Raw genomic sequence first — 102,500 nt, forward strand, 5'->3', positions numbered from 1 at the left:
GGTATCGGAATTCGGATATATCATCCAGAGCGTATACCGTTAGCGTCGGTCTTAGGTTCCTATTACCTGCGGTGCTGCTCTCTGTCGCTCTCTCTACTCGACAAGCAAAAAAAAAAACTGCGGGGAACCCTTGCGATGGCATCGTGATAATTTTCTTTGTGTTCTGTAATTGGATTACGGGAAGGGTTTTCCGTAGCGATGGTACGCCCTCGGCGATTCGGCGGTGACGTTACTAAGGGTTGGGTTGGGTTGGGGTGGAATGTGAGAACTTTTAATGTCATTCTTTGAGCTGTCGATCGAGCGAGCTGTCAAGGCAGCCAAGTCGCTTATCCGGTCATCACTAGCTAGTTCCATGCACTAGTTCCGGCAAAAGGTTTGGCATGTAAATTATTGATCGTGCTAACGGAGCGTAAATGGTTCAAGGAGGACACGGGCCCAGGGGAAGGGAAATGGAACGTTCTCCCGTCCACCGTTTTCGTGTGAAAATTATGAATAATCTAGTTTGATTGGAGTTTATCGAGTGAACGAGCATCTGATGCAGCGCGATTTACGCTAAGCTATGTATAAAGTGATGCGATCGAAACGTCAAATTCAATTCAATTTCTTGAGACACCACGATGGTTCTAGGGGTGCCTGGCCACGATAGCAACTTTCTGTTATGAACTGTCTCAAAAAGGTAGATATAAATTTGCTATAGTGGCCGAGCTCAGTTATCATGAAAAAAAAATTTCTTTTAGATTCAAGTTACTGTTAACCAGCTCGGTTGGATATTTGCTGTAAAAAGCTGTTGAAAATCTCCTGCGTCCGTCTTCTGTATGAGCTACCGGCTTGATGCGGTTTTAGCCAACTGTTAGATTCGTATATGTTTAAATATTTGTTTTTGTTTGGCCTGTTGCGACAGTATAATTATTTATTATTTATTTTTTATTATTCATAATATTTACATTTAAAATTAAACATTATCGTTGTTCAAATCTCTATCAGTCGAGAGCTCTTCATTTCTCACGAACAAATACAGTTTTCTATTAGCGGATTGAACTGGCCATGTGTTTGCTTCCAATGCTGGTTGGTGTGGCTGTGTGTTGAGAGTTGCAAAACAATGTTGCAATTGTGGTCGTGAATGTGAAATAAAGATTCGCAACATGCCGAATGACAACTAATGAAAATTTCTTAACTGTGAAAGTTACAATCGTGGTCATGCAACTTAATAATCATTACATTATGTTTCGGATGAAAGGTGTAAAAATCAAACTATTAGCGAAAGTTCACAAAAAGATCTAGTCCGAGTATGAGTGTCTGAAAACGATTATTTTGAGAACGATCTTTTTTAAGAAATTTACTTGATACTGTTCGTTCCAATTCCTTGCATTAAGATTGAGCACAAAAAAAAAACAAAACAACAGCAACAACCAACAAGAACTGAACAGAGCGATCCATAGAAGGGGTATTGCCATAGTTTATAACGGCCATTACCGTTGAACTACCCATTCTTTCTCCGTTCCTATATTGCCTTCCGTACGATTGGAAACTCAGCGGGAAAACGACAAAAATATGAAACTCTTTGCCATCGGTCGGTCGGTCGGTCGGTCGGTTTCCAGTAGGTGGCTGGGCCTCAGGTGGTCCAGAACGAGGCCATCAGCAAAAAAAAACCGCATGGAAAACAAAAAAAAACGGTCAAAACACGACAAAAGCATCTAGCAACAACACCGACCAGACAAGCGCCCTACGCACACGAAGCGCGAAGTCGTTGTTGTTACTAGAACGGTCGGTTTTTACCCCATGTTGTTGTTCCCTTCCTTCCCCCCCCCCCCTTCTTGTGCTATTGTCTTGCACAATCCCGTTGTTTGTGGGAGCCATTTCTGCGTTCGGCGTGTTTTTTTTTTATTTTGTTGGCGAATAATTCCGGTACGAAACCGTGCGTATTGGCGAGCTGGCTGCTGCTGTTACTGCTGCTGGTGCTTTAGCTTGCGGATGGTTGGTGCGGTTCGGTTGGCGCGGTTGGTGGTTTCTGGTTAACCGAAAAGGCAAAAACGGTTTCGCAGGAATGACGACCAGGCCAGGCGGTCAGGCTGACTGTAAATGGTGTCGGCAGCAATAAAACAGCTCTCAAAGGTTCCCAAACCATTATTATGGTCTTGCCTTTCTGCTGGATGCGAAAAGATACTCTCACTGCCGCCCGGAGCGTCACAAATGCAAGATTTTTAGCAGTCGCTGAATATCTTTAGCGAAGCGTGCTTCAAAAGTGGTAGGCTCACTATGCTCACGGCATGATTAAATAATTGGATGTTGAAATATTTGAAATGCTTGAAAGTGGACCAGCTTTCCGGAATAACACCGGAATTGCCAACCAGAACGGATGCATCAAGTGCTTAAAGGAGAAATCGCGCATCAAATCCTCAATTAAATTTCCGACCAATCGATCGCTCCACACGATGTGGCGTTGAGGCGATGGTTGGCCTGGTGGCCAACTGTTTACCAGGATGGTACACCTGGTCACACCACTCCACTGGGCCTGTTGTGTTTGACAAATATCGACCGTTTCGAATGCCGTTCCGTTCGTTGTTTAGATTTGCACCATCAGCACTACTGCTCCGCTTGGGTGTGGTTTGGTTCTGGCAGGTGCATCGAGCGCCCGCCCGGGATAAAATCAACCTCCCTCTTCCCTTCGATGCTCACACGGGATTGAAAATGAATTTTAATAGAAATACTCGAACCATCATGAACCGGAGGCTGAGTGAGAGGATTGAGGCGAGCATTGAATTCGTATTACAGTCTCCGGTATGAGGTGAGGTTTCTGTTGTGTTGAGTGTTGAACCTTCCCGCGATTCGCGTTACGCAGCTCGAGCGAATTACTAATGAGCCAATGGTGGTGTTTTGACGCTCTGTTTGTTTCCGGGAATCGTGATCGATTATCAGGCGTAAACCTAAACCTAGCCAGCCCAGTTTATGCCAAATAATGGTATCCTAATTGCTCACGTCCCGTTAGATAATGGTGGCCTGCAAACCCGTAGCGAGCAGTGAGCTTGATATTGATTATGATAATGGGCACACTCGGTGCGAAAGCTAATTAGCAGTTGCACGTGTGTATTTGATATGGCCACAGCTTCGGTTTCGGTGAAGCTCCCGAAGAACCTTGTCTAATTGATTTGTTTCTAATGTTTGCATAATGTCTGTGCATTCTGTGTAACCGGCGGAGCATCGAAAGCGGCGGAACGAACGAAACACACATTCACACACACATTGTTACAGGGACAAGCGTGCGATTGTTGTTCTTCAGTATTTGAGGAACCCTCTCCCCGCCGGGGGAGATTAAACCATCACGCCGCGGATGGTTGGTGATGACTACGTTTCAGGACAATTAATTATGTTTCCCCTCTAATTGACACAACCATCGCCCGTATTGTTTCGTGGCCGCACGCGTGTGTGTGTGTGGCGGGTGTGAATTGGAGGCGGGATTGGAAACTGTCATCGTTCGGTGATGTCCGCGAAGCGAACGTACCGCTTATTCGCTCGCTTTGAAGATTAACTTGTAGCGTAACGGGATCTGTGTTACATCAGACGGGATAAGCTGCACTATGTAACGGTACGATGGAATGGTAACGTTACATGTAGCTGTCTGTCTATGTTATTTCAGAGACAGTCGAAAGGTGAGTTTAAAGGGGAAATTACAGAAAGGCAAACGATCCAGCTACACCGGTGCCTAATCAAATCAATCGGAGAACTACCAAACCAAAATGAATTTCATTGGAACCGCACCCTTTCTGCCACTTCTTAACTCTGAAGTATGGTTTTCCCTGGAACCCTCGACCATTTGCGGTACGCTCGCACTCATAAAAGCCACTTGTGTCCGTACCATTTGGATTGGTTCGTTGGCTCTTGACTTCCTGAAATGGAATAAATGTCCAAAGGGGGAAACGTCAAAAGGCTGTTGCTGCTGCTGGTGCTGCTGGCAGCAACCATCCGTGAACGATTTCTTCCGTTGAACTCAACGTTCCGCCTCGGAGCTGATCCGTGGGGTAATGAAATATTCAGAGCCGGAAAAAAGAAGGCAACATTGGTTGAATGGGGAGGGGGTACGAAGCTTAGCGGAGCGGAAGTCAAGCAGCCGCACCGGGGCAGCGCTTTATGAATAAAGAGGCTGGGCACGTGGTATTTGATGGTGGCTGCACGGTCGTGGTGGTGGTGAAATCAATAGCAACAAATGGTTGCCGATTCACCATAAGAGGAGATGGAGGATGCAAGGAAACTCTCTTAAAGTCAGTTAGACGATTCACGGTATGCGGCATGGAAAAGTTATTCTTTATTTCGGTGGTTGAGGTTCATTTCCGTTCTTAGTTCATTGGTTGCTTTGATGCTTTGCAATAGCTTTAAATCCTCTCCTGCTGTCAGAACCATCAGCACGTAGAGCATAATGCAGCTCACCACGGCTTTCGCGCACGCTACATGTGCAAGCATAAAAGCGTAGCATATATGGTGGTGATGGTGTATGTGTAACCGCACTCAGCACTCGTCAAATTTACTTTTACACCTCCTCTCACTCCCATACGCTCGTCATTCCATCTATACTCGTTGCATTAAAGTGGTTTGATGGTTGCTGCAGAAGGGATGTAAGATAATCGCGTCAGGATCGGATCGTAACGCACCCCGCCTATGGGGATGATGGACTGTTCTGGTGGCAGGCCATCGCTTGCCATTGCTGATCATGTTTACCGACACTTGCGCACGTTCTGCCACCCCAAGTGAGGTGTAAACAGTGCCTTCCGGTGCTGGTGCATGCAACAGGACGTACAACGACGTACATTGATAGTGAACCGGCCAGAACTCTCCAGCTGTGCAGGAGCAGGAGAGAAAGACTATGCGTTCTCCCAATAGCCAATTAACCCAATCGTTGTCGCTGACCCTTACAGGTTCGGCTGAGAGACCTTCTCTGGTTGGTGGTGATGGTGAGGGCTTCTTTTTTGGAATATGGAAGGACGAACGAGTGGCATTCGATGCTGGTGGCCATCGGGACATTACTGCACTTAGCTGGATGTCAAACGTGCCTATCAGGCTGGGGTCAGGATGCTTCGAATGATGAGGAGGAAACTGTAGGGTGTGCGTGCTTCAGCTTCCAGTAAGCCAATCACCGAGTACGTTGAGTGCCATCAGCCAAACCGTTCGTTCGTTTATATCGATATCAGCCTAATAGAGCCCCACTCGACAACAATCTCCCGAACGATCCCACGCTCCGGTCATGCCGGTGATGCTGTGTCATTTTGTGTTGTGTGTGTTGGTGATGCTGTGTCATAGTTCGTGAGGCATTTGATAAAAGTATTCGTATTTTTATGTTCGTTTTAATCGGTCTTGTCATATACGATCGTCTATAATTATGTTACAAAAAAAACCGTCCGTGCTTTTTTACGTATGTTATTTTATTTTTAGTGCCCTAATGTTGCTTCAGACGGAAAAATAGTTACCGATCAAGATTACTATTTACCATTTTCTCATTATGCAGTACACAATGCCACACAATGTACAATGCACAATGCATGTTCTGCTAATGAGGACATTGATAATGAATCCCCTTTTCATCTTCTAAGATGATTCGACTTTTCAAGTGTTGGTTTTTACATGTTTTTTCTCCTTTCAATGGCTGCTTCTTTCGTTTCTTAGAGCTTGATTATTATTATTCCAATGGCTTATAGTTCTGCTAGAAAGCATTGTCCAGTGAACCCCAGACATTTCTTCATTATTTTTTTTTTTTTAATGAAAACTCATCCTTATTGTGTAATGCTCTCAATTAGTTCTCATTGCTCATCTCTTACTGTTACTTCTGATAGATTCTATTAGCTTAACATGTTACTGTAATGAACGAACTTTTCTAATCAAATAGTACAAAAGTAGCAAGCAGTTTTAACACCACCCATGTGTTAACAACATTAAAAATAACATTAAGCCAATAAAACCAGTGTTTCAATAATCGCTTCACGAACAGTTCCAATGTGTTGCCAACAAGAAAATAAAATTAATTGCTGATTAGGAAAACATGGCATTTGGTTTAATTTAGCTGAGCAACTGACCACGGATAAGCATTAAGACTGAAAGATTGATCAATCAGTACGCCAGACATGGCATCACTAATCAGGATGAGATAGCCACAAAGTTCCGATTGCGCTATTAGCGGACCTAATCTTTTCTTCCCTCAAGGCCCATCCTCGCATGAACCGTTCGTGCGTTGCGTTCCCTCTCAAACCCAGCGTATTACCATAATTACCATCATATTTTCCCAATCGGTCGTTTTCGATATTTTCCTGCAAAATGGCCACGCAGCATCAACGATGATCCATCCATCGAGGCCTTCATCACAAAATAGCCACGAACGAAGCCAAACGCACAGGATACGCCTGCGGGGATGAGATAGTGACCGGAAGTGTGAAAATGATAGCTTTCGGATCGTTTCCGGTCGGTTTAGCGTGGTCCGTGGAGTAGTTGCCGGTTGCCCTATTAGACGCGCAGGCCGTTGCGCTGAATAACAATGTCCCCCGCATCTAATGCCTCCCGGTCCGGTTCAGCAGTGATGACCGGAAGATCCGGTCGGTAAAGCGACCGTGTAAGTGTTGCTGAACGTCCCAACATCCCAATCAATCGTCTGGATAAAGCTCGACGGGTGGACATCAGGTGGAGTATCCGCTTTTGGAATCATAATTCACCGCACGTACAAATAATTTATCAAAAGCACAGCGCCGGATCTCTTGGTTGATGCCTCTCCCTGACCGTTGACCGACGACAGGGAGCATAGAAGATGCTGGAACAGCAAGCAAACCAGTGTCCAGTGGTGTGTGGAGAGAAGGAGAGAGAGAGAGAGAGAAAGTGTGTGTGTGTGTGACTTTGGATTCACACGACGGCCCAGATGGGCCATAACAGCTGGTAACAGACGCTCTGTTCTGCTTTGGGCGCCAATTGACTAACAAGCGCCAAAGCACAACACATCCAAGCATGTTTACCATTCACTCCGGTATGCAGATAGGTGTTAACGAGTAGTTGCTTTGCTGCCTTCGCTGATTAGTAATCAGGATGAGCATGGTCCTTCTATGCTTCGACACGCTACCAAGAAGTCCAAACAGACTTCGCCCGTTGTGTAACAACCAAGTGGAAACAGCTCACGCTGCTAAGCAAACATCGCCCTTCCTTTCGACCGTCTGGTGATTGTGCTCGAAGTGACAGGAGGCCACTGTAAATAGCCAACCAACTAATTGTTCATTATTTGTGACAAAACAACAAAGGCAATCTTGATTCTGTTTCAACATATCGTCCAAGTTCTTCCTAACTTATATTTGTTCTTTCTGGGCCATTCTACTTCACCTCAAGAAGTTACAAATTTTATAGGAAGAAGGAAACAAACGAAATCAAATAATACATTATTTATAAAAATTTACGAAACATATGTACTAGCAACCAGAAAGGATCTCAACATACTCCTCAAAAGCATTAGCTTCTTTCTGGTTCTAAAGCTCGTAACGCTTCAACATGAATCCGTATCGTTCCGCTTCCATTACGCTACACCGCGGATCAGCCTCCAGTCTGTCAACCGTCCGAAAACCCCTTTTCTGTCGAGGTTTTTAGACCTTACGCTTGCCGCAAATCCTTGAATTGCGACCGACCGGCCGTCCACCGCACCACCGGTCCATCTATCGGACCGAAAACCATGTCCACCTCGTTAAGTATCAGACCCAACGGTGCCATTCTCGGACGCGGACAACGCGAAGAGCAACGCACGTGAGAGGTTAGATAAAGCGAAGGCTAAACAATAACAACTAGCATCCTTCGCGTGCTACTAGCAAACGAAAGCTGGGCCGCGGGAATGTTTGCCTAACCGTCGCCCATCCAAACATTTACCATCTTACACGTCTACACACGGTCCGACGGTCCATCGGAACCGTGGTCGGAACCTTGCTTTCAGGAGCGTTAGCTTTCAGCGAGGAGTTTTTGGCTTGGTTGGTTTCAAGTGTTCCACGGTTTGGTGACTGGCGTAAAGCAAACAATGCTCCGATGGTTCTGGCTGCTGGCTAGGGTCCCAATGTTTCGCACTTTGCGTGAACGCGACGATAATGATGACATACGGGACGAGCGATATCCGGAACAAACTTTAAGCAAAATGGCGTTGTTAGAAGATGCGTGTGAGGATCGCTAAAGAGGTTCTGGAATCGTTGGGGTAGTTGCGTAGATGGAGTGAAGATGTATATGCTTATCTGACTGCAAACTTCGCGGTGATTAACGACCATTAGCGGATGGATTTTAATACAGTCGCAAAATATTTGATTATCGATTAGCAGTAGCACGGCATTTGAACATGGAATTCTAACATTTGTCGAACAATTCATATTGCCATCCTTTTCTTATCAGCCAATTTTTTTGCATGAACTGAATGATATTTGTGTCTGAATGATATTGTTGTGATATATGAATGATTGTCAACACTATGGAAATGGTTATGCTTTACACTTGTTTTTTTTTAACATATATAATGACGGGCGAGAGTATGTTTAAACTTTACACTTGTTATTGTTATTCTTTACGCTTGTTATATCGTGATCACACCCAGCTTTCGAGTTTTAGGTATAATTGTATATTACTAATGAGTAATGAAATTTCATCGCTGGCTTGACATTACTTTTTGATACTTTTAACACTATATTAGATGGTACTGCTCTTGACATTATAAGATGCATGGCCACGATCGAAGCTAATCGAAGCGCACGATCGCAGCACGATCGAAATAAAGATGCTATCGTGTCCAAGTACGTTTGAAATGAAACAAAAATCGGTCAGATCCAAGTTGGTCCGAACCAACTCGTTTGGAAAATTGCTTTGAAGAACTTTCAAAAGCCTTCTTCGCACCTGGTCTGTATAAGCTCCCGACTCGGTGTGATATAGGGTGATAATAAAAGTCTTATAAATCCAAATTCCTTTTTTTTATAACCACTTGCGAAAACTTTAGGACACAAACGATATGATAGGAGGGAATTATTATATTTAAAATTGATTAAAACTGTTTTAAAATCCCTATCAGGTCACCGTTATTCACTTCTGACGAGTAAACACAGTTATTTTTTCTATTAGTAAAGTAAAGTGACGAAGTGTTTGCTTGAACCGCTTGTCGGTGTCACAAAGGTGCTATCGAGGCCATGCCGCTATACGCTACTATAACCATTTAATAATATAAGAATTTGATTGTCAACTCATAATCCAGCTCTTCCAAGTTGGTATTAAACTACGTCAGAAAGTTTGCGTCACACAATTAACGAGACTCGAAATGATCATCCTTATGAACTAAAACCTGTCCTCAAGTTTAAAAGTCAAGTATCAGCCGTTAAAAGAAACTTGGGCGTCATGAGAACGATAACGAACGAACAATTCGTCTAGATATGGCAATGAAGAAGGCAACCGACTTCGCGTCTGGTGCCAGTCGTCACTTTCATTGGGCGAAAGGAATGACGCTTTTACGGTTCCTCGCAAGGAATGGGGACAACATCGCCTTCGCTCAACAGCTTAAACCGTAAGAGCGCGAAAAGCGTTCTACCTGCGCCAATCATCAACACGCTTAGGGCAGGGTGCTGCTGGAAAGTTGATTCCATTCCACCGATCATTAATCAAGCGAGCTTGGCCTGAACTTATGAAAAACAGTCGTAAAATCTGATACTAAGCACACATACACACACGTGCACACAAGCATACACTAGAAACACCATACGGAGGGAGCACACATTCCGACACATGTTTCAATGTCAAACCAGTGAGCGCGATTGTGTGTGTGTGTGTGTGTGTGAGTGTGTGAGCAGGGAGCACAAAAAAGGGGAAAGATTAATGTCGAAAGTTTGAAGAAGGCAAAAGTGCTTTACGCCACCCTTTCCGCTACGGTTTCTCCGCCGCTGCCACGTGTCCAAGGATTCGGTTCGTGAATGCCTCAAGACGCGGTCTTAAATGGTCGAACGGCTGGCCTTGTGTAATGTGTGTTCCGCGCTCGCGGAACAGCTTTACTCGCGGGCTCGCTCTGTGCCCGCCCGATGCAGGCGACCTCGATGGATCAGTTAGGAAAATTGAAATCCATAAATCATGACCGCAAAAACCGCTCTCTGGTTCGGGTCTGGTTCAAAGCCTGGTCCGTTCACATTGACGCGTTGGATTTGTCGTGTGGCCAACGACGTCACGGCGACGACCAGGTGGAATGCCTGGCACGATCTGAATGTCGAGCGTCTTCCGTGCATGTTTCCAAATGTAACTCCGTAGCTCCGTGGCCTTCTCCGATCGATTATCTTCGCCTCCAAAATATGTATGTATAAGTTGGGCATGCCGGGGGAACGGGGTGTCAGGTCGCAGGACGCTGGAATAGATGGTGAGTGGCAACGTCTGCACCCTTGTATCCGTGTCGTGTAGCGTGTCATAAATGTCATGCATAGCATTCCGAATCTTCATTCCATCACATCGTTGAGCCGGTTCAGTAGAGGCTGCCTAGCAGAGAAGGAGTGCCTAGCAGTCACGGGCTAGCATAGGATGGGCGTCAAGAAGATATGTGGCATATTAACCCTCGGTTGGGCACCCGGCGTTTACCCCTTCGTTGGGCACCCGGGTACCCGGGTACCCAGCTCATGTGCATTGCATAGTTAAGTGATTGTTCCGCCGTTTTCATCAGTTTTATGGCAAAAATAGTGTACAAGAACTAATTTAAGGGTCTTGGCAAAGTGTTTTTGTTTCAAAATCAAAACAAAATGCATTAAAAAACAATAAAAACAAGGAACACAATATCATTGTGACCCCTTCATACGGTCATTCTCTACCGGGTACGTCGTAAAGGAAGCATTGAAATCCAAAAGTGATGTTATTTTTCTGTAATTGTTTTAATAAAATTAATTATTTCTTCAAATAAAACGGTTTTGCATCGTCAAAAGGCTCTTGCATAACCCATACAATTGATACTAGTGATGCTGACCATGATGATCGACATAGCAAACACTTTCGTCATACCATACCATTTGTACGAATTGATGTTGCAGATGTGGAAGGTACATAATTTTTAGTAATAGAGGAATGCATAATGCGAAATAGTAATTTTTTAAAACATAAGCTGCCATTTTTAAGGTATTCCTCACAAATTTACGAGCAGCTATTCATATCAAGGTACCTTCACGATTACACAATACATTCGCGCAAAGCTAACAGTGTATGGTAAAGAAGTTTCCGTGTATTTCAAAATGTATTATTTTTTAATCTGTGACTTATTAGATTACCACCGGGCAATCATTTTCTGACTGATAGACAAGCACTCACGCCAGAGAAGTAGAATATTTGATGTCTTACCCGGGAGAAACAGAATCACAATCGATCAGCTACTTGCCATTAGTTTACTTGTTATTGTCGCAGAACTTCACAAATATTTGAACTTAGCAAGGAACAATAAGCAACAAAATTTTTTTTTTCGTTATCCGCGTAACCAATGGTTTTGTCACATTCATATAATTTTTAGAAAACAACATGTGAGGTGTGCAAAAATATTATGAACGGCGACTACTTCATCCGCAAGGGGGTAAATTTTCCTAGTTATCTAATTGAAAATTGCAAGAATGTGCAAGTTGTAAGATAAGTTTTTAAAAAATTTTAAATATAGAGCATTTTTTGGTAAAATTAAATTCCCAAATACTGAATCAACTACAGGGTATATGAATCTAAATTATCGCGGTGGCTTCCACTTCTATCAGAGCTTTCCTTTGCTATATATGTTTCCGGGGTCAACCGAAACCCCACCTTAAGTCTTTTGAATCAAAATAAACGAATGGTTTACTCATATGTTATGAAAATGGCATTGTACAAACCATTTTTAATCAGTATGAGAAATAATTTATAGGTGAAATTGCACATAAAAGGCTGAATAATGTGTTACTTATTTTTCTCCTATTGCTGATGTTATAACGCAACAATAATTAAAATTTGAATTTATTTTCATTAAAATATTGTAGTTTACTTATTTAACAATTGATAGACCCGAGTATATTGATAAATGTTGATCAAAAGTATTGTTTTGTGTTTATAAACATAGCTCATATGCATAGGCAACGCGCTGGGTACCCGGGTACCCGGGTGCCACTGGGCGTATGTTATTTTTATCGGCCCATAATTACCTTTAAATATAAGATATCAAAACAATTCCGATGCCAATTCGGCGTGAAATGAGTTGTACTTTGGGGATCCGGAGTTTCGTAAAAAAATATTTACGAGAAGTCATTCATTTTTTCGCTGAAACTTGAAATGGATACCCGGGTACCCGGGTGCCCAACCGAGGGTTAATGTGTAGCACCTTCCCTGCAACGTCTTATGTGTATGTAAGGGCTTTACAATAGAGAAGCGCTCGTTTGGATGAGATCCTTTTGATTTCTTTTTCTGGTGATTGAATTGGCTTCGAAGCCGGCTCGACTGTTGTTCCGATGTCTGTTGTTGAGAGATTGTGTTAAGATGTGCTCGAAACTGAAAGAAGTTCTGAGACTGAAGCTTATCGTTTTGAAGCATTGTGTAAAGCATAATATATAATTAACCTTACACTTTGGCACCATAAGCTCCTGTACCTGCACCGTTTTACACTTTAAATACCTTTAAGGGAACTCGATTTACCAGCGCTCTCCACTCTCAAAGCATCTACAGCAGTAAATCAAGCTGGAAAGCGAAAACGGAAAAGCGCTCCGGCCTCCGCGTGCCTGTCGCTTCGGTTCGGAAACGACCTTTACACCATTCAACATCAACAACACATTGACTAAATCTCCCCCGAAAGTCGGTTTCGAACGTCGGAAATGTAAACGTTCGGGATAGCGGAAATCAATACTGTCAGAAATGATTTATCCCACCAAAAAGGGGACTCCTCGGGCATGGGGAATTGTCGTCTGGCAGGGGTGCTAATGAAAGCTCAACATTCGCGACGCGCGCGTGATCGCGATTGCTCTTTCTCAGTGCCCAGCAACATTGGGCCTAGCATCGTTTACTAGACGCTATGGTCGATTGTTATGGGCTTCGAGGCAACTAAAGCAATTTTAAGAGACATTTACGCCCATCATTGCTCCATTACATCGATTTCCATTACGATTTCGGGGTGATAGATTGGCCACATTTATCCCCATTCAACTCAATTCAGCGGCACAAAATCAAGTAGCGCAAAAAGCAGCTGCCACAGGAAGCTTTGGGTCTACGTGCTTCGGAGGAAATGGAACGATTACAATATTGTATTTTTTTTTTCTTTTGAAATTATGAGGTACCTGGCGCCTCCATCGTGTGTTCCGTAGCGAAATGGAGGAACTAATTTCGCCTACATTGGAAGTGGTTACAAGCTGAATTGAAGGAAAAACTCAATGAAAATATCGTGTTCATTTCGTACATCGTACCATTCAACTACGATTGTGAATGACCATCCGCACAATCCGCCGTTGGACGGTCATTTGTTGTTCTGAGCCCCTCTACCTCTCCCTCTCTCTCTTTTTTCCTTCCATAACTCGTATCTTGTTATTACAATCAACAGTTTGGCTAAAGAAATTCCAAAATTATCTTTGCTACCCATTTCCCTCCTCCATTCCATTCAAATGGCCGTCCGGTGGTACTTCACGCAGTCTGGCGTGAGTCCTTTTCCCCCTGGCGTCGCCAACAGTTCTTCGCCTGCCAAAAAGGCCGCCATTGAATTGAACGAGCACTTTCCGTTGCCATTCCGTACCGAACGCAAACAGCAGACCCCAAAAAAGTTCCCCTCCATTATGGTTCACGTCTTAATTGAAATGGGTTTTCAGACGCGAACCGCCACTTTAGTCGGTCTCGCTCACCTCCCCCCTTCCCTTTGAATGGCGCTCGCCGCCATTGTCGCCTCAGTCGTACTACACGCGACTCACTCACTGCTCAAGACGCGCACACACACACACACACACCACCACCACCGTCGAGGAAGACGAAGACGCAATAAGAGAGTCTAGGGATGGATTTTGGAGACGTAGGAAGTGCGCGAAGTGAAAGTGGCGGAAGTTCATCGAACGAGAAAATGCTTTCAGTGATAGGCGTCGTTTTGTTTGGGGGGATCGTTCTACGAATACGTTGGCCGTGGAATGCCAACGTTTCCACCGCCACCGTACTTTGGCTAGCCGGGAGAGGCTTAAGGAGAGATAATTTGGTGAAAATCGACGCACGAACTCAGATAGCGCGGACGCCTTTTCGCCTGCTATGCTATCGCGCTAAATAATAGATTTCACGGACTGGAAGCTTCGATAAGACCGAGCGGAGAGTGAGGTGGGTGTTCGATCGATCCAGTTGCTGCTCGTGAATAGTGTAAGCACTAAGCTTTCTGCTTGCTTTGCACCACCAACAACCACAAACTCGCCATTGAAAGGCCAAACCATTAGGTAAGTGTGTTGACTTTGAAGTTCCGATTGCCAGCCGGCCAGCAAGCTGAGAATGGGAAAGTGATTTTGACTTGAGCTCACTTTGCGTGGCGCTGTTCAAAAGCTCTACTACGCCTGCCAAGTGATCGGATATCGATACCGCAACGTCATCATTCACCAAACAATGAATAATGCAGATAACTACTCAACTGATGCCACCGTCCACCATCGCGCATAAAGCAATTCCAAGCAGCGACCATTCAAAGGCTACTACAACGGACCAAACTCGCCTCACGGATCTCGCCAGAAGGCCGAAAGCCGAACGCTGTCATCAAAAGGTGAAGGTCGAAACTGACAGCAAACCCAACTGTCAAACCCTCGCCTTGTTCTCATCGTGGCCCCTCCACCGATCATGTCCTATGTCACTTCTAATTAAGTAATGTCTTCCCAGCCAAGCGAGCCGAGAACTCTTCGGGGATGGGGGACATCTTTCGATCATTCGAACTACGCCAGGGCATAGGTAGGTGGCCGCGGAAAACGGGGGAGGCGGGGGGTTTCTCGTTGGCTTCGTTGGCAAAATGACAACGGTCACCACCGTCGTGCCAACTGGGATGCCAGTTTTCATCTCTTCCGGCCCGGAAATAGCCACCGAAACCGAATTCAGATTGAAATTTTGGCTTTTGTTTTCCTTCGATCATCGGCTCGAAATTCGCTTTTCGAACGATTACACGGTTTAGTTTGGCGCTCGAATTCAACCTTCTTCTTCCGGACCTAGAAGCACCGGTCCGGGTATGTACGGCCCTTTGCAGAATGACGGGGCTTTTTGTCGAAGCAACGAAGTAACGGTTTTAGAGCCGCTTATTTTACCCGTGGATCTAGGGCAAGAGAATTGAATTTTGCTCGGTACGGCCAGTGTTTTGGTACGGCCGGGCTCCCCTTGGCACACGGACAAGTGCGAAGTGGTTTGTGTTGAGCGGCACGGGAAATGACTTTCTCTGGACATCGCTTACGGAAGCGAAAGCCCCGGGCCCGTTCGTGGAACGATTGAGCACAATCCCAAGCATCAACATCATCATATCAACTGGCTGGTCTCTGGTGATGTGATGGGTTCGGGCCGTTCGGTGCCTGGAACGGTCCACAGCATACCACCCCCGATATGGGGACCGCGGAGTGCGCAAATTTTAAAATTAGATTTCAATTCAATTTTGAACATATTCATTTTGCTAGCGCTAGCAGCGAGTGGTGTAGGAGGAGTTACACGCGACCAAGCGCGTGTTTTGTCTCGTGATGTGGTCCGTCCGGGACCCACGGCAGAACAAAACCAGGGAGGGGGAATGTAAACTCAATGCTCAATAGATGGAAGATGAATGATGGAAACCTGAGCTTCAATATACGGGATGCGAAGCTTCATTCTATGCTAAAAGGAAAAATAGTCGCGTATGAAGACTGGATGAAGATCGAATGACGAGCAGGAAACTTGATGGTTTAATTTAAAAACAATCAATTTCAAATGCCAAGGAGAGTAAGGTTATTTTTTATTGGAAATGTTATAAGTAAAATGGGGGAGGAGAAAAGCTGAAGGATTTCGTGTGGTACCTATCGTCGTTGACACCAGATAATCTCTGCATAGTTTATGTCTGCATAGGAGATAGGTCTCTGCACAGGTCATGTTGTCATGCTCATGAACAAAAGTTGTGAGCATAGAATGCTGGGCTAAGGTTATTAATGCTTGGGTGGATTAGAATTATAATGATTCTCTTATTTTACTTCAGTTCCTCCTTGTCCATCTCTTTCTCCGACATTTCCCTCACATTTATCATCGCCATGCCATGTGTCTGCTTTCCATAGAAACGCTTGCTGCATGTAGCTTTATGCGGTTTAGTTTTGCAACCTAATGCATTCGAAAAGCTTTCCTTGGCATGCTTCGAAATTTGGATTGGGCTTTCAGTACTTTAAAGAGGATATTATATAAACGCATTTCTAAAAACAACCTCCAGCGAACCTTCCGAGGATGCGATGCTGTTTTCGTGCGGCTGTTCTTTTTCTTCGGTGCCATGCCATGATATTCAAAGTCTCATTACATTACATATCGTAACAGAGAAGCGTCCGGACGCATTAATTAAAATAACGGAAGATAGTCGATAAGGTCTCCACTTAAATGCATTGCAAATTGCAAGAAAATGACGAGAATTTCAAAGCTGTGGTTCATAGACAAACAGGATAGGGCAAAACGGGAAAACTTCCCTCAAAGAGGACCTCCTAGGGTGAATATAGAAGAGATAAATGAATTAGAAGCATCAAAAGAAAAGATCCACTTACATACCGGGTAAGCCCTCCGCCGGATCTCTTTTGCTTCATGTAACCATGAAATCGCAGAAGAAGAATTAACACGGACTCCCCAACCAGTCAAGCATTTCATAATTGCTCCAAGCCCCTTCGCTCGCTTATTCTTGCTCATTTGGTATCTCTCTCTCTCTCTTTCACTCTTTCTCCGTAACAAGCGATGAGTGTGTAAATCTCTACTCGGCACTGGCACTAAGTGCAGAGGCAGCTAGAATGGCACTTGATGCGCTACACCGCCGACTGCACTGCAAGTGACAGTAACGGCTTCCGGGGGCAGCATCGGTGCAGAAATGCTCTAGCGTCGCACACAAGTAGCGCCGCTAAGAGCATTCGTCATCTACTATTTATGCGGCAGGTTTTTTTTATTTCCTTTTTTCATCGTACACCTCGCACAATCTCGAGTGAAACCTGTGCCTTGGAATGCATGTTTTTTGCTACAGTTGGTGGCATTATGCCGATGTGTTTGTATGTATGTTTGTGCAGGATGGAAACTATTGAAAAGGGAGACGTATCCCTACCACCTTGCTTTCAATGGAAGGGCTTTGGACTTTTTTCGTGGCGTAGTGGCTGCACCAAAGTGGATGGAGAACTTTTAATTAAAACATTAGTAGTAGGCATTTCCGGCAGTGTAGTTGTTGTGTCCCACTTTTTGTACACCTTGCTATGGTGAAGCTTTCTTAGCTGTTGTTAGTTATATTTAACCATTTTTTGTCAACATATTATTATTACGTAACATTATTTCGATTCGCATGTTCATTTCTCTTTCTCTATCTATTTTTTTTTCTCTTTCTCTATCTATTTTTTTCTCTTTTTCTCTCTTTTTCTCACTCTTTGTTTCACTCTTATTTTTTTCTTACCCAACAAGGCACTAGTCGTGTGTTGATAATTGCACAAAATCAACAATGTATCATCCCGGTACTCCTTACGCGTAATGAAGACTACACGAAACTCAATTATGCATTCCACTAGCGAGCGGCCACTGTGGTATGGGTATGTCCGGATTACTGCCGGAGGTAATGAAAGTGGCGTGTAGTTTCACCACCCCGAGGTGGTTTTAGCCATCTCGAAAGTGTTTCCACCTGGGGCGCCTCCAACACGCACACACACACACACACACACTGAGTAATGTGCACTGCGAGTGCCGTGTTCTCACTGGTGCCGTAATGTGGCGGCGAAAACTTTAACCCGCTCGCCCGATGTGACAGTTGATGCCGTAACCGAGTGGGTTAAGTGAGTCAAATTGAATTTCACTCCAAACTCTGGCTGATGCTGCTCCGGACCGGTCAGTGGATGTGCTCGAAACTCGATTTGTGCACCACTCGAAACCCGGTTACACCGGTTACATACTACTTGGGTCACCAGACGGCTGCTCGTGCTGCTCCTGCTGGTGCATTGTCACCCGTTTGTGACCTGCTGACTTTACTAGATGGATTTGGCCGCTACCGGGTACAACAAAGTTGTACCTTTGCTCCAGGGCCGGACCGGACCGGACTTCGGTTCACACAATGTACGCTGCATCGCATCGCACCGTGACGTGACTTTGTTAGGCGAATGGGGCAGCTGGGTGGAGGAGAATATGGTGGGACTAACCCTCTCGGATGGAAACCATGATGGAAGCTGAAATTGAAAACGATAAGCCGTAATCAAATTTATTGCCAACAACCGTAGCAGTAATCCAGTTGTGTAAGTGTTTAACACCCGGCTGCAGTATCCTCCTTCCTCCTTTCTGCAGTCCCCGCACAACGACCGATCTCGGACCAGAACAAAAAGAAAAACCGGACGACGACCAGAGAGCATTGGAACAGCATCATCCATCGATTACTCCCGATAACCGATCAATCAATTTCGCTTTTGCACAATAAACCGACAGAAGAACGGAACAATTTGACCTGTTTCGACCATTTATAATGCTGCCCTTACGGGTCCCTCCCCTTTCGGGTTCACCATAAACGCGATGGGGGGAAGGTTAAAACCGGGGAATTGGAAGGAGATGCGCGTCCCAGTTCCGTTCAAGTCCCCTCATTTATCTGGATCGATTTGATTATGACAATTTGTTTTCGTCAACGCGAACAGCGAACAGAATCGAAGAGAGGAAAACGGAAAACGAAATGGCCATAAGCAGCGTAAGGTGCCAGCACTACATCAACCCAGGGGTTCCCAGATTTGTTGTTTTCCACCTGGAATGTCCGTGACGCCAACGACAGGCAGCGAGCCAGGATGGTGGTGGTGGTAACAGCACACCATTTTTCATTGCCTTGTTTTGCGCCGGTGAACCAGGGGAGCCACGCAATGGAGCAATGAGTGAGCAAAACGGGTCGTTGAACGGGTGTTGCCGCAAATGCAAAACAAAAATAAAAAAAAAAAACACGAGGACACATTTCGGGGTTTGCCTTTTCGCGATTCGATGCAGTCCGCTGCTTTCCAACCAACCCCGGGACCCCGTGAGGCCGGTATTTTGTGGCCACGATCGTGTTGCACACAAAAAACGAGATCCGACCGTTGTGTTTGTCCGAACGTTCGAAAAAAAGGGGCGATATAGAAACCTAAATCGACGCAACGGGCACACAATCCACAAACACCCAGCGCTGGTCTACATACGCAAGAGACAGCAGCGAGGAGCAACGAGGAGCTTTTACATCGTGGGCCAGCCATTTTGTGACACCCTTGACGCCACTGCCGGAATCCCAGGTGTATGATTCAGCAGCTTTTGCTTAATCGATCGTGACCGGATTTTCGGAAGGATAGGCAGCCGGCACTGACTACTAACCAACCGATCCCGAACGCGCCGTGGAGTTCTAATAGTAGAAGAAAGAGGGGCGGGTTTTGTGGCACTGGGTGCGGAAATGACATTGCTTTTGCGTGTTTGTGTCGAACGTGGGCCTCTACCTGGTCGTCCCTGAGAGGGACGGGGAAAAAAGGACGTGTCGTGAAAATGTTGTGTCGTGTTGTAAGCCACACCACCTCACTTTAAACCTTATCCCTACCCTCATTCCCTTTTTTGCGTGCGGATCGTTGTTTGTGTCATATCATGCCGTGTATGTGAATGGTCGGAAGAGGGACACCTGAAAGGCAATGTCGACGAATGCACGAAAAAAGAAAGGGATTCCATTTAGGGTACACTCGGTACATCGACCTATAGTGACATGATGTGTGCGCGCGTGTGTGTGTGTGTGTGTAAGCTGTTGACTGTAACTCTCCTGTTGCGAGTGCATCGTGTACAGAGGACACCCGTGATAACTTCTGCCGGTATCGATTTAGTTTTCCTGACATTTTTTTTTCTCCATTACTTTTAACTTTATTACATGGGTTCATTCATAGGGATCATTGACAGTGAAGTGGATTGCTCTGAAGTGTGAACTCTAATACGTTCAGTTAAAGGGTTCTCTACTACACGCTCGATTGGTTTTCACTTATTAGTCAATAATTTGATTAAAGCATCGAGTTGCAATTGATTTGTGATGAATTGATGAGCTACCGTGATTGGTGTGCGTTAAATGACTTGTGTATATCTGTAAATAAGTGTTGCGTCATCACCTTCCATAAGTCGGAACAATGTTTTTAATTTCCTGTACAAGCTTGATAACAAGACTCTTGAACGGCGTGAGGAAGTATGTGATCTAGGTGTTATGCTAGGCAGCAAGTTCAGCGAAAATTTACGCGCAACGCTTTGCGTTTCTTTGCCCGCGACATCTGGTTTACAATTATATTATACTATATAGAACTAGAACTGTAGAGGCGGCAAGTTGTTCGTTTTACGTAAATTGTCCGTAAATCCTAGGTAAATTGTTAAATGGTTCTATTGACGCCCCTGATTTATTGGCTAGACTCTCTGTTCACGTCCCTAGACGTCCGCTTCGCAACAACGAGTTTCTTGTCCCACAGTTCCGTAGGCAGCGTTACAGTTACAATGAACCGCTTATGTTTAATCAATTTGACCAACGTTACTCTATGTTTGATTTCAATCTGCCTGATTCGCGTTTCCAATACTCTCTCTTGTTAGCCTACGCCACGTCTAGTTTTTAAGATTCTGTGTTTAGGTCACATGTGGAACATACACTTTTTTGTATTTAATAAACAAATAAACAAAAAAACGAATAAAGCACACGATTGTTGTACGATTCAATGGGAAGTTCACGAGCATTTGTATCTCTCACTCTCACTTTTGTGACGAATTTAAATGGTTGAAATGAGCGGTTTTATTGCTGTACAGAATAGTGTTTCAACATCCCCCACACCATTACTTTAATTACGGTAATGAAACATTGCAACCAGAGTCGAGGTTGCGACCTCCATCGATTGCCCCATTATACCACGTCCTCATCATGCCTTTTTATCAAATGAAAAACCATTCCTGAACCGCGGGGTGGGGGTCGTAAAGCCTCGAAATTGAAACCAAAAAGCCAACAAAGGAAAACCGCGACCATTTGCTGACCGCGACCGGCGGTTAATCAATTACTGATTGATTGATGCGAATCGCAATTCGAGACTTTGATGTGGATTAGATACCTCGAAATACCTGTTTCCAATTCGGTTTGCTGACGACGTCGACGACGCTGGGACCTCAATCAAGCGTAAGCGGAACATATATATTTAAAAAACGTGAAACAAAACCCAATCGCCAATCGTATGCCTGTGAGGGTTGATGATTGACCCAGTTAAATTACCAATTCATCTCGTTCGGCCTGCAGCGAGCTTGCGATGTCAATACTCGTTTGATTCGAACGACTTGGGGGTCGTCGTTGTACGTGCGACGTGCTTTCCACGCTGTCAAAACGAACCGCGGCATCGGTAGCAAGGCACCGAATTGATAACTTCCGAAATGGAAAACCAACAAAACCTAACGATCAATCAGCGTCCGTACCTTGCGCTCGACGACGCTTTGCCAGGCGCCGGTTTCTGCGGTTCCATCGCTCCATCGCTTGTGCATCGAACCACGTTCGATGTTCGTCCGAGAGAGGAGCACCAAAGGTGGAAACGGTGGAATAAAAAATCAAACAGTACGACGGCGTCTCGACTTTTTCTTCTTTTTCTATTCTTCACTCTGCACTTCCAGAAACAGTGAGCTTGAAGTTCTTTTAAGTAGCTTCGCGGCATCTTTAAAGACCGCTCCACTGACGTTCGGTTCGCTTCGGTTGGAAAGTCGATCCCGGGTGCTTCATTTGAAATGTAAATTACGCGCGCCCGAACGTTGGCAAAATATTCCGGCTACCGGAAGCATGCTGCCGGGACCGACCTGCAGCCTGCTCCTAGACGTGGTTGGTTCCGTGGGTGGTGTTGCGGGGGTTGCCTTTGCCAGCAGCTTTACCCAAAACCGTGTCGCGCATTTCGTCGAAACCAGCTGTGGTAGGTGGTGGCGTACCGGCACGTATTGGCTGGTAATTTGTATTTAGATTTCAGCGAACACAGATTTTGCCGTTTGCAACTGTATCATGCACGAGCCAACGTTAAGGCGCATTTCTCAGAAATCCCTCGGGGTCTTAGCGAGTGTACTTGGGCAATCGGGAGAATTTCCAGCAAATAGCGTGCCACTAGTTTGGGTTTAGAGCATCTACTCCACGCAATAAGAAAATATGAAAAGCTGTATTATGGGCGCTTCTGCAAATGTATGCTGCCGATCATTTCGTAAACGGTTGATAGCGAGTTGAATGTTCATTCGAAGGATAACGGTGGCCTTTATGGCTTTCATCCTACTTCCAGCTAAATGCCTTACAGCCGTGTGACGAAAAATTAACGATTACGCTGATTATGAGAGGTCGGGAAAATTGAAAATAATTAACAAACACATCATCTCATACTCATCGGTGAATGAGACGAGTTAAATTTTTGGTGACGCATATCGCGTTGATCACTGTCTGTCATTCGCTGACTGATAAAATGCGTAAAAATGAAGCATAAAATACGGCGTGCTGACGGTTTGAAGCTGACAAAATCAAGAAAAAAGGCTACCCTTTACCATGATCCATCCACGCTTGCCTCGCGTCGCTTACTGTGCATTCGGATTTTTTCCCATAATTTTGGCGTGCGCTTTTCAAGCGTCAGTAAGCATCATTGCGAAAATTATTTACCAACGCAATTGATGGGAGAAGGGATGATGGTGTGTGAGGCGCGAGGGGTGGTGGATTTATGAATTTTTTAAATACATCATCCACCCACCGAAAGCGCTTTTGCCATAAAAGAACGGATAAAGTGTGCGACAAGCAGGGGCGGGGATGGAAGCGAAAAAGGGAATTTAACGAAGTACAAAACTGACTGCTTCCACGTGTGATGCCGTGTCACAGCAATGAAATATTCATCGTACCGTGATAAATGGCGAAATGATCGGCATGGGTGCTCGCGCGCGCTCGGATTTTCGCGTTGAACCGCGGTGACGCCGATGTTTTAGCGTTTGGATTGTGCCAAAGACACGCACGGACCGATTCTGAAGTGATCCACCAGAACGTAGTACTATATAACCGCAGAAGGTGCGTTGATTTCTTTTATCTCTCACGCAACGACGAACGGAACGTGGAAGATTGTGATTTTGATTGCCGCGGGGTTGTGTTTCTGTTCTGGAAGTTCACGGAACTGATACGAACCCGGCTGCTGACAGCTGATGATGAATTATGGTTGTTGTATGGAGAAGGATCCTGAAGCGAATCACCAGTCGATTGTCTAGCTCTACACAATTTTATTCACCATTTTTCCCTGAAATTTTATAGAGAAAACTATTACCATATAATAGTTTAAAGTGTAAAGTGTCAAGGTTTAGTGTATATCGAAATATGAAAGCTGTTGTCTCCAATCCATCGACTTCTGTCACATCACAAATTCTTTATTGGATACTTCACTTATCAATTAGCATTAAATAGTCATTAACCTCAATCCCATCATTCCAGCTATTAAAATAGTCAAACGTGTAAAAATCAAATGAAAAATAAAATAAATTAATTAGGTTACTTAAAGAAACTCATTATCGAACGAAAAAACATAGACTTTTTACCTATTTCCTGGCTCTGAGCTACAATGAGCACAACAAAAATTACATTTTTACAGCCACGCTATTTTTATCAAACTGCGAGCTTACTTTCTTCAACCATTTTAGTTTATGTAATCATGCATTAAACTAGTTGATTTCAGCTAAAATGCATCATGAACTTAACGTACTGATAAAAAATCTACGTTCACCCCTTACGAGTTGAAGTAATGTGATGCAAAGTAAAACAAAATGTGTTTCATGTCTTATTCTTTGATTTAATTAGCAACTCTCAGCACGCATGCACATGCACAAGATGCGCCCAATTAAACCATAATCTGGACCACACCGCCTGGCCAATATTGACGAACTCAAACCGCAAACGAAACGGATTGCTTGCTTCGATCGGCCAGCTTCCTGCGGAACAGGCTGTCGAACATAACCGTACCTTCTGTGCCGCGGTACAGAAGCTAGTGCGGAAGAAAACAATGGCTACGGTCAACCTTGGCTACGGCTTCGTGATTTATGATGCCAATTTCGGACGCTGGCAACCAGGCAGCCGGCAGGCGAATAATCCGAAATGGAAGACAAATACTCGCACCGGACCACCACCGGAATGATGTGGCATCTCACACACACATACTGGAGAGTGGCCTCGGGCATTCGGGTTAGATTAAGTTTTCGGTTCGATTCACTGCGCTGCGTGCTGCTGCTGCTGCTGCGGGTGAGTAATGCTATTTCCCTTGCGGGCGGGCGCCCTCGGAAGCCGCACAGCCACAGGATCAGTCCTCGTCGTCGTCATCCAAGGAGCGCCAAGCGGAGCACTTCCGGTTTCGGTTGGCCACAAATCTACGGTTGACACCGCACCAGAATAGTCGTGGTTGCCACTTTGCAACCGGAGGGAGGGAATGCGACTAATTAGAAAACTTTTGCCTTCCACCTGCCTCCTGCTCCTCCTCGCATTCATCGCGCGCCACGACCATCGGGAGACTCGTTACTCGGCGGATCGCGTTTCGGTCGCTTCGTCTATCGGGACACCGTTTTTGTAAGTGGATAGTGCGTCAATAGAAGGCCAAAGCGGTACCAGCAGCTGGTGGGGTTAGTCGTTAATCTTCCCGTACACACAAAAAAAAAAACACACACACACACACACGCGGATCTCCTGCTGGCCGGAAGTAGTAGAACGATGTCTGAAGCGTGTGCTGTAGGGGCGGTACCTGGGAGTGGCCGAAACACGTTTAATGGGAGTACTATGTTAGGCTGATTTGCGAGGAAATTGAGTAGCTTATTCAGTATTCTGTAGCTGCTGATTGAAAGCATTCTGAAGTTGAGCGTTCAGAACGGGGAGCTGAGAATTAAGGATACCGGATGTAGTATGGAATGTGCCGCTCCTCCCACAAAACGCCCATCTGTCAGTGCAGGCTTTACATAAGTGTAAGTGGTGGAGTGTCAAAGTTCCGATCCGATGTCGGTTGGATGATCAGGATTCACTGTTGGAAAAGTTTCTGGGCGATTCGTTGCCTTTAGTCTCCATTGGAAACTCTAAATCGGCCAAAGCAATAGCTTGACAGTCGTCCTTTAGCCTTTAGTGTCCTGGGAGTGTCCTTTTGCATGTTGCACGCCTTGTGCTTTTATTCACGTATCTCGCGAAAAAAACCCTTCATCAAGCAAGGCCCTTTGGCTTAAAGTAATTTCAAATAAAGGGCTGATAAAGGCATTGAGCGTTTGGTTTGAGAATATGATGCTATAAATAAATATACTCATTTCGAAGAATGTATTAAATTTTTCCCATATTTAAGAAAATTTATGGAATTATGCAGATTAATCAGAACAATTCGCCTATTCGTAAACATTATAGGAATTGCACGAATTACAATGGAAGAAGAATCAGCATAAGAAACACTCACTGTAATGTAGAAATAAAAGAACAAAAAACAGTCGCGGGGTTAGTGATTCAAATTTACCCGAGCATATCGACCTGTTGTTGATGAAGTTATGTTACAACAGTAGTTCAATAACTCATGATCTATAAATAGTCGGATCTGTTTCATAAAACAATTGGTTGGAGTAACTAATTTGTACTCGAATTTTTAGTAGCAGTACCGTCTCTTCCTAGCACTTGCATATTTCCTAATTATTTTTACGCCCTTCACAGGTACTCGTACAGGTTTCAGTGCTGACGGTACTGTGTAGTGATTACCTTGCATAATTCTATTCATCTTTCGTCATACCTATGACGCATGTTGCAACAAAAGCTTCATCTTGACATTTATGATGAAATGGTAGCCACTCGTGAGAGATTTGCCAACGTTGAGTCAACTGAACACAGCAGCTAGAGACTCACCGGCAGTCGCATAAGGACGTATTTAAATTCAATAAAGTTACCGACTGGTTACCACTCTACGAATCGGAGCCTTTCTTCCATACATGCATAAGAGTTTGCTTTCTGCGAAATAACCGCATTAGCTCACCAAGCATTTGTGCGCTACTCAGCTATACGCTATAGCTACTCATAACTGTTTCGACTTATCTGGATTCTATATTTTCAACTTTTTTTTTTCGAACTTTTCAATTTCGAGTAAAAATTATATTCATTATGCACAAACATTCAAACAGCACAAAAGTTGGAACTCAGAGAAAAACCACTTTGCATCGCGCAAAATTACCGCACCAAGGGGTAAAAATACTGAAGCACTTAGGGTCTGTCGTTGGATCTGCACACCGTCATTATGTACAATGGTGGACCCCATTTTTCTGGAATGGTAACGATGTACAGGAAAGTAGTAGCTCTTCTGTCATCCTTGATCATCTAATGTGTCATTCTCCCAAAAACCCTAGTAAGTAAAACTAACTACCGTTATGAGTTCTACTTCCGCACCGCACCAAACGAGTCGCACTAGACATGTAATGCTTGCTCCAGAGCTCGCTTGCAATCCGTCCTGTTCGTCCTGCAACGTTGTAAAGCAGCCACTACACTCCACTCCACACATTTCAGCTTGGCGGATACTTTGCTGATGATGATGCATTTACCCATAGCTCACCTTTATCCAACGCGGGTTCACGATGAAATGAACCGAAACCGGCGGGCATGTGTTTGCAGCGTTTTGTTTCTTTTCCCCTTTTTTTTTCGAAATGTCACCCACGGGACACGAATGCAAAGGGATACACATCATGTGCCCTGTTATGGAAGCTATGGAATCCAAAATGGAGCCGGAAATTAAAAACAAAAACCCTTTTCGTCTCACCCCTTCACTACACTACACAGCACAAGAGCCAGTCCCAGGAAGAACAAAGAGAATCAGAAATAATACAATTATCTCTATGAATAATGCTCGAGCGCAGCAGAGGCAGAGAATGCACTGCAGCAGCAGCACGAGGCGAAACACATGAATTCTACCGAACACACCCGGCTTCCTGGCTGGTGCTAGCCTTTGAAACGCTCACAGTGCCTTCTAGAGACCAGACCCACTCGTAAAAGCCTCTTGGGTACCAACATTCCGCTCTACAAAACTTATCACTCCCTCAGGTGCTGGGGTGCTGCTCGAAAGGATCTATGGCTACGGATGGGACGGAGAAATGCGGCGAAAAGGACATCACCTTTGCTCCGGGGAACCGCAACGCGCCGTGTCGAGGATGGTGGGCAGATCGCAACTTCTTGAAACTTGCTAAACAGGTAACCGCACTTGGCGGTGTTTTCTGAGTGCCTCGTATCAGGGATCACCACAGACTCGCTGGGGTAACTATAGTTCGTCCCCGTGGCCAATCGAGAAAATTTTCCTCAATCCGGTTTTTTATGCTAGTAAATTATACCACTTAGAGAGGTTGAAGAGCTGTTTTATGCAGCTAAGCGAACTACCGTCGGTACGTCGAGTTGATGCGATTTTAATGCGTATCAGGGGTAGAATAGAATGAACGGTATCCACCAGGGCCAGGATCATACTTTTGAAAGGATCGATTGCAGGAGTATCAACTCTTGCACTCGAACGGTTAATGACAGAGTTAACAAAACTAAGCATAGCAGTCCAACTTAAGGACTCAACTAAAGCGAATTCAAATTGCACTCTGGGGCATCTTTAGGTCGGGCAGAATTAATAAAAGTTTTGAAACTAAATTCTAGAGGTGGCTACAAGAGTCGTAGCTATTAACTATTGAATGTAGAGCAAGCGAATGGATGAGATGTTTGGCACGGAAATCGTTATAAATTATTCGCAACTTGGCGTAGCACAGCTATGTTGTGGTTTGTGTCAATAGTTCCCCTGGATAGGTGAAAGATTGAACGAAATGTAAAATTCATACTACTCCGCAATATTTGTTCCCCAAAGCGACTTCTACTTCTTACGTCAACTGATTGCTCAGAAGCTAAAGAAGAAGAGAGTGAAAGAGCGAGAGCGAGAGACAGCAAAGAAGTTGAAGTGACATCTTTCCAAGATAGCAACTCTTTGGAGAATTTCACAGGAAAAGAGCAAAACGAGAGCAGCCATTACGGTGCGGTGCGGGAGATGAATTTGTTTTCGTAAATGGTAACGGAGACGTAGATTGCATAGCAGATGAGGGGGAAAGAGGAAGCCAAAGGACAGACCACCAGCACATGTCCGTCAAAAGTTCGAACTGTCGGTTCCGCCGATGCTGCTGGTTCCAGCTACCAGCACTCCACCGACCACGCATACCATCGGTAAGATAGTTGGTCTGCTGGTTAGCTTACTGGCTGGCTGTCTGGTGTTCCAACATTTGCTTCTGTTGACGTATCGATCAAAGGGAATGCTTCAGGCATATCATGCGCCTGTAATCAGAAGCAACAGAAGCATAACATCTGTCGCTGGTGGATCGTTGTGACGGATCGTACCGGTTTCTGCTGCTGCTGCTGCTGCTTCGAGCCATTTACGAAGCACTGTTCGTACGGTACGTGCTTGTCTGTTTCCTCGTCTTTAAACGGATACTCGACCTCGGGCAACATTCGGGGAGTAAATTCACTGTGCAAATGTTTCCGTTTCTTCTTGGGTTGGCTTCTAACTTCTTCGATTCCCATGCATCCATTACACGCAGCCAAAGCCGTGATGGTAACTGTTGTTGCTGTAGCTGTATGCTGGATAACTTGAGTGGCAGGAGCGATAAACGAAATAGTTGCTTCTGAACTTTACCCTTTGCTGACTGGAGCTCGCTTTCTATTTCAGTCTTGCTCAGTGCGCATTAAAAACTAGACAACGAAAGCGAGCGGAGCTGCGCTCGATAAAAGTTAAAGATTTGTGCACTTCCTTTGGCATTCGGTACGCAGAAAGCAGCTTATCATATTGCTTTCCCATACAATTCACGAAAAGATATGCTTTTTATTGTGCTTCAGTTTTTATTGTTGTTGAGGAAACCATTTTGGTTGCGATCGGTGGCTAATGCATCACGAGAAATAGGACAATGATCAGGGTAGATCAGGGTAGAATGAAAGCATATTCTGGAAACAGATATTTCCATTATGTCGTATAGAACACTGTATTTCCGCTGAATTCAACTGCGATCGAAAATAGCTGCAATAACAATCTATCACCGCTGGGTTTGGTCATATTCCATGAGACATTCCAAGAACGTCAACACAAATCAAACAGCTTCTCTTAAACAAGCACGGCCATGGCCACCACTTCGCTATCACAAATGTCTGCCAAGTAGGGTAAAGGATGGTGAATGATCAGCAGCCCACCTTCCGTTCTACCGCAACCCATCAGGTCCTTCTGACCAGAGGTCATCTCGGCCTCACGGGTCGCTCACAATGCTGATGCTCGTTCCTGTGCTCAGATATTTATAAATAAACCAATGCTCCAAATTGGGTATCGAAAGCGGTCCTGACAGAAATAAAATGGACCGCAAACAAAAAGCAAACACTTGCTGGTTCCACTTGTGCTTGCCTTTTACCAGCAATCGGATCGGAAAAGAACCGTGTCGATGATTTATTTTTGTTCGCAATAATAAATGGTCAACCTGAAGCTGGGTGGCTAATGGAATCACATCGAACCGAAAGGGCCAAGTGAAGGACATCCGTAAATGTGCGCTGATAATGGATTTAATGAAACTTCAAGTACCGAAAAACAAAACTTCAAGTACCAGGCGTCTCCATCACGGGAGGAAAAAAGAAACAAAGCTTTCCTCGTGCAGAATGACGGAAAAGTAGTGCGACCACGAAAACTGTTATCTAAAACATTTTAAATAAACTCTTATCAGTTGAAGTGGAGAATCAGGAGAGCATTTTCTAGGTCATTCTAACATATCAACTAATGGTCGCACGATCCTTCTGTTATTTATTCATTCATTTAGAGAATCAAAACGTTATTTCAATCTTCTCGAATCAACATCGTGTCGTTACAATTCTCGTCGGCAGCGGTCGAACGGTGTAACGAGCTGCTCTCTTTACAATGAACCAGAACAGAAAGCAGCGATGCTTTGTTATTTTGTTATTTTTACATTTCTTTGCTTTTTGCTTTATCGCAATTCAATCGGATTCGAGCGTTCGAGCGGATTTCCAGCATTTCCAACAACTCGATCAATCAACCGTACGGCCAAGGATACTACGCGCGCAAACTCAACAGCATATTTCTTTTTGATACAAACGGATCACTAGTTCCGTGTTTGCTTTCCTCGCCAAAAGCAATACTCGACGTTGGACCGATGTGATTGATAGTCTCGTGACCGCTTCCAGCCTGCCAGCGCTGGTGTATCGTTCGGTTTTGTTTTTCCGTACTCGCGCTCCGTACTAAAACCAATGCCGTGTATATATGTGTGTGTGCGTGTGGTCGGATTGAACTATCAAAAGGATTATGTTTGCGATGAAATGAACTGCAGTGGCGAACCAGCAACGCCCAAAAGCATGCCGGCGCCCTATCAATCACCACTCGAGGTCTTTCTATTCACGGTAAAGAGGTCCAACCGACCGCCCGACCGACCGACCAACCAAAGGAGACGGGCGCTCTAATGGAGCTCCCAAAAGAGGCTCGCTGCTGTTGGATTAGTTTCACTGTTCAGCGTTCTTGTACCACAGCGGCATAGTTCCGCAGTATCACTCCGATCAGGATGATGTGAGCTGCAAATATCAAATCACCCTCGTTTCCCCCTTCCAGGGAACGGATCATTTTACAATCTCTTTAGCGAAGCGCAAAGAAGGAGAAAAAAAACACACCACAGAAAAGAAGGCACAAAAATCGATTTCTGAGAAGCGAGGGGAAAACCTAGTAATCATACCACGCCACACGACGGTCACGAACGGTGGAGGTGGCGTCTGATTAGAACGTATCGTGTACCATATTTCAGATTACACACATCATTGAGCATGCACGTTGCGGAACATTAGGCAAATAATTCAGGCCCCACGGAGATGGGACGCACGGAGTGTTTGTCACTTCAGCGTCAAACGTGACGCCGAAGCCCCTTTATTCAACCGGGCCTTCATTGTTGGCTTTTCGATTGGAATATACAACTTCATATCGGGAAAATGGGAAGGTTTTCGTGGAAAATATTATCGAACCGAGGCTTTGTCAGGTGGTTGGTTAATGGTGCTTATTTGGAACCGCTGTTGGGAGTTGGGGTTTGAATTGCGAACTTTGGTAACGTTTTATTCAGTTTCGGCGAATAGATCAATTGGGTCAGGTGCTGTAGAACGATGTAGGTTACTTTAAATTGCCCAAACACACTACAACAAAACAAAACTGTCAAACGGTGAACGTATTGAACAAGGTAAGGTTTAAGCATTTTAGCTACGAGTTCATAACCCAAAACCTCTTACCTAAAAGTTATTTTTCTTTACAACACGTAAGTTGCTACGTTATATGCAACGCGTTAGCAACCGTTTTTGAGACCGATTCACGATGAATACTTTTGATTACGAGAGCTTAAAATTAGAATACAATTGTGTTATTAGGCGACACCATAATGATGCTCATTTCAATCGAAAAGAAACTGTAAAATATTTGTTCGTATAGAAAATACACGATGCTCGAAAACTTGGTGAGAACTCTATTGACAATAATATACTCAATGTAAAGGACTGAAATCATTTCACATTTATCGCACTTTCGTACATACGCAACAACATTTGACTAGATTCGTTTAGAGCTTAGCATACTATAGATATTCTTTTATCCAGCGTTTTACATGTTTTTTACATCTTTACTACTACTTTAACCATTTGATACGAAAGGCATCGAGAAAAGTAATCCACATAATATTTACTAGGACTGTGACTGCTTGGAATATGGTCTACAATGTTTGACGGGTTAAATAATTAAGCGAATATTAATACCAGATGATTAGCAATCGTAAAAATGCTTGAATTAAATCCTTGAGCAAATCCATTGCACCTACCTTAAATATATGAGCGCTCAATAGAATCATGATCATTAATCAGCAGCCATGCAGTTGGTCGTCGAGTGTTTTAAACTAATTTTATGAATTTCACGCACATCGTGAAGGAGTTGCATGGTGGCGAGGCTATCCCCACGCGCGAACTCGAACGAGAACCGAGTTCGGTATCGTTCTATAGATACGGGAGAGCACGAGCAGCAGGTCTCTCAAATTACTAGGTCACGGACCGCAGCACTCACCACCGACCACCGGAGCAGCGAGAGTGCTTTAGAACGGAACAGCCGAAGTGCTACATGACGATGAGTTGCCTTCTCATGTTGCATTCGTGCTGCTTGAACGTTCAGATCGTTGGTGGTCGTAGATGCTACGGAATCCTGATGAGTGACCGACCATTGCGTATCACTTCTTTTGGCTTTACTCTTTACATTTTCTATACTTCTTTCGTGAAACGCGAAGCTAAATCATCTTTCGATGACATTTAGGAAAGAATTAGTAAGCGTTTTACGTACACTCTTCATCACATCCTTAGAAGCTTTTGACGAAATATTAGTCAAAAGCTTCACAAAACACTGTAAATTAAGAAGTCCAGTGCTCACTCACCATCACTATCTACCAGACGCCACTCAACGCAACATATCATCGGTATAAGCTATCGCGTGCCGGGGTTGATGCATCATCATCATCATCATCATCACCATCATCGTCATGCCGAAGCTGGTACGAACTCGGTTCTACTACTCGGGTCACTCAGCTCGGTTCTGCGAGCGCTCCCGGAGCTCAAGATTTTTATTTTTCTCGCCTGCCCCCGTCCCGACCTGCCTGCCTGCTCGCGTTCCCTTTGCTACCGATACCAACCCTTTGCTGGTATTATCGTCGGCGCACGATGTCGCCGCTCCGACAAACCGCTTCTATTGCTGGCTGCCCGCTGTAACCGGTGCGAACGAACGATGGGCAGTCGCTGCGCGTTCGTGGAAAGATACGGAACACGAACGGATGGACCGTCGTGGTCGTGGTTGTCGTCGTCGTCGTTGTCGTCGAACGTCGCAGTCAACCGTCGAGTAGAGTCGCGCGTTCGCGTTCGTATTATCGTATTTGCCGCCACCGGCGATCGCTCCACGCGAAAAGTTTCCTGTCGAATGTTCTTCGGCGCCTGGCAGGCACTGTTGTGGTAATGTGTGTGTGCATTTGTGTGTGTGTGTGTGTGTGCGTTTCTTTTTTTGTTTATTTCCCGTCTTGGTGCACCTTCCCCATGATGATATGCCCAGTGATGGCCGCTAAGGTCAGGTCGGAGTGCGTGCTTTTGTGAGGGCATCAAAATCAATGACCCCGAATCCGTTGGTATGATCATGTGTGGATCAAGAAACAACCCTATCTTAAGCACTGCCACAACCTCAACTCTACATAAATGTGATAAAAAGTGAAAAAATGAATTGTGAAATTTAAACTGAAAACTGAACAGTTTGTTCGCTCGCTGGCCATGAACAGCGTCGCAAAATGGTCCGGAGCAACTCTTTAAGAGCATCTGGGGAGCTGCTCCTTGGCCGTGTTCCGTTAAGGAGGCTCACCAACACCACCACCACCGTTGAAAGTGCCCCGGAAACAAAAGCTACAAACAATCAATCAATGGCTCGAGCTCGGAGCAAGTCAGGAGTTGCCGGCAGGAGAAAGTTTGCGTTGCGTTTCCCGTCGGACCTCTTCGAGGACCTCCGAGGACGGAAGCACCGTCCACCGCCCCTTCATGACTTCCGGCCCAACGCGTACCCGGCATACTCGGAAGATTAATGAAACGCCGGATGGATGGCCGAGCAGCCACTACTGTGTGTGTGTGTGTGTGTGTGTGTGTGTGTGTGTGTGTCCCCGGGCCCGTGGCCGGTGTATCCGTTTCTCGTTCTCACCGCTATTTGTCAGTCAGCAAGTCGAGCTCATCGAGCTCGCCGCCTGCTACTCGACTGCTGTCAGGCAGTGAGCATCGGAGAACTTCCTGTCACAATTTCCCTCCCGTTCTCGCCAGTGCCGCTTTGGATAGTTTCTGGTTGTCTGGTTACGTTCGAGGCCGGGCTAAGGGAGTTTGCTCCGCTTTGTGATCGACGCACTACGGTGAAACTTTGCCGTTTTACCGCAGGCCGGGTACAAGTCGAAGTCGAAGCGCTACGACAACTCATCCGGTTGACCGAGTGACCCGGAAGTGGCCCCAGTAGCAGCAGTAGCAGCAGCAGAAGGAAAAGTAGTGCAGAGCAATTCGAGTACTGCCGTCGTCGTCATCGTCGTGGTCGTTGTCAAGCAAAGTGTCGACCACTGTAATAGTTTTCAGGGCCACGTGCACCGTGGCCTGCACCCCTCCACCCCCTTCACTGACCACTGAGATCGGTCAAAGTGGCCAAAGTGTCAAGTGACCGGCTTACCCGGACAATTTACACCAACACAAACACGGTGCGAACCTCAAAAACCAAATCATGTGGTGCTGGCGAAGGGAGGGGGAGCGGTTTTTGGTTGATGTAACATCGGCAACCGATACTGATGCTGCTGCTACTGGTGCTGGTGTTCGGTGTCATTAAGGATTCGAAATGGTGAAAATGGTCAGCCTGGCCTCCCACACCCCGAGGTGAAATGTGGATTGTACAATGATAGCACACTCACTGGTGGATTGGTGAATACCAAGTGCGCCGAAAGTACCACTTTGGCCGACAATACCGAGGAGGTGTAACTCGGGGTGACCCGGGGAGGGGGGTGCCAAATGGGAGTGGTGGGAGGATGGTCTTACAAGTGCGTTCTCGATGGTGCTCGAGGCGGTTGCGCTGCTTCTCTTTCCGTTACGCTTATTTCGCTTCGAATTACAATTAATGCTTTGTGTTTCCTTTTCCCTTTTTTGGCGCTACCCGCGTTTTTCAGTGATTTATGGATAGTGAATCGTATGTGTGTGTGTGTGTGTGTGTGTGTGTGTGTGTGAGCGAAACACACACAAACAACAACAACAAGAAAAAAGGAGTGTGAATACCGCGCGTGTCTGTGAAGTAATGTGAGAGTGAATGAATTTGCAGGTTTCTGGTTGATTTCAACGTTCTTTTTTTTCTCCATTGTGCACGCAAAAGCCCCTCATCAGTTCCCGGTTGTGTCGGTGTGTATTAATGTTGGGAATTTTGTGCGGAGTTACGTTTCGAGTTACCAGCAGTATCACACAGTGCCGCACAGTGTATGAGTCTCTGTCTGGGCGTGTGTCGCTGTGCGATTGCTCTGCTCAGTGAAGCGGCCGTTTAAGTTGGATGACACTGCAGAAGGATATATGGCTTGGTTGGTTTGACAAGCGCCCGCGAGCAAGCAAGACACGGCTCAGCGCTCTTATCGACGTTTATCGGCGCTTCCGGCTGCTGGCGGTGTTGTCAGGCAGGTCAGGTGATAAACAATACAGCATACCTTCCCTCTCTTAATCATAATGCAGCATTTTTCTTCGTTTACTTCGGGTTGGGCTAAAAATAGCCTTTCGGGGTCGTCGTTGGCGAGCCGTTGGGCTCAAGGTCGCCCAAAAAGGGGTATTTGCACACCGCGGCCGGCCTCATTTTGGTCGCTGTTCGTTCGCCTTGTTAGCCGGAAGAGCGCAGGGGACGGGCAGAGAAGAGCAATTTCAATTCAGCAAACGACAGCCACAGTTACAACCACTCCGATAACAGTGAATTATATAGCTCGCGTTGCTTATCGGACGCAATAAGCTGTCCACAATGATCATTCTAACTGACACCGGCATCATCACTTCCACAGAGCATCGTTTTGTGCCGGCAGCGAGCATAAATTGGATTTAGAACTCTAGGAGATCACTCTATTGTTTGTGGGCTCATTTGGTGCTACTTGGAGTACGTCAGATCCAAGTTCTTCTCCAGTTTATTGCCTCCAGGCACTCTGTTTATGTATTTTGCTTTCTAAGAAAGTTGCTCCCTGTGGCTGCTCATGTTTTGTTTTCCATTTTGACACACATCGCAATGATCCGTTGTTCGATGCACGTTGGTTTGGTGAATTGGTAACCTGATACGCATCCATTAAACAAGAAGAGAGGGAGAGGTCTTAGTAAGCGATGCTTCTCTAGTATCAATCACCGTTTCCGGATTTTTTCCGGCCCCCCTACCGGGCCGGCAGGTGGTCAGTGTTAGACTAGAAATGAGGTGTTTTGCTTTTACCGCACACCAGTTGGAAATCATCTAACGTCCAGTTGACAGCAGGCAAGTAGCAAAACCAGCAAACCAAGGTGATGGACACGCAAAATGTGGGAAATTACACCATGCCATGGTTATGGCTGCCAAACCCCAGTGTAGTGTGCGTACCGGACCACCGGGATGCAATGTTTCAAGCAGGGCAGGGAGTTTAAACCCGTACCCAACATTCGCACAAACACACAGTTGGCCACGCAGTTTGACGCTGCTCAAACGGCTGCTGATCGCAGTAGCGCACGGTTTTCGTTAGGAAATCCACAAAAACTTATCACAGTGACCACGGAGTGACCAGGTGGACCTCACGTTAATCACATCACCGGACACGATCCCGCGCAGACAATCATGATGATGCTGATGATGATGAGCAGAGACCAATGAGTCTACGGTTTTTGGGGGTGCCTTCTTGGTTCCGTGAAGCACCCCTGACAACAACACAAACAACAAAAAATCATTCAAAACACGCACACAAACAGGGGGAGAGATGTGTTGTAAAAATGGCATATCATCATCATCATCATCGACATCGACATCGTCATCAGCAGCAGCAGCATCAACATGATGCCTTCCACGCCGCACCAAACACCGAACAAGTGTGTAACGGGAAGTGGCGGCCAATCATGAACAAGAGTTCGCGTCAATAGGAAGCAAAAAAAAAACACGCACAGACACACGCCGTACACCCCTGGACCGATCGTATGATCTTCGCTCCGGTCAGTCAGGTCCGGGCCTCCCCACGAGGCGGCCAGATAGATAGGTTCACAGTTCGCAGCTAATGTTCCGGTTCATAATTAACTTCCAGCGCGTCAGAAGAACGCCACGCCATTAGTGTGGTGTGTGTGTGTGCGCGCGTGCGCGCGTGGTGCGTACTACCGGGACCGGAGCGGAGCGGTTCCATAAATCAGTCTTAAGTTGAACGACGAACGGACGCACGGGAGGATCTGGTAGCGATCGACCAACGGGAGCACGTGGCTCTTCCTCTCGGTTGGCCTCGCGGTGGGCGAATGGCTTTCGCTTTCGCCAGACCCAAACGCCAGACCAGACCGGGCCAGACCTACATATTGATTTACGGCACGGTGATTTACGCCCTGTCCGGCTGTGCCAGGAAGCAGGAAGCCAGAAGAGGAAGGCATTCCCCAGGAGACGAGAAGGTGGTCTGTTTTGGCCGCCTCCGCAAAAAAACAAAGCCCTCGTCGCCCCCTTCGGACCGTGCACCCGTTGTAGCTTGACAGCTGGAGCATCTCCTCTTCATAACTCATTAGCACGAGGGTACGATCAAGGGGGTGCTGGGAAGGGAAAGGGAGAAGGGGGTGCACCCCACGCCCCTACGAGCTGACCGCGGCTGGGCCGGAAACCTGCTGTTCGGTACGCTGGCCAACTCCAGCTTGCCACTAATGTAGGGCTAAATTATGATCACAACAGCTTCGACGACAGCTCGTAATGTGCTTCTCCTAATTGCCTAGCCCCCCCCCTCCCCGAAACCGCGTGAACCGTGTCCGTGCGACCGCGCATACCACAGCGCATACACACACCCAGCAACTGCTGGACCGCATCGCTAATGGGCGAAGGTCACTCTGGTCGCTGGCCTGGCGGGCGAGGCGGATTCTATGCTGTGATGATCGTTGTTACGCGATGCTCGCGAGTGCTCGCGTTGCTCCCAAAAAAAAAAAAACAAACTACAAGTTGAGTAGCAATTCCGTTCAGGTGGCCACCGTATAAATCTGGGGTGTCAGCTAACATGGTGCTAACTGGAATGGTAATGAGAATTTTGTCCCACCTCCCTCCCCACCCGCCCGCGATCCACTTTCGCGTGACGCCATTCGTGTCACACACCTTTGGCAGACCACTGACAGAAATGGCAGCAAATAAGTGACAGCGTAACGCACACCACCGGTGCGCGCGTAGAGCACTTTGAGTCGATTTTGTAAACAAATGTAAAGACGTTAACGACACGACCGCCGATCACCATTTCGATCGCATCGAATCGCGCATTCCATAGCGGTGGAAGAACAATGAAAACAACTAAAATGGTCAACAACAAATGGTCGGAGCAGTCGGTGAGGTGAGTGTTTGCCACTTGTCTTGGCTGTCTCACGCCGAGCGGCTCACGCCTCGACACCTGCCAGGCCGGGTGAGAGGAACAGGAAGGGGGTCCCGGTCCCTAGTTACGCCCGTTAGTGATCGGGGTTTGCAGTTGCGCTTGCGGTACACGAACCAGTGTACAGTACAGTGTTCCCTGCCACCAAGTACACAGCAAATATGTAAAGACCTCTCCTCCTCGGTTCCCGAGCGGTTCTGTTTGCAGCGACGACAACGACGACGACGAAGAAGGCGACTGTTGTGGAGCGACCAGCAGTAGCAGCACCAGCAGCAGCAATGGCAGACACTACTTGTTGTGTTCCTCTAAAACGCGATGTCTAATTATAGCCGGTTGAATTCGCTTGATCCGTAATCCACAGCGGAACACCGCAGGCAAGGATCGCGGCGTGTGAGCGAGCGAGTGAGACAGAGGGTGCAGTAGTGCAGAGGATTCTCCAAGTCCGCCAAGTCCGCCAAGTCAGTTCGCATCCAAGAAGTGAGCGTCGTGCGCTCCCAGCCCTACCCAGGCCTACTGCCCAGTGACCGCACACTGCAGGCGTCGTCCAGTTTCGGTTTGATGGACAGAATTAGCTACTTACGTAATGGCATTCAAAGGAGAGCTGATGCGCACGTACCTGTGTGTGTATGTGTGCATGTGTGTGTGTGTGATCATGATCTGCAGCAGCACCAACTAGACGCAGTGTCTCGGCCATCTACGGGATTTTGGTCCGAAAATCCAAAGCACGGTGATCGCTTCCGGGAAGAAGATGTCGGACGACGTTCTTCAAAAGGTTCTCTTTTGTTTACAGCGTGCTGCCGTGTTCCGTGGTCAACCACCGGTCGGACTTGGTTTTGTTTGCTGAACCTGTTGCTGGTACTGTTGCTGGTACTGTTGCTGCTGCTGCTGCTGCTTCGGTACCTGCTTACCCGGTGGCCTATCTTATCGTGGCCCGGGGCGAACCATCGGCACACTCGAGGTAATGCGCTCGCCTCTCTGATAAGCCCCACCTCTGCTGCTACCGCAAGACCGCACAAGAAGCCCGAGCTCCGATAAAAAAAAAGGCGCTGGAATCCAAATAAAGAAACGGGGCGCCTACACCTCGGCCTGACTCCTCGCAGGGTGGAAGAGGTAACCTGTTTCGTTTCATCACCGCACGCGGTGGGAATTTATCTAAAGTCCGATAGCGATTATCAGCTCCGAGCGGAGGTTCCGACTGTTCGCGTGAGGGAATCGGAATCCCTGCACCGGATATGTAGCAGCCCGTAGCAGCGGATCCGATCATCCCTGCGGCACTTCACGTGCCACTCACACCTACGCTGCACAGGGCGGGCGGGAGGAGAAATCGTTCAAAGTTCGGCTCCGCGACGAGCCAAATGATTTTGCTTCGCTCTTCTGCTGCTACACTCCTCCTACTTCTGCTATTTCGAAACTTCCTCGTTACGATGCCCCGGAAATGGGACGGGGTGACCAAGGGGGTGTAATCAGCACGGTCCTCACTCACACGTCTACTACTAATGAGCTACAATCTAAGTGGATGGTATTGTGGCAATTGATTGATGCAGCCATTTCGGTGCAGCCATGTTCCGGGCACATGGCGGAACGGACTGGCCGGCATATAAGATGCACCGCTCAATCCCAGGTATCTCCTTGGAATTGCACCCCCTCCTCTCACCGTACCTCAGAGCAGTCGTTCGTCTAATCGCCACTCGTCGTCGTGTGTCGTATGTCATGCTGCACACGAACCGACCTGACAGCCAATTCGTGTTCACTCGTCTTCACTGTCGCACTGCCGGTACCGGCGATTGTGTTAACAGTGTCGCGGTGTGATATACCACCCACCACCACTACCAGCCCACTTCCCACTTCCCTTGCATATCTCGGCTAACTCGTGGCGTCTGTCGAACGTCTTGCACGCCGCTACAATGCTGCTGGTGGTGGAGGTGGTGGTGGTGATGGTGGTGCTGCTGCGGTAGTGGCGCTTTGCCAACGCCACCGCCAACGCTTAGCGGTCGCAAGATAAGATGATTAATCAGTCACGATTGTGTCATCGCATATCAGGCATTCGCTTTGCGCTTTGTGGTACGCACGGGGTGCCGAGGGGTTTGAACCCTTGTCGGACGGTTTTTGGGGTGGGCTGCCCTCGCTCGCACCTCCTCCGTGTATAGGTGCTTACAGGTTACGACAGTCGCCTTCACCTACACTGTTTTTGGTGGCCTCTGGTAGAGAGACGCACGAAACCGTTTGCGAATCCTCACACAACACGCAGCGTTACAATGGCGCTGAGACACTTAGACAACAGCATCATCGGTATCATCGCCATCGCCATCATCGCACACCAAGGACCTGAATCGAGACGATCAGAAAATGTAAAGACAGCAGAGAAATCGGGCAACACAAAAGAAGAATCTGTCTCACGCGCGGTAGACGCATCACCTGATGGGATAGGGGGATGGAGTTGAAGGTACTCTCCTTTACCGCAGCGTCCCGTACTTCCCCCTCGCGAAGGGGTGGCCCAGACAAGATGCCCGAAAATCTAATTAACATCAAAAATAGGAGCAGATAAGAGGCGCGACGTACACACAAGAGCTGAGAGGTCTCAAAACGCTCCGAGTGACACTCGAGGGCTTTCGCTGTGGCTGTACCGTACTGGCGCAACTGGTGATAATGTCACCCGAAACGAAAGGTTAGTCTACCACACCAAAGAAGACCATAATCATCATGATCAACATGATGATGATGATGATGTACCCGAGGGTGGGATGGGGATACGACAGGTAGGAAGGGGCTGAGGCTGGTTATCTGACGAGCACGTCGATGTATGGTCTCCTGTCGAATGATGATAACCCTTTCAGCGAAACACCGTGTCCGTGTGGAAAGAGTGAAAAAGGAGCGCGTTTTAAAGTGACAGCGTGTTTTATTTTTCTTCTTCTTCGGTGTCCCGTAGTCCCATGTCAGCTGTACTGGACGTATCTGCGATGTTTGGCTTTCATCTGCGTTCCTCATTAGGGCGATAGTGCGTATCACTCGACGAGGGCGAGTGTTTGAACTGCTTGATAGCCTTAAACCGTGCTAGAGGGACCTTGAAAAGCATATCTTTGTATTGTTGAGAGAGAAAAAAGACAGATATATAAACTATCCGCCTTGCTGCAGGCCTTCCGAGTGGATGTAGATATGGAGAGTGGATTTACCGAAGTTCCTCATGTTCCTCTTGTGTTTTGGTCATTTTGTCCAAATATTCTTCTTTTTTGGTTTATTCTCTCACCTTGAATACGCTTTTGATCTGATTTGTTTTGTTGCCGGTCCATAAAAACTGTTTCAAAACGTTGAAACCATCCGCGAAACGTTAACTGTCGTAAGTATTGCCTCCTCATTTCACGCTTCATAACCCTCCAATTCTTTCTGTAATTTACGAAAGAGGATAAAACTTTTAGCAAATTAGGTTTTGCTTTCTCCAAACAAACACAACGCGATACGCACAAAAACGGAACGCACAGTCGCGAAAAGCAAAATAGGCTTTTGACTGGATTGAATTCCATCCTTTTCGGTCTTTTCGGCAAAAGCAATACCCCAAAAACTGTGCTGAATGTCCTTTTGGTCAAATGGTGCTTACCTTAGGGTAGTGTATTGGGTGAGACGTGTTCGCTGTCTATCATTATCGTTATTGACTCCTAGGTTTTTGTCGGAATAGTTTGCAATGAGAATAAGCATTGGGTATACACAAACCAGTAAGTGTTAGAAGATTTTATAAAGCTGTACGTGAACTTATTTGAGCATTTTCGTTATGGATAATTAATTGCACGTTCGCTGGATGTAGCTAATTTGGAAATCCATTTCGCTAACTAAATGTCTGTTTTTTTTTATATCTATTTGTTCTACGTCTGTTGTTCTACCCCGTTTGTAGACCCAAAGAAAACTTTGCTTTCTAAAACCTATCTAATGTTTCTACTGTGTAAGAAAACGTTTAACATGTGTAGAAACAAACGTTTCTGAACACACGAATATTTTTTATGATTTAAAAGAATTCTGCCACTATATAAATTTTTGATATCGAAAGCAAACATTTTCATTGTGCTCAGAAACGCTGTTAGAGCATAGACCTTCGTATAGAAAGCCATACCATCGCCATTGCGTCACCCACGAGTCCGGAGGATTTACATGCCCGCTATATTATTACAACCTTGGCCAACAATCCCTCTAACGCTCCCGTAACAAGTGTTTGCCCTAGTTGAAGCTTGCAATTTGCATGCCAATCAATGTTAATGGAAAATTCCATGCATTTGTTGACCTTGTCGCAACGCCCGGTACCGGTCACTATCACAGCCACTAGGTGGAAAAGACTTTTCCTTTGACCTCTTCCCACTGGTTCTTATTCGTTCTCGCGGCACTGTTATGGAGCGGTGCAACCGAACCATTAAATCTGGCAGCGACCATTCTGTCAACACCGCGAGTCTACGTTCCGTTCCGTTCCAGCGTTCCGGCTTCTGCCCGAAGCCGGCTGTTGTCTGGCTGGCTGGCTCGCTGGCTGTCAGCTAAAAGCTGGTGCCGAAACCGTGCTGACTCGCCCCACAAGCCGAGTCCGAACGTGTCCGTTGGCAGGTTGTCAACGGTAAGAAAACAGTCTCGCCCTTCTGTCACCGCCTCGCTGTACTGTCACGGGCCAGACCGGTCTGGACCGGCCGTGGAAGGTGTGCGCTGGATCAACGCGAAAACACATTATCTATGATGGAATAATCCATGAGACAAGTATTAATGGAAGCGTTGTATTGTTAGGTGAGCGCGAGAACGATGCCCGATGGATGACGAAAGGAAAATTGGGAGCGCCAGTCTCGCCAGTCCGTTGGTGGGAAAGTGTGTCACGCCACTGATGTCACTGTCGTCATCAGCGAGCAGCACCAGCGTCATCCTCATCATAATCATCCGAATCACGGGGCACTTGTTTGGGGGCTTTGTTTCGTCCTCTTTTTATTCCATCGCCTTTGTGTCCGGGCGAACCCGGAGGAACGGCAGCGAGCACGTTCATCAAGTACTGCCAGTCATTTCGTTTCGGCATCGGTATCGGCTATTAATATCCTGCGACGGCTAGTGAGTAGGCGAGTTCATTCATTTTCGATTCCAACGCTGGACTCCCACGGTTGTTGTCACTTGGTACTGCTAGGCCATGTCGCAGGTCAATTGATAACTGCCGTGAAAGTCACCGAATCACGGCCTACTAGTGTTTGTGCTTCGTGGTCCATGGTATGAGGATGAGGATGGCGCAACGGAACTTCAACTTCAAGCAGACCGCACCACGGGGTCGCCTTTAAGGTCGAGTCTTCTTTCCGATGGTCGAAGTACAATTGACATCGGCTCCGGAGAGTCCACGGAGAATCGGCCGGCCAGAATCGGTGAGGCCGCCTGTAAACAGCTCGAGCCGAGCCGAGCCGATGGTAGATGTGGAGAACGTCTGTTCGATGTTCTGGTACTGTTCTGTTTACAAAAGTGGCACACAGGAAGACATTTCATCTTCATGGTGCAGAACATGCGGCCGGAACGGGGCGGGTCCGGTCGGAGCATACCGATGCCGATGCCACGCCGGCGTTGCTGTTTTGTTTTCGCCTGCAACAGCGCCGCGGGCGAGACGCACGCGCCAACATCTTGAACGCCAAGAACGTTTACATGAATGAGTGAGTAAATATTAACATCCTCTTGAGCCATCGCTCCAATGTGTACTCGGGTGCGCGCGCGCGTGTGTCCGTGTGTGTGTGTGTGTGTGGTTTTGAAAGTGAGCAGCAGTCAGTCGGCCTCGGCTCAGCATCGCATCGTTATGAGTGATCCAATGGGACGGGACGGGACGGTTGGTTGGTTGTGTACACTACTGGCCACCATCTTCCAAGCGGCCAGCCAGCTCGATGGCGTGCGGCTTCTCCAGGGCGCCAGATCGGATTCTGATCTCGACACTCCTCCCTGCAAAACACCGGAAGCTGTTGACGACGATGCGAACTACCATCTCCTCCCTGGGAAAAAAAGCAATGCAGGAGCTGGAGGTTCTTTTTGTTGACTTTCCTTCCGTGAACGTGCAGCTACGTTGTATTGCCTTCTGACCGCCTGTCTACTGCTGGCCAGATTTCAGCCTGAAATGGATTCTCACTTTACGGGGAATAATCGTTGTGCAGTAGTACAGCGAAGGCTTAGTGCAAAAGTACTATTTTCTTGTCCTCATAGCAACCTGTTTGGAGTTGGCGCAACGGACCGGACCTCGTGTTGTTACGCATTACAGGTGGAACGCAGTGTTCTCCAAGGAGGGACGGGAGGAATTGGGTGATTGCTTGCACACCTTATTGCAGCTGGTGGATATGATGGTGTTTACAAGGTGCGCAAACAGTAGCACCGGGCGCACAGATCAAAGGTAGTCTGCTGCTGCTGCTGCTGCTCGGGTGTTTGGTTTCCACTTTCCATTCCGATATAATGACGGTGCGAAGTCTAAGGCTGTCGAATTACGATTGCAGTGTGCAGCTTACAAAGGGAATGGAGTAAATAGTGAAGAAAAGAAATGAACAAACTGGTACCATACCAGTGTTTGGGTGTAAAGAGATGCGATTTTAATGACTAACCACAAGCAAACACAATCTAATAAACTCTTTGTCGTGTTACTTACGTGCTTTCAAATGTCTCGCAATGCAGTCAAACGGAGGATCACCATGTTGACGGGGAATCCAATTTAAAGATTTATTCGGAAGGAGCGTCAATTCTGCATGCATCTTAAGCAGTTGGTATTTGGTGTTAGCAAAGTTCCGGGTTTTGATAAGACGTCCCTAATGTTGGATGTATTGGAGTATTTCTGCTGAATATTAAGTATTTCATGTTTATCGTCGAATATAGAACTCCTATTGCTTGTTCGCTAATCGAACCCATATTTACGTTAAAGCCGCTTCCATATCAGGCAAGTTTTTTAACACCAAGGTGGCGTTTTTTTTAGAGCAAAAGCTTAGATTCGCTGTTCCGACCGACATTGTGCAAAGGTGTAATCTAAAAGATACGAAAAATAGCACTAAACCAATACCTTTTCATAATAAATAGTTTAATCTACATACAAAGCAATTATTGCCGGAATTTCAACACATTTTTTGACAAAAAAAAGTTTAAAATCTACTACAAATCGGTACAACGCTGCTTTGTTTGCGTAGCTTGCTGCAATCAGAGCCAACCAAGCCTGTAAAAATTTACAGAGCCGAATGAAAGCCCCAACTTTAAAGCTCCTTTCGAAGCTCCAAGGGAACGTTGCGATTTTCATGTGTGAACACTTCAATATATGTTTATGTGACACAAACGGGTTCTTTGCGTCGAAAAACGTTTGCAAAACGCCTCTGTCAAAGCAGCTTAAGGATATAAAGATTCTAGCTCCAGAAAATATGTTTATACTTCTGTGACGAATTCATTACGTAACCAACACGCTGGTGTTGGTATAGAGCAATTCCTAGCACATTCGCATAAGCTGCATTAAAGTCAAGCACCCTTTCTTTGGGGGAAACAATGTTTTCCTTTAAAGCACACGACACACAGCGCCCTCGTTTTGCATATGAATGTTTTGCACGGTGCATCGCGATGCACTTCGCTAACCGGCGGAATAAGAATGGACCAGAATGCACATTACAAACGCCAACAAGCTAACTGTTCTTCCCTCGGCACTGGCCTTTCCACTCAAAGCACCACGCCGTGAGCCACGATTGTGTTCCGCCCGCCAAATGCGTGTAAGTTTGTTTGCCAGCAAAGTAGTTAGAGCCGTGAAGAGCCCTTGAGCGCGGGTCGGAAACTATGTTTTCGCGTTCGCACAATAAGCGCACCAACCAACGAACCAACCAACGGCCCGCCTTATCCTAGACCATGTTTCAAATGAGTTAAGTGGAACAACTTGAAGCGCTTGACTTCAAAGCCGGGATGCATCAGGGGGCAGAAGGGCCAGCCTAGGGAAGACGCACAACGCGACACCGCTTTACTCCCAGTCTTTGTGGTCACAGACTTTGGTGCTGGTAAGATGGTACGCAGTATATTACATTTCGCTGAAAATGCTTTGTTGCAGCTGCAGCAGAAGGAGCAGCTACTCCAGCGGCAGTAAAGAATCAAACCCCTAAAGTGGACCCAAGAGAGAGAGAGAGAGAGAGCGAGGTAACAAGGGCACACCGTGCGGATCGTGGACCGGATGCCGTAAAAACGGCGGCTGCTTCGCTTAACAAACACACAATGTGTTCGCCTTGAAATGCACACAATGTCCCGCCCTTCTGACGCCATTTTGCCGTTTGAGTGGAACGTGCATGGCGTTGAGCTGGAAGGAAGACCCCCTTCCTGCAGTTGCAGTCCCGAAATGAGTTGCAAATTGAATGCATTGTGACGTGAGATTCGCTTTCTGGGACGCTCTTTTTGTACACAACTCAACAGCGCGTCGTGTGCGTCTCCGGACGATCTCGGTGCATTTCTCGCTCGCCTCCCGGTCCCGGTCCCGGTACGAGTTTTATCGTCTCTCTCGTCTTCGTCGTCGTCGTCGTCGTCGTCGTCGTTGCCGGGACATTGGTGATGATCGATCGGACTCCAAAGCTCACATCCGCTCAGTCAAGTGGTTCTGTACTGAGGACTCGGTTATCAGCGTCAGCGCAGCCGCATCTCCGGACCTCCGGAGCAGACCGGTCCAGCGACCGAGCGTCTCGCAGGTATCATATGATAATGCCTTATTGCCCGCAATATAGTGCCGGTGATCGAGACGAAACGCGTCGCCATCGCCCTTTCGCCTTCGCCTTGATTAGACACCGGGCCACGGGTGTTGCGGGAGATAAGATTGGAACTCGCGAACGGAACGGAATGGGTGTTGTATGTCGCAACTGCACCACGCGCGCACACCGGACCCATCCGTCCCATCGTGCATCGGGAACAAGGAAGCCAATAAGCTGACGCTGACGCTAGCAGATAATAATCACTCACGGACCACCGACTGGGTACGTTATAAATAAACTATGTACTTCTGCTGCTTTCGATGCGATGATGTCTTGAGGCACGTGATTAATTAGTGCACGCTCAGCGTCCGCTGATTGGCTGCCGTGGCCAATGTGCAGCCTTGCGGTTGTGGCTCCGTGAGCTTGCTTGCTACCACCACAATCCTTATGCTAGTATTCCCTTTGTTGACCGGATCGTCAGGCAATGGTTGCTTACTGTTACCAGCAGAGGTGGTTTCGAAGGAAATTTAATATTCATTTCAAGAGCCCCCAAAAAACCACTCCGTTCCCGGGCTTCTCGGAAAGCAGTGCTTCGACTCTCGCTCTAATACAAGCTACCTTTTGTATGTTTGTGTGTGTGTGTGTGTTGGGATGGTAACCGGTCTTCGTACACATGACCGCATGACTACTGAGGAGAGGCCACAGCCATCGGGGTTACGCTTCCTTGAACGATGAAAACGGCAGCCTCCTATGATGTACTCATCCATCCAGCGCGGTCGCCTTTCCCATGTCAATGGTCGCAATCCGAAAACACAAAACCTCAGAACCCTGAGATCCCCAGAACTGCCTCCTCCAGGGCAATGGATCATTCTATGGCCCTAAAAACCGGTGTTCGGCCATGTTACTTCTTCTTCTCGAGCTAAGGCTTTTCTTGATGTCGAGGAGAAGATGCCTGTCCGTCGGCGTGAGGTGGACGAGAAGGGGATTTTAATTAAATATTTAATCCCAGTTTCGGGCGGGTCTGCATACATACACACACACACATACACCAGTGCCAGTGTGCGCGTGTGCGCGTGTTTCATTTGTTCTTCGGTGTACCTCGGCCAACCTTTCTCCGTCCACAAGACCAGCCACGTCCTCGGCCTCGGGGTCTTTTCCTGCTGCTCCTCTGACAAGATACTCGAAAGCTCGTCCCAATCCATCCAACACAGCCGGGGCCAATAAAGGTCAAGAAAGCGTGAATGAGTTCGATGGCTGTAAACACACAAGCTTAAGCTCAATTAATTCGGAACAACCATTCGGGAACAAACCATTCTAATGCAAAACCCCGAACCATCGCTCGAGGAGAGCGATACGATGAACGCATAGCCTCTATGCTATGCGCTGATAGCGGCCGAAAATTACGCTTTGCTTGGCACAAATATTTGTCTGTTTGCTAGCCAGCAATTGGCCAAAGCAAAGGCGTGATTGTTTATGCAGCCAACCAGCCAGCCAGCCAGCCAGCATGCAATCCCAGCTCCCGGTAACGGTGTTTCCATGTTTTGCGTTATTCACACCATAATTCATCATTGCCACGGTTCCCTCAAGGGAAATTCAAAAACCGCTCGAATGCACGAATGATGATGATGATGGCGATGCGCCTGCACTGTATATTGATTTATTTATCATCTTCACCGCAATGGCGAATGGCGGAAGTTTCCATCTCTTCCCCCCTCGCGTCACATCACATCACCGACAACCGGCCCTGTTCCTGCACTCTGGTGTGGCCTAATTTAGAGCCCGGGAGACTGGAGCGCATCCCGGACACCAAGGCATCCAGGCTAATCCAATTTCGTCCCGGACACGGCCAGCCAGCCAGCCAGCCAGCCAGCCAGCCGGCCATTGCTGTCACTGTGAGCCGGCGAGCGAATCGATCGGTTGTCGAAATGGAATAATTTAATGGAGAATTCTCGCGTCCGTGTCGGGAGTGTCCGGTTTCATGGTACTCCGGTGGCCATAGTTAAATGATCGGCTAGCTAGCGCCACACCGCACCGAGCGATTGTTTTCTCGGAAAGTCAAAGAAGCGATGCATTGTTCATGGAACCGTCAGTAAACCTTGCACACACACACACACGCACACACATAGAAGCTCTCTTGATAAGCATGAAACGATGTTCACATCAGAAAGAAAATGGTTTGCATCCGGCGAACACCTGCACGCCTTTTGCTGCTGGCGTATGCTTCGGTGGCCAGTGCCTGGCGCACCGTTGTACCTACCTTCATTGTTGTACGATGACGCTTTGGCAGCGAATGGCAGCACCCGTATTGACATGGCCGATGGAACACATTTTACTTTTCACATCCTGGAAATGACATTTTAGTTTTTTTTTCCTTTTTTTTTCACCATCACCTCTCTCACGCTTAATACACCATCGTGTATGTGTGTGTGTGTGTGTGTGTGTTCACACACACACACAGACGGTTGGTAATGGAGACCTTCCCCAAGTCCCTTACCCTTATTAGGCGACCCGTTTCTGGCCACCAGGGGGTTGACACCGAGTGCGGGTTCGGGGATGGCGTCGAGCTTCGTAGCGGGAAACAGTTTAATGTAGCAGCTGTTCAAACAATGTGTGTGTGCCAATCTCCACACGCCGGACGGCCCAGGGATCCAAGAGACGCGCCCTTAGACGATGTCACGGATGTGCGGCTTTTGATGATGAGGAATGTCACAATGACGATGGTGATGGTGATGCTCCGGCTGCTGCTGCTGCTGCTGATGATGATGATGAGCCGACGGATGAGAAATGACGAACAGGGAACAATGATTGCACAACGGTGACAGTAATCTTGTAGCGACACTGCCGGTAAACCATTAAGGTGATGCGGGCGGCCCTTTTACATCCGAACCCTTCGACGAACGAAAAAGGATCGCTTACTACTAGGAAGCGATGATGATGATGATACTGATGCTGAGCACGACACATTAGTAGCAACCATACGAGGCGTGGTGAGTGCGTACGTGGGTTCGGAGGGGTAGAAATTTTGGGTTTTGTCGATTTACATAAAATGGTCCCTGCCAAGAATGGTTACCAAAGTGGCCGTGAGAAGGATTCGAGATTTGATTAGTTTGTTCACTGCGTACCAGGCCATCACCACCACCACCCTCGTAGGTAGAGGGGTTTTAGGAAGGCTTGAGATGCCACAAACAACCACACACATACACACACTCCCACTAATGAAGGTGATCTGACACCTGATACCTGGCACTAGCCGAGCTTTTAACTTGTGATCCCTTACGCCCCCACAGCAGAAACAATCTGATGCGCTCGGTTCAAAAAGACAAACAGACACATGGGCGGGAAGGGGGAGATTAGTTTATGAGCTTTTTAGGGATGGTAAAGTGGTCACCAGAACTGCCGTGAAACTAGCCGCTGTCGGTGTCGAGGTGTTTTTTCTGTGGGGATGTGCGGATTTGTGGGGAAAGCACCATAATTTGATGCTCTAAATGGATAAAGTTTCCACTATCTCGGGGTTCGTGCGTGCGTGCGTGTTAGGCGAGCTAATGATGGTTGGGTTGGCCGTTAGGCCACGAAGGAGACCTTCTTCGGATTCTAAAAGATGCAGAAAAACTGAAAAATTTCTTGGAGTCTCATCAACTGGGGTTGAATTCTGGGAAGGGATGTTGGTTGGTTTTAATGACGAATGGTGCTGCCCAAGAATTCAAGTTCTTTAGATTAGATGAGCTTTTAGTGATTTGGTTTAGTAGACAGTTTTACCGACAGTGAACGCTGGAAAATAGAAATTACCATCGTGTATTGACTTTGATTCTCACAATTTGAACCAAGGGTTACATTCATTTTGATAAAGAACTAACATTGGCCATAAATTCAACCGGGATTCGAATTCCAGTTTTTCCTAATGCTTATTAATGCCGGATTTTAGCCTTTGTTCAACTTTTCCACATAGATTTTCTCTATTTGGGCTTATTCTCTTTGTGGTATTAGAAGGTAGCGGCTGCGATAGTGTTGCATATTGTTGTATAGTGTTATTGTTACGTTACAGATAGAATATCCTAGCCGCTAAGAAACAGTATTCGCTGCCAGTAAAAAGAAGTCGAACATTTAAAAACGCCATATTCGTTAACATTGAGAAGCTTTACATTCAGCTACCCTTCTACTTAAAACTAATCTAATCTATGATTGTTTAGAAGCCACAGCTGAGAAACAATCGATCGCTTCTAAACTCGGTCTCACTGCAGCCTAAAGGAGTAAAGTGTATCAAGCTTTTTGAGATTTTTTGAGTGAAATTGAGAAATTGCGAAAAATCAAATGGATGAACCTTTTGGAAGGGGTTTCAAGTACTCCACTCAATATCGAGGAGAGAGTCTCGTGCCACACGAGCTGCATATGAGAATCTCCAAAATAAAAAAAAATCATGAAATGGACATTAGCAGTCATCCAAATGAATCACTATTAGCCAACATTAGCCGATAATTGGATCTGAATGACTAATGTTTAACAAACCAACACTAACAAATTGATCAAATGGACAATGCCGAAACAAACAACGTAAGGACAGTCTCCTTTCTATAGCGTTTTGTTAATTGGATTATGCATTTTTAACATTCCAATTGGGCTGCCCTTTCACTTAGAACCACACCAACACCGAAGCTAACACGCTGGCGCTGACAGAGAAAAAGCATAAATAATGATGTTAGTTCTGCCCCGTCGACTGTTCGTCTGTCTCGTCGTCGGTCGTTGTGTAAGCAGCACGTTACGAAATTAAATCCAATAATTGAATCGTACACATAAATCACACATTTCAGCAAACATTAACATGCAGCGGTGGCAAGTGGTAGGTCAACCCGCACCAGCACCACCTGCCACCACCATATTGTAATCTCTTCCCAAATACCCCTCGAATACCACTCTATTGTGCTCGCCCCCCTTCCGCTCCCCTCTTCGTGCTCCATCGACAGTGTGGATGCATTTTATGGTTGGTTTGATAAAATTCTGTTTATTCTAGCAATCTGCTACGCCCTGCGCACTCGTCCTCCCCTGGAACGGTGTGGTTTATGTATGGCAAACATGGTGTGCGCGGTTCCGCAGTTACTCCGGACAGTCCCTTCCACCAGGCTTCCACTACCTCCACCACTAGTACTGCTGCTGCTGCTGCTGCTGCTGCAATCGGAAGCAATCTTCCGATCGCTGGCGTTGTGCCTGTGGTGCGGCTTTTTCGTCGCGCTTTATCGTCGCTCCACTCCTCCCGCACTGGCACGGCAACGGCTAATCTCCGTGGCGGATATTGTGCTCGTACCGTGCCGTGCTGCTGTCTGTCGACTCGTGGTGTGCCGCCGAGTGGTTGTGGCAAGGCCTGGGAAGGGGACATTTGGATGAAGAAACCAATTGGAATTGTCACCGGTTCCTCCTCAACCCTCAACCCCCCAAATCCCATTGCATGTATGCAGCGTACATGTCTCGTAATGAACTGCATGCGCCATGCCGGTGCAAGCGGACCCCACCTACCGGAAGTACCGGATGCACCGCCGCACGCCGTGGTTGAATGGCAGAATACGATGCTGGTGGTGGTGGAAGGGATGCTGGAAGGGAGGACACCTACAAAACGCGCATCGTCAAAGAACCACGAGATGAGTACCGCAGCAGCAGCAGCAACAGTAAAACAGAAAAACAAAAACCAACTGAATGACGGTCTGGTTGAGGTTTCTCCAGCCATGCACACACACACACACACACACACTCACACACACACACACACACACACGGCCACACAGTTTCGTTTCGTTAGTGGGGCCACTTGTCAGTGGTGCATTCTGGCTGGTTCTGGCTCCCATCCCGTTGTTGTTCCTCTTGTGTTGATTCCGCTTTCAAAACAGCGGCCGCTCCTCCAACGAGCAAACGGGGTGAATGCTGAATGCGTGATTCAGATGCTTCCTCTCGCTGCAGTTGTACTGCAGTGCGATGCAGCAGCACTGGGCTAGTGGCACACAGTGGCAGCTCACGGGGATGGAGGGAAAAAAACTGGATTCATTAGCAGTGGAGTGATGTTATGGAACGACTATTGCAAATTAAGCACCTCATTCAGATGGCGCACAACACAACGATGGCTGGTTGGAGTGCTCGTTGCCTCCTGCCCGGCTGCTGTAACCTGCCCGAAAGAACCACCGGAGAACAAACGACGCCAACGACACAACGACGAGTGTGTAAATGGTCGCTCACTGTCGGCCTCGGCTGTCGGCCATGCGATGTGGGAGGCCGGCCGGCCGGCCTGTCCCGTCACATGGTGATGCTGATATGTTTAAGGTAAAACCCACCTGCTTAATGTGCTGACAGCACTAATTTGAATTGCGGTTAGCTGCGGCCCCGGGATGGGGTATGATAAGTGAGCAGCTACACCGAGACAGAGACAGAGAGACAGTCTTTCACTCTCTCTCTCTCTCTCTGTCTCTGTCTCTTCTAACGCTAATGCAACGCTTCTCCGGACCGGAAACGACTTACCCACGGGCTGAGGTTACCCGTATATGCTGTCAAAACCGCTCGCGTTCAGCATCCTTCCCGGGCCTTACCCTGGCCTTGCGCATCGTGCACAGCATCGCTGATGACGCTGACGCAGCGAGCATAGGATCCAACCCGGGAGCCAAGGCTTGGGCTTGGAATGTGATTTGATTATCGTAAAACTAGAGCAGCGGCAGCAGCAGCAGGCGTGGCCGATGCTGCAGACAGAGGCAGCGCTGGTTGCTAAGCTTGCTCGGATGGATAATGAATTTTACGATGCCCCGGGAAGTACTTCCCCGTTGATGAGCTTTCCAAACCCTACTAACCGATCGTTTCCGTCTCCGCGCGGGCCGGCGAGCTTCTAGCTCGTTCCGTGGTTTGCGCTAAATTATCTAAATACCTTTTAATAGTTCGTTTTATGGTTTATGAACTAAGCACGCCACGAGACGGGCTTGACACCTTGCCGCGCATGCATGCATACGGTGGTGGTGTTTGTGGGGCAGCGGAATATTGAAGAACCACGTGCCGCACCACCGCTTGTGGCCACCATGAGTCCCGCAATCTTCGCGTTGTCTTGGCCTTCCGATATCGGTACTTGACACTGGGCTGCAAGTGCAGTGTAGTGCAGTGTTGTAAGCAGCGGTGGCAATATTACATTCTTTGAGTTCGGGCTTCCTGTCGGTGCTGCCGGTTCAATATTACTGCGAGAGATTATCGCTTGATGCAGCGAGCGAGAAGCGGTCTAATGATAAGAGAAGACAACAATCGAGTTAAAATATCGCGGTGTGCTGTGTGAGTAAAACAGGAGATCTACCCTTGCACGGAATTAACGTTTTGGCTGCTTTTCCATGCAAAACCCAAATCCAAAAATTACTCACATAACATTCCTTTCATGTTTTAATCTACTGCTTTTAAGTTTTTCTCCAAAAGATTCACTAGCAAAAATGTTATTTCAATCGTGTATTGTATGAACAACACGCAAACAAAGGATTACGCTCGTCAATGTATTGTATTGTACTGTTTTCACTTCAAATCTTTCACTTAATCAAATAATCGTCTTTTTTCTCCAATTTCAACGAAACATTTGAGTTCTTTAATCTCGAACACACCGTTCGATGTCCGTTTTATGGCTTTATTGGAAAAATAATGGAATTATGCACCTAAGAAGTACCCATCAATGATATATGATTTAATTTTTTTGACTTAAGTTTTCCATGGAAATTAACCCAAAACGTTAATTGTTTTGCAGCGGTAATCAGATTCTTCGTGGATAGTTAACGGGTTTCTTTGAGAAAACTCCAACTATACCTTCACTTTCTTAGACACTAGAGGGGAATCTCGGCGTCTCAATCTGGTCGGTAAACAACTCAATCGAAATTTATGAAGCTGTTCAATTCCCCAGCCCATTACCAGGAATCAGCTCTATAATTGAGGTTGTGAGACGAGCTGCTTACGAGCTCACTCCCCACAGCACCCATTATTGATGAGGGACGCCTCATTGATAGAGAGCCCCCGGTCCGCCCGGGGATTCGTGATCACAAATGAGCAGATGTCAGGCAGCAAGAGCAAGCAGCAGCAAGGTTCAACAATGCTTCAACTGAAACCGGTTCCGTGGTGAGAAGATGAGAGGCGGAATAGCTTGCTATCACCAAGCAAAGGAGGAGAGGAGCGGTCTAACAACAACAACAACACGTCACCGGCAGGCGCGTTGGCCGGTTGGTCAAGATTACTACCACCTGATCCATCCCCCAGCAGTAGCACATGTTCTTCCGCAGTTCTGTTTGTGAAGTGGTGGGTTTGAAGATGTGCGAAGGTGTCACCGCGTATCGGTGGCAGGCAGGAGGGAGGGCTCGAGGGATTCCAAAGTAAACAGACACACTCGATGGCTGCACAATTGGACCGCTGGATTGGAAGCGGTGTCAGTACTGTCCAGTCTCGTGACGTCACCTGACGTGATCATCATTACGTCACTGACGCGTGCGCTAGTGTCGCATCGATGTCCGGGTGCCAGAACAGAGGGCTTCCGTGCTCCTTCCTTCAACCCTTACGTAACAAGGCGTACGATCAATGAAACCAAACCAACCAACCAACCAACCGATCGCTACCGATGCATAATCGACGCTAATTGAAGCAACCACGGCAAGTGAGAAATGGTGAACGCACATTTACCTCCTTCTCCTTGTCGTCTCCACGCTCAGAACCCCCGGGCGGAACAGTGGACCTTGGCCGTCCAAAGTGTCGGGCGAGTCATGATAGGATGATGGGTTAGGAGTATTGTAGGGAGTGTTCGTGTTCAATGATATGGCGATCGGCCTTCTTGAACACTTTGGACGCGTTCAGGAGTGATTCAATCACTCGACACTCGACGCCGCGGCCTCTGTTACTGGAGAGTGTTCCGCCATATTGAGCCAGCTCATTCATTGAAGGTTAAATCGTTCAATGGTTTCATTTCTCTGGCAACAGCCTACTAGGACGAAGCAAGGAATGATGAAGCTATGGAGTTTTTTTTTTTTTTGCATTTCTAAAGATTCTGGTGCAGTCCACAGTAATGAATTACTTGAAAAACTGCTGATTTTAAAGGAATGAACTTTTGCCCCACTGTTTGGGCAAAAGGTCGTTTCGAGCGCTACCTATCCATTTCCATTTTACCCTAACAAATTATCATTTGATCGAGCTGGTACTTTTACAGTAGAGAGACACAGTTGTTGAATAATTCAGTGCATTTTTCCAGTTGTAACTTGATTTCATTAATTTTATAAAAATTTTAAATCCACTAAGCCCGAACTTTTCCCTCACCTTACTCTATTACAGAAAATAATTCTTGGGATAGGGCATCGGTTGTGTTCTAAACTATTGCACAAAATCTTCTGCTTCCAGCTTCAATCTGTCCATGCTCCAAAGCTCTGCTTCAAGGTTTCGTGCCCATGTCTGCGGTTCTGCGGACTGAACCTGACCACACTGGTAGTAGTTCGCAAGGAACCTATTTTAATCGTCACGAGAATGCATAATTAATCTTTTCTGGCAGGCATCTGGCTTTCGGGCGTGTCTCCTTGTCTTCGTTGGAAGAAGCCGCTGTTGGTTTTCCAAGCCTCTGAAGGAGGTCAGGTGATTATATCATTATCTCTGGCGAATTAAAAGATCATAGAAAGGAATGGAATGTCCAGGGCATCGAGTTATGGAGTTTGAACACGGGCTTGAAATTGAATCAATAAGTTGATCTTCCAAGTATGCTCGAACATCAACCATACAATATCTCTTGCTCTCTCTCTCTCTCTCTCTCTCTTGCTCTCTCTCTCTCTCTCTCTCTCTCTCTCTCTCTCTCTCTCTCTCTCTCTCTCTCTCTTTCATTCTCTCACGACTTTACCGCCTGTAATGTGCGATGCCACGGATCATCAGCATCAAATGTCTATTTTGGCACCGCGCCCTTCCCTGGCATCCTCATGATTCATGCTCTCGCACTGTCATGAAATGTCACTTTACGTCCCCCCGACGCCGGTCGTTACCTCCTAACCCAACTAAACTCAGCAAAATCGAGGAAACTAGTACCCTGCGCACTCTCTCACACAGATCCACCGGCAAATCGGCAAAAGTGCATGCCAAAACCATCGTCATGCCGACGAGGCCTCGGCGAGGCCACTGCGTGCGGAGACGGGACCACTCATAAAACCCGGGGACCTCGGGGGCCGTGTGCATCGTCCAACGTCAAACACGCGTCAACCATTGCGCGCTGCACGTTTCATCCAATTAGTGTAATAATGCATTCTGCCACCGTCGAGACCAACATCGAGTAGTGCAGCAGTGGACCGACCCGCTGTCTCGTGTCTCGTGCCCCCGGTGTGGCTTGCCAGTGAGGTCTCGACACATTCTATGATCGGGATCCAGATCTGCCCCGGACCCGGACCGGAGCTGCCAAGAGAGTGGCGGTGTTTCACTCGATTAAATTGGAAACCATCACCGTTGGTTGCATTGGCGCCGAAACCCCTCTCCCCCTTTTCCCCGGGGCCTGGTTGATTGTGACAATGATAGAAGCAATCAAGATTTGCTAATGACCGTACTCACACAGCAAGCAACATCGCGCAGCGCAGCCCTCGGCAGTTACACAATGCACCGAGTTGTAACAATAAGACTTGTCCACGGGGGACGGGGGTCGGAGGAGGTGGCAAGAGGCCAAATCCGAGATCTAGCCGCGAGTTGTGAGCTTAGCGAGCTGCTGAAATTGATGAGTCGACGGCGGCAAGCGCCATAAGCAACGCTTCCGCCAGTGCGGAATGCAAGCGCGCGCGCGTGATAAGCACAATTACATGGAACGAAACGCATAAGAAGGAAAGATGATTTCGAACCGATCAGCGTGGTAGTGGTGCTGCACTTTGGTTGAGCGGAAGGGCGCTCTCTCTCTCTCTTTTTCTGTGAGGAACGAGTGCGAGGAATGAACAACGATAAATCAAACAACTGACCGAGTCTCGGGACCGCTGGGACAATTATACTGCCCTACTGCGGATCATCATCATCATCACGCGAGTGGGTAATAAGCGGCCACCAAACCACTCGTTAGCGGGCGTACAAGTGCACCCTTCCTCGAGTGCACACACACACGCGCGCGCCCCTCTACAATGCGCAATCTTGCAAACACAAACCCACACACTACATTATTGACACGCCGGATGGAAGGAAGGGAAGAGCGGAAGTGGCCAGGAGAGGGAGAGGGAGTTGCTCTTTTGCAAACAATGATGGAAGAAAGCCACGCGTGACACGCGGAGCAATTATGCCCGGACGCCCAAACTTGGACCACACCGGCGTGTGGTCCGACGATGCAGTAAATGGTGCGACATAAACCGTCGCCAACAACACCAGCTTCTAACGCTCGCCAAGGAACGGTTTACAAATCGCCGGTTTGGTGCGGCCCCTGCGCGGGATTGGAGGCAGGAATTATCATATTTACATGACGATAAGGACTGTTTCGGTTCGGGAAGAGTGAGAGAGAGCGCGCGAGAGAGAGAGAGAGAGAGAGAGAGAGAGAAAGAGAGAGAAAGAGAGAGATAGACAGGGCAGTGCGTTATCTAGCGCTGGAACCGTATCATGCTGGAACATAAAGTGGACTGAAATTAATTAACTTCAATAGGCAATCATGCTGTGACAGTGAGATTGATGAGCAGCAGTAGCAGCAGCTCACACGCGCAAATCACTCACCAGCGGACGACCACTCCTGTTGCTGCTGCTGCTCCTGTTGTCTAGCTGTAGTCACCAAAAGCCTGGTTTAGGGGAACCGGAAGCACCGCCGGCCCCTGGGGTGGCGTGTGCCCGTGAGATATCGAGGTACAACCGAAGGTACGGGAAAGTGTAATTCAAGCGAACTGGCGCTGAGTTATTGAAATTGGCGGGCCTGCTAATTGCGTTTACGCGTGCGTGTGTGTGTGTGTGTGTGTGTGTATGTGTTTCTCGGAGGGAGACGCGATAAATAGATTATCATGGTGCGAACTGACCGGAACCGACCAGCGGAAACCAGCTAGCACCGGCCACAGGGTCGGAGTAGGGGTTTTTTTTAAATAGTAAAAACCAGAAACACGGAGCAGCATAATTGTAATTACGTGTGAAAAGTGGCGGGCCACGATGATCGGTGTGTGTGTGGTTAGCGCTTGACATCGGCTTGATACGGTTTAACACCTTCCGTGTTCCGGTGATGCTTCCGGTGATTCCGGCGGTGACAGACGAAGTGAGACGAAGCGAGAGGCGCTACAGCACTATTTAATCAGTTGTGAATGCGATCTATAAGGTGCCGTGGTATAAAGTGCATGGCGTGGTGTAACTTTCACACCTTAAGAACCTTTCATTGGCTGTTATTTGGCGAGCACGGCTTCGTTTCGCAACTCTCAAACACATACCAAAAAACGTATCAAGTCTGTATGAAATCCACCGTAAAGAATGCTTATTTACACTTCCAACTGTGTGTGGCCACAGTAGCATCTTTATTTCTACCTCATTTTGACCGTTGTTAACGTAAAACCGCTCAATTGTGGCTTCCTATACGTTCCTATACGTATACGTTCAGATTTGCGAAGACAAATTGTAATCCATACATTCGTAGTTCCTTTACAACTGACAGAGTTGAAAGGTTCAGTTTTAAGAAAAAAAAATTTCCCCTTGGTACCCTTTAATAGGTCGCAGCCTACTAATATGTTACGGCAAACCTTTGTTGCGCGTACTAACAAGGCTCAGACAACAAACAAACTAAATTTCGGTCTAGCTCAATTTTGTTGGCTTGGCGACTGCTATCGAGCAAATTCAAAATCAAATCAAAAATATTGTAAAACCAACAATTTGCCCATGTATGGGAGGCTTAAAGTTCTTATCGTGGCCACGCACCGCATATGATTGAGTCATTCACTCTGAAATGACCAATGGGATGTGTGCTCCTTCAAAGTCACCCAGGATTGCACGACGGGATGCCGAACGTGTAACGGATGCCTTAATGAGCTTACGTCACGGAACGTTACATCCGTCAGAGTCCGTAGTCCAATCCAGAATGTGGTGGCAGGTGGCCAGACCAAATCGTTATAAGTATGCGCGACGCGGCTATGACGCGAGGAAACGGTGCGGTAATCGTCGTGTATTGGATTGGAGACACCTATGATCACCACCACCCATTCTTCCACCTGAACGCCCTGCCCTGCCCTAACCTGCGCTGCCGGACCTCTTAAACAAACTGTTGCCTCCTCCTCGTCGTCGTTGGCGTCGTCGTTGTCGCCGATGTCATCCTCGGCAATGGCTGTGTGTTGTCCAACTGGCGCTCTATCACCGCTCGCGTGGGTCGCTAATAAACCGAAAGCCAGTCCGGACGCACTTCGGGCGCGCATACGACACCCATGTACAGGTGTCAATCTGGAGGAAAAGGCGAAAGATAGGCGGCCGTCGGTTGGTCGGTCGGTCGGCCGTGTGGTCGTAAAAATAAGATTGGATGCCATGCCGGGCCATGCCATGCCACGAGACGGCCATGCGATGGGTTCACACCTCGTACCAAGGCTCGTATCGTATTTACTGCAGTGATTTTATTAAATATCAAGCTCTCCACTCGACTGATAAGCATAAACGAGGTGAACGAGCTGACGTTCCGGGCCAACGATGCCGGGCCGGTCACTGGGCGATAATGATGACCGGATAACACGCTGAACACGGTCCGGCCGGAAACATAAAGCAGGAAAGTAAAAACAAAATCAAAGTTGGCCCCGATCATCGTCGTCGCTCGTCTGCGTCAGCAGCAGCAGCAGCAGCAGCAGACAAGACAAGACAAGAGGATTGGCAAACTTGAAAATGTGCAAATTGCAGTACCGTACGACGACAGTGCTGGTGGTGGTGGTGGTGGTGGTGGTGCGGATTGATGGTCTAGTCCGAATACCGCAACACCGACCGGGCATGGTCAGCACTTTTACGGCATGATTTGATGATGTCCATTATAGCGCACCACTGATCACCATAATGTGGCTTGTGTCTAACAACGTTAACAGCAACGCCACGACCACGACCACGGCGTACGGACCATATGACTCGGACCATCACGAATGGGTGACACGCGGGCGTCGGTTTATCAACCAACGGGCATGCACACGGTAACCAACACCGGTAACAACTCATACCGTGGCCGTGCCGTTGTTGTTACCGTCGTGGCTAGAGAAATCACAGGAAACGATGTACGTTGAGTGTATGAACGATGATGACGATGGAAGCGAAAGTTGTCTCATTGATTCGCGTCAATAGATCCGAACACAAGTCACTAGCGATGGTGCGGCTTTCCTGTTCTGTGGGGTGGGGAGGTGCAGATCGATACATCGATCGATACTTTGAATACTTGGGAGCTCCTTGTAAGGATCGCGAATGATGGATGCACTGGAATGGAACGACTTTTGCAGTAACGAATGTGCAGCAGCTTGTTGGAATATAATGATGATTATATTTATGGGACTCGTAACACATGAACATAAAGTACATCTTTATTGAACAGTTTTGAGAGACTAGCTATTGCCTTTGTTTAACATAACTGAATACTGATAAAATCTATTTCGACGATTTAGACAATAACTTTTGTTTTAAACGAAATTTTGATTAATTTTAACTTCGTTAACGATCGCTGTTTTGGATACTAGAGCAACTTTTTGCTCATTTGACATTTATTAACTAAAAGTTGTTGTCGTGGCCTGGCACCGTTACATATTACTATATAATAAAATAGTTTTCTACGCCGCATGATAATACGACGACTTCATAAGGCACAGAAATCACCGCAAAAGCCAATGTCACGCACTCGTGGTAACGCAATCCGGAGCATGGGGTTTCATTTGTTTGTTTTCTGGAAGTTCGTAGAACAAATTGGATGGCGCTGATTACATAGCTCCGAGTTCTTGTCGTTTGCGCTTCTTGATAAAGTCACAGGACTTACTTGTCAAAGTTGCTTCGTTCAAACAAGAGAGCAAATTTCTTGTGAAAAGCGCAATGAGCTGTGAGGATTCTTGAGCCAAAATCGCAAAAGCAAAGAATTATATATGATTTGAACGATTGATTGCGTTATGCTAATTTGCGTATTTGGATTTACAATAATTTCAAATCATTTAAACACTCCCATCATGAAGTGGTGTCTACAACTGTCCATGTACGTTATTTCTACATTTTGATTAGTTGACTCCTTCGGAAGCTGAATATAGTTCAAGCAAACGCGCTAATGGTACGTTTTCTGGTATTAATTCCATTTCAATTACCGAAGACACGAACCTTCACCCTTATCGTCGGTAGCACTCCTTTCACCAACGTTCAGACGTATACCAATCCAAAAGGAACAACGTAATACGAAGCACGGAAAACACTCTAGACAGCGGTCAGTGGCGAGTGTTGGATTTAAATGTATTACCAACACGATGAAATTGAATCCAGATAAGTGTCTGTTAAAAGGCAAATCCTGTTACTACGCCCTGCCCCCCACCATCCTTCTCAATTGTGGTGTCCTTTTTCATTCGGAAATTGTCATTGAGTTGCCCCCGCCCCTTGCAGTTGTAACACTTCCTACACTTTAATGATATAGCCACGTACGGGACCAAGCTCCGGCTTCGCTCGGTAGCCAACCAACCACCACCCGGGGACGGGAATTGTGCAAGATAAACATTATTTTCGAATCTCGCTTAATTGAAAATTTAGCCCCAGGGATTTCGCGCCGGAACTCTAGTTTGTTTCCACCGACCGAACCGGTCACCACCATTGGCAGCATCCCAAGTGCTCGACACCAATCCTGTTCGGCCAACCATCTGGAGGACCGGTTACCGGTGATTGGTAAAACGTTTTGCTATAAAACAGATGCATCCCCGTTCGAGTGGAATGACACCGAAAACTGAACCCGGGGCCCAGGTCCAGGCCAGCGGTTTGTCGGAAAGAAGGCAGGACCTGCCAGGAAGCACAACATAAACTGCACGACAAAAGTGCCATCGGAGCCGCCAGAGCAGGAGCAGAAAAAATGTTAACCGGCTCGGACATAAACTCGGTTGAAATTGATTAAAGTTTCTGTTTTTGTGCTTTTTTTTCCTTCTTCTTCGATGTGCGCTTTGCTTCTCTGTGTCCGTTTCCCGGAGACCGAAGCAACCGAGGCCTCGTCCTGGCCCCAAAAGGTTTGCGAGACCGAGGAAATGGTAACCAAATGAAGTTGTTCTTAAATTTTTCATTTTATTCCACTGGCCACGGGAGCCGAATGGAGCCGGGATACGGAATGGAATGTGTTGCTTCTGTTTCATGTTTCTACCGCCTGTGTTCGCGTGGGAATTGCCAACGTCACTCCGCTTCAAAGTATCGACACTCGGCGAGTTTATTTTGTGAGCGCCTTTTATCAAGATCCTACTACTGCTGCCTGGTGCTGCTGCTGCCGGTGGTCTTGTGTGTGCCCTTTTTTTCTGGATAACACCACATAAAACCACAAACCCTCGGTGCTTAGAATGATACCGGCCGGTTGTGCTGTCTGTTGACCGGTGGATACACCGCCGTGCGACGGTCTCGGATGGAATCGATAAATGAAAGGTTTTGAGATCTTCACTCTCTTCTCCAACCAACCACCAGGTTCGGGACAACCAGGTACACATGTCGAATGGGTATCGACCCATCCGGATGGTATTCAATTTTCTCTGCACGTCCATCGGGTCTAATACATAAATTTCATCTCTTTATCCGCCCCGAGACCCTTGAAGCTGGGGAAAAGGGGACCGAAATGGCGATCTAGTCATCTTTGATGTTGCGGCTCACGGCTTCTCACGTGCGCCTGGTAGTAGGCTATAGTGGTAGTAGGTCCTTTTGCCAACCGGAAACCCGAAATCGATTTCACGTTTGTTCCGCGCGTGCCTCCGCCCGGAAGCCATGAGCACACTCAAACACACCCACACACAGACACACTTCCGGGGATTAACATTTGGAGGACAATAAAATGCCAACTCTGCGCTCTCTCTCGCGCAAAAGGCAAAAGGAGAACCTTCTTCGCCTTCGATGATGGCCACGCTGGTGCTGGTGCTGACGATTTTTGACGTATTTTTGCTGCCCAAAAACCCGGACATGCTTTTAGCCAAATCATTTGAACGACTTCATTGGATCATTTTAAACTCGGCTCACGCGCTGACGAGCTAAAGGGGGGCCCGAGCTCGTCGTTCTTCGTCGTCGTCGTTCCGTTCCGTTCCGTTGCGTTGCGCTTCCTTGGTCGTGCTGCGAAACGGTTGAAAAGGGGCCGAGATGCTAAATTATGCTGTTGATTGCGGTTTACATGTGCTGCTGTTGCTGCTACTGCTGCTACTGGATGACTGTGTCCGTTTTCGGACGTTGTGTTTTTATTGCTGAGCCCTTAACAAAATGGCGAAAATGGACAAATTTAGGATCGCTTTTGTTGATCGATCCCCCGGCTGGAACCGCGCTTTTATGAATATGCATGTGTTGCTCCCGATTGAAACATCGGTCAGCAAACGGTACCGATTGGTTGTCAAACATGCCCCGGGAAATGGGAACTCCGAAAACAGAGATTTCGTTGTGGAAAATGCACAGAGGAAAAAGGGGAAAAAATGGAGACTGATCACGAACGGGAGCTTTTGCGGTTAAATTATTTCATCCTCACGAGAATGGTGTCATGTTGATGATTAATTAGTGTGATACAATCTGGCCCCCACCATAATCGTAACGCATCATTAGGCAATCCGGTGACCATTGGACGCCCTTTGGTTCGAAATGAAAAACTACCAGAATATGGCGTGACGCTGACGCCGAAAACATTCCCCGCTTCCCGTTTCGGTCTCGTAATCAGGAACGATCCTCCTTCCTCGAGCTGATGTCACGCACAGTTGTGTGTGTCTCAATCGCATCAATCGGCCGAATTGCCGGATGACACGCCCGGGCAAGAAGAAGTGTGTCTTTCTGCTCCAACTACGAAAACCGCAGCGATGCGTAAGCGAAAGGTGATGAATAATGTCGTAGCCGGTCATCTTATCCCGGCCATCGGCTTCGCTTTTTCTTCTGTGAATGGCCACCTCAGCCGTGACACGCGTGGCCCGTCCACTGCGAGTCCTCGGACGATGCAACAAATCTCTGTGGCCGAAGATGGAACCGTGGAAGTGGTTCGGAAATTACGAAGCAAAACACTACCAAACGTTGGGTGATGGCTTTTCCTGCTGGCTTCCTTTATGGATGCGCGGCTTGTTACATGCTGGCACATCTTTCACCAGCATCAACATCATCATAAGGACGGAGCCAGGACGCTCGCAACATCATCATCGTCATCATCATCATCATGATCATCCAGCGAGTAACTAGATAATCGTGTGGCCATTTTGTGGCCATTGTGTTCTTCGACCACAAAAACCCCTGAAGCTCAATCACGCAGCACGCTCTGTTTGCGAGCCACCCCAGGGCAAGGTCTGCTGGCAATCCGGATTTAAAACAAACGAGGCCACTATGTCAAACATGTCCCGGTGCTAATCTTCCGCGGAAGAGGCGCGCCGTCAGTCGAGCGAGCGGACGGGTGCAATAATTTGCCAAACGCACCATCAACCAAAGCCAGACCCAGGGGCCCGTGGAGATTGCCGCTGTGTCTGTATGTGTGTGTGTGTGTGTGTTAAACCGGGAACCGAAAATAGTGCAATAAATTCTCGTTACGAGCCGAGGACTTAAACCTTTCGAGATAAAGTGCTGCCCATTAGAGAGGCCGAGTTTTGTCCGAGTTTTGGGTCGACCGCGGAGAGTGGCAGCAGAGGTGGATCGGAGGTGTGCTCGGTCACGAAAAACCGTCTGCTGCTGCTGATGTTGTGTGCCATAAAATATTTCTGAGCCGCACGAGACCTCGCAGACGGCACACGTACACATGACGACGACGACGAGGACGACGCTTCTGTCGCCCTTTAGACACGCTGTGCAGCACTGACAATTCGTTCGTTGTGGCCGATTTGTGGCTCATCCAGTGACCGAGATCGATGGAAAGCGTAAGATTTATGAAAGTCTTTCTTCGACGCAACGTCTAGTAAAGATGATTGGAGCGAGGATACAGCTTAACTCGTCCAAACCAACGGTCGACAGTTATCGGGTGCTCGGTTGTGGTCGCTGCAGTGATTTACTGCGCACACAGTTTCGCCATGGACTGGACATCAGTTCTAGGGAAATTGATACACCCGTTTCGTGGGTGGTCGGAAGCCGTTAAGCTCGTCGCTTCGATAATGTGATGCTTGAGAGGGTTATACATCAGCGGGAAGGTCGAAAAGCAATCGTCGATAATTCCGCGATTGATCGATCCATTCCACTTCCATTCCCCCCCAACCCCAAAATACTATCGGGGATGTGCAGGAGAATGCGACCTTGCGATTCTTATCAATAAATTCATATTAACCTATCGAAGTGCCGGACGGAGTTTGTGTTGATAGCTGGATATGGTGTTTAGAACTTGAGTTGTTTGGCTTCATGATCCACTTGATAACAAGGCAACCGTTTCTTCGAATCCAGTCGCGATAAGCAAAAATGGGAACGATAGTGGAACCGTGATCCAGCTTTACAGGGTGTCTCATAAAAGAGTAAAAACATCTTTTATTAATGTTCAAAGACATGTTTTTGGTGCTTGTCTCCAAACCAAAAGTGTTCCTGTTAATTTGAAACAACAACAAACAAATTCATTTGATATGTCCACCGGCACTTTCTACTACAGTATCTTTAAGAATAGTAAATCGAGAAAATATCCTTGAGAAATAGGTATCCGACATAAAAGAACAGAACTTAGTGATGCAAGCCGTCAACGAATCAACGCTGGGTTCAGAAGATTCACAAGGTTTAGCTCGAAAATATACCAATATTGAAAACTGTAATTGAGTTTCAATGAGACCTTCTTGGAGGTTAAAAATGTTCATGGGGCATAAATTTCATGGTCTTCGTTATCCAAGATAGGGTCCGTTTGAACGTATGACAGAAGTTCCTTCTTTCTCAAATCTTACATATTATGAATTGTTGAGCTTTAGTTTAATTCATAGTATAATGAGTTTCTTCAAAACATGCATACAGACTTCTGTCCATTCATTTCAATGTTAGTTGTTAGGAACATTGGGACATTTTCAAACCACTGGAGGCAACTGCTACAGGTAGCTTAAATTGCATGTTTTACTAAGACATAGTTGGACTTAAAGGGTAATATAAACTCATCGGTGCAAGAATCGCATTCTAATTCAAGCGTTGTTCACGTTTTCTCTACAGGTTTCTTTTTCTTCGTGAATGACTGCAAATGTTTCGATCAGTCATGTCGTAGAGCATAGTTTCGTCCAGTAATCAAATGGTGCATCGCCCTTGTTTTAGACGATGTATTCTTCTTCCATTTTTAAACTACAGATACAAAAACGGCAGGAAATTTTCGTCTCTTCTGATACTTTTCGTATTGATCTCAGTGGATTTTAATTCCCTCTTTCCTTGAGAGATCTTACAATAGACCACTATTTGGTTTCCTTGACATAGATCGTGAAGAATAAATCGTTTAATCAGGTGTACAGTTGGTATTTTAAAACATATATAAAGGCAACGAGCCGTATGTTTAGGTGTTCAGTTGGATGATGGCATCTGATAATCGTAGGAATAACTTCAGGGGATTATTTGTACACAGAAAACTTGTAACCATTTACTTAGTGATCATTTGAATATACAGCCGTCTTTTGCATAACTACTTTTTTTACCTCACCAGACAGTTTTAAATCTCATGAACATACCAACAACACTTTATGTTGTGGATAAAATTGCTAAAGATTTATTGAAATGTTCGGATTATGGAACTCCCTGCAAAAATGCTCCATTTTGTTTCATAATATCTCTCTCTCTACATGCCTTATGATAATGCAAAAGAACGGTAGCTCACCGAAGCGCCATTCAAGCATCGCATCCATCAATTTTCCGCGCCGCACCAAACATAATTTGAAACAGGAACAGAACACCGCCATTTGCTGTGCGCTGTTCTCGTTCGTTCGTGGATGCGCGCCGTTACGCTACATTACGATATTCCATTACTAATTACATTTCATCTCAAATGTCCAACAGCCGCAGATACGCGGATTTTCCCCCACAGGAACCGCCATTCCATTGATTTCAATTTTTTGCATAATTCACTACCCCCTTTTTGTCCCACTCCTGCAACCCTCTTGAGTCCCACGTGCCACCATGGCAGGGGAATAAAAAATGTATCAAAATTAAAACTTGAAATAGCGGTTAGAAATTCACTCAGCAATCCAACCGAAACACAAAACAAACTGACCTCAGCTTCGAGTGGACTCTCAATCTTAAACACCAACAGCCCGGGGGGGCACTGTTACTTTTTCTTCCTTAATTTTTTCTTTTGGTTATTACCTTTTCTGAGTTGTTGTTGTTGTTGTTCCGGTGGCAAACATTTGACCGTGGCCGTGCCGGCCTTTCGCCGTGATGGGCCGTTCTTCTTGTTCCGGTTGTTGGTAGAACAATCGTGTTGTGGGGAAACGGTTTTCGGTAGCATCACCCAGAAACCGGGGACACGATGGTCACAGCGGGCAAACAAATTAAATTACAAACCGGCCCCTCTTCACCTCACCTCTCCCACCGTTGCTTACTGTGCGTTCGTTCGTTGCGAAGCTAGAAGCTTACGTGAAATGAATATTATTAAATGTTTCTACAAGTCGCTTTGCTGCGAGGCCTCGCGCGAAAGGTGCGTTACCGACCAACGGACCGGCAGGCATCGGCATCCACTGGCCAGGCCAAGGTACGGGGTCGGTTACAGCGGGGAAAATATGATTAAAAATGTCTGCGTTTGCTCACAAGCGAACCAACGCAGAGCAATGAACACAAAAACCACCTCCGGGCACACGGCTGCTGACATTTCGGGAGTGGCCGTCAACCCGGACAACGTCTAGGCAAGGCAACAGGCCACCGAACCGAGGAGGACCGTTATGGCTTTTGTATGTAATAAACAAATTCGTTTTCGGTGATGGTTGAGGCGGGCAATGCTGCTGCTGCTGTTGCTACTTGTTATTTTTCAAAGTGAATTACGGTGTGGGCGATGTTGATGAAATTTGGTTCTTGATTAAAATGCTCGAGATACTAAACGCAGGACCACAGAACGCCACAAAGCCGCATCTCCACCTTGCAACCATATCCACTCCGCTGGATTGTAGCGAATTCCATCGTACACACGACTTCGATGCTTATTCTTTCGATACTCTCTTCTATCATGAAAATAGAGTCTGTTTGAGCTACTTTTCAATAAAAGAGCACGTAAAGCATTGCAGAAAATCCAAAGCCATAGAGACATAAGTAACAATCTCTCTCCCTGTCTTCGCTCCATTAGACCCAATGCCGTACCGCTGATTAACCATTATGGGGCCAACAACAACGGGCACGGCTTACACAGGCTGTAAATGGCTTTTCACAAGAGCACTACGTACGAGCCGTACGGTTCCTTTCGTGGCCATTACCCACAGCTGCCTCTAGGACCGGCATAAGCTATCCAAGCTTATGCATGTTAAGCCTCGGTTCTGGAACGAAAATGTTTATCTACATTCGCGATTCCCACTACAGGGCCCACCCAGTGTCCTAATGCATTTGTGAGAAAGCTTCCCAAGCTCCGAGGTGTACAACGTGTACGCGATTTGGCTTGCGAGCTCCCATTTTACGTAGCGCGATTCATAAAATATTCCCGAATGACGTTACCGTCTGCTCTGGCTGGGTACAGCAGAGCTTGCCCCGGGTATTATCATCCTCGCTGGTGCCTTACTTCTGTTATTCATTTCTTCGTTGCCTTTGCCACTTGCGTTGGTCTTAAACACGCGAACAAATTAAATTTTGTGGAACCGTCAAAAGCCTCGAGCTCGCGACGAGAAGTGGGAGCTGGTGGCGACGGGGGAAAGGGAAAATGTTGTCAGTACTCCTCCGGTACGCTCAAGTTATTTTCACGACATTGTTGAAGCGCTGTCGAATGCCGTTGTGCGAAAAAATGGGCCGGGAGCTTTTTGACAGATGGATACAAACGAGAAAGAGAGAGAAAGGGAGAGCAATCCGAAGGAAGAAGTTTGCTGAAGAGAAACAAGGCTGCCAAAATACTGAAAGCGAACGACGAGGTTTCGCGTCCGATGATCGATGTACTCGATGGTTATGCTGTCAGTTCAACATTGTGTAGCGATTGTTTAAGGCAGAACCCAACGCCCATCAACTGGCGTTACTACTTCTCTCCACCTTCTTATCGTCAATGTTTCGTCGCTTCGCATTGTATTAACATCAGTGCTCTCGAGCATCAACCAGGCGGCGGCGCATATTTTCCAGGATTAAGCCGACCGAAAAGAAGAGTATTAGCATCGCTTTTCACTGTTCGTTGCGAGTTTCTGTGGCGAGATGGAAATATCTTCGACAAAGTGAACAAATTGAGAACCGATGGGCGACTAATTGATTCTGACTTATCGTAACGAGGAAATAGCGAGCCAGCCAGCCAGCCAGCCAGCCAGTCAGGCAGCCAGACAGCACCCAATGGTGCCGCCGCTACCTAGCTTTGTCGACTTCGAGTTCCAGGAAATTCTGTGCTAAACAATGGCAGGAACGACGACAGGAGCAGAGGTTATATTTCACGCTTCGCCTAACGGAAGATTCATGATAGGATATTTAATTAATCTTTCCACGGACCGTTTACTGGGTGGCTCAGCAATTAAGCAGCATCCCCGGAAGGCCGACAATTAGGAGTTTTTAGAATATTTTGCACCCCGAACGGTTGCCACCTTAAGCTCCAATGTTGTCAATTATCCAGTTGATGTAATAAATCAGCATCAATGTTTTAAAATATCTATCATTTCGTAGCGTTGTTTCGACGATACCGTCGGATGGTAAAAAATATAACGCTTCTTACGCACACTGCTATCGCTCGACAGCAGGTAACGTGATGCAGTACAACGCAAAGCATTCCATTTGATTGCTGAGTTACTGATTCCATATTTCACGATTACTTTTAACCACGCCAATCACTTGTTACCACTAAACCGTTCCGCGCTGTACGGAAGTGGATTAGTTGCCGTTGCTGGATAATCTAACCGATCCGTTGGTCCGACGAGAGGGAAAATTAATGAGTTCTTATGATCCACTACTGCACGATGGACGCTGGTGCGTCGTTCACACTGTAAGCAGACCAGCTTCCAGTCGATAATTGGATGATTAATTATGTTTACCGATTACAGACCACTATAACCACCGGCGAAGGGCCGGTTCATTGAGACGATGGTTATTATGGTATCGGAAAATCGTAGTGCATGCGACGAGGAGTGACGCAAATTACATTAAAATCCATAAAAACTATTGCTCGCTTCGCTTTCGCTTCCTTTAAATGGAAAATCATTACTTTGTGAACCATTGCGAATCGTATCTGTTGGAATAGGATCACCAGGAACTGAATACTAAATTTTAATCTCTATTTCCGTATCTGAAACCTGCTAATATGATATCTACTGCTATTAATTTCACAATTTTCGAGCAATTTTCGAGCAAATGGATCCCAAAATTTGAATAATCGAGCTGGGTCTAAACAGTGAAGCACGTGCGTGGTATGCGATTTCCCTGAGAATATCATCCCTTTCAGATGACCTATGTGCTCCAGCAGCAGACAAGAAAGAACGATGAATCTAGGATGTGAATTTGATCAAAGGTATTCCATCGCTTTAACCTACGGCACTGTAAAGGGATTCCCGGTTCCAACATGATGCATCATGGGTTTTGTGCTGAAAAACACCAACATGAAACCTTTGCTTCTGTGTGCCTCTAGCGGGTAGCGTTCGGCCGCCTCGTTCCATCATGGAATCTCGTGAATTATGCATACCCCACGAGAGAGAGCTAAAGTTAAAGGTGAAGTACAATCTCGTAAATTTCCAAAAAGCAATATTTATTGGATTATGCTCCATGCGCCGCTCGTGGTAGCCGTCCTTTTTGCCATAGCAGCAGCTTTGCAGCGACCGGCAGCCACCGGCAGCGTAACAGATGCTTCCTGGTGACGACGAACAAGGTTGCGAACGTACAAATCATTAAATTTGCTTTTGATGGAAAGCGTGCCCTTGCCTGATCTGGCCCCGAGACCACCTGTAAAGTTCTGTGCGGTCGGTGCGCAATACCAGCAATCCCCCACCCCACCAAGCTTCCACGTGCTTCGGTTTTTTCCTATTCAGCAGCTGGTGAAAGCATTTCAAATTACAATAAACGCCAAAATAATTAATTTGCATAATCGTATGCAACATTCCAGGCGCGTGCGTTACCCCATGCCGATAAATTTGTCCAAATGAACGGTTCGTAGCATTCGCACCGGCTGATGAAGGAACTAAAAAGTTTCTGTTCCTGGTGATGGAAGGGAAGGGCTGGTGTCACTTATATTTCGCAAAAAGTTTCGTAGCCGCCGAGCACTACTAGTTAATGTAGGCCAAAGGCAAATGCCCGGTGCATGTCCTTCGTGACTCCGGGACTGATCTCCAACCATCGAATCTGGGTAAACATTTAATAATAAAAGTTAGCTTAAAAGATGTTCGTGAGGAGTTTTCTTTTTTGGTCGATTCTTCAAAAGTTATAAACTACTTCTTACCGTTTCTTCGTTTCGGCACACTCTCGAGAGCAGCACTCGTTACACGTTATATTCTGATCGCTCTCGAGCAGAGAGAAGTTTTCTCAACTCCACGATGGAACCACTGGTGGAAGTCGGAAGAGACAGCCTGCTCGACCGAGCCATCTTCTTGATTTGCACTTTTGGCACTCACACCGCCTCGGAGCCAGGGTTTAACGATCAACCGCAGAACAACACCTTACCGTAAGGACCCTCATCCTACATGTTGCTTACCGTCGTGTTTCGATCTCGGTGCTGCTCGCACTGCCTTCGATGGTACGTACGGAGCTTAATGTCATCCGCCATGTTCGTTAGGTAACCACCGATCGTTTCCTCCTTGCAAAGCTTTCCCCTGCTGGTAGAAGCTAACCTTGTGCCCCGCAACATGCCCACGTACGAACGAATTATGCCTTAACGAATACGATGTCGACGAGAAGGAGGAACATTCTCAACTTTACTTTGTGCTGTGGCGCAATAACGACTCGTCGGTTTTCGGAGAAGAGGAAGCGAACAAAAAAAAACATAGAATGAAATCCCAAAGAGGAACCTCACATTCCACTCGCGGCGAACATGCGCTTTCGTTTTGGGCCGTGTATTGTACGAGAAGGTATTAAAAATTGCTTCCAAGGACGACGAGCACTGGCACATCGTACGGTTGAAAGGGAACATGGGGCGCAGGGCAAGGACTATGGCGGGCAGATCCATTCCTACCGGTGGCGGTTTGGGATTTTTGAGATTGTTGCTTTAAGTCGCGCCTTTTGCGGGTCATGTTTTTGATGGTGGGGTTTTCGTTGGCAAAGGGAGGGAGGTTTACTTCCTGGGATATGGGAGGGCGGAAGAACGCGACACATGAGCTGACGTCGTATGTGGATGGCGCGGTATGGGGAGGCTGTTGGCTGTAAGATGAAAACATCATGACAGTGTTTCTAGACGCACTCATCCATTGAAATCACTAGATTCGTTGTAAGAATTCTTGAATTCCTTGAGAATATGCTCTAACTGGCGATATCAGAAGAACCAAATTGTCTTGGTGTGCGTTACTAAGTGATAGAGAGAACCGAGGTATTTGAATGAAAAGCTCGTTCGTTCGTTTGCAGTTCGTTTTCGTTAGTTTCACACTCACATTTACGGCAAACTAAAACGCAATCACCACATATTACTTTGTAAGGGCAGCGCATAAATCGTCTTTGGTCGAAAAAATGCCGGAAATCATATAACTTAAATTGAACTACATGGTTTTATTCGCAATTTTGTCCACTTAAAAATGTCCCAAAACAAGGAGTTGAGTTAATAAAATGATTTGAAAGATGCTGAAAAGATTAGTGCGACTATAGAAAGTTGACAGAGTGTATAATAACCAATCATCAACTCCAAACATTACTAACTAACCTTGATCAAGAAAAAATTATTATTAATTCGTGGACAGCACAAACGACACGATGATATCGATTTGAGGTACCAGTAGGCTAAAGATTTAAAAAACTTAAACAATTTTTAGTTCCTAAATCTCCAACCTATCAATTTCATGTTTGCAACATAACTTTCGATTTCAATGTTTTTGCCGGCCATCTTAAATTAATCGTAACAATAGCCGCATATCAGCAATGATTGTCTATAACGGTCGCAAAACCTATCAACAAAGGATCGAATGTAAAACTCTTTCAGATTGAGGAACGATTGTTCTACGCCTGGACTACGTGGTGCGGCCATTAACAAGGTGTGACCACTGGGCGCTCAAGAGGGTGAAGGAAATTGAAGTAGTTTGTGCTCCCTTTTCAAACAAACCGTTTTCTGTTTGCTCCTGGCAAATATTTTCCTCCACTGTTCAACAGAACTTGAACCGTACGTAAAGAAAAACAAAACACATTCTCACACCAGCAGCACTCCGAGAGAAAAAAAGACGAGGAAAGCATCCGACTGACGAGATCCGAGCCCGTTTGATGTCCGACACTTTCCACAGGACCACGACGACTGTTTCGCAGAAGCGAACACATACTTCCAGACACCCCCTCGGGGGACGGAACGATCCCGGTGGAGCAGCAATGGCCACCGGTGATGATTTGATTTATGTTCGCCCAAGGTTCGCGCAACTTTTATTTCAAAGCAACGAAACTTCCACGGTGAGCCACCTGAGCCCGGGCAGCATAGTTTCAGTGTTTAAGTTGGCGAAAGAATTATGGTTTGCTATTCCCCCCTTACTCCTCCTACATTGCCCACTGCTGTTTGCCGCATCGGTAGGCCGACACGCCTGCGGGATCTCCATGCCCGGGGTCTAGAGCACAGGGACCGACGACTACTGGTAACCCTTGCACGAGTGTTTCGGTGTGTGTGTATGCCGGAAGCGGTAGAGAAAGAGCCATTCTGATTGAAGGACCTACTGGCCAGCGAAGGGCTTAGTAACCGGAGACTAGTGCCATCCCGCTGGCCGCTGCTGCTCGTTGCTCGAACAAATAATGCAGAAACTTCCTTCCTTTTTCCGATTCCGCAGGCCGGGAAAAGGGGAAATCCCCAAGGCAATTCTTTTCAATTTTGAGCTTTGCCTTTTGCAAGAAGAAGCCGAAGCCATTGGATGGCCACGGATGTTGGCATTAAATATCGACGATGCAATAATACAGAGCGAGCCAATAAGACCAGCGCCTGGCCAATCCCGTTGGGAAATTTTCTTTCTTTCTTTGTTTGTCTTGGATCATTCCTTGTGTCCTCGAGCACAGACTATCCTGTGTTGATCTTACTACAGCGGAAGAAAGAGAGAGAGAGAGAGAGAGCGGCCAAGCGAGCGAACATTATCAGTTGACCGGAGTGACAAAGATGGATTATGATGCTTTGTGGCTGGCTTGACTGAAAAGTTCCCCCCCGGAAAGGACAGTCGATGATGAGAATCATCGGCCATTGCTTATGACAATGACAATAGCATAAACACTCGTATCAGACGCTTCCTTTGATAGTATAGTGTTGGTGGTGGCCAGTCAGTGTATCGAAAGCGAAGATGAAACCGTTCAATCCTTAAGAAATGACATCAACATCAAAACCATTGCCAACAGAGAGACAGACAGAGAGTTGTGGCTACCGCTAAGAATAGACCTGCCAGGCTCCCCCGGGAGGGTTCGAGGGCATCTGCGATTCCCAATCTGGCCGGGAGTGCCAGTGAAATGAGCGTAATTATGACTGAACTGAAACATCCGCCCAACGAATTCACGAAATGAAGCAATTCGGATTCGGTAAAATCAAAGCCCGCGGCCACACTCCTTGATGGCTGAGGTACTTCGAATTCGAATACGAATCGTTATTGCGTCTTGCGTTCGGGCAAACGGCAACACCAGATCGATCTTTCATCAAACGGAAACGCACGGTTTTAAACACAATCCATTGGGATGAAGCATCCGCTTCGCCTTCAAATCACCACCAAAAACCCGATAAACTCGATCCTCTAATGGCCGCTCGATCCCGACTGCCCCCTTGGCAAGCGTAACGATCATGATCATGAAATGGCAATGACCGGTAATGGCTCCCAAATTAACCCGCGGCACCCATTATGCTGTTGTTGGTGCAACCGATTTTCCGAGGGGATTTCTGTCGATTTATCCTCCCAATCTTACCAATCCCCAGGCCCCACTGGACTGAACCAACCAGGGTGCGCGGGCAACCTTCCAGAGCACACCAGACCAGACTTTGCGTAAATATAGTTCCAGCACACTTATTATTGTTCCAAAGGTCTATTTATAAAGTAGCCCACAATCTGTGGTGTGCCGTGCCGTACCGGCTGTGGATTTGGGAAGTTTTTGGGACTGTTACGCGTGGAGCGGGCGGGCGGTGCTCGCGAGTGAGCGCCAGATAAGTTGGCACACAGCATCATCCGGTAGCCAAGTTCTATGCGAAGGCAAAGCAAGATATAAAATCTGTTAAAGAGAACATAAATAAATCCATGTATTTGTGTGTGTGCGTGTGGCTTACATTGGCCAGGCGAGGGTGCTCGGTTCAACGGGACAACATTCGGTGGTCCTGGGCCATGGAACGTATTCCATGTGCTGCAAGTGGAATATTCATGGCCACCATTACACCTTTGCAGTAGCCTTCGGCCTTCCGCTCGCTTCACCTCGCCTGCTGCGATGCCTTCTTTTTGGCCACAGCTGAAACACATATAGCCGACCACCACCAACGCCCCGCCGCCCGAAATGGCCGGCGTGTGCGTAGGTATTTGCTGGGAGCACGGTGACGGTGGCCAGACGGCACCCGCCGACGGTGCCCGCAGGGTGGAACGCTCCGGTTTTGCGGAAAATGAAAACAAATGGGATAGGATTTCCTAGCCCGCCATTTGATTCATCGCCCGGCTGGCTAGCCAGGTTGGTCGGAACTCGGGTGTGACTCCTCGTACCGGCATACCGGCACACCGGAGTGAGGAAAGGGAGTTGGGGGTACAATCCCCGGGTAAGCTGGCTCCAAAGATAGCATCGCATTGCGCATTGACTCTTTGTTACGCGAAGCACACCTTCCCGGCGTGAGGTATGGTTTGTTGTATCGGAAAATATGGAATATGTATTTTAGGAATAAATCATTCCACTCATATCATCTGCAACAAATTGCCAGTAGAAGTGGAATGTGCGTGGAAAGACAAAAGTAATGCTGGTTGAAACAAAAGAGAGTGAAATTGAAATGTAGAAATAAAATGATGTAGAATATTGTCTCTAAACTGGGAAGAATCTAGTTTATCTGTTGTTCACTGATATCATTACGTGATGGATCATAACGTTTAAACATATGAGATGCAATATTCCGTACAGTTTCAATTACGATGATGATCCGCAAAATTCGCAATATTCATTTATGTAATTAAATTTATTTCCTGTCCCTTTTAGTTTGTCATGAGTGTTCTTCGGTCGCATCAACTACGTCCTGTAGATTGAAGAAAGTTGATAATTTAATCTTAACTTCACTTACTCTCCGCCTTCAGCCTAGGTTGCAGCAAATATGGAGAGCGTAATAAATATTCTAAGCATCCTGCTCTCGTTAAGCTGCACGTTCAATGGAGCCCACTTATTGCTTCTTACGGATAGAGTGCTTTCCACGAGCTTCCCAACAGAAGCAAGTGCACCGAGCCCTCTAGAGTCATTACAATTCATCAAATGCTTCAGTCGATCTCGCTCCATTACCTCCACTTCAAGGTGTGTGTATGCAAATGGCGCTCCAGTTTGTGGTGGATAAGGTGTTCCGGTTTAAAGCTCGATCGACCAACGACGGACACTCGATGGAGTAGATACGCTACGTAAGAGAGTCGTTTCGTAATCACCATTTCTCATCTTGCGGCTGTAGATAAGACAATATTCGCAGTGCTTTGTGGCACAGATTGCATTGTTTGCGGAACAGCTCTCACTTTTAACAGCCCCGAATGGTCATTTTGGACCACAGCAAAGGCTTTCGAAACGACGAAACCATTTCAAATAGCCACATAAAATGATAAGAGATAACTAGGCCGTTTGGAAAGTTTTAAGCAAATGCGCATACAATTTCAAGTTCATCATTTAATATTAATAACGCCAAATTATTTTAAAAAACTAGAACTAACACTCATAAATAATCTAGAAACAACTTTTGTAATAATGTAGAAACAACAAACTTATATGTTCTTGTCCATGTTCAAACCAAGTACCAGGCGCCTCCGTTCTACGTACATCGTTCCGAACAATGCGAGGAACCTCTGGTCAACATCATATTTCTTTGTCTAACTTCACTTTTTAACTTCCAAAGGTCGTAAATTGATTTAATAGTTAGGCAAAAGAGCTCAAAAGCTAACAAGCCGTTTCGTTTTGATAGTCTTGGACAAACAGCACGTGCTCATCACGTGGCCCTGGTCCACCCTGATCACCACAGTATAAAAGGCATTTTGGCCAGAGGCATCTTGGTGGTTCACCTAACGACTTTCAAGCAAATTAAATTTTAAAAAAGGAAACTCCACATTAACATGAACGACTTCAAATGGGTTACCGGTTAAATTGGAGCACAATTGAAAAGGGGAAAACAGAATTTCAAGTTCCCTTAGGCCCCGTCGCGCGCACATTAAAGAAATGCGGCACGTTCTTGATGTCTTCTCGGCCCCTGGCAGCTGCTGCCGCGACGTGCGTACCGGAGTACCTCGTTGGACGGTACGTGTGTCTTATATTGATTTTTCCAAAGTTTTGTTGGAAAGAAAAATGATCGACTAAAACCAGCCAAACAATGGATGATGATGATGATGGGGCCGCACAAGCAAGCCAAGCCATTGGGGTTCGTTTGCCTTTGGTGGGAGAGGCAAATATTTGCAGCGAAAAAACTGCTGATGCTGATGCTGAACGTGCCAGTTCCAGGGCGCCAGGAAAAAGGGTTTTCTTGTGGAACGGCCCGCGACCGTACCGTCAGCTTTTCGGCCCGTTGCCTAAGAGGAAATTAATTTACATTGCCTTATTGCTTCTCGCTTTGAACGGCGGTAATTTGCAACCATAGCATTTACACCTGGGTCCACTGGGTCGGGCATATTGAATTCGATATTGCCCCTGATATTTACATTGCTTTCGAGATGCCAAGGGAGAATTTATATTTTTGCCTTTGCCCTGTGCATTGTTTTGTAGATATTATCGAAAATGACACTTTAGAATGAATTTATTGCTTTTCTAGAGGGTGTTTAAAATTATAATGTATATTTTTTATCAGATTCAAAGCCAGTTAGGAAACTTTTTTGATGGGAGTGAATTTGAGATTAATAAGCTGTCCTACATGATAAAATGATGTTTTCTAATTACTGTAATTAGAGTTCCATTGATTGGTGTATGGCATATCGCTTGCTCGACCTACTCAAGACAATTTTCGAAAGAGAATAAAATGGGATAAAGTCACCCTGTACGCAGAACAAACTGAAATATGCAAGATGAAAGCGGATAATAAGGAAAAATACTTTGAATTTGAACGATTGACTTACATTTTGCTATAAACTCAATGCGGCAATAATGCCGAATAAATTAATCTCGCTTTTGATCTACATTTCAAGCTTAAGCTTATTTCGCCTTCAATGATCAGAATAATGGCGATGAAATAACAGTGATTTTTACATCAAAACATGAAAAGACTGCGTTCTAAAGCTTTCCATTTGCACTGCGTTGCTACAAGGGTAAAGGAAAGAAAGGGAAATTTTTTAACATTTTAACCGGATCTAGTGGCGAAGTGCTGATTCAGCAGTCGGTAAACTTGCTGGCCGCATCGTGGTGGCCAAACCAATGGAGGAATCGAATCGAAAATCACGTCAAAGCACATGCATTTGCTCCAAATTTTCCATCACAACGGAAAGATTCCAATGCCACAGATGTTAGCCAAACTAATACCGGGGCCCCATTGTGTCGCACGATCTTTGAGCCCTGAATGCAGTTACACTCCAGCCCCAGCAATACCGACTAACGAAAATACTAAAGCTCTCTTCCATTTTTCCACTCTACTTTCAGGACCTCACCGAAGAGTGTTTGCCAACAGGAGGATTTCGAATCCAAGCTATCCAACCAAACGCACTGAATGCAGAGAACCCCGGATTGATGTGCTGATTAGTGCTGACATCGTATTTGGTGACAGTAGACCGACAGTAGCCGGTGGGGTTAACCCCCGGGGGGCTTCTGGTACGAGTGACACCGACCTCAGCAACGACCGAACTACTCCTCAAGCACGGTACGGTTGATGCAACACAGGACATCAGGTGCTCAGCCATCGTTAGCTACAATTTGTGGCCACCCAAGCCTCTCGCCAACATTCAATTTACCCACCAGCGCACCTGACGTACCTCCCGTGTTCGTTATTGCTTGATCCACTCGTCAGCGCGCGTGTGTGTCAGTGTGGGACTATTGCTGAGATCACAGCACAAGACGCCAAGCGAACGGAAATCCTATCTCCTTTCGCTTTTGGGGACACGGATAACGATCATCGTACAGAGTAATTCAATCAGAAAGCATTCTATCTAACATCCCTCCTCTGAGAGGAACGGGCCACTGTTGCAGGTGCGTATATACACACAAACACACACATACGTTGGCAGAGCGTATGTGTGATTGTCTATCAGTGGCAGCGCACGGTAGTACACCCGGCAGCAACTTGTGCAGCAAGACGCTCGAATGGCATCTTCTTCTCTAACCTCTCTCTTCTCTCTCTCTGCCTCTCTGGTTCTTTCGCAGGAAGTGTCTGTTACATTGAAGTCGACATCGTCACCAGGATAGAAGCCAGTGGTATTCGTGGTGGTGGTCACAGTGTCACTAGTGCCTGGCGACACTTACGCCTTAGCAGCCGAGAGGGTGCTTGGCACGTGCGTGTAAGTGACTCTTGCCAAAGCCACTTGACAGTTGTGTCGAGGGTGCTCCTCCGGTGAGAACGTCTAGGAGTTCTCCTCCGGTGAGAACGCGTGAAGTGCAGGTGCACAAGCTGTCTCACTAAACGAATCCCCGATCGATCCCAGGCCGGTCAGTTACCAGGGACGACCAAGGAAGGAAATTGAATTTCGTGTGTCCCAGAGCCAGGCCACGCATCTCGGAAAGCCCAAGTCCGGGGGGCAGGGGGCAGGGGGAGTGGATCAACGGTAGCTAGCCGGTCAGAGAGGCCGTTTGAGGATGTGTTCGGGCAGCCACCATTCGATGGTTGCCCCTAACGACGAGAACAGCAATACCAACAGCAGAAAGAAGAAGCCAAGGCCTGCTTGCAAACTGCGACGTCCCGTCTGAGGACCGCTGGAGCCCGCTGCCAACGCGTCAACACGCCGCCTTCTGGTAGCGGCTTCCGGTCGGTATCGCCGCACCATCAACAGGAACACGAGCGTCAGGTCGCGGACTGGTGGTGGTGGTGGTGGTGAGGCCCGAGGGCAGTGGGTCCGGTATGGCGGTCACCGTTTGATCCAGCAGGAGCCCCTCGGTGACGCCTTCCAACTATTGCAGCAACAGCAGGTGCACCTCCGGCCGGATCGTTGGCACGATCCGGGGGTATCCGGTCGGCAAGGTGCATGTATGGATTCGGTGACCACCATCGCGTCTGCAGTCCGCCGCAATCGCACCGCACCGCTCGTAACCCTCGCCGTGGCCACAACACTGTCCAGTTTGCTGCTAGTCACTGCCGCTGCCGCTGCAACCGCCACCAACACCAACCACGTCGTCGTCACGTCCACGATAGCGGATGGTGGAGTGGCCACCACCGGTGCGGCCACCATCGCTGGCGGCGACCACCATCACCACCTCACTGCCACGACGATCCAGCTACCGTGCGATCCGGCGTACGGTGGCTGTTCGAACCTGAGCTCTCTAGCGTACCTGGAGGCGAATGTCACGTCGGCGTCCCTGTGGCCGGACGATGGCTTAGTGCCGGTCGATATCGACGACGTTCCGGGCACGCACACCACCACCACCACCATCAGCACGTCGACGATCGTCGTCAGTATCGTACTGTTGGCCGTCATCGTCGGTACCGTGATCGGCAACATTCTGGTGTGCGTGGCCGTCTGTCTGGTGCGCAAGTTACGACGACCGTGCAACTACCTGCTCGTCTCGCTGGCCGTTTCCGATCTGTGTGTGGCGCTACTCGTCATGCCACCTGCCCTGCTCTACGAGGTGCTCGAAGAATGGCGCTTCGGGGAAGTGTTCTGTGACATCTGGGTATCGTTCGATGTGCTCTCGTGTACCGCCTCCATTCTCAATCTGTGCGCCATCTCGGTTGACCGGTACTGGGCCATCACGAAACCGCTCGAGTACGGTGTCAAGCGGACACCGCGCCGTATGATCGCCTGCATCGCGTTGGTGTGGTTGGCGGCGGCCTGCATTTCCCTTCCACCGCTGCTCATCCTCGGCAATGAACATCGGGTGAATGGGCAGCCGGCCTGCTCGGTGTGCCAGAACTTCTTCTACCAGATCTACGCCACGGTGGGTGCTTTCTACATCCCGCTCGCCGTCATGCTGTTCGTGTACTGCCAGATTTTCCGGGCGGCCCGTCGCATCGTGATGGAGGAGAAGCGGGCACAGAAGCGGCTCGAGAGTGCCATCAACGGTGCGACGGTGACGAACGTCCAGGAAAAGAAGCTACCACTCCCACTGACAACCACCACCGCCACCGCCGCCAACGCGGCCAACCACGGTTCCGGACCGATCGATGGTCCGCTTACCGGTAAACTGCTCACGACGAGCGCCACGAAGGGAACGGGGGCAACCGCAACACCCAGCTCGCCGCAGCACAAGCGGTTACGCTTTCAGCTCGCCAAGGAACGGAAAGCATCGACGACGCTCGGTATCATCATGTCCGCGTTCACCGTCTGCTGGTTACCGTTCTTCATTCTGGCGCTCGTGCGGCCTTTCATGAAGGATGACCACCGAATGCTGTCGTCGTTCTTCCTGTGGCTCGGTTACGCCAACTCGCTGCTCAACCCGATCATCTACGCCACGCTCAACCGGGACTTCCGGAAACCGTTCCAGGAGATCCTGTACTTCCGGTGCTCCAGCCTCAACCACATGATGCGGGAGGACTTCTACCACAGCCAGTACGGTGATCCGGGGTCGCAGCGTCTCGTCATTACGCACGATGCCGCCGCACGGGAAAGCTTTCTGTGAAGGCTGCTGCGTGCCGTGCGCCCCCTTTTTCTCGTGCTTTCCGGTGCTTTCAAGATGGTCTCATTGGTGTATTGGAGTTGGCGTCGTTGTCGCCGCCAGGCCGTTTGCCGCAGTTAAACAATCAATCAACCCGAATGGACACATGGACGGAAGTGAGCGTGTGAGGAGTGGTAGGATTAAATTGAGGATGCGTTTTGTACATAGACAACCCTAGGATACCCGTGTAGCTTGATCGTTGACCAGCTTCGTTCGTACTCCCTCTGCCTGTTTCCCCCACACTCCCTCCAACCTTCGAATTGTTATCGGTCCGGAGGATACGAACTCGATACTCGATGTTTGTTGTTGTCGGTCACCAAAGCCCACCCAACACCACTAACAGCAACCCCTCAGCACAGCATCAGTATATCAGTGCAATTGGTAACCATGGCCATGGTGGTCGTGGTCGTGGCCTACTACTATTACTATTATTACTACTACTACTACTAGTACTACTCGTGGCGGTGTTCGGTGTTTGATGAATTCGATCCCTAGGATCGTGGTTCGCTCGATGTGTATGATGTGTGTACGTATGTATGTATGTATGTATGTGTGTGCGTGGGTGTATGTATGTGTTTGGTATGTGTCATGTGTACTGTGTGTGTTTGTGTGCATGTTCGTGTGTTTGTTCTGTGGGAAGAACCAAGGAGAAGGATCGGTGACACCGAGCGCCCCTAGCAGGCCTTAGCGTCGCTCAACTCGTGGCGCGTGGCCAGCTCGTACTTCCGGGAACCATTAGTTCCTGCGGCGGTAACGAAAATGCGGAAAAGGCAGATAAACCAGTATTACAACTATGAGCACGCCGTTCTGCACTAACGTTCTGCGGCCGCCATTCCGGATTCTCAGCAAAGTTGAGCTTGAAGCAACAGAGCACTGCAGCATTGGACCTTGGTTCGTTATCGAAGGCTGCAAATGTTGCTTTTTTTTTGGCAAAGGCCACCAGTATTGCTTTCTTCTTGTGACTTTAGTTTCATCACGCTGGCTCTTTGGACGCAGGGATGGTAAAGGGCATGCCAATACGGCGGCGACCGTGGCGCCATCGTGCCAATCGGTTGCGATCCGTTACATCCATGCTTCGTGGGTCAAGTTCATTCAGCATGTTGCCAGATAAGTTTTTTCTCGGGAATTCGGAGTTTTTCGGAGCATGACCTCTCCCTCTCTCTCTTTCTCTATTCGTACTGCTTATCGTGCCGTTTGTATGCCTCAATAGAAACCAATCGTAGGCAGTTCAGTGACGAACGAGCAGAAGAAGGGGTCAAAACCACACGATAGACGATTGGCCAACACAGACCGAGTTGCAAGAAGATAACAGGAAAAAGCAAGTAAAAAAGCAATGTGTCAAACTTGCGAAAGCACGATGACAGCGGCAGGAAGTGAAACTAGAGCGAAGCTCAGGAGGAGTAGAGAATGGAACAACAGAAGAAGAAAAAAAACAGTGGATCGATTTCAAAGCTCCCAGAGCACAAACACGAGCACAAACAGGGCCGTAGGTGACTAGGAAAAGTTAGCGTGAAGTGCGATAAATATACGATAAATCAGGATGCAGAATGATAAGGCGAAGTGAGAAAACACAACCAACTGAAGGCCAGTGGACGTAAACCAAAATGTAAGATAAAATCTACTCAGTTTAGTTAGTTCCAATAGTTATAAATATATATATAGCAAACTATATATATAAACTATATTTTCCCCCTGTGTAGTGGAAATACCTGAACAAAGCAGAAGGGCGGAGATTGGTGGACAGAAATAAATCTAAAAAAATCCAATTGTTCTTTTTCATTCTGAGTTCTGAGGTAAATGGTGCATCCCTTGAATGGCTTCGATACCGAAATTAGGTCAATGTTACGAGGCAGACAGTTGGATGATAGCCCAGATACATCCGAAGAAATTACTTCTTACGCGTAAGTATGGAATTTTTGATCTGTAACGGAAATTTTCTGATTAAAGGTCGTCATGCTGCCGCATTTAAAGATATGCCGCACCTTATCTATCGGTAGAGAGATTGCAGCTTAAACACAAGTTCATGCAAAGACTTTTAATAGACTCTTCATCCATATGCTTCCATTTAAAGAGCTCCTCGTTCGACGATATTACATTGTATGCTATGCTTTATTTCTCAATTCACTTTTATGCAAAAGAATTCTTTCGTTCGTTTACATTGTGGAAGCTCAGAAATATATAAGAAGAGCAGCGCTTGTAACGGTATTCAATTGAATAATTAAAGGTTCTCTAGAAAAAAAAGTTCTGTATTGCATTGAGAAAAACCCATCAATACTATTCATTTTAAACCTTGAACTAGGCATTCTACTAATTGTTGCCAGCTCGACAATGAGTTCTTACTCCTGCGTTGACTCATTTTCTCATATTTGCAGCAGTATTCTAACCTATTACAAAAACAATTTACTCTACAAGGTTGTCAAGGTGCAAGACCGCCAGCATAACTTCTGGTTCCGGATAATTGCATGCTCACTAAGTTCGCCAAGTTGATTCATCACTTAAATTCATAAGCTCATACACTTCTTCCTAAAAGTCTATAGTGGAAGGAGTGCTAATTCAAGCAATTTCAAACCAAACAAAGAGCGAGTTTTTGACCTGGGCCAAGAGAAAACCTTCTAGATATCGCATACAGCAGAATGTAAGCGCTCAGTGGCAAAAATATCATTGTGAGGAGATATTTTCCATTACGAGAATTGGAGATCAAATCGACAGAATAATGATCCCTTGATGAACACTTTGATTTGCTTTCGGAAAATCTTAAATCACTCATGTTACTGGATCAGCTTTAACATGAAATTAGCTTTCAAAAGAATAAGCATCCGAAAGAGATAGCATGCCAAACACAAACATTAATGGATCTTCGGCTAGATAAAGCTCACACAAACAGAAATTTGCTGTTTCACATTCTCCAGCCAAGTTGGGAATCAACAGATGATTAGTAGAAATTCAATGGGAATCGTTTGGTTCAGATCAGAATAGCATTCCGCAAAACAAATCCCATATTATCTCCATGCACACACACACACACACACATAAACACATCCTCTATGTTTATGTTCAGTAAACTATACTCTTCGCTCATCACATCTCTTCACATTCAAGATCAAATCAGGATGTTACCCACCAGCCCCATTGGTTTCCCTCTCTTAATCTGAGCCGCCGGTCATAGCCAAAAAAAAAGGGCAATTAGATTCCCGGACGCCATCACCAGATGGTCCGCTTTTGCCAATGATTAGCCAAAGCGAGTGTGAGCAATCAGCACCACCAGCGTGCTGTTGTCATCGTGGCAGATAGTGGCTAATTATGTGCTTTTGTTCAAACAACAAAACACTCACAAGACGCACGGAACGCGATGTTGATCCACTCCTACTATCAATGAGCAGCCAACCTCCCCATCCCCATCCCTCTAGATCTCATGATTAACCCCCCGCCGACAACGATGATGGCGACGACGACGCAGACAAAAGCAGAAGACACAAAATACGAAAAAGCATCCGAAAATGTGAGAGAACAAAAAATAGAAAAACAAACAGAAGCTTTTGTCGCACGCACGTGCACGCACGGAGAGAGGGTGAAGCAAAGCAGGAATTCCTTATCACCACCGGAACATACGGTTCCCGGGCTCACGAGATCCATTGTGTGCCCGGCGGTGCACAGTCGGTTGGACAACCTAATCAAATGACGTACTTAACGGCACCGAAAACGGAGCAGCATGTTCTGCTCCTCCTTTCCTCCTCATCCCAACACTCGGTTTTTTCGGTAAAAGTGAACTGAAACAAGACACACAAAAAACGGCAAACAAATGGTTGTGGCGACGTCGGCGACGATCGAGGGTCGCCGGAAACCGGAAACGATTCCGACCGAGGAACGAACGAACGCCGCTCGGCCACACGCCAGAAAGTCGCCCCATCGAGGTGGTCCGCGACCGCCCCTGGGTGGGTGGGTTGGCTTTCCGGTTGGTTCATAATTCTCGGCGCTATTAGCGTCACCGCGAGACGCGAAATGTGCGCTTCTCACGCAGTTTGATAAATATGAAATTAATCTTCATTTAATTAAATTTCACGCCTTTGTACACCGCCACCGCCGCCAATTCCGCCGACCCAACAGCCCATCCCCTCTCCTTTCCAGTCCAGTCCAGACTTCCTCGCGGAAGTTTACCTTGAAACAATGTTTAACTTTATTCTTTTCGCGTAGTTTGACAAACGGGAACGAAACGAGAGCACGTGTCTTCGAAGGGAAGGAAGGAAGGAAGGAAGGAAGAGGCCGGCCGAGGAAATTATCATCTTGCCCGAAATTGACTTCCCCGGCCACCGCCAGGGTGCTGCATGCTCGCTGATACCGTACACCGTACACCACCGATGTTAACGTTCGGGGACGAGGGTCAAGGGCCGAGGTGGGGTGTGGATAAATTGCGGCACCTGGCAACCGCACGGTCTCGGGTTTTCGGTTTTCGATCAGTTACCAGACAACGGCCAACGACGCCTGCTAAGGTAATGGTGTGTGAAGCATGCAGCCGCCTCATTTTGTCACCTCTCGCGAGCTGAGAAGCGATCGCTAGCAGTGTCCCCGTCCGGGAGTCTTCAACGTGGCCGAGCATTGCTCAATTATCTCGGAGCCGCACGCCTCCGCCATCTTGTCTCAGGGGACCTCATTGCACTGTACTTCAATAGATTCCCTTTTTCGTGCATGTTTTACGGGGGTGGGTTTTATTTTGTTTTTCGTATTCGCGGCACGATACTCAATTACCACGCGACGACCGGTGACGTCAGTCGTGGTGCGTAATGATTGACAGAAGTTAATGCAATCCACGAATATCGGGTGAGCCCACACATCCCGTTAGGCTCGCTATAGGGGCTTTGTTAAAATTTTCCAATAATGTACGAGTGGCGAGTGGCGTGAGTGGTCTCGTGATGGCAGCGTAGGTCCGTGGTCGTTATACGTGAGGAAGATTGATGATGATGGAAAAGACGCCTCCAAGCGGGCGCATAACGCTTTGAGGTACGCGGTGGACCGAACGCGAAATGGAATGAAGTAACCGCAACATCATGGTGGGCTGTAATGTAATGAAACTGATACTTAATGAGACGATCAATATAATTCTTATCAAATTATGGTCGAGTCCTTACATGATAGCAGGGTTTTCTTATATTCGTAATTGAAATATATAATATGGTTTTGATGCAGGACGAGGTTGTACTGTGACCAGGAGTACCAGGTGTTAGTATGAGGTTTTTGAATAATCATAAACTGGATTAGCATGGAGCCGGTGAAAAAGGATGTGAGCGATTAATTTGACAGTAACAATATACCATCCATGATACATGTCTAGCTTTTATCTGCAGACAAAGATCGGCAAAGACTTTTAATTACACATAGTATACTGCCAACAATTTTTAGTAGCTCAATTAAAATAACGATGTTCCTGATTGTTATCGATGATGCTAAGTTATCGATAATGAACATTTTTGGCCTTTCGCGTTGTAAACAATGCACACTCCTCATGAACATCCGATTTGGCTGGCCCGCCAAATTCAGGAAAGCGTTAAACTTATCGTAACGCATCATATTCCAATGTTAATGAAGGAATTGTAGATTAAACCGGTCAAAATAAAAACATACTGAGAAAACTCAATCGAAGAGTTTTCAACAATCCTGGGATCTCTTAGCGTGATTTTACCTAAAAAGTCAAGGCGGACGGCATTAATTTTTCGATTTCATATAGATCGATTTTATAGGAAAAACTATCAATGCATCAAATTGATTGTAGAAATTTTCGTTGCATCAATCTATTTTGGACAATTGTCAAAGGAAAAGTTAAGAAATGTGTCAAAAATGTATAGAAACGAGCTAAAATGGAGATGTTGTGCAACAAAAGGGGTATTCGCCGCATTAGTGTGTAATATTGTGCAGGAATGGTTTGGAATTGTCAAAGAAAAAAGTCGAAAATTCATACAAAAAACTAACGTGTAACTTGCATAGTCATTTCTCACCAAAAATGGCATATTTAATTATTGAATGAGCTTCATTTATTTGCTGAGATATGATCCATTTCCCCGATCAACAATCCATCTCAAATCATCGATCAAATGAATCAATTAATTGGTATGCTCCTTCAATTAGTCCATGTTCATGTCTCACTAAAGGTACGCTTTGACAACAGTAATTGAATATGTAACTGCGTCCTCGGTGCTAGAGGTTAGTCGCATCTAAAAGCACTTTGTATCGGATTGCAGCTAAAGCAACAATACCACTCAATCAATTCGCTCAAACAGTAAAAACCGGCGATACCCTGAACGGTACAAAATTCAATCGCAAAACCATTGTGTAAATCATCTCCACCAACACCAACACCTGTTGCAACACTGTTTCGGACCCTCTCGAACACTCAACAAGCTGCAATTCGGTGCTCAAGATTCGTGCAAAACTCAAATAACGTGTGAATGGAATAAATTAAATCATCAAAACACCCAACCGACCGTGGTTCGACCTCGCTCTGGGCCGGGCGGGGTCGGGCCACACCGGAAGACCACAAACTTTCGCACCGAAACCGCTTCTTCGCTTACTTCCGGTGCTCTGGGGAGTGATTGAGACTTTACGTGCTGCAAGCGCACAGCGTAAGGCTAGGGGTCAGGTCACGGGAGCCGGGCCCAAAGGGAGGTGTAGTAACCCTAGCTCTGGGAGCTGGGAGCGGTCCTCCGTTCCGCTGTTTATGTTGTTGTGGTTTTGGAAAAGAAAAATCTGCTCACCGCCCCCATCACCCGAAAAGGCGATCATGGTGCAAGAGGGTAAGGGGATGACCCCGAGGGGTTCACGCACACACACATGCCGGCACGCAATCAGAAACAGAAATCTTGCTCACCCTCCCAAAAGCGCTAACTCGCCAGATCCGGTTGCTCGGAAACTGTGGGGCGCGAAAAGAACATTTTCCAGCACGCAACAATGTCGAAGGAAATGAACGGAATAATTTTCCCATAACTGCTCGTCTCGCAGAAGTTTGGCCCCACGACGACGGTGGCGCTGGTAGTGTTTATGGTGGTGATGGTGGCCACCACGAACCCACCACCACCAACGTTGCTCGGAGGCGAAGATAAGAAAATCATAAAAGCAAAAAACTTGTTGAATCCCCACGCCACTGCGTACGCCGTGGACCGATCGAGTCATCCCAAAAGCGACCGACCGGCGACGACGGAGAAACGAAAGAAATTCCGCTTATCACTCGAGGGAGAAAGCACGAGATAGTAACCGAAAGCCTTTGGAGAACGGGAGGGTTGTGGTTTTTTTCTCGCTTTTTTCTCGCTTTTTGGAGTCTGCCGCTTACGACGCATTCGACGTCGTACCATGACACACACACATACACACATTGTAAGGACATTGTTGCGCTCGCACAGTTGCCACAGTTGGTCCATGTTCACTGCATCCTTCACCAACGGCACCAGACAGCTGTCTCGTGACAATGTAAAGCATACAAAATAATTCAAGCGCTCAAGAAAGTTGCAGTTTGATTGATGCAAAGGGGAAAATGATATCCACCCAGGAAGGGGTGCCCGGGAAGTAAAACATTGTGGTCACCGTTTTATGGAGCTCGATGGCACTAACTGATCCTCGAGAAGTCCTACAGTTCTCCGGAAGGCGCTGGTTCGGCTGGTGCGAGCAATCGAAATGGAAACCAGTGTTGTATCGGACGACCGGGTTTGTTGCACTTTCGGGGGTATGAAAAGCATCAGTTCGGAGTAATAACACCATAAACCGCGGGTTGCTTCGTAACTGCAACATGCTGCTCAACTTAAGCAAAATGTAAAACGATGTAACTACAAGAGCAGTAACCACGCGCTGGGTTGTTTGCTGGTTGTTTGAGCATTCTGCTTTCACCTCAAGGTGCCAGGCCAGGAGACAGCAAATGTTGATAGTAGTCGAGCAAGCCCGGGATATGGCGATGGGTAGTGAAGGAAATGTCCTACCCCAATTTTTGTTATTAACTGTTAATAAACATACGGCTCGCCCGTCATTATATATGTTAAAAAAAAAAATGTTGATAGTAAAGCAATTTTCATCGACTGTCATTTGACGAGTAGTTAAACTTTATTTTCGATTCCCCTGGCCATGATAGCCGGTTTGTTTTGCTTACTCTTAAACACATACCAACGGCACGACAAGACGAGAGCCCATAAGAACACATTTAGACACTTCTTTACATCGTATTCCTATTAGGTTGGGAAATCGATTGTAAAGAGAATTGCTTTACACTTAACCGTGCCTGACCACTATGGCAACTTTAATTCAATCTCATCTTGACAGTATTTAACGAAAACTTACTCCATCATGGCGCGGCACCTTTACGCTCCTGCTCATAAACCGACACTTTCCTGTCGACTAATATAGCGTCGTTACTGCATTTGTTGCAGCAAAAGATTGCGCAATAAAAATGGTTGCCACCCCCGTTGGTACTTTCGTAGCTGCGTATCGAAGCTTTAATCATTCTTTGATAAAAACGCATTGTTTCATTTTGTGTTTCCACAGAAGGGATAGTAGAGCATCGGTCGAAGGGGGTAACGCGCAAAATGAAATCGCAAGTTCATCGCAAAATGGTAGCAGAACCGCCGGTTAATAGACACATTTAACGACTGATCTGACTTCTTTATGAGCTCTTTACCCCTTGGCTGCTTGCACTGAAGCGAGTGCACCATCAAATCCCGCCATTCTAGCAACACTGATGTGCGGATGCAACCTTTGCAACCAACTCCGATCCGATCGCAGAACCACACTGGGTCAAAGGAATGCAGAGTAATCACTTTCACTGATCAAACCGCACAGCACACAGAGCCACACAGCCAAACATCTACTCCGCTTGCCACGGTTCCAAAGTTTAACGCTCGTAAACACTGCTGGTGCACCCGCAATAAGCATTAAAACTGGTAAATCCCGTTCGCCATTCGCACCTCGATCCACACCGGGGATCACCTGGGCGAGGGTACGACATGCCCTCGGGGATGCCCTCAAGGCTACGAACGAAAAGACAAACTTTCAAGGATACACTTTTCAACTCAACCAACCACCGGAGTAGCAGCAGCAGCTGAATTTGTTCTGCGACTGTTTCAACACAGATGCGATTGTGTGTGGGATGAGAGTGCAAACACAACACCCGCCGAACAACCGTCTTCCATATTGGATTACAAATCGATTGTCGGTGTTCAGGGAGGAGAAGTATCAATTCAATGCTTGAACAATGCTTTTCAATTACGTCCCATAGCGGATGGGGGTGGTGAGTGCAGCAGCAGCAGCAGAAAACATCAACGGAACATTCGCAACTGCGAGTCCTGCAATCGATCGTATCCGAGTCCTTGGTCTTTCTCGGTAATGTTGTCAAGAACTTCAAGTGTCTAGTTGGATGCTTACACTTAGGCGGTGGTAATAGTAGTAGTAGCAGTAGCGTCGTAGTGGCAGTGAATTAGCTCAGCATTAGCTCATTTCGGTGGCGTAGTCGGTCATCGTCGGTCGTTTGTGTTGAGTTTTTTGGGAAAACTCAAGTTTCATGCCCCGTTCCCCGCGCTCATCCGTACACATTAATTAATCACGAGATAAAGTGGCCGTTGCCACTCTCGCTCCGTGCACCAACTGTCCTGCAAAACGAAACCCGGCGAAACGGAAATTGGGATACTTAATTTTAACTTTCTCTTGTTTGGGTTGCTGCCGTCGCCACCGCTGCCCCTGCTACCGTTGGCCTTGGTCCGCAACCGACAGAGGTGTGGAGCAGAGAGCGAGAGAGGTACTCTTGGCGCCAATCTTGAGGCATGGCGTTTTGTTTGGAAAAATCCTCTTCAACGGAGGAGGAGAAGGCAGATTGAGGTGGAAGACCTAGTAGCGGAATCCCGAAGGGGGGGCGGGCGGAAAACATTAGAGTTCGTGTGGTAAGTCTCTCTCTCTCTCTCTCTCTCTCTGCGTCCCAGCCAGTTCCACTTGAAGACGCCAGATTTAGGGGCGAGGCAGCAAGGGAAAACATGGACAAAATGGATGAATGTGCTGTTGCTCACGTTCTATGCGTTCGGTTTGGTTTGGTTTCCTTTTAATTTAATTTCTTCTCGGTTTTTCCTTTCGCTATACAATCTCCGCTGCGTCGTTGGGCATACCGCTGTTGGATGTTTGGATGGCGGCAAACATCTTGGACTACTTGGATTCCATTTCTTTCGCTTTCTTTACGAAATTCACGATTCCGCGGGACCTTTTGTTGTGGCTGATGGTGCGGTGTGGTGAAGAAAAGGGCGGGGAGGGGAGAGGTTAAGCTGTAATCTTGACCGAGGAATTAGTGCAAAGAATGGCGAAGAATTGATTTCCCTTTTTAAGGTAATTACCGCAATTAAGTTACGACGCTTGTTGGCACGACCGACTAACGACGTTTCCGGTGCGCGGTTCCCGTTCTCGCTACGCTCTCCCTTTTCGAGGCCCTGGTGGTGAGTTTGTAAACGGGATTGTTGATATCCAACAACCGTAACCAAAGAACAATCGAATCAATTTTATGAAAAGCAGCGTATGCGGTAAATACATCCGAACGGTTCTTTAAACGCCGCTGCGCCTGCCCGATATATCGTAGATCAGTTTTCTGTTTCGAAATTAATTAGCTACAAACGACCGTCTTCCGGTCGTCCCCCGCAGTCGCTGCTGAAGCTTGAATCGAACGGCGTCCGAAAATCGAAAATCTCATTAACACCCGCCCTCGTTCCAGGTCCCGGTGTGCAAACAGGAAAGCAGCATCAAATCAATAGAATAGGGCGAGGAGAGAGAGGCAATCGATAATTCACCCCCCAGACACACACACACACACACACCACGGTGCTCGCTGATCCGGAGCACCGGATTCGGATCGTTGTACGGTGTTTGTTCTGGAGTACACAAATCAATGCCGCCAGTGCCCGCCCTCGGCACTCGATCGATTATTGTCCCCCAAACCGAACATAATGGCTGGTGAATATGTGAGGCCGGGCGATGTCGAAGGGCAACCAAACCTTTGCCGCGACACTATGGTGAGCCTAGGGTTTCCGGGTCCCCGGGTGAACCCATAAAGCTGAAAGCAGCAGCAGCGTATGTGCTAACGTTCTCGACACCTTTGGGAACACTTTAGAGCGGGTGACAGGAGGATTCGAACAAGCAAAAAATCGCGGCATTACGTTGGTAAGGGTTCTAATAAAAAAGAAAGGGAGAAAACGCGATTCCTGGGCGGGTTCACGCCTGAGCTCCGGCTGCGATTCTTTGCGTCTCATCGAGAACCTCGGTGAGTAAGAGAGGCGTGAACAAGCGTATCAAGGGCATACTTTGCGGATCCTTTGCTAACGACTGGCTGGCTTCTGGGTTCACCGCAAAAACACCGATCCACAGCACGCGCTGAGGTGGAAAACTCTGAATAATGGAAGCTGTCGGAACACACAGAGAGCGCCGCCAAAGCGCGCCAAAGCACGACTCACACCACACACACACACACGCATACACATGCGTGTCCTCCGGTTAATATGTTTTAACATTCGCCAGTGATTGCAGCAGACGACCGGTGCGGAGACGGAAGGTAGAAAGGGAAGGAAGGATATCACCGAATTGGTGCTAATGCTGCACGAGGAGTAGTTGAAAGGCGGGAGCGCGAGGAGCAGCATAAATGAACCGCGTATGAAATGTGGGCAAAGGTCGTAATGCTTCGCTGCCCCCAACGCCGCTTCCGGTGAAATTGATATCGCGTATGAGCAGGAACTGGGACACACACACACATACACATGCACACGAGGTACGCGAGGACGAGGACGTTTTCAAGAGCAAAACAAGCATTTCCTTCGCCGGGGGCTGACGTAACAGGGACGCGGTACGGGCGAGGGGGGAGAACTGGCAATCATCCAAGGCACACACGGACAGGCTTGGCAGGCAGGCTGGCTGGCAGGCCGGATTAGTGAGGCGAGACCGAGCACCAGCAGCAGCAGCACCGGTGAAAGCACCGGAGAAACACTGAATAATTCAATTAGCAAGTAGATTAACTGGCCTTATCCTGGCCTAGATGGAGGGGAAAGTTCACTCCCCCCCGGAGTGCTACGGAGAGCTTCGGGCCATTGATAACCCGCGGCCCGTACGAGGACATCGACATTCGAAGTGAACATATGTACGGGAGCATCGATGAGGAATGGGTTTTTTTTTCATTATTATGAAGTTGATATCCAACATTCCACGAACGCGTTCTATTTTTCGCGAAATATATCGGTTATTAGCATTCCCAGCCTACTGCGCACTGTGTGTTATGCCGGAGTGAAATTGCGATTAGAACATAGCAATATATTTGATATTTGAAGTGCAATGTACCGAAGTTCTAAGCTTGTGTCGTGATTTGCACTAAAATGGTTCCATAAATCGCTTATTAGCAATGCATTCTAGACGGAGAATGAGAGAGAGCGACAGGAACATCGAGCGGCCATTTTGAAATCCTGCCATGATTAGCAGCAGCTCAGCATGCACCTATCCAAGCATGCCACCTGCGGATCCTGAAGTACGGTACGGAGATTGGCGATGCATATATTCAAATTTAATCTGCGGGCCGAGGCCCGATGCTCCTTTCATCCCTTCCACGATGGCTCGAGTTATGCGCCGAAACCATGCCGAGTCCGGGATGCCGTTGCCCTTCCTGCTGAAACATTGCCCTCATTTGTAGTACCCCTTGCCGCATGCACACGATGCTGTAATCCCTCCCGAAGGGGGAAAAGGATGTCCCTTGGTCTCACGTGTCATCCTGCACTTCTGATTCCTTCTGAGCTTTCAACGGAACATAACACCGAGCGGTGAGGAGAGGTGAGTTAGTCGATTAAATGTTTGGTCATGACCCCACCCCGCCCTGCTCGCCGTAACGGAGAGCAAGAGATAAAAAAGAAGACAAAAAATAATGCCCCAGACCTCGGTCAGAAGCCAACGAGATGAAGGACAGTGTGCGGCCGGGGGAAGGGGGCTAACGAGGGCGACAAAAAAGGGGACACATTAGGATGTGCCATCGTCTGTCATGGCAACCATTTGGGTCTGCCGGTATGTGCAGCATGAGAAGGGTGGAACTTACTCCTCGGCATCTCGGAATGTTTCGCAAAACTAATTACATTCGGTAATGCGGCTGCTGCTGCTGCTGCTGTTGCCGGAACGGAAGAACGGTAATAGAGCTCCCGTCCCACTCTGGCGAACATCTTGCATGCTCCTCGCTCGCTTGTTAGACTTCCCTCCCCTCGGCATACAGAGGTCCTGAGGATTTGTTGTGGCAAAAGTTCTGGGCTTCCGTCACCGGCGTCGGCGAGCTCTTCGTTGTCGTCGTCGGCACCTCTCCACACACACACACACAAACCGATCATTATGCTCGACGGAAGCCTTAATGAGTGGGGAAAACATCCGCCGTACGCCCCGCGTGGTGCCGGAGGTAGAACGGAATGTTGCTATAATTGAGTTTTAAATTTTGCGGCAACAAGAAGGTCGCCGTGCCCGGTCGTATGGTCAGGACCGGTCGTGAAGTAGTGCACTAGTTGGAACCATAACCATAGATACTGCCACCGGTGAATGCGAGGATAAATTGTCGGAACGGACCCCTTGTCGAGTGCCGACTGTATGGTGTATTTAATCGAAATGCTTTCGGAATCAACCGCATTTGAAGCGCTTTTTATTTTGATGGAAAAGCAATTGAGGAATTCGTAAAGGAAAAGTTTAGGAGCGAATACTCTTCGTAGCCTACTGTTCGGGATGCCGAGGACAATCAAGCGGACTCCTGAAAAACTGTGCAACCATATGGCGCACTCCAAACACAACAATGTAGCATAAAGTGGCTGAATTGTGTTTGTTTGGTGCTTGATATACTTGCATCCATCCATCATACACCTCACACTCGGTCCACTCCTGGGCAACACTAGCACGTGGGTAGCATCATCATCATCATCGTCATCATCATTCACTGTGCACCGCGGCGTGCACGCCGTGCTGGTGTGGCACAAATTCGGAACGTGATGTGACATTAAATCATTGCACCGAGAGTGCTCCCCCATGCAACCGTGCTGCTGCTGCTCGAGTTGACCGGATTTTTCACCCTGTGCCACACATGGACAGTCACGAAATGCGATTTATGTTCCGACGAATTCGACACCCGTCTGCTCCCGCCCGTCCCGTCAGAACCAAAGCGGAAGTATTCGATAAGCGACAGCGACCAAAACACGCGACCCGGCAGGCCAGGGCTGTATGGGCTGTATCCGGGTGAGCTGTGCGAGAATAATGTGCTTGATTGTGTGTGTTTTAAAAGCTTCTGCCCTCACATAATGATGACCCATAAAAGTGTCTTTACCCGGTGACCCATCGGTTCCCCGCCAACCATCGTGCACAGAACGCCATTTTGCGATTCGAAGCCAATGCTCCGTAATGATGGTTTTATGATATATAGATGTGTTTGTGTGTGTGTGTATTCCACACTCGTTGGTCGTTATTTCCGGGAACTGTTTACAAATATGCTCCCTGGAGGTGTTAATGCACGTTATAAATAGCATCCAATTCAATGCACGCTCCACAGGCTCTGGATGCGGTGAAGAACGATTTTTTGGAAATGGATGCTGAGTGTGGATAAGTTCGCAGAAGTTTGTAGATGCGATGTTATGCTAAATTATTGTACTGCATCTGTTGTTCAGTTCGGTCAGCAATTCCTCGGTCTGAATTTAAAAAAAAATTCAAACACAATCTGTCAATTTTTTTTTGTCACACTTGATCATTATTGTTTATTGTGTGAGTTATTAAATTTTGGTTGATTTTTCCGGGACCAAACTGCCTAAATAAGTCGACCAGACTACGACCGTGTATCAATCATGCCGTTTTTTTATTCTTCAGTTGGAAATTGTTGATCTTTCTGGTGCAAAGATGCCATAATGTTTATCAAACGATTGTTTTGCAACAATGGTATTTTTTCATCCCGAAAACAATGTTTGATGAAGAACATTCCAGAATTCCTTTTTAACCATTATTTTGACGTAATGAAGTAGCTTTACTAAAACTTCAATAACTCACACAGTAATATTCCAAATAGCATAGGAAATTGGCGGTACACTTAAAAGAATCTGGTCTACCGAAACATGAACCGATTATCTGTGTTCTAGCCACTACTTATAACTCAGAGCGCGGGTTTATTTACCGGTGTGATAGATCGTTTAACAACACTACCATACCTTTCTTTACCTCAGCAGTGCCAGTGGTTTAGATGTAAAAGCTACCATATTTCAACATCATATAACTTCTGTTGGTTGAGTGATTCCACTTTATTCGAATTCATTGGTACAACACAACGTATTTTGTGGCATCGATTCCCATCGATGCATCGATGCAACGCTTGACAAGAACGTTTAGCAGAATACACACTCGAACATTAATAGCATTTACCTTCACGAAGGATTCCGCTATCGATTCGAAGTGGGAAGTAAATATTTTGCACGAACGTTGCGATGCAACCTGATTTTTCCATCTCAGAAGATACTAACATATTCATTGCGTTCGATTTGCCCAGAACTCGGAAAAGGGATTGAAGAGTTGAAAAGCGCGGAAAACAGTCCATCTTTTTCCCCTCACGCACACACACACAGCCTTCTGCGATATGGTTTCTTTCATTGCTTCCGCGGATCACGGTTGCCACGATAATACACTAAATTGTGCATCACGCTCGCGTTTCAACAACCATTCCGCGCCGGGTTTCCATTTGTGAATGCAAATATCGGCATCCAACCACGAAGCGCGAAGCGGGAAGCTTGGAAGGCAGGACGGTTGGTAGCTGTTGACAGGCTCTCAGTCGAGCGAAAGGAAAACATTTTCCACATATTTCACATGTCGTACCACCGCCACCGGGAGCAAAACATTCATGAAGGCTGGCACATTTATGAGGCAGAAGAATGGCGGCAACGGCAGCATCAGCAGGATGGCATGCCTGCATATGCCACCGAGGCGCGTAATTTATGGTTTTCTTATTTCACTTCAAGCGCCACCCCCCGCAATGGTTACCAGCAGCCTCGGGGAGGGAGAGGGGCAACGTTGCCACCCAGCCAGAGAGACGCGTGTGAACATCCGAACGTAGATACAGCTGCTGGGAGCACCATTGGCGCTGCCATTGCACTTAATTCGTAAGCACTTCACTCGCACCTCGCGGGCTGAATGACGTGGTTGAGATAAGAAGCACCGAGACCGAGAGTTCCGTTTCTTCTGCGTCTCTTCTTCGAGGCCCAAATACAGGGCAAATTCATCTCCGAACCGCAGCCAAGGGGTTTGCGAAACTGAGTGGTTACTGTTGCGCCGAAGATGAAACCGTTTATCCCACCCATCCCCACGGTGAGCTCGGCAAGTTGTTGTGAAGATTTCATCTCCGGTGATCAATCTTGATTACGTGGTGGAGTGTTTTTGAGCGACATGCAAAAAAGCAAAAGAAGCTCAACTTCCGCAACGCAACAATCCGTGTTGCTCGGCGGCAGGTGTGAATGATGACAGTTAATCCGTTTTGTGCCCTAAAATTGATGATTGGACGTTTCGGACGAATTCATAAAAGATTTGCTCATGGCACAGGTGAGCATGGGGATTGGTAGATATAAAGTGGAACATTTTCCTCGATGTATAATTACCTGTATTGTGTTTAGACACGGATACCGACTCTTGGATACGTACAGCCACAGTGGCATCGGGTATTTCCGAGAGACGATGAGCGAATATTAGAGGAACGAAGCCGACACGTTGATAAACCTCTTCTTTGCTCTATCGAATGGTGAGGTTCTTGAATCTCTTGTTCTGTCCAATAATATCCTTCCATTTTTCAAACCATGCTGCCATGCGGGTATCACATTGTTTTTGATTACTATTGTGCTCGAGATGGTGATCCTTTGCCGGTGACTCAACACCCAACACGTATCCTCCCTATTGGAAGTGTATTTAATTTAATAATCGACATCAAATTAACTTTACAGCATAGGGCGAATCCCATCAGCCATAAATTTTGATATCATAATCCGCACCTTTTCTACGATAAGTGTCATATTTGCCGCTCGTTCCTTCTGATCACTCCGACCTAATGGAATTACCCCCGGGCATCGGCTTCCGGGATGAGTGGCAAATATGTTCATCGGCCTTCGGTCGGTTCCTGGAACCTTCTCCAGACATAAGCCATCGGCTAAGTGCTCGCGTTACAAACGCGGATCGACAAAATGAAACAAAATTGAGAGCATGTTTCATGTGTCATGTTTGTCCGTATCGCACCGTTTATGATCTCCCGTCCGGATGGGGAAGAGCAAGAGCGTAGCATATGATGGTGTGTTCGATAAATCCCACCATAGCATTACCCAAAAGTACCTCTCTACCCAATGGCGATGTTTTCATGGCTCGGACCGTGGAAACTGTGCGCTTTACGAACAAGCATAATCGTATTAGGAACAGCATTTGGTTGTTGATGAGGGTTTTATGAGTCTGCCCCCGGGCTCCCAGTCAACTGTTGCTCATGCTGCGCTACAGCCTACAAGGATGCTCCGGGCACGCCACGCAGGGGAGTGATAATAATTTGTTTTTTCCCTTTCATCTCTCAACACAGACACATGGTAAGGGGTTCCCCGGTGAGCTTGCAAAATATGAACATAAGAAGATTGTTTCCGCAAGGGGATTTAATTCCAGCAAGTTCCTCCGGTTGAACGATTAGTAATGCAATGGTGGAACGTTGCCGGTAAGCAACAAGTGCTAGTAACCAGCAGTCAAGATTTTGCAGATTGCATATTCACTGAATAGAACCCACAGGCTAGCGATGAACGATGGTGCAGGTGAGCATAGTATGGCTTTGTATTGTGTAACGAAACCTCATTTATGATTCCTTGGTTGTTTCAAGCGTGTAAACGAGCGTGTGGTTTGTGGTACGGCAAACATAGCCTCATCTCATATGAGTGCTAATCGATTCCAGAGTGTTGAGCCACAAATGGAGGCGCCAGGCACTTGTTGCGTGGCCAGGCGCTGTTTGCTGTTTTCGCTATCATGGTTTGAGTTGGGCTGGTAGAAGGTTTAATTTTTTTTTTGCAAGTAAACTTATATAACTACTTTTCACAGATAATTCATTGAACTTGATTATCTGTCTTAATCTTTTTTAAATAAACATTCAAAATTTGTCCATTTTTTCAAGTACATTAATAGATTTACAATTTATAAATAACGATAGTGCATTTACAGATTTAACTAGATTTTAGAAGTTGGTACTATAGATGCACAGTTTTGCATAGGGCAAGTTACATTGTTATTGAGAAGGACTAGGTTATCCTGACTGTAGGTTTTAAACGTCTCGCAATAAATACTCTTTGAACCAACAGGGACAATTTGATGCAAAAATACTTCACACCTTTAACGAACGTTTCATAGTCCCAGCTTTACAAAACCAACAGTAGCAGACACAAGGTAGACAAGACAGAAGAATAACGATGACTATGACGTACGATAAATAATTTATTACCATTTCTTATCACTCACAACAAAGGTGTAAATAAAGGTCTCTATCAATATTTAGTGTGCAACAAAAACTAAAAACTTTTACAAAATAAAATCAAAACGAACTAATGCTACTTAACTCCTATCAAATTCTATAACAAGAAAGGAAATAAATCTAGAGCATCTCGTCGTTGTCATCATTCCATTATAAATTTAATTTGAACTGTTTGTCTTGCTGGTAGGTGATGCATATGTTACCTTATTCAAGCGCTCCACTTACACGAAGCGAATCTCGTAATGGTAGCCCCTTGAAATCAGGTTACTTTTTCGTTGTCTTCTTTACTTTACTCATAGTATTAACACTTTAAAAACAACTGTTTGGCTTACTGTTTAAACAACTCACTCACTCTGGCAAGGCGCATACACTGCTGCTGCTGCAAGAGCAAAGGCATCACAATGCGCTTCGTAAGGCGACGATGATATTTCTATGAACATTCTGCATATTTTCCTGTACTTTTGCATCGCTACTAGAGGTGAAGCATTGTTGCGATTTAATACGTACTAAACATGTTTTGGAAACAAATTACTTATCCGGCTGCTGCGTACTGGGACAGTCGTGACATGCCTTTAATTGAGTGTATTGATGCCTCGTATGAGAGAATTACATATTACATGTTTACTTTCATAAAGCTTCAATTCTAACCTGATTGCAAATACTCTTCCAGAGCCTCTTAATAGTAAACAAAGACGAAAATCGTAGGCCACCTTGTGCCTACCATCTCTCAACAAGTGTAATTTAAATACAATAAAGTCTGTAAATGTAACTGTTGTCAATCCTATCCAATAAAATGCGAGGAA

General features: G+C 46.9%; 2 protein-coding genes across 5 annotated transcripts in view; one reads left to right on the forward strand and one right to left on the reverse strand.

Moving 5' to 3' along the window:
- Positions 1-32,984: 32,984 nt before the first annotated feature.
- Positions 32,985-84,941, forward strand: LOC125948566 (5-hydroxytryptamine receptor 1-like). 4 transcript variants are annotated; one of them, XM_049674769.1, is made up of 4 exons: positions 32,985-33,178; positions 34,900-35,395; positions 80,028-80,570; positions 80,745-84,941. In XM_049674769.1, the coding sequence occupies exon 4, from the start codon at positions 81,564-81,566 to the stop codon at positions 83,148-83,150; it is 1,587 nt and encodes a 528-aa protein (XP_049530726.1). In that variant the 5' UTR covers positions 32,985-33,178; positions 34,900-35,395; positions 80,028-80,570; positions 80,745-81,563; the 3' UTR covers positions 83,151-84,941. The 4 variants fall into 4 exon arrangements, with proteins under 4 accessions (XP_049530726.1, XP_049530728.1, XP_049530727.1 ...); XM_049674771.1 differs by having other exon boundaries at positions 35,100-35,395; XM_049674770.1 differs by lacking the exon at positions 32,985-33,178 and adding an exon at positions 33,207-33,348.
- A 16,703-nt stretch (positions 84,942-101,644) lies between these two features.
- Positions 101,645-102,500, reverse strand: part of LOC125948529 (nuclear hormone receptor HR96) — a 5,290-nt gene continuing 4,434 nt past the window's right edge. The window contains exon 4 of the mRNA XM_049674709.1: positions 101,645-102,500. This exon is cut by the window's right edge and continues 245 nt beyond it. The gene's annotated coding sequence lies outside the window, so the exon portion shown is untranslated.

The sequence above is a fragment of the Anopheles darlingi genome, chromosome 2, assembly GCF_943734745.1.
Source record: "Anopheles darlingi chromosome 2, idAnoDarlMG_H_01, whole genome shotgun sequence".
Taxonomy (NCBI): domain Eukaryota; kingdom Metazoa; phylum Arthropoda; class Insecta; order Diptera; family Culicidae; genus Anopheles; species Anopheles darlingi.

Bases quoted from the DNA above. Each gene is read 5' to 3' on its own strand.
- LOC125948566 (XM_049674769.1), top strand. From the start codon at position 81,564: ATGGATTCGGTGACCACCATCGCGTCTGCAGTCCGCCGCAATCGCACC.